At 36.3% G+C, this 121,371-nt stretch overlaps 1 protein-coding gene and 1 long non-coding RNA gene across 5 annotated transcripts; both read left to right on the top strand.

The window, feature by feature from the left end:
* The first annotated feature begins 20,921 nt into the window (after positions 1 to 20,921).
* Positions 20,922 to 21,607, top strand: LOC145794717 (uncharacterized). Its single transcript, XR_014334642.1, has 3 exons — positions 20,922 to 21,007; positions 21,087 to 21,176; positions 21,272 to 21,607. It is a non-coding gene; the product is annotated as an uncharacterized LOC145794717 (long non-coding RNA).
* Positions 21,608 to 24,961: 3,354 nt separating this feature from the next.
* Positions 24,962 to 46,935, top strand: LOC114258845 (putative E3 ubiquitin-protein ligase RING1a). Of its 4 annotated transcripts, XR_014335807.1 has the most exons (11): positions 24,967 to 25,338; positions 25,438 to 25,483; positions 29,990 to 30,048; positions 37,029 to 37,110; positions 37,575 to 37,695; positions 37,795 to 37,836; positions 39,555 to 40,037; positions 40,246 to 40,353; positions 41,018 to 41,212; positions 46,133 to 46,247; positions 46,343 to 46,935. XR_014335807.1 is itself a non-coding variant. In XM_082878900.1 (10 exons), the coding sequence occupies exons 1-10, from the start codon at positions 25,140 to 25,142 to the stop codon at positions 46,163 to 46,165; spliced, it is 1,368 nt and encodes a 455-aa protein (XP_082735026.1). In that variant the 5' UTR covers positions 24,967 to 25,139; the 3' UTR covers positions 46,166 to 46,935. The 4 variants fall into 4 exon arrangements, 2 of the variants coding, with proteins under 2 accessions (XP_082735027.1, XP_082735026.1); XR_014335808.1 differs by lacking the exon at positions 29,990 to 30,048 and having other exon boundaries at positions 24,962 to 25,338; XM_082878900.1 differs by having other exon boundaries at positions 46,133 to 46,935.
* Positions 46,936 to 121,371: the final 74,436 nt, after the last annotated feature.

Genomic DNA, 121,371 nt, shown 5'->3' with positions numbered 1-121,371 from the left:
TGAACAGTATCCCTATTGTTAGAGAATTTCCAGATGTGTTTCCAAATGAATTACCAGGGGAATTGGTGGACAGGGAGATAGAGTTTACGATTGAGATTATGCCAGACATCCGGCCTATTTCTAAAACTCCCTACAGAATGGCTACCGCTGAAATGAAAGAACTAAAAGAACAGTTGCAAGACCTGCTTGACAAAGGGTTTATCCAACCTAGCACTTCACCATGGGGTGCACCAGTGTTGTTTGTGAAAAAGAAAGATGGAACCTTGCATTTGTGTATCGACTATCGAGAATTTAACAAGGTAACAATAAAGAATAAATATCCCCTACCTCATATTGATGACCTGTTTGACCAGTTGCAGGGATCACAAGTGTTTTCCAAAATTGATTTGAGATCCGGGTATTATCAGTTGAAAGTGAAAGCGGAAGATGTTGAGAAAACCGCATTTCAAACAAGGTATGGCCATTGTGAATTTCTTGTTATGCCATTTGGGGTAACTAATGCCCATGCGGCTTTTATGGACCTAATGAACCGAATTTTTAAAACCTACCTTGATGAATTTGTTGTGGTTTTTATTGATGACATTTTGATATACTCAAGGAATAAACTTGAACATGAACGACATCTGAGGACTTTGTTACAGATACTTAGAGAAAAGAAGTTGTTTGCTAAACTAAAGAAATGCGAATTTTGGTTGGATGAAGTAATCTTTTTAGGGCATGTAATCAACAACGAGGGAATTTCAGTGGACCCACAGAAAATAGAGGCAATTGTGAATTGGCCTACACTGACAAATGTAACGGAGGTCCGCAATTTCATAGGCTTAGCCGGGTATTACAGGAGGTTTGTGAAAGACTTTTCGAGGATAGCTGTACCTCTTACCCAACTAACACGCAAAGGGCAACCATTTCAATGGAATGACGAAAGAGAATCTCCCTTTCATGAACTGAAAACGAGACTGACCACTGCACCAGTATTGACATTACCCACAGGTACGAAAAGCTTTGTAATTTTCAATGATGCATATTATAAAGGTTTGTGTTGTGTACTAATGCAGAACGGAAGGGTAATTGCCTACACCCCTCGGCAGTTGAAGCCACATGAGAAGAACTACCCAACACATGATTTAGAATTGGCCGCAGTTGTGTTTGCTTTGAAAATCTGGCAGCATTACTTGTATGGGGCAAAATGTGAAGTCTACACGGATCACAAAAGTCTGAAGTACTTCTTTACACAGAATGAGCTAAATATGCTACAAAGAAGATGGCTTGAATTGATAAAAGATTATGATCTTGAAATCCAGTATCACCCTGGGAAAGCTAATACAGTTACTGATGCCTTGAGTAGAAAATTAATGGGGAATTTGGCTTGTTTGCTTACTAAACAAAAGGAAATCTTGCAAGATTTTGAGAAGTTCGAGATAGAAGTGGTATCGTGTGAACAAGGCGGATTGATAGCCGCCATTTCAGTTGAACCAACAATAATCTTTGAAATTAAACAGAGGCAAAAAGATGATGAATTCCTCAAGAAAGTGATCGATGAATTTGAGACAAGTCCGAAGGTAGAGTTTAGCCTTGAAAATGAAGTGCTGAAATTTCGAAACCGAATGTGTGTCCCAAATATTCTGGAATTAAAGAAAAGAGTTGTAGATGAAGCTCACAAGTCAGTATTTGCTATGCATCCGGGCAATAACAAAATGTACCGGGATTTGAAACAAAGCTATTGGTGGCCTAAAATGAAGAAAGAAATTGCAAAGTATGTGTCCAAATGTCTTCAATGTTAGCAAGTAAAAGCTAAACATCAGAAACCAGGCGGTCTACTTCAGCCTCTCCCTATTCCTGAATGGAAGTGAGAGCATGTGACTATAGATTTTGTTGTTGGTCTGCCCCGAACACCTCGAGGTATGGATTCTATTTGGGTTGTAGTTGATAGACTGACTAAATCTGCACATTTTTTACCTGTCAGAACTACATTTGATGCTTATAGATTAGCTACTATATATGTTGATGAGATGGTCCATTTACATGGAGTCCCGGTATTCATTGTCTCGGATAGAGATCCGAAATTTGTGTCTAGATTTTGGAAAAGTTTGCAAAAAGCTATGGGAACAGAATTAAGGTTTAGTACTGCATTCCACCCGCAGACTGACGGGCAATCAGAATAGACAATTCAGACCTTGGAAGATATGCTTCGGATGTGTGCTTTAGATTTCCAAGAGAGTTGGGAAAATTACTTGCCACTAGTAGAGTTTGCATATAATAACAGCTTCCACTCCAGCATTGGTATGGCACCATATGAGGCTTTGTATGGTAGAAGGTGTAGATCACCGATTTGTTGGACAGAAGTAGGGGATAGGACCTTGCTTGGGCCTGAAATTATGCAAGACACTTCTGAAAAGATCAAAATTATTCAGCAAAGGCTTAAGATGGCCCAGAGTTGGCAAAAGAATTATGCAGATGTTCGAAGAAGACCTCTTGAGTATGAGGTTTGTGACCATGTGTTTATCTGTGTGACTCCGATGAAGGGCCAAGTAAGATTCGGTAAGAAAGGTAAATTATCGCCTCGTTACGTTGGGCCGTTCCAAATTCTAGAAAGGCTTGGCCCTGTTGCTTACCGAGTCGCTTTGCCACCGGTATTCGAACAAATGCATAATGTGTTCCACGTATCAACGTTGAGGGGTTATCTTCGAGATCCGTTTCATGTGATTGATTATCACCGGGTAGCTCTTGATGGAAATATGGAGTATGCCGAATGACCGGAACGAATCATTGACCGGCAAGTGAAACAATTGAGAAGCAAGTCCATCCCAATGGTGAAAGTGAAATGGAAAGAACACTGTGGGACGGATGCCACATGGGAAAAAGAGGATGAAATGCGACTACGCTATCCACATTTGTTTCCCGACGAAGGTAAAATAAGTTTGGAGGACCAAACTTCCTAAAGGGGGGAAGACTGTGATAATCTTGCTCCGTATTATGCTAATTAATCTTAATTACGAATGTGATTATGTGTTTGATATGATTTTGAGTGCCATTTATATGAATATATGTGGTTTTGAATTTCTATCTGTTCACCGTAGGAAAATCTGTTTGATTATCTGCTTTAGAATTTAAATTGAAGGCCTTGTCGGCCACAGAAACTGAAAATTGACTACGCCATTGTGATTAGCGTAATTTTTAGACCCTACGGTGAAATTTAATTAAAATTGATTCGGATAAAATTAAATAGATTAAATTGATGATATTGTGCTCAATTAATTAGTGTTAATGGAATTTGATTAAGAGGGACTATAAAAGGGCCATTATACACTCATATCCCTTTAGTTTTGAGCTCAAAATCAGATTTTACATTCTAGAGAGGGAGAGGGTCGGCTCTAGAGAGAGAAAGAGGGAGAATTGTGCAATTTTGACTTAAGGCTTAAGAATTGGAAATTGAACTCAAAGAACTTGAGTGTTTGAAGCTCCTAGGTAAGTAATCAACTCTTAATTTATGAGTTGAGTATGTAATTTTGTGAATTCAAGTGGTATGGTAGCTCATGGCAAAGATTGAGTTGAATATGAAGTTAGAATACACATGCATGCATGAAATTACTATGAATCACCATGAAATTGCATAAACTAGCATGAATAATGTTGAAAACGGAGAATTGGGCACCAATCTTCACATGCATGCATAATTTTCATGGGTTTCATAATAATAAGTGTCATTTGTAAGATTTGAAATAGAAATAAAGTACAAAATTGACATGCATGTTTGATTATTGAAGATATGGAGCTTATATGAGGTTTGAATGCATGAGTCTTGATTACACAAAGGGAATGTTGAATAATTTGAGAATGTGACCATGATTTTGAGCAATTGGCCTCATATTGCTTGTATACTCATGATATATAATGTGTTTCCCTATTTTTGGTACCTTAATTCGAGCTTTAAAGCCCTTGAATATCGAATTTGAGCCTCAAGAACAGTTCTGGGAAACCTAGAATTTGGCATGTCTGCTCGAGCGGGGAAAACGCTGCTCGAGCGTGAAATACAAGCTCCCAGAATTTTTGCAGACATTGATATCTGCTCGAGCGGGACATTCACGCTCGAGCGAGGAGCCATGTAGTGTGACTTTCAGCTCGAGCATCCGAATTCACGCTCGAGTGTAAAAACGAGGCAGCCAGTATTTTTACAGACCCACGGGGTCCGCTCGAGCGGCGGAACCCACGCTCGAGCGGGGACCCCTGTTTCACAAATTTTGTAAAGGTGTTCAGTGTCTCATTTTCCGTTCTCTTTTATTTCTAAGAACTCTTAGGCATGCATTGAACATCATAAATGAGTTAAAAGGATAAGAAAGAAGCCTAAGAGGGATGTATGAATTAAGAACGGATTGAATTGTTTGTGACCCATTGTGTTCATTAAATGTGCAGGGTCGAGTTCCAGGCCGTTAAACATGAATGAATAAATGGGCTGAAGGCCATTAGACATGAATGAATAAATAGGTTGAAGGCCGTTTGACACGAATGAATGGGCCAAAGGCCGTTTGACACGAATAAATGGGCCAAAGGCCATTTGACACGAATGATTGAGCCAAAGGCCGTCAGACAGGAACGATTGGGCCAAAGGCCGTCGGATATGAATGAATTGGGCCCGAGGCCGTTTGATGTGTTTGGAACAGCAGTCACTTAACCTATATATATACATACTAGATAGAAATATGAATTGAGCCTAAGGCCGTCTGATGTATGTTGTTCTAAATACCGTTCGTGTACCTTCTTTATTTGGTATTATTCACTGGGCTTTCGTTCACGCTCATTCATGTGTCTGTAGGTAAGCCAAGGGAGGTCCAAACCCAGCCTCAGTGAAGTTTGTGTGAAACAATCAAGGTTTTGAAGAGTCAGCCCATACGTCTTACGCACGAGACTTGTTTTCGCCCTTTTGCTATTTTGTTATATTTTGTCATGTTGGCGAGAACTTTGAATTACGGTTGTATATAGTTTTGATTGGCTGACCATGACTTGAATTATCTTGTTGTGTAAAGCTTATATGTTAACTTTCCTTGATGTGAGTTATTAATGTATGTTTGTGAAATGTTATGACGTGCCACGTAAGTACAACTCTTTGGACAAAAGTTTGAAATTGCTTCCGTTGGCCTCCTTAACTCTGTTAAAATATATCTGATTTGGTTTAAGGCCGTAGGTAATCTCGGTATTACTGACCAGTTATGTCCTTAACCCATGGGGGAGGGTTCGGGTCATGACACGAGAGCTTCCATTTAATCTGAGCGAAGTGTGTTTTCGTTGTCATGGGTTTTTTGGCTTTCTCTTCTTCGCTTCAACAGATAGGTATTTTTTTGCTCATTTTCAATACCGTGTTATAGATATACATGTGATAGTTTTTATTATATTTGAAAGCATGTTTGATACGAAATTTTACAAAAGCACGATAGGGATTTTAGGTTTGAGTTTTGGGAGTTGGAATTGTATAATTTTGGTTGATGTGGGTAATTGGAAAGTGGTTGGTTTTGGTTAGAATGGTGGTGATGGGAAGCCTGAATTTATTATTAAGGTTTGATAAAACAAAAGAGGTAAATTTGGGTAAGGATTATGTGATGTGTTGTGAAATTGAAGAGATTCTGTGTACGTGTTACACTTATGTGGTAGTTATATGATCTAGCATGTTGTGATAATGTTTAGAGGTTCGTTTCTCTCTAGTTAAGCTGGTAAAATGTGGCATCTTGACAAAGGTTCCTCTTCCTTTTGATTTGTATCCTGTAAAGTGTGAGATTGAGGTCAATTTCTCTCTGGGACGCTGTGACAACCCTCACCTCTGATTAAGGCTAAACTGTAATTGAGAATGATAAGTAACTGATTAGAATGAAATCCTGAATTGATTGTAGGAGTGTATTGTTTTAAATGCATTTCTATCTGTTTGATTTCTGAATGAATCTGTTCACGTTTTAATTTCGAACTACGAATTGAAGGCCTTATTGGCGGCCAAATCTGAAATTGATTAGTGTTTTATGCTAATTAGAATTTATGACATTTTATGGTAGGTTTAATTGAAATGTGATTTGGAATGATTAAATTAGATTCAATAAGGTTAAATTACATTAGTTGGTTTTATTTTCAATATTGCCCTTGAGTGGGCTCATTTGTTGCTCATCATACATACACCTTGATGCATCATTTCCTCCTTCGTCTTTTGAGACCAAAACCGAGAGAGACAGGGAGAGTAGGAGGAGAAAATTGATTCAACAAATTTAGCTTGGAGACTTAGAAGACTTGGAGGGAAATTGCAAAATTGAGCTTGTATACCTTGAATTCAAGACTTAAGGTAGAGATTTCATTCTCTCATTTGTGAATTTAAGTTGTATCTTGCATGGATCATGGAAATTTGGAGTTTAAAGTCAAGAATTAGTTTAAAGTGTTGAGTTTAAAGTGAATTCATGCATACATGTCCTTATTTTTGGAATTTAAGGTTGTTTTTCATGGAATTCCTACGTGCATGTCCATATCATAACATTTTGAAGTTGTTTTTCATGAAATTCTTGCATGCATGGCCATATCATGGTTGTATTCTAGGAACTCACTATGTTTTTCTATCAAATTGCCAATTTAATCTTGGTTTGAAGTTCTGGGATTCAAGGGAGATCATGCATGTTGTATGTAAGCTTTGTTCTTGAAGTTATGGTTGATTTTGTGTTTAATTGGCTTACCTTTGGGCTTGATTTTACAAATGATCTTCAATAACATGTTGTACTATGAGTTTCCAAGAGTTTTCCAGAAAATTAGCCCAAGGGGATCGAATTTAAAGCTTTAAAAGTTGAGTTTTGAGCTTAAGGATCAATCTGGAAATTCCAGATTTTGGATCCACGATTGAGCGAGGGACTTCACGCTCGAGCGTACACTCTGAGTACATGCACTTCCGCTCGAGCGTGGAAAGTCACGATCGAGCGTGGAAAGTCACGATCGAGCGTGAAATGCGTATGCCCAGAAGTTCATGTGTTTTGCAGTCCGCTCAAGTGAGAGAATTCACGCTCGAGCGAGGACCTGAGTCTCACGCTCGAGCGTAGGTCGAGCGCCCATCGAGCGTGAAAATTTCACATCCAGTACTTTTCTTGAATTTGTAGTCCGCTTGAGCGGGGAAAGTCACGCTCGAGTGGAGCTCTTTTGTCTACATGTCTGCTCGAGCGTAGAAAGACACGCTCGAGCGTGGACCCCTGTTTCAGCAAATTTTGAAAAGTGTTTTAAAGTACATCTTTGCTTCCTCATTCCATTCTAGGCATTCCTAGGCCTAGTTTAAGGCATCTTAATGAGGATAATGTTATAGAACCACACCAAGTCGAGTTAAGGGGCTAAGTTATTGATTTCCTAGTGTGTAACTTAGCGTGTGCTCGTTCTATTACTGTGTAGGGTTGGCATCCGAGGACGCTCATTAGCTTGTCTGTAGCCCGGAACTCTGTGAGTAACAATGTTGTAAAGATACGTTCAATTATATCTATTTTTGAACGAATGACTGTACTGTTTTCTGAAATGACAATGCTTACTGAATGAATGTTTGTCCTACTTTTATGAACTGTACTCGTGGTATCCATAGCAACTTACTGTTACTGTTACTGCTACTGTTACAGAGATCTCTGTCGGTTCCCATGTTGGAACCACTACTGTATACTGTTATGATGGCCATCAACTGACTGTTCGGTCTGTTAAGACCTACTGTACTGTTTTGCTATTGGATGTACCACATATGACTACTATGGTTTCTAAATAACTGATATGACTGTTTAATTATTGAAAGGACATTCATTCTTAACTTCTTTACATAGCTGTTATTCACTAGGCTTTAGCTCATTGTTTATATATATATGTAGGTGTCCAGGCACCGGACCAATGCTAGGAGCGTCAGGCTAAGCTCCCGTTTTGTCTAAGCCAACCATTGTGCCTCACTTTGAGGTTCCGAGTACGTCAAAGCCAAGGCTAGTTTGGGGTGTTTTAGATTTCCCTCTTTGCCTCTGTTCTATAATAAATGTTGAGACGTGCACTGTACTGTTATGTTAGGGATTTGGTCCCTAACCTGAATGTCTGTATATGATGTATGTATATACTGTTTTGGTTTTGAATGTGAATATGTTCAGGAAAGTCTTTTTGCATACAGAATGTCATAGCTCATTGGACATCTTTATTTACTGTTTTGGCTTCCGCCAGCCCCTGTACTCTGTATTATTGTCTCTACTGTTAAGCAGGCCTTCGGTAATCACGGATTACTGACCGATTGCGATGCTTAAACCCATAGGGGCGGGTTTGGGTCGTGACAGAGGCCAATAAAGCGTATGTAATGACACTTATTCTCGTCTTAGTCACGTTCATGTACATCAGCATGATTTTGTCTTGATAAGCTTACATTTGTAGATTTTGAATTGTTTTGTCTAAGTAAAGATCCCTGTCTTGTTTGGTGCTTGTGTGATTTACCTGTGTATTACTGGTATGCTTTGTTTCTTGCTTGGTGCGTTAAGCCTAGGTCACACCCTTGAACCTCTTACACCTAGGACCATCTTGGAATCCACTTTGGTTGACATCCACCTTCACCCTGGCACATTGGCCGAGATGTCATCATCTAGGCTGAGGTGTGCATCACCTAGGCCGAAATATGTATCATTTGGGCCGAGGTGTTATCATCTAGACGTCCTAGATCTTTGATCCTTGCACCTAGTGATCTTGTTCCTGGACTGGTATGACCTAGACCGAGGTGTGGCACATCTAGGCCGAGGTGTGGCACAGCTAGGTCAAGTGTTATCCTTCCTAGCCGAGATCATTGAGACCTTACTTGCTGATGCCTATGTCTTGATCCAAGATCCTTGCCTTGTCAGAGTGACCTTGTCACCTTACTTGTCATACAAACTTTGTCATATCCTTGTCTTTTCACTCAGGCACATTTTTGAGGAAATCCAATCTGATAGTGCCACGTGTCCCAACAGAGGGTTAAGTCGGCCGACAGTAGAGAAAACATATCATTTGCTATATCTTTGCCCTATAAGAGAGAGAAGCTCTAGGAAAGAGGAAGAAGTTCTTAGAGTGAGAGAGCTAGATTCTAAGCTTGATCTTCACACCTTGAACCGTTAGATCCGTGTTTTGAGGTTAGATTCTTGATCTACTCTTGTTGTTCTTTATGTTAATCTGATCACATTGCATGATCTAGCATGATTCATGAGCCATGCATCGATTTAAAGTTTTTTTTAGAAAGAGAAAGTGATGTTCACGTGTTCCTGAAGAAAAACCCACGTTTTGATCCGAAAGTTTGTATCAAGATCCATGTTTTTGTGTTTGTTTTCATGGAATATTCAAGTATGGGTACCCAGGTCCATGCTTTTGAACTCATATCATGAAATCTCAAATTTTGAATAAAGAAGTTATGATTTTAGCATTCATGTTCATATTCTTCATGTTCTTCAAAAGGAAACCCAAATTTTCCAGACTTCATTTCCATGAATGTGGTCACCGGGACCACACTTCGGCCAAGAGGTGTGGGACCTCGGCCAAGACCTGGTTGGTACCTAGCATGTTTTCCCGAGATGAAAAACTGTGTTTTAACTCCCAACACATGTTTTGCTTTGTCATGACCTAGTTTTGGAGGAAATGCTGGGATCATTTACCCTCATGTAGAGCTTGTTTTAAGGATGCATTGCACAACCATCTTCGAGCATTACTTCTTGTCTTCTTGAAATGCATTCAGTGGACTTTGTCATGTATTTGTAGGTCTTGGATTCTTGCCTCAAGCCCTACACCCGAAGAGCTATGTATGTGTGGTATTTTTAATAAAGCTATGCTATAATGTTTGATAAAAGCTTTGCTTTATTTCGTTTTGGAAAAGTATTTGTTTAAGTATGAATGATTATCCCTGGTTTTGTATCAAGTATTATCTTGTTTTGATGACATTCTTGGAAAGTCCTTAGTGCTAGGGGACTATAATGCAACTAGTACCCTTGTTTGAGATATCTCCCTTGCCACCGATGGTCTTGTACGGGTGGGTTTATCTAATCGATTCTGGGTCGATTATTCCATTGTTTTGTCAGGAATGTCATCCCTTGTATTATATTGATGGTAGTAAGCATCCCTTGAAGCTTTGAAAGACTTGATAGATGAACTTGGTTCATCCCTTGATTTTGTACAAGCTATGATATGTATTATTTTGATAAAGATCTCGGATAACATTCATTAAAACCTTTATTTCTAATATCATTCACTGAGTATCCAAGCTCACCCTTTCCTTATATATATGTAGGTGACGAGCAAGAAGGCGGTGACGCCTAGATGTATTTTGCAAGTTGTGTTCAGTTTCATATTTTGCTAGCACCTTGAAGATTATGCTTTTTAGCTTTGTATTTCATGTCTTTTGTATACGTCGACTTGAGAAGCCTTTTGATCAAGATGTAACATGCACTTTATTTTATTTGTATTCAAGTTGTAAAACCACGTTAAAATGTACGTCATTTCATTTGATCTATGTACAGCTCTTATGGACTATTTAAATTTAAATTTATTGCTTCCGCACATGTAGGCCCCATATGTATACTCTAATTGTATGAATCCTGTAAGCTGGCTTTTGGTAATCTCGGATTATTGGCCATCACGGCACCATTCTACTAGGGGCAGAATGGGGTCGTGACAGCGTAGCACCTTGAGATAGGCTCTTCTCCCTTCCAGTTTGCGTCCGATAAAGTGTGACCTTAGGGTCGTTCCTCTCCGAATAAGGCCGGTAAAGCATTATGTGGTTATATCATTTGCCATCCGTGTTGTAGACCGGTGGAAGTGGAAGTATGAATTACGTTCAATTATGTATATTTAGAAATATATGTTTCTCGGTATCTTGTTATGGGTGTTCCTTACACGTGGGCCTATGGTCAAGAAAGATAATAAATGTGTTGTTGTATAAGTGTGCTTTATGGGTTGAGATATGGGATTAGGTATGACTTGTATATGTAAACGTGTTTTCAAAACAAATGTGGAGATAGAATTCTTTTAAATTAACGTGAAAGAATGTTCTTGGAACTAAACTGGATAATTGAAAAGAAAATAAGTAACTTTACACGTTGTGGTGTTTAAATGGATTTTTTTGGGATAAAATGTATTTATATAAGTATATTTTAAATATTAAACTGTCACATTATGTATATTTTACATCATGGTGCATTCATGATCATATGTATTTGTATGTTGTTATTGTTTAGGATCATGTTGAGATCTCTACTGGGTTTTGTGCTCATCCCATGTATTAACAAACTTTTCAAGTACATGGATGGAAGGGCTATTCGAACTTGAAGTCTTTTATTATGTTGGCCACAAGGCCTTTTTATTTGTTGGCTGAATGCCATGTTTTGTATAAGGGTAAATCCCTTTGTTTATTTTGATTCAATGTAAGCCTAAAGGCATTGTATAGGATTCTAATTATGAATTATCATCATCATCATTCTTATCGTGAGAGAATGTTATTGTTTATTCTTTAATTATGTCATTGCATGTATGAATTTACTTAAATTTGGAAAAGATAAAGGATTTGATAATGGATTTCGGGTAATAAAAGTTGGGGTGTTATGAGGAACAAAATGGGACATGTGCCACTTCATAAGGAAGTTTTGGCACCCCACTAACCAAAATGGTTGCAAATTTGCAAGTAGTGGTTGTAGATTTTCAGGAGGCTCCAACATCTATAAATACAAGAAATGAATATGGAACAAAACTCACCCAATCAATCAACCATTCAACAAAACTTAGCATATAACCCAATGCTATTCATCATTAGTTTAGCCTTAGTTCGATTTAGGAGTAGACTTGAAAGACATCTTTACCATAGATTTTAGCCTTAGATCATGACATCCGTATCAAATTAGTTATTTTTGGCTTTCATAGGCATTATTTTGAGACTTAGTTTGTGTTTACGTCCATTTCGCAACTCAATTTCATGTTTTTACACTTGTTCTTATATTTTTGTAACTTTTAATTTTTTGAATTTATAAAAGTATGTGTTTTGGTATTCATTTCCCTTTATTTACCTCTCTTTTTCACATTAAAACTCCATGGAGATTTTCAATCCTCTTAATTGAGGCAAAACAAGAAGCAGGAGATCTTTTATTCTTTTGAGTCTCAAACAACCTCTTATTTTAGAAATTAGTTTTTTTTTTTTCCAAGTACATTTCCACAACTTAGTTACTGTTACTTTGGCATGCCCAAATCACCTAACACCTTATGATTTTAGTCAAAACTTATGTTTTAGTTAAATGATATAATTTTTGGATTTTTTGCACAAACAAATAAATATATATTTTAATATTTGGAGGCCGAATTAATTTTTATAGTGTGGGAGATAAAATGAAGTTTCAAATGAAATTTAGTGCCATGTCAACAAATTCTATTTGATTGTAAACGGAAATAGACGACAGAGGTAAATTGATCAAGTTTAAAAAAATTTAAAAGTCAAATTAAAATAATGTGAAATCTGAATGCTAAATTAAAAAACACGTAATTATTGAATGGCAAAATAATATTTCCCACAAAAGCCCTCCCCTAAACCAACATGTCCTGTTGTAATTGTAACGTTTATTTGGTTACGTTTGTTTGGCTCCATAGGATGGAGAAAATTAAAAGTACGGTAAGATTGAATGAGGAGATTATTAGTGTGGTGTTATTATGTTAAAAATGTAGGATAAAAAGTGTTTGTTTATACACCACTTAATTAATACTATAAATAGTATTAATATATAAAATTAATATTTTTTAATTTTAGTATTTTTTTAATATTATAATTATCTTTTTCTAAAAAATATAATTTTTATTTAAAAATCATTTAAAAATTCACTAATCCCCTTACTTAGTTTTTAATCTCAGTCCTCCCATGACTTTGTTATTCTTACTACATGAAATTACTAGTCCAAGATAATAATTAATACCCTCACTCATATCTCAACTAAATGCGGATTCTATCTATACTATATATTAAGTAATATGGGATTTTTAGCTCCAAGTTTTGTGGAAGCTCCAATCTCCCAATCTAAATTTTTTAATTTTTTGATTTAAAAAAAAAAATCTTAGCATTTATTAACTTTTCTCAACTCCCAAGTCTTACTCTCATAATAACACTTTAATGCATTAAGAACAAGTATAAAAAAAATTCTTTGAAATCCAACACATATGAATTCTTTGAAAAGTCTCAGCACGTATGATTATTATCCCTCATAATAACACTTTAATTCATTAAGAAAAAGCATAAAAAAAAATTGTTGAAAAGTCCAACACATATGATTATTATCAAAATATTAAACTTTAATATAATATAATAAAAAAAAGACATTTAATTCCTTGAAAAATTCAACACATATGATTATTATCAAAATATTAAACTTTAATATAATATAAAAAAGGAAAAAGAGAAGACATTTAAAAAAAATATATTTAAAAATCACAATTCACATATATAGATAATTGTAAGGACAATTCATACATAGCACGAGTGATATACTAGTAGAGTATTAATCCAATTTCCTTTCCTAAGAGCCAAACAAACATTCACGGGAATTGGGGATCATGCTAAGACAATTGTCGTAGCAGGATTCTATGGTGCTTTGGTGGGGGATTTTTTTGAGTCTTTTTTAATGGATTGAATCGTTTATTTTGTGGAGTTGATCATTACAAGAAAAGGGGGTAAAAAACACGGAAGCATTAGCGACGGCGCTTGTCCCGTCGCAAAAAATGATTTTTTGCGACGGCAGCGTAAACCGTCGCAAATGAAGGATTTAGCGACGGCGTTTTCCCCGTCGGTAATAAAAAATGCGCGGATAGGGAGTAAATGCATCAGTATTAGCGACGGATGTTTTTACCGTCGCCAAAAGAAATGTTTTGAGACGGCGTACGTTTGCTGTCGCAAATAGTGTACTTATTGCAACGGCAATTGTCCGTCGCAAAAAAGTCTAATTTAAACGGCGCCGTTTTATGAATAAAATACTTGCCATTTGCGACGGTGTAAAACCTACCGTCGCAAAAAGTAAAACTTTTTTTGCCCCTGCTCTTCCCTATTCATCTTCCCGCTCGATCAAAACATATAATCCAAATCCCTAAATGTTTGAAACCAATTTCTTTCCCCCAAACCCCTACGAAGCCGAACGGCAAACGGCGAACGGTGAACGGCGAACGGTGGTGCGATGGTGCGATGCTGCTGCGGCGAGGACAACAGGTATGCTCTCTCTCTCTCTGTATATATATATACAGATCTGTATCATCTATATATATATTGATAAATCTGTATCATCTATATATATATATTGATAATATATACATTATTAAATCTGTATATATATATATATATATAAATCTGTATCAATATATATATATATTGATAAATCTGTATCATCTATATATATATATTGATATATATATATATATATATATATAAATATGTAAATTATATATAAATATATATATACATTATAATTCTAATTACATTGATATTATAAAATCTGTATATTTAAATAAATAATAATAACATTTATGGAAATCTGTTTTCATTATTATATATAAATATATATATACATTATAAAACTAAAATCTGTTTTCATTGTTTTCCAATCATTTTATTTTTTTGAAAATAAATAATAACACTTAATTTGTATATTTAAATAAATAATAATAACATTTATGGAAACACTCATTATTTCCAATCATTTTATTTTTTTGAAAAATAATAAACTTTTAAAAATTCACAACCTATTTTTATATATTTAAAAAAAAAAAAAAAATTGTTAACGGATCTCTTATTTGTGGCCACTTGCTAAAATGTTGGAAATGAAAATATACATGACTTATAAAAGTGAATGATGTATAATCATTTTTAGCCTGATTAATCAATTGTTTTAGTAGGGGTGTTTACATACTAGTTTAATTTGTTTATGAGATGATCCAAGTACTAAACCTATCCTTAGAGAAATTTTGGAATCATAAATTCTGAAATTTTAGAAATCGAACCAAAACCAAACTGCAAAATTTGTTCAAATCCAGTTTAGTTCCACGATTGAAGAGTTTCAAAAAACTTCATTGGTATACTTCAAATTTCATAATATAACCCAACAAATTTCTCATATTATATACACTACTTAATCACTAAAGTAATGCAATTCTCAATAATATAAGAAGTGTCCAATAAAAAATAATATGAAAAATTAGGAAAAAAAAAAAAAAAAAACTCAAAGTTTAAGTCTTATAATAAAATAAATCATGAGTTTAATTTTGCTGATACTGTTATTGATGTACCTATCATTTATTCTGTTTTTCTTCCAGGCAACTGTACGAAAAGTAGTCTTTTTGATCATTTGATAAACTTTTGGGAATTTAGGCCGGGACTTGATCCAGGAACTTGAAGCCTTTATTTATTGGTGGATTTTAAGTTCCAGTCACCACTTTATCGACAGGTAATGGTTCTGTGCTTAATTTGGTTATACTGTACATCTATCTAGTCTGTGAACTTCATAACCATAGCTAATGCAGTTCTGCTATCATTTCATTATATGTAGTTTTTGCATTTTCTTTCAAGGAGAGCATATCTTACAATGTTCCCAACATGTAGCGTGCAAGGCATTTAAGTGTTTACGTTACCTGGTTGATCTTTGCTGGTGTGTTTGTGGATGTAATTTGTAGTATGGAAAGTAATTGGGCCTCCATATATATAGATAGAAAAGAAACTAGGACTGGGCTTTCTTATTCTACTTTGTTACATAAGATTATGTATGTGATGTTCAAAATTATAATATACAGAATAATGATCCATTTTTATTAAATAATTTTTGAGACAATATACTTGATTAGTGTGTTTTTGTATAACTCATCTATCAAGTTCATAAATAATGCCGCATAATATTATGGAATACTAATAATTTGGAGAATTCTACCATACACATCCATTTATCATATGCATCATTAGTTATGTCATTTTTTTTTCTTTAGTTATGATGAATTATCTTCGTTAATTATGATATTGTTTTAGTTAAGACTTATAAGATCTTTGGTTGTGCCTCATGTGGTGTTTGGTTATGATTTATTTATTTTTTAAGTTATGACTCAGAAAGTATGATATTATATCATTTTTTTCTTCAATTAATTGATCTCACGTGTTGTTGTATAAGTATTTCATTTTTTATGTTCTCCTATTAAATCGGTAAATAACTAACTAGGATAAGACTACCTACCTATTTGAGAGAAATTGGATGGATAGGTATCATGGTACATGAATACGTAGGTATTATATTTAGAGTTACTTTGATGAGATATTTTTGTGGATGTGTACAGATGATGGATAAGAGTTGGATCGATTTTCCAAATAGGATGTCGAGCGAATACATTAATGGGATTGATGAATTCCTTGTGTTTGCCTACACCAATAGGGTTGAAGGTTCGATGATCAGTTGTCCGTGTAGGAAGTGTGAGAATCGATACTATTTTGTACGAGAGGGTGTACGGGAGCATCTGATTTTGAATGGTTTTTTTAAAAAATACAAACATTGGATTAATCATGGGGAATCTTATGTATCTCTGCATGGTAATCGAGAGAATGAAACATTAGCTAATTCAGACATTGGGGATGATATGATTGGAATGATACAAGGGGCTATGGGAAATCCACATGCCGATACAAGTGTTGAGGGTGATGAACCACAAGGGCCTGATCCCCATGCATTTGAACCCCAGCTCGGTCCAAATGCAGAGACTGCAAAGTATTTCAAACTTCTTCAAGATGCACAAAGTGAATTGTATCCGGGTTGTCAGAAGTTCACATCTTTGTCATTCATTGTTCGACTTTTACATTTGAAGGTGCTTAATCAGTGGACAGATAAGTCTGTTGACATGCTGCTTGAGTTATTGAATGAGGCGTTCCCGTTGGGTGTGAAACTCCCGGACTCATATTATAAAGCTCAAAAGGTCACAACAGATTTGGGCTTCACATATGAGACGTGGGATGCATGTCCCAACAGTTGCATGTTGTTTCGAAACGAGGACGCCAATCTTGATAAATGTGTCATATGCAACAGTTGTAGATGGAAATCAAATGGTGATGGTGGTTCAAATGGTCCTAACAAAGGTGGAAAACGAATAGCTGCAAAACAGATGAGGTATTTTCCTTTAAAGCCAAGGTTGCAGAGGTTGTTTATATCATCCAAGACGGCCAAGTTAATGAGGTGGCATGCAAAGGAACGAACTGATGATGGTGTCTTCAGGCATCCTGCTGACTCCCTTGCATGGAAAGATTTTGACCGTCGGAATATTGACTTTAGTAATGATTGCCGAAGTGTAAGGCTTGGTTTAGCATCTGATGGTTTTAACCCATTCAGAATGATGAACATAGTTCATAGCACTTGGCTTGTTGTGCTCGTTCCATACAACTTGCCGCCATGGATGTGCATGAAGCAACCATTTCTAATTTTAGCCGTGCTTATTGACGGCCCAAAAGGACCTGGTGACAAGATTGATGTGTACATGCAACCGTTGATTGAGGAGTTCAAAGAACTATGGAATGAGGGTGTGTCAGTTGAAAGAACTATGGAATGAGGGTGTGTCAACATTTGATGCATCAACAAATCAAATGTTTCAAATGCATGTAGCTTTACTGTGGACAATTAGTGATTTTCCTGCATACGCAAACTTGTCAGGATGGAGCACTAAAGGCGAATATGCATGTCCTTGTTGCAATAAGGAAACTACATCGTGTTGGTTGAAGCATAGTAGGAAACAATCATACTTGGGTCATCGCAGATTTTTACCTACTGGCCATAAATTCCGAAAGGATAAAGTATCATTTGATGGTACTCGGGAAGTCCGACTCAAACCCAAATTGTTGTCTGGAACTGAGATGTTGCTACAATTAGAATCTGAGGGTATTTTAACCCAATACAAGAGGGATGACCTTAAGGAGAGGCATAGGAGACAGGTAGAGAAGGAGAAAGCTGGACATCGCACCCACAGTTGGAAGAAAAAGAGTATCTTTTATGAATTGCCATATTGGGAGCACAATCTAATAAGACACAACCTTGATGTGATGCATATAGAGAAGAATATTTGTGACAATGTGTTGTGGACAATATTAGGGGTTGTAGGAAAATCGAAGGATGGCGTTAATGCTCGGCGTGATTTACAAGATATGAATATTAGAAAACCCCTACATTTGCAGTTAAGAGGGTCGAATAAAGCCTATTTACCAGCAGCACAATTCACGATGACCAAGGATGAGAAAGATTTGTTCTTGAAAGTGTTGAAGGAAGTAAGAGTTCCCGACGGGTATTCATCCAATATATCACGTCGTGTGCGCTCACATGATAGAAGTATTGGGGGTCTTAAGAGCCACGATAGTCATATTCTGATGCAACAACTTATTCCATTGGCTATTCGAAGATCGTTACCGAAGAATGTAATTGAACCCTTGATTGAATTGAGCAATTTCTTTAGACAATTGTGTTCAAAAGTGAATCGTGCGACGGATTTGCAATATATTCAAGATCGTATCGCTATAACACTTTGTCATCTAGAGAAAATATTTCCTCCGAGTTTTTTTGATATAATGGAGCACTTGCCTATACATCTAGCTGATGAAGCCTTATTGGGTGGAGCGATTCAGTTTCGATGGATGTATCCAATTGAGAGGTATCTTCTTACTTTGAAGCAATACGTGCGTAATAGAGCTCATCCTGAAGGATCAATTGCTAAAGGATATCTTATGGAAGAATGCATGAATTTTTGTGCACAATATCTCAATGATGTGGAAACCAAATCTAATCGACCCGTGAGGAATTATAGTGGTGCTGATAATTTGGGTCATGCTATTGGTGAAAACACAAGCTTTTATCTTGATAATACTTCTTGGGTACAAGCTCATCGGTACATCTTATTCAATACAAGCGCGGTTCAACCATTCATAAAGTAGGTTAAGTCACTCACTCAATATTTTATTATGTTTTATTGAATTTTCTTCAAAATTTTTTGTATTGCTAAAATTTCAATCTACACAGCGAACACTTTGAAGTACTTAAGCTCAAAATGCCTCGTGTTGACGATCATCAGCTTCGGCGTGAACATTTTGAAACTTTTCACATTTGGTTCAAGGAATATGTATGTATTTAACTCTATAGATTCTAGTTACTTAAGTCGAACTACATTTTAAATTTTACATTTTCGTGTAAAATAGGTCCAAACTTTGCGAAGGACTATTGATGTCATATTTTCTGAAGAGATTATTCTATTGGCAAATGGTCCTCATAACTTGGCAAGGAGGTTCAACGGGTATATACTGAATGGGTTTCGGTATCGAGTAAAGGCCATGGATGATCGTCGAGCCACACAAAATTGTGGTGTAGCTTTGAAGGCAGATACCATAAGTTATGCTAGTCGAAAAGACAAGAATCCTCGTGTGGGGTTTGTGTACTATTATGGACAATTGACAGATATTGTTGAGATTCAATATTCCAATGAGAAGAAACATGTGTTGTTTAAGTGTGATTGGATTGACAACATTCACGGAAAGAAAGAAGATGTCTTCAATTTCACGTTGGTGAACTTCAATCATTTTTTGTACCGAGATGATCGAATTACCAATGAACCTTTCATCTTGGCGTCCCAAGCAGAGCAAGTTTGGTATGTTGTAGACCCATTACAACCAGACTGGCAAGTCGTGGTGAAGATGTCTTAAAGAGGTTTATTTGATATGAGTTCGACTGATCCACAAATCGAGCCATACATGAGCCAACAATTGGAAGAAAATATAATGCTTCGTGATGAAGAAGTTGGTTGGGTGAGGGAAGCCGCAGAAGGGGAAACAGTTGATGTTCAAATAGGCTGATAGTGGTGGAAACATTAGTAATTCAATTAAGGCCAAGGTTGTAGTTAATCATCAATTTCTTAATTTACTTTGTCTTTGTAATTGTATTAGTTCAATTAATGTCATATTATAGTTGACGACAAACCATTGTCTATGTTTCTAATGTCAATTAATGTTATATTGCTTGCAAATTATTATGGGAAGGAAGAGGAAGCCTGATCATCCCCGGCGCATGATGTCTGATGTGCTACATAACAGGACATCAGTAGCACCACCATCAGAGGAGGCATCACATTGGCCACTATCGGAGGGGCCTTTAGTGGCACCACAGCAGCTACCATGTACTCAGCCTCCACGCCTACCATCGGTGCGTCCACCATCAGTGCCACTACAGCAGCTATCATCATCAGCTTATGAGCCATCCGCAGGTATATAAATTTGCTTTGATTTGTATGAAAATTATTTAAACATACATTTATTTATGCTCATTATATATAACTTGTTTATTCTCATTGTATTTTGCAGACCCTTCGACTTCTTCACAGCCCACCTCAGGTTTATTTGATATGATTTGTATTTACATTATTTAAATTTGCATTTGTTTATTACCATTGCATATTGTTTATTATTATTGTATCTCACAGGTCATGTTAGTTCTTCATCAACCTTGACTAGGCGTGGTAGAGGATGTGCCAAGGGCATTAAAGAGTGGGGTACTGGTAAAAAGCTAGACATACAATTTGATGGAAATTACTGCCCAATAGGGGATAACGTGGCTAAGTTAACTACTCAACTTGGCATTATTGTGCGGAATGGTAACATTGTTCCTCTTACTTTTCTTGACTGGAACAATGTGCCTGATGATATTATTGATGCTATCTGGAAGGATGTGAAAGTAAAAGTATATTTTTGTCCACAAATTCGAATTCCAAAATTGTGTTATTATTATTTAAACTTTGAAATTGTGTTTTATAAGACAATTTGAATATATGTCCAGAGGAGTACAAGCCAATCTGCATGAAAAATTGCAATAGCATATGGAAGGATCACAAGAACAAGCTTAAGGCTAAGTATTTCAAACCTAGAAGTTCTGATTCTAATCTGAAGGATGATGTTCCTATGCACATTGTGCCAAGCCAGTGGGAAGAACTTGTGGAGTATTGGCGTACTTCCGATGCTGAGGTATACAAATAAGTTATATTTATGATATGTAAACATACAAATCATATTTACATACTCACATTTGTCGAACCTGTTATAGAAAATCGCAAGTAGGAACGCTAAAAATCGGCGAGCTCACGGCATAGCTCATACCACAGGGCGTACTACTTTCTCTCAGATACGGCATGAGGTTTACATTTTATTGTTTTATTTTTGTATATAAATAAACATTGTATATTTACAAATTATTTACATTCTAATTTTCATATTTCTAAAAAAATGCAGATGACCAGTAAGGGGGAGTCTACTGATAAGATGAATGTTTGGCTTATGACATGTAGAGTAGATGACCCAGAGGTTATTTAGACCTTGGTAGTTTCCAAACACCTTTGATTGTATTTAAAGTTTATTTTTTGTGTGTCAACCATCTTAATTTGGCATATACTTGTATGTCTTATTCAATACAGGATGAGTTTAATCGTCAACTCTCTATGCTACCTGAGGATGGTCGGACTTTGGAGGCTAGGAATGCCATTTTCCATGAGTTGATAGGTCATGACGGACATGGATATTGTCGCACATACGAGAGAATTGTGCCTTGGAGAGCGGTGTATAAAGATGGTGCTGGGCCATCACAATCAACACCCTAGCCATCGACTATTGATCAGATCACGTAGAAGGTTCGTACAGAGCTAAGGGATGAGTTGAGGGAGGAGCTGCGAGCAGAGTTCTCTACACATTTACAGCAGATGAGAGCTGAGATGATGGCCTTAGTGTCACAGGGGGCAAGTGTGGATCCCAACAGACAGGTTCGATATAAATTAAATTGTTTGATAGTTCAATTTTCACACAAGATTATGTATAAAATTCGAATATGATTACCACATTATGTATTGACTATCATAGGTTCCTGATGCATCGAGTGGCCACCGGGCATTTAGGGAATCTGCAGAAGACGAGAATCCATATACACCACCACCAGAAGATTAGGTATAAAATGTATCTTTGCATTCTAAGCTAAAATGTATCTTTGCATAATTTTGAGTTAACGCCCCAAAATCACCAAACGGCGTCGGTTTAGCATGAAACTTGGCACACACGACCGCCTAGGCACGAGAGACTTGTGGGAGAAGACGGGGCTCGAATCGGGTTCCCGGTTTAGAAGTTAGAGTCGAATTTCACTTTAGGCAAACTAGTTCCTTAAGAAACTTGAATTCGAGGAGTTAACGCCCCAAAATCACCAAACGGCGTCGGTTTAGCACGAAACTTGGCACACACGACCGCCTAGGCACGAGAGACTTGTGGGAGAAGACGGGGCTCAAATCGGGTTCCCGGTTTGGGAGTTAGAGCTGGATTTCACTTTAGGCAAACTAGTTCCTTAAGAAACTTGAATTCGAGGAGTTAACGCCCCAAAATCACCAAACGGCGTTGGTTTAGCACGAAACTTGGCACACACGACCGCCTAGGCACGAGAGACTTGTGGGAGAAGACGGGGCTCGAATCGGGTTCCCGGTTTGAGAGTTTGAGCCGGATTTCACTTTAGGCAAACTAGTTCCTTAAGAAACTTGAATTCGAGGAGTTAACGCCCCAAAATCACCAAACGGCGTCGGTTTAGCACGAAACTTGGCACACACGACCGCCTAGGCACGAGAGACTTGTGGGAGAAGACGGGGCTCGAATCGGGTTCCCAGTTTGGGAGTTAGAGTTGGATTTCACTTTAGGCAAACTAGTTCCTTAAGAAACTTGAATTCGAGGAGTTAACGCCCCAAAATCACCAAACGGCGTCGGTTTAGCAAGAAACTTGGCACACACGACCGCCTAGGCACGAGAGACTTGTGGGAGAAGACGGGGCTCGAATCGGGTTCCCGGTTTGGGAGTTAGAGTTGGATTTCACTTTAGGCAAACTAGTTCCTTAAGAAACTTGAATTCGAGGAGTTAACGCCCCAAAATCACCAAACGGCGTTAGTTTAGCACGAAACTTGGCACACACGACCGCCTAGGCACGAGAGACTTGTGGGAGAAGACGGGGCTCGAATCGGGTTCTCGGTTTGGGAGTTAGAGTCGGATTTCACTTTAGGCAAACTAGTTCCTTAAGAAACTTGAATTCGAGGAGTTAACGCCCCAAAATCACCAAACGGCGTCGGTTTAGCACGAAACTTGGCACACACGACCGCCTAGGCACGAGAGACTTGTGGGAGAAGACGGGGCTCGAATTGGGTTCCCGGTTTGGGATTAGAGCCGGATTTCACTTTAGGCAAACTAGTTCCTTAAGAAACTTAAATTCGAGGAGTTAACGCCCCAAAATCACCAAACGGCGTCGGTTTAGCACGAAACTTGGCACACACGACCGCCTAGGCACGAGAGACTTGTGGGAGAAGACGGGGCTCGAATCGGGTTCCCGGTTTGGGAGTTAGAGCCGGATTTCACTTTAGGCAAACTAGTTCCTTAAGAAACTTGAATTTGAGGAGTTAACGCCCCAAAATCACCAAACGGCGTCGGTTTAGCACGAAACTTGGCACACACGACCGCCTAGGCACGAGAGACTTGTGGGAGAAGACGGGGCTCGAATCGGGTTCCCGGTTTAGGAGTTAGAGTTGGATTTCACTTTAGGCAAACTAGTTCCTTAAGAAACTTGAATTCGAGGAGTTAACGCCCCAAAATCACCATACGGCATCGATTTAGTACGAAACTTGGCACACACGACCGCCTAGGCACGAGAGACTTGTGGGAGAAGACGGGGCTCGAATCGGGTTCCCAGTTTGGGAGTTTGAGCCGGATTTCACTAAACTATCTTTCTAATTATATGGTAGTTAATTTTTTTATATTTTTCTGTAATTAAAATATTACCACCATTATATTGTTATTAATTATTTTTATTTTATTTTTTTCAGATATTTCCTGAGTAGCAGTTTGCTTCGCGTGGAATGTGGGCGGGTAAAGATTATGACCAACTTCTGTTTTTGTAACTCACGAATGAATCAAGACGAAAACTTTTGGTTTTGATTTTAATTTATGTTATTTAAATTTGTGACCAACATTATGTATGTATTATGTGACCAACATTAGGAATTTTTATCGTTTGCCAACTTTTGTTTATGTATGGATTTATATTATTATGTCATTTTTTGATTTTTTTTAAGCTATTTTTCATTTGCCAACATTAGTTATTTTATTTATGTATTTATATTATTATATCATTTGCCAACATTACAGGTTATTTTTATATTTTAAATAATTGTAAAACAGGGATTTTTTTTTTTTGTAATTTTTTTTTGAGACGGCAGAACACCCCGTCGCAAAAAAAAAAAAAAAAAGAAGCTGTGCCAGGCTTTTTTGCGACGGCAGCCATACCGTCGCAAAAGGTGTGGAATTTATTTGAGAAACAAGGCTTTAGCGATGGTGAAATTGCCGTCGCCAATAGTCATAAACGCCACATTTTTTGCGGCTGCATTTTTTGCGACGGAATTTTGCCGTCGGCAAAATCTCATTAGCGACGGAAAGCTTGTGCCGTCACAAAAAAGCCCAAATCTTCATCCACTATCGGCGACAGATATTTGCCGTCGCAAAAAAGAAATATTCCCGTCGCAAAAACAATGGCGATGGCAAGTGCCATCGCTAAAGGTCTTTTGCAACCCCCTTGTTGCGACCCCCACTTGCCGTCGCAAAAAAAAAATTTACCGTCGCAAATAGCTTTTGAGACGGCGTTTGGATTATTTGCGACGGTGTTTTGCCGTCGCAAAAAATAATTTTTTTTGTAGTGGATTGAGTATATCATTCTTATAAAAAATTAAATTAATTAAAAATCTATAATCCTATTATCCAATTCTAATTGTTTAATTTTTTTTTTAAATCTTATTTATGTTTTAAAAAATTGATTGTGCTTGTGTCATAAAACTATAAATATCTATTTTTTTTTAAATAATCTATTCACCCTATATATAATCAATTTATTTATTTATTTTTTTACCATATGAGTCCACATTGCGACACCACAGGACCCTGCTGTGACAGCAGGATCCCCAGGTCCAACATACACGTCCTCTTCTTCCTCTTCTCCTTTCTTTTCTTCTCTGCTCCGCCTCCCCCTCTCTCTCTCTCTCTCGTCTTTCTCTCGCTCTACACAGACAGAGCCCAGAAGTCGAACAAATCATCAATGCCTTCACAGAAGCGTAATTCGTCTTCAGATAATAATCTTGCTCACCACGACGACTCCTCTCAGCAACAGCCCTCCCGCCGCAAGCAATCGCGACGCCAACGAGGAGCTGAAGATGATGATGAAGATGAGCGAGACTACGGACAAGATGAAGAAGAACAACAAGTGAAAGAAGAGGACGAAGACTCTGAAGATGAGGGTAACGTATCGTATCTTGTTTGTTTATCTCTTCACGCTCGATATATATGAATTTGTTTTTGATTGACGATCGTTTATGGTTTCAATTGATACTTCTCAGATTCTGATGGAAGTTGTTCTTCTGACGACACTGCAAACCAATCCGAGTATTCTCTCTCTCTCTCTCTCTCTATATATATATATATATATGTTTGGATGTGCTTCATTTTGATTTTTGCTTTGCTTTCTTGTTTGATTAGTGGTCAGGTTGAATGTCTTTCTATATGTTCAATGTCTCTGATATCTTAATTGCTACTGCTAGATTTTGCTTTTCTTATGATCATTTCTGAGCACTGATGTATATGTATGGAGTATAGCAATAAATTGAATTGACTACTGCTGGTTTTCCTCAGGGATCGATGAATGTGTTTGGATAATTTTGGTTTATTGGGTGAATGAAGTTGATTTCGGCCTTGCTTTGCCCTTTCCATTGTGCTTGATTAATGCATGAGAGGTTGTATGGCTATAATTTTAAGGGAAGTTACTATTCAGCGGAAGTGGGGCAAATATTTACTATAGGGTGAGAATCTTCTTGGGGTGCAACTTTTACGCAGAAAGAGGGCAACCCCATGTGTTTGGTCATGTGCACAGATTTATAATTTCCCCTAATTTTAAAATATAATTGTTGGGGCCAGTTTGTAAGATTCTGTTAAATGTAAATTTATGATTTCCCATCTTCACAATTTTGATTTCCCATCTTCATGTGGTATTTGAATAAGTTTTAAATAGTTGTAACGAACTCTTTTGCAATGTTGCCATGCAATATCCTTTGGCATCTTTCACGGAATACCAGAAAATCCTTACGTGCTAACTTTCCATTTGACGACAAAAGAACAATCAAACTTGTGAAAGTCACATCTTTCCTTCTGGTGAGTTAATGAATAAAATGTCCTTTCCTGTTGCACTGGGCTTGGCCTTTTGCCTGCTTGGTGATACAAGATTTTTCATGTAGATAAGAGAATCTTGTAGATGATCCCTAATGGTTGGGACAAGGCCACATTTTGTTGAGTTCAATGATTTCTGATGACGTGTTTGTTAAATTGTTTGCAATCCCTATTTGTTATTTTTCCTTTAATGACATTTTTAGAATATGTACATTATGCTCACCCGTAAACTCTTTTTGTTTGCCTATAGCGTATCTGGTCAAACAAATTCCACACATGCCTATTCTGACACATTAAACTTCCTGTTTGCACATACAACATTAATTTGTATCATTTACATTCATTGGATAGATTATTAATGGCAAGAATCTGACCATGAGCTACACACCAAGCAAAAAATGCCACATTTGGGATAGCCTTGGATTCCCAAATCGCTCACCATGGAAATGAAGAAATGTGTCACCAAAACACAACCACATAAAAGGATTTCACTTGAAAGCAACTTGATCTAGAAAGATTCTATCTTAGCAAGTCCTGGCCATCCCCAATAATGGATACCTTGTACAACCTGTCCATGAGCCTCATCACCTTAGCCAATTCCCAATAGAGCACCTCTCTACATAACACAGGGACAGAACCATGGCTTGGACTAGGTTGGCCATGGCCCCTCCCACATTCTGGCGAACCCATGTATATATGACTTGCCAGAGAGTTCGGTTTTCACAGTTATAATAGTTAAGGCTCTTGATAGTAAACACATTAATATTAGTTTTAGAAAAAAGTTCTTATTTTTATTTTTTTGTTAACAAAAGTTTTAATTTGTGGCTAGGAAACTTTCAGCACATCTAAACTTCCCTCACTCTCCGCTATCCAACATATATAATAACCTCCTACCCTCTACTTTTCTCACTCTTGGGAAAAAAATACCTTCTCTTTCTCTCTCCTGTGAACAAATGATGGAACAAACAATACCTAAAATTATTCCACGCCTCTGATCCTTTTCCAAAATTGCATTGCCACTTTATTCTCAATTCGCAATTATTATTCTCTATGGCTTGAACTAATTACGAGCAATTCCAACACATCTAAACTTTCCCCATTGTCTCTTTATGTTTCTTTCCACTATCTAGCACATATAATAACCTCCCAGCACCCTGTCCTTTTCTCACTTTGTTGGGAAAAAAAATTATTCTCTCTCTCTCTCTCTCTCGTGTGCAAACAAATGAAGGAACAAAAAATATCTAAAATTGTTCTATGCCTCTAATCCTTTCCCAAAATTGCACTGCCCCTTTATTCTCAATTCACAATTATTATTCTTTATGGCATGAACTAATTCCAAGTATTGCTTCTCTTTAATTTATGGTCATTAATTTTTATGGGTTATATTTTTTGAGATGGAGGTAATGGGTTTTGATTAAATTGAGATACGTTTTAAATTGGGACTTCTATTTTGTTGTTTCTACTTTTATTATTGTGATTTATTTTGCATTTGTTCTAGATAAAATTGTTTATTCTTTTATTATTATGGTTTATTTTGCATTTGTTCTAGATACAAATGTCAAGTATCACTTTGATAGATGACTAAGTAGATATGTACTTAAAAACTATTCACTTTATTTGATCCGTAGGAATATTTGCTTATAATGATTATTTTTTATTTTATACATTTTAATGGATTGCAAATTAAGGTTTGAAATTATATGTGTAATTCATTTTATTTGTTAAAAAAATTTGACATTATGTTTGGCATAAAATGGGATGGTTAAACATTTGTCGTAAAAGTGAGAGAGTTACTATGTATATTTTGTAAAGGAAATTATTTTTAAACTTGAAAATCTCTCGAAATGGATCACAAAGAAGTACTATTTTCTTGATTTGAAATCCTATATTTTGAAAGTGATGCTTGAATGGATTTAATGAGAGAAAAAAAATTGTAAAATGAGAAAAATGTAAAGGGAGGATAACTGTTGGTTTTAAAGAGTTAAATGTGTAATAATAAATGCATAGCTAGCCTGATGACCCATGCATATGCGATATTTTGAAACTCCTTGTTGACTATGTAGAGACCTTAGGTAGTTCGCTCTTGTCCGTTTTGATGATTTGTAAGATGCTCTATAACCTTGGTCTGTAAACGTAACTCTAAATATGGTAGCTAAATTTGCAGCTCTTTATGTTTGTATGCCATGCATGAGTTGAGATGGTTAAACATTTGATGCAGAGGTGAGAGAGTTTCTATGTGATATTTTATAAAGGAAAATAGGAGCAATCTTATTTTTAAACTTGTAAATCTCTCAAAATGGATCACAAAGGATTTTTCAGCATTTTTTTTTTTAATTATTTCTCTCAAATTGAATTATTCACTTCGTTTTCTATAGAAAAATCATCTGGTCTCCGGAACCATCAATCAAAATGGCACTTTTCTTTCAAGAATTACTATTCAATCAAAATCATATATTTATTATCTCATTTAGGTTAATTAGATTATGCCTAACTAATCTTAAAAATCTGGGGGCGTGACATCAACTCCCCCAATCACGCCCATACTTAAAGGATACCACTCTTTTCCATCCTCTCTCTCTCTCTCTCTCTCCCTCTCTCTCTCTCTCTCACACACACACACACACACACACACACACACAGTGCACACACTTTTTCTAGCTCCACAACCACTTCTCCAATGAAGTTTCGTTAGAAACATTTAACTTCCAAACACTCAATCCATCTCCGCGAACAAAGTGTGTCCCATTCTTCCAACTGATACTTGAATTCTTCTGTTATTCCCTACAACAAATCCCTCAGAGTCTTTCCAACTTTTTAACAACAAATGAAAGAATGACAAACAGACACATAAAATTTGTAGGCAAGCTAGGTTAAGTACTCCTTAACTAGAGTAAGTCTACCCCTTTTTAAGAGGTATTAACATTTGCATCTTGCCAATCTCCTCTAAAATCTATTTACAACAAGATCCTACACTGCCCAGGTTTTAAGGAATCCAACAGCAGGCCCAAATACGATGATGGGAAAGATCAAGTTTGTGCCATTCTGCTTAAACTTTGTAAGATGAAATCCTATAGAATCTTCTTCTTCTTCTCTTTGGAAACCAAGCCAATTGCAACCCGTTCCCATCAAGAAAGCTTATAACATTCCTTATGCCTTGCAAAAACCTAAATCTATAATCTAGCTTGATCTAAACCACCACATGATCAATTGTAAACTTGTAGGTGGGATCATCCTAGTATCCTAAAGCTGGATGACATCAGTGATGGCTGTTGAGGTATGTTCATGCTAAGAACTCTTATCTTTTGTTATATGGTGACGATGGCTATAAAACAAGAGTAACTGGTAGTTTCATAACAAGTACTGCAATTATTGACTTAAGTCTACATTGTCTTAGTAAAAAATCTGAAACGTAGTCAAATTACTACCAAATTAATGCGGTGTCTAACATGTACGAACTCAGTATCTTGTTTTCTCTTTTCTTCCAAGGTCTAGTGTGTCCAATTAAGCAATTTTGACGCAGAGGTGCAACTGCACTTCACCTTTTGTTTCTCTTTTTTCCCAAGAGCTTGAATGATGGCTGATCTTGTTGATCAATGTCAATTTTATTGTCAATTGGGTATTATTTATTAACTGTCTTTTTACAAATGGGCTTGAATGATGGCTGATCATGTTGACCAATGTGATTTTCTTGTTGATTGGGTATTATTTATTAACTTCGTCTTTTTACAGATGGGTTCTTGTGGAACTACCAGCACTTCGTACATACGTACAATGTCCAATATGTCTAGGTAAAGTTATTATGCTTTTCTACTGTTTCAATCCTTTTTCTAGTATGCTGTTTGCAAATCTTTTTCTGCATCTTAATTTAAACATCAGTATTTATGTCCAAAATGTCTAGGCACTTGTTTTGAAACTTTTGCTAGGATGTGAGAACTGAAAATGTTTTTGCACATTGTAATGTAAAACTTTTGGTTCCATAAATATGATTTGTAAACTTATACACTAAGAAGCACAGACACTTCTGAGGAGGAAGCGTGTCGTGTCCGACACTCTTTAGACACTCTAAAAGGTGTGCTTGACATTTCTTCAACCTGTCTTAATTTAAAAATAAAATTTATAATATCAGACACTTTACTGACACTTCGTGGACACTTAGGTGACACTTCGTGGACCCTCTGAACACGTCCTATGTGATGAATTCCTTCATAATAACCACATTTTGCAATCTTCAAAACATAACTTATGCACTTTAATTATGTTTTAAAACATTTATAAGGTGAACACATCATGCACACTTTAATCATGTTTTAAAACATTTATAAGGGGAATACATCATGTGCATTAAAATGTTCTATAATCGTTCTGCATTATTTATAATGTAATTGTTACGTGAATGATATCTTGATGTTTAAGATATGAATTATATAGCCTTTTAATATAATTAGTGTTATGTTACATATTTTAATAGGTTGTAAAAATATAAAATTTTAAGATGTCCCACGCATGCCATGTCTTGCACTTTTTAAAAAATCGATGTATCATCGTGTCCATATCGTGTCCATGTATGTGCTACTTAGGTTATACACTGTATAGTTGGTAAGCAAAATGGGGAAACGAATAATAAAGTAGTTAACCACATGATTAACGTGTTCCAATGGATAAAGTTCATGGTATCAAATACCCAAGGATAATTAGCAAGTTCATGGTTGCACCCTCAAATTTTTTAAAAACTCTATATTATACTAGTAATTAGTAAGGTAATTTCAAATTAGTGTACTTCAGTTCACACTCTCAAAATTATAAAGGTTCGCACTTCCTAATTATTTGCATATTAATCCATTTTGTTTGTTATTTGTGTTATTTGTTATATTTTTGTATTATTTAGAGTTGTTTATGTTCTTCCATTTGTTCTTGTTTGTTACTATTCTTGGTTTTCTGTTCGTATGCTATTTATGCTTTTTTTTTCTTCTTCTATAAATCAAACTTTAATTTGCTCCTGCACCTTATTTTTCATTCATTCTTGTTTGTTTGTTCTCTAAAAATGGAATATTCTTTGGAAATGAAAATATTTTTACATTCAACATTGCATTCTTAAAAATGAGTTCATAAAATTTAATTTCACTTATTGAAAAGAATTATTATTTTATTGATTGAAACATAAATTTTCAACTATTAATATTTTTTAAACTAAACTGTGTAATAGGATAGAAGATGATTTTGTAACAAGTTATTTGATCGCATTTATTGAAAAATATATTACTTGTGATGATGGGCCCAATCAAGAACATGAGAGAGAATTTAGAGAGAAATATCTCAAACAATCAATGTTCAATATCTAAAAGTTGGTTACAAGTGATTATGCCTCTTCTAGATATAGGCTACAATTTCCCTCCACTGTCACATGCTATGCACATGATATCCTACGTCATACTCTCTCACTCAAAAGAACTTGTCCTCAAGTGAAGACAAGCAAAGCACAATTAATGCACTAGAAGTGAAACCAAAACTAGAAAGTACAATATAAACAAATTTCACAAAGGAAACTAATCTACAATGATAGAAGCGGTGTTGAGACAAGAATCATCCGGCAAATAAGGCACAAGGTGTTGCATATTAAAGGCATTGGAGATTCCCAAATGAGGCGGCAATTTGACTTGATAAGCATTGTCGTTGAATTTGCTCAAAACTTCACAAGGACCCACCTTCCTATCACTTAACTTGGTGTAAGCACCATGAGGATACCTTTCTTTGCTCAACACACACACACATGATCCCCCACCTCAAACTTTCCGTTTATGCAAATCAATGGCCAATTTGTATTTGGCATTGAACTTTTCAATTTGGGCCGTAACTTGAGCATGCACATTCTTCATGAGTGTAGCCCTATCTTTCGCTTTAACGTTTCCCTTCCTTGAGATAGCCGAAGGAACCAAGTTCATAACACTTGAAGGTTTCATTCCATAAATTACTTCAAAGGGAGAAGTATTTATGGTATGGTTGATCAATGAATCGTAAGCGAACTCGGCCAAAGGAATAATACCATACCAACTCTTGAGATGATCTCCCGCAAGACACCTCAACAAGTTGCCAAGACTTCGATTCACCACCTTCGTTTGGCAATCGGTTTGAGGATGAAATGTAGTACTAAAGTTCAAGTCGGTGCCAATTTTCCTCCACAAAATTCTCCAAAAGTGAGCAAGGAACTTAGTATCTCTATCAGACACAATAGAGGTAGGCACCCCATGCAACTTATAGACTTCCTTGAAGAAGAGGTTAGGAGTATTTGTAGCATCCATGGTCTTCTTGCAAGGTATAAAATGTCCCATCTTGGACAAATGATCCACCACTTCCTCCTTTGTGTAGGAGGTAAACCCAACATAAAGTCCATACTAATGCATTGCCAAGGACCATTCGGCACCGGTAAAGGCATATATTATCCTGCATTAGTTGCAGTCCTTTTGCGTCTCTGACAAATTTGACATCGTTTCACAGGTTGCCCACATCCTTTGTCATGCCTAGCCAATAATAACATCTTGAAGTAAACCTAAGGGTTTTGTCTTTGCCAAAATGTCCCAATATGTGATGTTTAATCAACAAATTTGTCCTCAAGGAACAACTAGGCACACACAACTTAAGGCCATGGAAGAGGAAGTCATCCCTAATCACGTAACTTGGATAAGTAGCCCTATCCCCTCTTTGCAAAGCGTCAAAAATCTTGGAGAAGTAGGGATCACTTGCATAGAATGAGTTAAACTCATCAAAACCCACAACTTCATTCTTCATCTCAATCAAAAGAGTCGTTCACCTACTCAAGCCGTCAGCCACTTTATTAAGAACCCCTGATTTATGTTGCAAAGAGAATGTAAATTGTTGCAAGTAAGCCACCCATTTGGCATCTCTTGTTGAGGTGGGATTAGCTATTGATGTACTTGAGGGCCTCATGGTTGGTGTTGAGCACGAACTTCTTATAAGCAAGCTAGTAGCTCCAGTGCTTGATGGCTTGGATGATGGCATAAAATTCGAAGTCATAAGTAGAATACTTGAGCCTAGCCCCTTACAACTTTTCACTGAAGAAGGCCATTTGCCGCCCTTCTTGGCTAAGGACGCCATCAATGCCCAATCCTGAAGCCTCACAATCAAGTTCAAAGGTTTTGCCAAAGTCTGGTAGTGCCAAAATTAGAGCTTCAGTAAGCATCTCCTTCAAAAGTTGGAAGCTAGCGGCAACCTCCCTGTTCCATTCAAAAGTCTTGAGCTTGAGAATGTTAGTTAAAGGAGCAGTGGGGCTACTAAAGTATTGATAAACTGCCTATAGAAAGTAGCCAACCCATGAAAACTCCACACTGCATGGATACTAGGAGTAGGCCAATCCACAATCGCCTTGGACTTTCTCCATGTCCATAAGCACCCCACGAGAAGACACAACATAACTCGAGAAGATGACTTGATCAATGGCAAAGGTACACTTCTTGGTGTTGCCATAGAACTTTTCTCGCCTCAAAAGTTAAAAGACTTGCCGAAGGTGGCACAAATGTTCTTCCAAGCTTCGACTATAGATCAAGATGTCATCAAAGTAAACCACTACACAAACACCTAAAAGTGGTTGCAACATTTGTTGATTGATAGTAATTTTGTTGATTGCGCGGCTATCCACACACATGTGCCATGATCCATTCTTCTTAGGTGTCAAAAGGGCCGGAACACCACCAGGACTAAGGCTCTGCCGGATGTACCATTTAGCCAAAAGCTCTTCTATTTCTTGTTGCAACTCCTCTTTCTCTTTTGGTGACATGCGATAGGCCAGTTTGTTTGGAAGTGTTGACCCGAGTACCAAATCAATTCGATGTTGGATGTCACGCATAAGAGGCAAATCGGGAGGTAGCTCTTGGAGAAAGACATCGACATACTCTTCCAAAAGAGTAGTCACGTCAACCTTTTCCTTAGTAGCATTCGTATGCACAACTGGAATCAAAGCTAATATAATCCCAAAATCCCGAGTTTCTTCCAAAAATTCCTTGGAAGCAAGCAAGGTGGTAGAACTAGAAGATGGCTTAGAAGCAACCTTCTCCTTCATTGGAAGCAATGTAAAATGGCTATCATCCTTGATAACGGTGTAAGTGTTCCGTTGGCCATCATGCAAAGATTGCCGGTCATATTGCCAAGGATGCCCAAGTAGAATGTGACAAGCATCCATGGGCACTACATCACACTAAACCTCATCGAAATATTTCTTCTGGATAGAAAAAGAAATCAAACACCGTTTGGTTACCTTGATCTCATTGCCTTTCTTGAACCAAGATAGAGAATAAAGATAGGGATGGTCCTCTACCGGAATGTTGAGTTTAGCCACCACCTCTTGAGAAACCATGTTCTCACAACTTCCACTATCAATGATCATGTTGCAAACATGTCCACCAATGTTGCAAGTGGTATAGAAAATACTGGTGCGCAACCAATCTTCTTGGCTCCTAGCTTTAGTGATAGAAGCGTCTTCTTTAACATAAGAGCAAAACCCTCTTCTTCATCACTGTCTCCACCAATTTCAATATTGTCCGAAGTATCATAAATTGGAGCACTCTCATAGTCACCATGTTCCTCAACTTCTTCAACAAGAAGTGTCTTGTTTCGATTAGTACCCATATTCTTGCGGTAATCGGAAGATCCCTAGACAACAAATTGAAGATATATTACAAGGCTTTTTTATTTGTCTTACATACCATTTTTTTTTTGTTTTACATTTTTCCTTATAGATAGTGACAATGGTTAAACAACAATTTGTAGCCCAAGTATTTATTGTTGGGAAAATATCATATGACCTCACGTGCACTCCATTGATTTTAGTTTCTTCATATGAGTTGATTTGTTATAATATTAATTGCTTGATTCTGTAATTGCCTAATTGTTTTTAATTGTTTAATTGCTTGGTTTAAATTTGTGTCATTTGAATTTATTGATGTGATCCATGTTATTAAGTACAATGTACTGTACTGGGTGGTAATAATCTTATGTAAAAATACATGTCATTGATTAGTATACAATGAATTTCTCATAATCATAAAAAAAAAATCTATGGAATATCTATAACATGCGCTCCAGTGCACCTCATGCCTAGTCCCCAAGGGACCATCACACCTCAGTGCATCCTTAGATAACAGTGAGTTAAATGTTGTGACTTCTTATGTTCATGCTGTTAATTGTTGTTATATTATATCTTTAAATTCCACATATTGTTCTTTATTGTGAAATCACAATTTGACTTATCTTCTTTATAAGTATATATTGACGTACTAAGAAGCACAGACATGTGACAAGACACGGATATGACACAGACAAGTGGACATGTAAATTTTCAAAAAATACAGGACACGACACATTGGAGATACGTTCAAAACATATATTTTTATTATATGTATATTTTAAAATATTTAATATGTATTTTATGTCAAATATTTAATTTTATCAAATTTATCAGCCTTAGGTATGCTATTTTAGTAAAAAATAATAAATTATTATTATTATTATTGTTATTATTTTTTTTTTTTGAAAAAAATAGTACTCAACGTGTCCCTAGCTATGTTACCAAAAAAAACTAATAGTCTAGCGAATTATGTATTGGTACGCACATTCCGAAATATGATACACTTTCGTTCCAAAATTGTAAATTTAGTAATCCGAAATGATCCCAAAAGTTTTTTTCCCAATATATTTCCTTCAATGTTACCTTAGGAGACAAAAAATCAAATATATGAACTAAAATCTAAGGTGAGTTAAGTTTTGACAAGACAAACACATCTAAAATGGATCATAATTTTAATAAAAATGATTTGTTACGTGAAGAAAAAAAAAAAATGGATATCTAATAGTTAAAAGAAAATTACTCTAGAAGTGCTTTAAATTCTTAAGTGTAATATATGTAAATCTACTCCTATCATACCACATTTTAGAGCATGTGGCCTACCTCGTTTCCGTTTCCGTTTCTGTTTCCATTCCATGTGCCGAAACAATTTACGTTCTGGGTAACATAGGTCCCTAGCGTGTCCTCAGCATGGCCCAATGTGTCCGCAACTTGTCCAAAGTGTCCCAGCGTGTCCAACTCTTTCTAGCGTGTCTGACATGTGTTGGACACCTATATGCGACCTCCGAACAGGTGTCCGTGCTTCATAGTTAACGTATAATGTAGACAAATAAAGCAATGCAGCTTCTTCTGGGGGGATTTCCAGAATATAATGAATTTCAGTGGTAGAGGTGACTATTTGTGTGTGCTTCCGTGAAAAGACAAAAGCTACTTTTAACCTTGTGGTTGCGCAAGATGAGCCAACAAGAGTGTGAATCTGTGTTGCATGGATATGACACATAGACATGTACTACAAGCATGGGGCTGCAGTAAATTATAAAAATAGGATGAAAACTGGATTAGGATGTGACAAATTTGCACACACGTCTGTCAACTTATCAAATCCTCTTGATCCTTTCATTCCCCTCCTGCAACGTGAAGAAGATTCACGTGTTTCTAAACTTACGTCTTCCCTTTCCCATGGCATAATGAACATATGCCTGTCCTTGGGATTTAAATCTTTTTATTCTTCTCTGAGAAGGTTAGAGATATTTTTTATATTTTTGTTCGGTCTATATTGTATTTCTCTAGTTGGTGCATTTCTTGTGGACTCTGGCAGCTCACTTCCTTATTAGTGGCCTTTGTGCCTTTTTTCCCTCTCAACATCCATGATACATATAAACTAGATGTAAGTAACTTTGCTTTTGCCTTTTGCAGGGATCATTAAGAAAACAAGAACTGTGATGGAATGCTTGCACCGCTTTTGCAGGGAGTGCATTGACAAGTCAATGCGTATGGGGTATGTAACAAAACTATTACAATATTATCATCATCTAAGAAGCACATACACTTCTAAGAGGATAACGTGTTTTACAAGTTTGAATAAAATAACTTGGAATCCAATGATAAAACAAAATAATGTAAATTTATGCTTGTTCTCCTTCTTTAGACTCTACAAATTATTATTTTTGAGTTATATATTCATGTACATGGTATATAACAATTATTTTTTCTTCTATGACATAATAAATATATAAAATTATATATTTTGCACGTGTCCCATGCGTTGTGTCCTTCATTTTTTTGAAAATTCTCATTTTGGTGTGTCCATGTTGTGTTCATATCGTGTCATGTGTGTATGTCCGTGCTTCTTAGATCATCATTTGATTCGGGACATAATTGTACATCTTGGCTTATAGTTAATTTAAATCCTACGACAATTAGATTTCATCTCTTAGCTTGATAATTGACCTTCTGTTACAGGAACAATGAGTGTCCTGCTTGCCGCACACACTGTGCCAGTCGACGTTCTTTGAGAGATGATCCACGATTTGATGCTCTGATTGACATTTTATATGATGATATTGAGAAATATGAAGAGGAGGTAGAAATATATTCAAGATGCGGTCTGGGTACTTTGCTATTCACATTTCATTTTGTGTAATGAGAGTTGTTAAGTCATTTTCTGAATATCTGATTTCAGGAACTGGCTTTTCATGAAGAGGAAAAGACTCGCAATAAGCAGGTAAGACGTGAGGATAAGTGCTTTATGTTAGCAAATGTGCATCTGCCGTGCTTGTTTGTTTTTTTTGCACCATTTGGATTTTGAGTACAGAGCAGCAGTCACTTATAAACTTGTGATGGTTCCTAATCGTAGACACCGTAACCATCATGATGGGTTTGAATGTCTTCTTCCATATGCCACCTATCTTTGACCTTGTTTGTTTATCCAAATTTTAGATTGTAAAAGCGTCTGTGACTATCATCAAAGACATATGAGTTGCAAACTCCATGTAAAATTCCAACTAGTGTTGTAAAATAGGTGCTGCATCCGCAGCACACCATATTTTAGATTGTAAATTGTCACTGTTTGAATTTTTCTCTAATCAGCTTGGCTGCTAAATTAAGTGCCTTGATGGAGAGGCCATCGTAGCTTGTGGAACTTGGTAGGCAATTATTTTTTTGTTTATTTTCAAGCATCAACATCTATGAAGCATGAACACCTCTCCGGAGGTCACATACTAGTGTTGGACACACTGGAGAGACTTGGACATGCTAGGACTAGGGCTGTGTAAAATAGTGCTCAATCCGATAAAACCGCACCGATCTGCACTGATCCATCCGCTTACCGCGGATTAAACTTTGAAATACATATATATATATATATATATATTTAAATATATAATCAAATATCAAAGTAAAAATGAGTTTGAGAGAGTTTTAAGATGTAAAATATATTGCAAATTAGTAGTTATATATATGAAAAATATTATGTAAAATTAGTTTGTGTTACATATATGAAAAATATTATGCAAATGCTTGATGATTATTTAAGAATTTGGTTATTCGCCATTCATGGGTTGGTTTATAATTTTACTCTCAAATCGCCAAACCGCACCGCGCACACCCCTAGCTGGGACATGCCACGGACATGTTGCAGACACACTAGGGACACACTAACGACATGCTGGGACCCTTTTTTAATAAAAAAAAATATTTTTCTTACTTTTTATTTATTTATTGAAATAGCATATTCAAGGTTGATGAATTTGATGAACTTTAATATTTGATTTAAATAAAAATATAATATTAAAAAATATGATGGATAATAATAAATATATAAAGTTCTATGTTTTGCATGTGTATCCAACATGTCGCATCCTGCATTTTTAAAAAAAAATTGTGTGTCCATGTCATGTCACGTGTTGGTGCTTCTTTGATCAACATCATTGGTGCTTGAATTGTGAACTTGATTTATATTAATGGTTACATTGTCCTAGGCCTCGAGGGCCATCAGGTCATAGACTCTAGAGCATTGGATCATTTGTCCATCACATCTGGGATTGGCAACTCAAGTTTCTCTCTCTCTCTCTCTCTCTCTCTATATATATATATATATATATTTCAATTGCAACCCATATATACTTGACCATTATTTCATATGAAGGAATCTTGTGAAAAAAAAAATAATAATAATAAAATACAGTGATCCTTTAATCTAATTTGCCATCTCTATGATGAATGTTATATGTTTATTTTGTTTGGGAATTTTATTGACACGTTCTATAGAGAATAGGCTAAGTTTTCCTTTTCGTAAATGGCTTGAGCGACAAATCGACTGCTTTTTTGTGTTTGTGTGTGTGTTTTTGTGTTTGAATTCCTCGCGTTGGGTTTGGGTGCATTAGCATACTGTATATTTTCATTCTTGTTCCTGGTTTGTTACTTCAATATATTTTTGTACAGATTCAGGCATCAATTGCCCAGATTTTTCGTCGACAATCTGAAGCACTGATAACTAAGCGCAAAACAGGTAAAGATATAGAATCTACATCAGGTTCTAGATTACCACGCAAATATTCTAGAAGAAGAAGAAACACCAGGGGAACTGAGCGTGAAGGATCTGATGACAATGAAGATGAAAATAATCATGATGCGAACAAAGATTCATCTTCGACTGATGAGCAGTCAACAGAAATTAAGCAGAGGAGGTACAAGAGAAAGGCAGGAGCACAGTCCTCCCAGCCTTCTCCATCAGCTGCAAATTCAGATGGTGGAGGCAATGAAAATGACTTAGAAGCAAGCAGAGAAAGCAAAGGTACTTCTGGGCTTGTGCGGAGCACAGAAATGCTTGCTTGGGGTGGAGGTGGTGCTCGGAGCAAGAGTGTCCGGAACACCCGCATAATGAAGCTGACTAAATACCTCGAAAATGCGAAGGAGAACGATGAGGTATAGCTAGATTGTTGAATCCTTGCTTAGTCAGAGTTTAGGTTACCTGAGAGTGAACAGTATGTCATCCAGAAAGTTTTCTTGAATACTTCAGTTTTGATGCCATAACATCTTCATTTAGTTCTCATGTTTCAATAACTGTGTAGATTACATTTGTGATTTCTGTTTGTGGCTTTACATTGTTTGCAAATTTTCTTTTTATTTGCAGTTAGATGTTCATCTCACGCTTATTTCTTTGGACAAACAAAGCACGGGAAGTTCGAAGCAGCTGTACCTCTGTTGCCGACCATGCTTTTCTGTCGAAAGCCTCAAAGAAGTGAGTACTGTCTCTATCATCTTTCTCCATGACTTGGTAAATATGGAATATTGTTCCAGGATACCACTATACAATTATGAGCATGAAAATAAAAAATAAAAAAAAATCCTAAAATAAAGGATGACGACTTATTTTCTGCAATGGTTTTCTCAAGCTGGCTGGTGATGCACTCATCCCACCGTCATTTTAAACTATGCATTAATGCAATCATAATATCAAGCCATCATTTGCAAAGTAAGATTACAGAGCTGGTTGAACCTTGACCCTAATCTTAATAAACTGATGAAGCATGGACATCTCTCTGAAGGTCATGTACAGGAACACATGCTGGGCATGTTCCGGATCGGTGTCGGACATGCTGGGACACTTGGGATAGATTGGGGATGTAGACACATATAAATTTTTTTACTAAAATAGCATATCTAGAGGCTGATGAATTAAGTATTTAACATAAAATAAATATAAAATATTTACATATATGACACATAATAAATATATAAATTATTTTAAACGTGTCCTCAAATGTGCCGTTTCATGCATTTTTTGAAAATTTACATGCTCGTATCGTATCATGTCTTTGTGTCTGTACTTAGAATAAAACTTTCTGCACTTGTAATGCATGTCTAACTTTCTATTGCATGTGTGATGCTTATGTTATGCACAGTATGTTTCTCGTGAGACACAATCACAGGCTGAAGATATTGAAATACTGATGAAGAAGGACCTGAGTACCAATGGTCTGCGTTCCACCCTTGACCCTTCAACCTCAACAGAAAACAAAGATGTTCTGCAAAATTTGGAAGGCTGTGAAACTTTGGCAGGGCTGGGAGCCAATTGTGCTCAAGATAAGAACCATTTGGTGCGTATACATTCACATATATGGGTGTGTATATATATATATGGTTGTGTGCATATTGTTTAGAAAAATGCTAGGGGCTCCAAATGTTTTACCAAATGTTTCACATGGGTGTGGGACCTACATTGGTAAAACATTTGGGGTCCTTGCATTACTCTATTGTTTATCATCTACCAAGCATACGTATTTTGATAAACATGCCGTACCTATACCCGTACTGGGTATTTACCGGGTACCAGCATAGTTGTCAAATTAGGATTCAAATCGTGAATCGAATAGAATTGTGAATCGTAAAGATTCGGTCACTTTTTCTAAATTACTTGGAAAAGTATATCAACAAATTTGGATGTTAAATGTATCTTATAAATATAAAATATTTATATTTAAATCAATGAAAATATTATTTTGAATGATAATCACGTGATCTAATAGGTAATAAGTTAACATAGGTTCCCATATAAGGTTATGATATTACCTTTTCCCTTTTGTAGATATTGCTTATCAACCATTTTTAACAAATAAAGTAAATAAAGATAAATTTTTAATTAACAACGATATAGATATTTCATAAGCATATATATATATATATATATATGTTTACAAATAACCATGATCTAATAATAAGAAAAAATTAATTGGACTCCTTTATTTTGAAACCTAAAGCACTTTAAAAGGTAAAAGGTTAAAAACATGTTGGGTCTGATTAAATTTGATTGAATCTTATTAAAAACTTTATAATTCTCAAAATAACAACAAATTATGTATATATATTGGTTATTTTTATACTAAGCACTATTAGAAGTTATATTATGGCCCCGTTTGGTGTAGCTGTTAAAACAGCTTATAGATTATAGCTTAACAGATTATAGATTATGACTTTAATCAGAAGTTGTTAATCTGTTTAGTGTAACTGTAGGATTATAGATTTAAGTTGCTGAGTAGTGTTTGTTAAATAAGCTGTGAAATAACTTTTTCAATTAATTTTTATTTTTTGTTTGTCTACATTTCTCATAAAAAATAATAATAATAATTTACAGTCCATTTGAGTCTTTTTCTATTTTTAAAAAAATAAAAAATAAAAAAATTTAAGAGTATAACCATAAATTAACATGTCCACAGCAGAAGCTGATAATCAGAAGTAAGGGGTGAGCAGCTTCTCAGAATCAGCTTTTTTGAGTTAAAATAAGCTGCTAGAATCAGAAGCTGTTTGAAATAAGTTTAACCAAACAGTCCAAAATAACTTTTTCAAAGCTAAAAGCCATAAGTTGGCTCTGAAAAGCTGAAACAAACACCCCCTATGTCATTTTTACTGAAAAAATGCAGAAAAAAATAATCGAAATATGTTTTTTTTTTTTTTGAGTGAATAAGTCATAAATTAAAAATAGAAAATATACACAAATACAAGGGGCATGCCCCAGGCCCTAACCCCAACAAAACAAACAAGAACAACCAGCCTAAAACAGCCTAAAGAGGCAGGCCAACAGAGAACAAGATGAGACAAGAACATCTCACAATCAAAACCAAGAAAAAAGAACTTGAAAAATCCAAAGCTATTAACTGGAGGATAAGAAAAACCAAACAATTAAATAACTAAGAATTAAATCACAGGTAGGTAGACAAACTCCTACACAACATATTTGATACCTTAAATATGTTCAGGTTCCCCATACAAACTATATGTGGATCATGAACACATTCCATAAGCACAAAAACTGATACAAAAGGGAGACAAAAAGGGACTATCCCTTACACAGCCTGTAAGGGTAGGCCAACAAAAGAATTTCAAAATCTCCACCCAAACAACAGAACCATAGTATATCGGATTCAACGGATATATACAATTTAAATAAAAACTTTCTTCATGTTTGAGGCGCCTAAAGCAGCCATCCCCCTCCTTGCTGCCATCGTCCAGAATTTAGCAGACCCTGCCGAAGATAGACAGTTACTTAAGTTCCAGAAGTGCCAGCTATACAACAGCAGAAAATACACATCAGTGACTGTATATTTGCACAAACACACAATATATATTCTCACAACACTCGGCCCACTATATCGGATCTCACAGCACTCAAAACATATCCTTTCCATACAACCTGCAAAGAAACAGAACAATAGGAAAAAATAATTGTTAGCACTCAATGTGGCCATGGATGATGGTTAGGAAGTGTATATAGCTCATAAACACTCAACCCTCAGATAAGGTAATTTCACCCTCTCAATGCAGACATAGAACAGCCCAATTTCCTGCGAAAAATAGCCAAAAAAATTAGATAACCCCTCAGATTTATGCTCGCCTTCACTCAACCCACATGTACTGAACTCCCATCACTCAAAGGCTGTCTGGTCTTCAGAATGGTGTGGGGAAGCCTCCAAGAATTCAGGAACCAGCTATCACTTGAATGCCTTGTAATATTAGTCATAGACATCATACGAAATCTAATCATATCCACAATGCATTTAATAATAACCTTCTCAGGAATCATCTCTTTTCTGAAAATTCTATTATTTCTAGCAATCCACAGTTGATATACAGTGCAAGTGAAGGCCAGTTTGACAATAATAGCTCTAATAGATTTACCTTTAGCAGATAGAGCCACAAGCTGAGTAACACCAGGCCATTGAAGAACAGGCCAAGAGACATTCAACTTAGATTGAATACAAGTCCAGATTCTAGAAGAGAAAAAGGCAATCAAAAAACAGATGATGAGTCCTTGCGAAATACACATTTGGCAGATTGAGAAAGGCCAAACAATCTCGGTCTATCCCCAGTATTCAATCTACCAAGGATTGCCATCCAAGTTACAAAACTAGCCTTGGGGATATTATGGGGGCCCTAGAGAATGGCAGCCCAGGATATTCTATCCCCAGACTTTCTCAAATAATTCCAAGTGGAAGTGATAGAAAATTACCCATCAGAGGAGGGAAGCCATCTGACAGAATCTGGGCCATTATTGGGATGGAGAGTAGAAGGAGTGCTCTTAATCAATTCCTTCAAAGCCCAAGAGGAAGCAGCAGGCCATTTCCAACTAGTATTATCAACAATATCTTTGACCTTAGACTCCATGCCAAGGGCAGAGTCATCAATAATACAGTCCCCAAACTTAGCCCACAGAGACCTAAGGGGATGCAATTATCAAACCACAAGAAAATCATTTCCCCATTCCCAACACAGTGCTTAATTAGAGGGTAAATGATAGGTCTAAGGGAAAGAATCTTCCTCCAAACCCAAGAAGGAGCACTAGGCATTTTAACCCTCCAAAAGCTCTTGCCTTTAAGCAAGACTTGACCCATTGACACCGCATTGATTGTTCACCCTCAGAAAAGAGAAACCAAACGTGCTTGGCAATGGCAACTTTATTCCAGATTTCTAAAGATTTAAACCCCAAACCCCCCTCATTTTTAGGGTAACAGGTATTCTCCCAAGAAACTTTAGCCCCATGGGTTCTAAGCTCACAGCCAGACCAAAAGAAAGACCTAAGAAGGGATTCAATGGCTTTAATAATCTTCTTGGGAAGAATGAATAAAGATGACCAGTATACCTGCATGGAAAACAAGACAGACTGTATTAATTGAGCTCTGCCAGCATAGGAGAGACATTTGTTGGTCCAACTCTTAATTCTCGTAGTGATTCTCTCAACAAGCTGATTACAGTCACTAGCTTTCAACTTAGTAGAAATCAAAGGGACCACCAAATATCTAACAGGAAGGAATCCCTCCTTGAAGTTAACAATTTGAGTAATCTCATCCCTAAGCTTTTTCTCACAACCAGAAAAGAAAATGTGGCTTTAACTTGGGCTAGGAGACAGCCCAGATAGAGACTGGAATTCATCAAGGCCCTCCTTAATAGCCCCAACAGTGAAGGTATCACCTCTACAAAAGATCATCAGGTCATCTGCAAAACAAAGATTGACAATCTTTGTCTTCTCACATCTCCAGTGGAATTTAAAGTTTGGGTGAGCAGATTTGGCAGCCAAAATTCTAGCCAGAATCTCCATAACAAGCACAAAAAGCTAGGTAGACATGGGTCACCTTGCCTAGTTTCAAGAATTGCATGAATTGTAAAAAATGAATCAAATCGTGAATCAATTGTGAATCAGGCGATTCACTAGAGATTCGCTTTTAAAATATATTCACCAATAGGTTTGTATTGATTTTGTAGAAATTGCAAATGGAATTGTGAATCGAATCGCGAATCGTAAGATTTTGATAGTAGAGGGTACCGGTATTTCATATGATACTTCTGTATATGTACTGAGTATACGAAATACGTACATAATTTTTCCTTCTTAATTTTTGTTGTATCCTAGATGTACCTAGTGCATACTCAAGTCGTATCATACCTCAATTAAAACAATATTTTCTTCTAATACATAGGTAAAATTAATGCTTAGTATGATTTTAAAATTAACCTATCATTTATAATTTATTTAAAATAATGACATTTAATTTCAATTTATATTTTGACATTAAATGTGAATTGTAGATTGAATTTTAACAACTAAATCATTTAACTAATTTTTGCATTACTTCAAATCAAAAATAAATATTTTTTACAAACGTAACTAGCCATACCCGTAATTGTATCAACATACTCCCTGTACACGTGCTTCATAGTTTATCATCAAGAGAGAGAAAACTCTTCTTCCCGTTTGAAGATTTCAAGAAAGAGATATGTATGAGGGGTTGGAAAAATCTTGTACCGTGACTAGGCTAGAGCTTCCCATTGTAATTAAATTAATTAATTAAAAATGTTATTTGCTATACATTTTTATCATACTTATACTCCATATTTGAGGAACTCCATTCCGAAAGGTGTATTTTGCCTTAATTGCTTTCAAGAAGAATATGAATCACTTCAATATTTATTTGTGATTAAAACTTTTTTTTTATTTTTTATTTTTCTTTTTTTCTGAGCTGTTTCAGATTCTGGCATATAGGCTGAAGGAGAGAGATTAGGAAGTTCATCATAAAAGTTCTTCATAAACATACTGCAGGACACAAGCTGAGGAATGGGCCATATCACTCTCTGAGAAAGAAGGTCGATTTAAATAAATGCTGCTGTTGAAGGGATGCCTGACGTTGCTATTGATCCTGATGAAAATCTTGTGTCCAATGTTTTAAAGTTACATGCAGGGCAGCAGTACATTACTGAGGGTTTTAATTCCATGGATCTTTTCAGTAAATTATATGCTATGTTTTGGAAGGAACATTTGGTGGTTAGTAGAAGAGGAGATTAAGAGAGAGTTGTTAGATTGGATAGGGTGGTAGTGTCTAGTGTGGTTATTGGTAGTTGCAGGATTTATATATATATGTATGTGGGTAGGTGGATTTGGAATACTCGTTTGTCAAGCAGATCTTGTAGCAGTCCCTCAATAGTCACCTGAAACAAAGGAACAGCTCCGGTCAGGATGTCAGAATTAGCACTTTGACAGATAAGTTAGACATGAGGAAAACTTTCTGGTTGATGTTCCTCTAGGTTTGAGTTTATATTTTTTCATACCTCCTTCTGAGCTATGCCTCCTCCCTTTATAATGTCATTATCCTTGATCTCCATTCCATGCAACTCGGCTCTCCTCAAGGCCTTCTTTGGCTTTATTGGGCCCACATTGTTTGGGCTGGTCCATCCTCCACTTGAGAAGTTAAATTTATTCAGCTCCCACAATGTAATATGCATATTTTACTTTTTGATTGTTATTTCCTATGTGAGTATGTGTATTAACACCCCAGCTCCTCTCTTCCTATTCTGCATTTTTACTAAAGCAATTCATAAGCTCTTCTCTTTGGGAAATTTTATTTTCACACACTTAATTAATTTAGGACACATTTTTTCTCAATACATACACTTATTAATTTATTTATTGATTAATTTTCTCAATCCACACAAAAAATTATAATTATATCCTTCACTCAAATATTATTATATACACCCCATTTACCTCTCTTTTCCATGTACTTTTGATTTACCTAAACTTGCAAAGACAAACTAGCATAGTTTTAATATACTCTACAGACTACAATTGTAGAAATATCTATCTGAGCTATCATTTACCCCAAGAGTCCCTTAATCAGAAGTTCACTATCCGTACACACCAGAACATTGCCCAATCCCCAAGATTCCAGCCATTGTAGGGAATCTTTTTGGGGCTTAATTTTTTAGGAATATATATATTTGGGTTTAATTCCAACCATTGCAGCGCTAGAAAATCAGTGAATTGTAGAAATATATCTATATATATATAGGAAAATGATGTTCAACCCGAATTCACCCTTTCCCGAATCTTTCGACTACTCAAAACGACGTCGTTTAGGATAGTTTTTTTATTTTATTTTATTTTTCCTCCTTATGTAGTCTGAAACAGAAGAGGGAGAGAAAGAGAAAGAGGGAGAGAAGAGAGAAGAAGAGAGGGGAAGAGAAAGAGAAGGAGAGAGAGAAGAGAAGGGAAGAGGGAATGGAGAGGGTCGATTGCCAATGATGGAGCACCGATCTGATGGAGGGTGCGACGGTGGATGGTGATGGAGAGTGGTGCGATGACCCAATTTGATGGGGCACCCGCCTGATGGAGCACCGATCTTAATTTTTTGTTTTTTTTGTTTTTGGCTGTGTTGATGATGGTGATGTTGATGAAGATGAGCCTAGATATTTTTTATTTTTTTTATTTTTTTTGGCTTTGTGTTGATGATGGTGATGTTGGTTGAATGGTTGTTGTTGATGATGTTGATGAAGATCTGGAGATGATGATGATAATGTTGAATGGTTCTCTCTCTCTCTCTCTCTGCTACGCTCCTCTTCCTCTTCCTTCTTCTTCTTCTTCTTTTTCTTCTCCTTCTGCGTTACTGGGAAAAAAAAAAAAAAAAAAATCAAAACGACGAAACGATGTCGTTTTGAATTCGGGGGATTCGGGGAAGGCGGGATTTGAGCTATGTAGCACAACTGATATATATATTAGGCTTCAATTTTTTTAACTCAAAAAGTGTATATTAAGATTTTTTTATTCTTAAAAGATGTGTACAGATTATGGATGCTGTTGGATGTCTATTATGGTCATTTTTATTCAGGATATTAAATTAATATTTCATCAAGTGTATGTTGACCTAATTAGGTGTGTGAAAATAGAATTTTCTTTTCTCTTTCTTTGTCCTTTCTTTTTTTTTTTAAAAAAAAAAAAAAAATCTTTTGGATTTTATTTTATCTCTTGTTCGAAAAACTTGTAGGTGCACATTACTCCACACCAATCAATATAAAACAGCAACTTAAAAATAATGGAAAAACCAATCACTTTCAAAATAACTATCACATGAAAAATACTGTATTTGCATCCAAATACTTCTTTCTTCTTCTCGCTCTTTCTCCTTTGACAAGTAGAATCATCTTACCAAATAGGAGTGGAAAAATCTTGTATGCATTTTTCTTGCAAATTTTGTATGCTTTTTATTTGTTGTATGGTTCGGTCCTCTACAATAGATGGATTTTTGAAATGAAAGAAATTTAAAGTGGTCAGTAAAAATAAATAAAATCCAAGTTCAAAAGAAAAACTCATCTACAGTAAATGAATATTTTTGGAAAAATATTGAGTTAGCATCCCTTGATTTTACCTACAATTACATTATAGGTTATATGTCAACTTTTGATTTGTCATAAACCCAATTATATAAAGCCTAATTCATCGTCATGTAATTCTGGATCTCTAATATTCTTCCCTCCAAAGACAAAATTTTGGTTCCAAATTGCATTAGTTTGTAACCAAGAACAAAATTGTGTTCACTGATAGGAATTTTGTTCTCTTTCAATATTAATGAAACTATATTTTATTAGACTTCAATTTCTTGGTTTACTTCCATCATTTGTTTCTTTGAATCACTCGTTGAAACTTATTGGTGTTGGTGGCAAATTTTGTATAGTCACATGAAGTTCCAATAAGTGGATTTTCATGGATTGGCATGTTGAGAAAAGAAAAATAGAAAAAATGATTTGGCTTTATGAAAATTAATGTGTTGGGGGTGAGAATGGAACTTTATCCGTAAAAGAAGAAATTGGTTCACTTGATTGGCAAAAATTTCAAACAACGGCCCATTACAATTTTATTTGATGTTAGAAAAACAAAATCGTTTTGATGAAGTGATGGGTTAACTTGATGATCAAATTAACGAATTTGATATAGACCTTCACTAACATTTGTCAATGGAGATTAAAAGTCCTTATAAAAGCTAAATTTTGTGAGTTTTTAATTGTTTTTTCCAAGCCATTAAAGGCTGTGAACGGTGAAAAAAATATTCCATCAATTGTCATGATCAAAAATGCCAAAAGGCTATGAGAATAAAAATTTCATGGCAGGGTGTGGCTCGACTTTTCGCGCTCCCTTTCGGAAGACGAATAAGCCCTACAGTATCGGACTCCTGCGGTTCTGAATCTGATCTCACAAGTGTAATGTGAAATAGATAAATACCAAAGAGTCCTAATCTGGCAAATCTTTTAGTAAATCGATTTTGAATCAAATTGTCAAAAATGGACTGCTTTGCCAGATACAGAGTCGCCATCTAAATATTTTTTGAGAAATTTAAGAAACCCATGTGTAGATCGCCCGGAACTCCGCTCCGCACGCGAGGGCGCGAATTGTGGTTCTAGCTACTACAGTTCGGACTTCTGTCACGGTTCTGAATCTAATCTCACAAAGTGCAATGTAAGACTGATAAATCATCAAAGAGTCCAAATCCGACAATTGGTTTTGAAAAATCAATTTTGAATCGAAAAGCGCCAAACATAGACTATTTTGCCAGATTACAGAGTCACCACCTAAATATTTAGTTTTTGGGAAATTTAAGAAACCCTGACTCGTGCCTCAGGCCACGTGTCTGTTATCACTAAAGTTGCCTTGGCTCGAGAACTTGGGTACGAGAGGGGAAGGTCCTGAAATGAGCACCCCCGCTCGCCCAGTCAAAGATCGGCCACTACTAACATGATATGTTGTTTTTGAAAATACATGTGTTCTTATTCCGGTTTATTAGCTAATCTTACTACGTGATGCGCATAGCATACAAGTATAGATTAGATCGCCTAAATTGGAACAAAACATCTCATGTTTGCTTGTTTGAAAATGGTTTGAAGGTGCTACTCGCAAGTAGGCTAAGACGCAGATTTGCCACTCAAGTGGGCTTAGGAAAACAACATGATTTGCCACTCTCAAGTGGGCTTAAAATGCACATTTTGATGAATTTTTCCAATTCAAGCAATAAAACCTTCACCCACAGACATTCATGCAGTTAAACACATATGCACATAGCCTCATGGCAAGCATGCTGTCATGGCAACACTCACACTCATGCAAGGATGCTAAAGCATAAACACTCACAGTGTACTCCGAGCCAATACAGAAGCTAGTTAGTAATCATGCATGAATCCTAACTATGTTAAGATGCCTAATGCAACGCATGCAAAATGCAACTAAAATAGGCTCGGCTATTCTAAGATGTCATGCGAATGCAACTTGATAACATGTATTCAAATTAGTATTGAGATACAATGCAGTTTGTATGATGCGCCGAGCCCGGTGCATGCAAAACAAACGAATGGATGCACGCATGCAAGCATAAGGATGCTAATTGAAACATGTCCTAAAACTAACCATCAAAAGCTGATAAGTAAAAGGGAGAAAGAAATGGGGGTTGGAAGACATGCATTACACACACGCACACTTATTACAAAATTTGTGCCCTCTCGACGGAGGGTCCGAATAATAAGCTAACTAGCTATGCTAAGCTAATTAAACTAATTATTACAAAACAAAACTAATAACTAGCTACAACTAATTATTACAACACAAATGAATAGCTAATTGCATTAACTACTTAAGTACAAAACCGAATAGCTAACTAGCTAAGCAAAGCAATTAAAAGGAGCCTCGGGCGAAAAGGGCATGCATGCTCGGTCGCCTCGTTCGGAAATCCATTACGATGTCCCAACTTGCCTTTGTTTGCAATTGTTCTCAGGACACTGCACAAAGCTCCAGATAGCTTCTACTCCATCATGGAAACCTCCAGGAAGGCTGCCGACCACTTATTGGTGTTGTAGACCACCTGTAGACCACTTACATTTGCTGCAGACCAGAAAAAGTGGTCGGCCAATTACTTTTTCTGGTCTACCGACCAGAAAATTCTGCACAACTCCATTTTGCTGCAACAGAGAACAAGAAGGGGCATAATAATGTATTTTTAAGGTATGTGTGCACAACCACCCTCCCTATCATTTCTTAAGCTCAAGGGAGTGCGGTTCTCGACTCTCGGGCCACCAACCGAGCATCGCAATGCATGATGGCCAAGAAGCCAAGTTTGCATGAATCAATGTCAATGAATGCACAAATAACACATAAGGGCCTTAACCTCTATCATGCATGATCAAGAGGGCGACCGAGAAATGAGGCACGTTTCATCACTTCAAGTATGAAACGTCCCTCGTTTCTCGTGTTTGGATTAACACTCAATCCAAACACATGCAATGCAACATGATCAACTTATCAAAGCTAATGGCATGCAAACTCAATGCAATGCATGCAAACATAATGCAATGCAACAAGCATGCAAACACAATGCAAACAACAACATTCAAACAACATGCTCAATGGACTTAAACCAAATATGGACAGACTTCAATCATGCCCAAAACAGTGGTCAAAATGCTCCGAAATGATGGCATGAAATGCAAGATAATGCATGCTCATGCATTGGTCCATCAACTAAGCATAAGAGCACAACTCTCAAACATAATTAAGAAGTGACAAACATGGAAGTGTGACAACACTATATGCTCTGAAATAACATGTGAAATGATGCCAAATCATGTACATGTCACAAATGAAGCATGCTAGGAGGCTCAAAACTCAAGGCTAGCAAGGCCAATTGTACTACAGCTATGCAATATATGAACCATATGGCCAAGACAACCCAAAACAGTCCTAGGGCATGTCAAAATGATGCTAAAACATGTATGGAGTATAGCCAAAACAAGCTAGCATGAAGGCATGAAGCATGGTGTATGCAAGGCCAATGAGGAGGATTACATTACACCTGCCAAGACCAAGCATGAGATGACTTCACCAACAAAAATCAGAGTTGTATCATGTAAAACAAAACCAAAAACACGCTGATATGGCAACCCAAAAGCTTAGGCAAGATGGCATACACAATGGCTCATTTTTAAAGCATAAAGAACCAACCCTCCAAAGCATTGAATGAGTGAAAGATGTAAGGGCATAGCCACACTACATGCATTGAAACCATATACCAAATAATGCCAAATCATGCAAATAGCCCAAGCAATGCATGCTAGTGACTTGGAAACTCAAAGCTAGTGAGCAAGAATGCACTATGGCTATACAAAGCAAGGCATGCATGACCAAAACAATGTAAAACATAGCTTAAGCATGGTAAAACATGAACAAAAGCATGCTGGAGTTGAGCCAAAAACATGCTAGAATGATGGTTAAAAGCATGATGCATGTTAAGCTAGTGAGTGAGATTGCACTACAAGTACAAGGAGCATGCAAGAGGCTATCAAACCAACCCAAAAAAGAGCTAAGGCATGCTAAAACAACACCAAAAATATGCTGAGATAGAGCCAAAATGGGCTAGCAAGACATGCTAAAACATGAAGCATACAAGGCTAGCTTGTGAGGATTACATTACAAGTGTAAATAGCATGCAAAGGGTGACTCTACCAAGCCAAAATAGAGGTATGCCATACTAAAATAAGGCAAAAAACATGCTAAGATAGAGCCCAAACAAACTTAACAAACATACTAACTTGGTGAGCCATCAACACAAGCACACAAGAGGAGAGGAGGGGGGACAACCCCCTCCTATTTGAGGCCTCAAAATCAAGTTTCCACCACTGAAATTTCCCTGGAATTCAGTGGTAGAAAGGCCAAATAAAGGTGATTACAAAGGCCTAAAGTGATGGCCCAAAACAAGGCCAAATAAGGCACAAAAGGGGGTAGAACACCCCCAACACCCAAGGAGCCTCAAAGAAACATTTCAAATACTTAAAAATGAAGCTTTTCGTAGTTGAGAGTCAAGCCAAAATAAGCATGCAAAGGTGGCCTAGTAAGCAACTACAACAAGGCTTTAAAAGGATTAGAGACTCACCCTTGAAGAATCAAAGCAAGACAACAACTTCTGAGGCAAAAACCAAGCCTTGAGCTTCAAACAAACCTCCAAGAACCTCAGCTCAAGAATGAACGTGTTTCACTAGGTGTTTGTGTGCAAAACTGTGAAGAAATGGCACTTTCAAGCACAAACATGGAGCAAAGGAAGAAATATAGAGATAGAATATATGTATAGCTCTCAGCCAAATTTTCTGAACCTAAGGCCAGAGAGAGGAGGCTCCCTTTTATAGAAAACCATGCAACAAGCTTGTTAAACAAGCTTTAGGCTCCAAGCAATCCCTCCATACACGTGTATGGAGGATGCCTTCTGTGCCCAACAGCTGGCAAGAAAATATCTGTAGGAAACTGCAGGAAAGATGCCGACCAATTGAAGTGGTCGGCTAGCTACTTGCATTGGTCGGCCGACCAGTGAAAATGGTCTGCAAGGAGACCAAGTGGTCGGCAAGGGGGGAGAGGTGGTCTGCACCAAGAAAGCAAGGTGGTGGCATGGCTGCCGACCACTTTTGGTGGTCCAAAGACCACCAAGACCAGTTGGCTGATCAGAAAACTGGCTGGCAGGCAGGAAAAGTGATTTTCAGGGAGAGAAATTGGTCTACAACCCCTATTCCACCCTCCAAGCAAGGAAAACAAGGTTTGTGCCAAAAACAAACCAAAAAGGATGAAGGACTGAAGTCCGCGGGACAAGGCGCGCAGCCGGAAGCCTCGAAAACTAATCTACGGGCACCAAAAGTGGTCTACGGCCACAAAAAGTGGTCTACAAGACCTCTGTGTCCCTCTAGACCAAGGCAACAAGGCATGGTCCAAAAACCAAGCAAAGAGGAGAATGTTAAGCAGTCCCGAGACAAGGCGCACGGTTGAAGACTCCGAAAATCAGAAACTAGTCTACAAGAGGGAAAAGTGGTCTACGATCACAAAAAGTGGTCTACAGACCCCTCTCCCCCTCCAGGCAAGGTCAACAAGGCTTGGTCCACAAATCGAGCCAAAACACAAAGAGTTCAAAGGCCCGGAGGCAAGGCACTCAGCCGAAAACTCTGGAAACTCGAAACGAGCACGAACAAGTACAATCATCGAGCGCTCAAACGATAACGTCTGAGTCTTAAGGTCGGTCAAAAATGGGGTGTCTACACCATGGCTCGTGCCAAAGGCCACGTGTCCGTCATCACCAAGATTGTCTCGGCTTGGGAACTTAGGTGCGAGAGGGGAATGTCATGAATTGAGCACCCCTGCTCACCTGATCAAAGATCGGCCTCTGCTAATCATGATATGAATTTTATGTACATTATATACTCTTGTTCCGGTTTATTAGGCTAGCATTACTATGTGATGAACACACACACAAGTATAGACTAATTTGCAAAAATTAGAACACTTGATTTCATGTTTATTTTGAGAATTGTTTTGAATATATATCACTTGAAAAAGTGATCGCATATAAACATTACTCAAATTATTCCAATTCAAGCAATTAGCCTCCATTATAGGCATTCAAGCAGTTTATCAGTTAAGTACTTAGAGCATCCACAATGGAATAGCTAAAGTTGTTTGTTAAAATGTGTGTTATATGACAAAAAGTGATAAAAGTGGGGCCCAAAAATATGTGTTAAGGTGTGTTAAGAGTTTGTTAATTTTAGAGAGTGAGTGATGGTGCAATGGAGTGTTAAGGTGTGTGTTAAGATGTGTGTTAAGTGTATATATATATATATATAAATAATAAGTAAAATAGTATAAATAATATGTGTTAAAGGTGTGTGTATTATATATATATAAATAATATGTGTTAAGATGCAACGAATGAAGATAGGAAAGTTAGGCAGGACATCCGGTGGGTCAACCGGTCGGTTGACCGGTCAAAGGCAATTTTTTTTTTTTTGAAGGGTCAGGACGTCCGGGGGGATGACCGGCCGGACATCCGGTTGGATGACCCCAAGGCACTTTCCTACGTCCCCCTCTCTCTCTTCCCACTCTCTCTCGCTAGCTAAAATTCTAGCCACAGTTAACAAAGAAGTTAACAACTGACACTAACAAAACCCACTAACACACTACTTAACACTTTCATTGTGAGATCCAAACGTTATTGCCGCTAGCTAAAATTTGGCCACTGACACTAACACAATCACTAACACGTCCATTGTGGATGCTCTTAGTCTCATGGTAAGCATGCTAGATATGACAACACTAACATACAATGCATAATGCTAAAGCGAGTAAAGGCTCACCTAGTACTCCAAGCCAAAAAGATAAAAGATTCAGAAAAATACATGATTCTAGCTATGCAATATGACTAATGCAACACATGCGATATGCAATTACTAGGCTCGGCCACTAATATTGCCTATGAATCAATTTGATAACATACGGTTTAAGCACGTATTCAAAGAAGTATCTAAGCGACAATGCAAGTTAGAATAATGAACCGAGCCCAATGCATGCAAGACAAATGGATACAAACATGAAATATGCTAAAAGAAACATGATGTTCTATTCTAACCATCATAAGCTAGCAAATAAAAGGGAGAAAGATGTGGAGTTGGAAGACATGCACATTATTACAACATTGCGCCCTCGCATAGGAGGATCCGAATGAATAAACTAACTAACTAACTAATTAAAGCTAAGCTAATTAAGTAACTATTACAAACCCAAATGAAGCTAACTATTCTAGCTAGTTATTACAAAAAATTAATCAACTATTCTAGCTAACTAATTATTACAAGACAAAATTAAATAACTAGTTTAACTAACTAATTAATTACAACACTTTACAAAATTAACTAGCTATAACTATTAAGTACAACATGAAGTAACTAAATTAACTACTCTAATTACTCTTCCTCGGGAAATGAGGAATGCTCATGCATGCGCAAACTTTCCACTCGAAAAAGCCACTATTTTTGCTGCCAAATTCTTTTGCTGCACAGTTGAATACTTGCACTATTTTCCACCTCAAGACTAATTCTATTCTGCTTCAAAAGTACACTGCTGGATTTTGCATAGGTGCCCGGCAGGGGGCCTGCCGTCCACTGATGATGGCCTGCCGGCCACAAAAGGTGGCTTGTCGGCCACCAATAGTGGCATGCCAGCCACTGTTGACTGGATTTCCCTGCCGCAACAAAGAGCAAATAGAGTAGCGGCAGTGTGTTCGCAAGGGATTGTTTGCACAATTTACCCTTCCTTATCATTTGAACAGCTCAAAAGAGTAGGAAGTTTGATTTACAAACCACCAATGGATGGATGCAATTTCATTGCATGATGGCTTGTGAATCAAGTGTGCAAGTTCAATGAATGCAATAAAACAAGACTCTTAAAACCACCTCCTTATCATGAAAAATCAAGAGAAGTAGTTGACAATGAATCTTGAATTATTTTCATCACTGATGAGTATGAAACGACTCAAGACTCAACAGTTCAATTAACGTTTGATTGAACTCAAACCAAATTGTTATCTTGCACCTTTTTATTCACCAACTTTATTACTCCATTTTAGGTACCTCTCCATTCTTTAATCAACTAAGTCCAAAAGTGAGTTTAAGTCCTCTAATGGAAAGAGGGCTCAAACCAAGTGTTTCTTCGGACATAAAAGAGGCATCATACCATTAGTAATGAACCCCTAAAGGGATTAAATCATTAAGCATGATACCTTAATCTCATACTTAAACAAACGAATAGTTTGAAACCACTTTCAAAGCAAAGAAAAAGTCAAGAAAGGAGGGAGGTTGCAGAGGTGATTAAAAGTGAGAACAAGTGAGAAAAGCACTAAATAAATGCAATCAACTCAAATAAGGTGGTGTCTAAGGCCTAAAACACCAAACTTATGAGGATAATTGCACTACAAGCATGCAATATAAGGCTCAAATGAAATAGAAGGCTGTAGACACCCCATTTTTGACTGCCCTTAAGACTTTGGCGCCACTAATTGCTTACTTGGTAATGAGAGTTGTACAGTGCAAAGGCTCGATTTCTTCGGCAAAGAGAACGTCAAATCCAAACCTCACACCCCTTTTTTTGGACTAAAACTATTTTGACTAAAGATTTTAGACCTTAAAACCCTTTCTTTCAAAATATTTTTGAAACAAAGTTCCTACGATGTTTCGAGGCTCGCATTTTGTCAAATGTTGCGCTTTTCGGTAAATCGAGCAAGGACAAAGTGAAAATGAATGAAAGAGAGGTGAAATCTTTGAAAAATCTTTAAAACAATTTCTTTAGAGGTTTAGAGTCGAAGAAAAGAGGAGAAGAGAGAAGAAAACCAAGTTGGAAGAGGAGTTGGGCATGAATCGTTAAGAGAGAGCCGGGCAGCCTTCGCTAAATTTGGCCTATCCGTTTGAGGCCACCACCGTTAGAAAGAAGACTTTTAGGGCTTCATTTTTCATTCAAGAATCTCCTAAAGTTGAGGCCAGATGAGAGAGATATAGCTGGTTGAAGTTGGACATCAATCAGATTGAACTGGAAATGAGCAGTCTTCACTAAAAGGATCATATCTCTTATCACACTTGGAATTTTGATGTGAGGCTGCCACCATTGGAAATCTTACTTTCGGGGCTTCAATTTTCATATAAGAATGACCTGCAAAGGAGTCCAGACGAAGGAGATATGCCCGTTTGAAGTCGGGCCCAAAAGTAGATTTTTAGTGGCCGGCCGGCCACCACAAGTAGCCTGTCGGCCACCACAAGTAGCCTACCGGCCAGTTGAAGTGGCCGGCCGGCCAAAAATGTCCAAGAAGCCCAAAATTGGCAGATATTTCCTCTTCTGCTGTTATACACTGCTCCAGCTATTTCCAAACTCAGATATTTCGACTAAGGCTTCATTTTTGCTATATATTGAAGCTATATCTCTCATTTGAGAGGGGGGGGGGAACAAGTTTGGGAGCCTCTCTCTCTAAAATCTCCCTCTCTCTTTATAATTTTGTGAGCAAAATTTCAACCTCTCTCTCTAGTTTGCTCTCTCTCTTGCCCTTTTGTGCATACAAGAGATACACTTGGAGATACACCTCTCCTTGGCCTAGGCATCCTTGAGCAAACTTGATCACCATTGGGCTGAGATCCCTTGGAGCCTATTTTGAGCTCTCAAAGCTGGTTTAAGCTCAGAATTTTGGCCATTTTGCTGCTGTGCTTCAAGGGTAAGCACTTCCTCATTTCAAGCTTGTTTTTGTGCACTTGCTTTATCCCCCTTTTCCCATTGTTTTGTACTATTTTGGGGCTAGTTTTGAACCATAAAAAAATTTGATTTTGAGGTTCTAAAATGGTGGTTTAAGCCTTGTTTGGCTATGGGGTGTTTCCTCCATTTTGCTCCTTGGCTTGTAAGGCCTTTTGAGCTATCTTTCAAGATTTTCAAACAACTTCTTTTTGGCTTTAAAACCACTGAATTCTAGAGGAATTTCAGTTGTAGAAAACTTGTTTTGAGGTCCCAAATAGGAGGGGGTAGCCTTCCCTCCTTGTCTCTCCATGCTATGCCTAGTTAGCCTTGCAAAGTAGCATGTTTTTGTGACTTGTCTTAGCTCGGTTTAAGCATGTTTTTGCCACTGATTTTCCATGTTATAACTCTGTTTTTGGCTAGTTTGGTCACCTCTTGCATGCATCTTGCACTTGTAGTGTAAACTTGCTCATTAGCCTAATGTACTTGATGGTTTAGCCTATTAGTCTAGCATATGTATGCTCCACTCCAGCATGTTTTTGGCTCTGATTTAGCATGCTTTAGGATTGTTCTAAGTGGTCTTGGTCATATGGTTCATGTATTGCATAGCTATAGTGCAAGTGCCTTAACTAGCTTTGAGTTTTAGGGCCCCTAGCATGCTTTGCTTGGGTTGTTTGCATGCCATAGCCTCATTTAGCATGTAATTTCAGAGCATATACCTCTGTCACACTTTCACACATATCACTCGTTAAGTACTTTTAAGAGTTGAGCGTTATGTCTTGCTTGCGAGCCAATGAATGAGCATGTATTTCTTGCTTTTTGTGCCTAAGTTTCAGCATGATTTGGCCACTTTTTTGGAGTATCTTTGGTCTGTCCATAGCTGGTTTGACCATTTGAGCTTTGTATTGCATGCCTCTAGTGAAGTGCTCTTCACTAGTCTTGATGTTTATGGCTTTTCAACATGTCTTGCATGCTTTGCCTGCATGCTTTAGTGTCTTTAGCATGCCATTTCAGTGCTGAAATTTGTGTCATTGCACTCCATGCTTCACTCTTTCATTTGCCTTGAAAGTGGTCTTAAGCCCCTTGTTGGCTTGAGCATGGAATGGAGGCTCTCATGCCTAATGGTTTTAGCCTTCTCTTGAGGGTTTCTACCAACCAAAAGCATGAGGCTTCTTTCATGCTTAAGGTGCTTATGGCTTAGGTCATCTTTCCCATTAGTGGACTCTTGCATTGGACTTAACCAATTAAGGAATGGATTGGTAATGTAAAATGTGTAAACAAAATGAACCAACTAAAACTTGTGCAAGATAAGCATGTGTATTGCATTGCATGTGTTTGGATCGGACGTTAATCCAAACACAAGAAATGTGGCACGTTTCATACTCATAGTGATGAAACGTGTTATGTTTCTCGGTCGTCGATACCCTTGATCATGCATGATAGGGTGGAGGCTCTTCAAGTCTTGTTTGAGCATTCACTAACATTGTGCAAGCTTGGCTCTTTGGTCATCATGCATTGAGATGTGTGATTGGTGGCTTGAGAGTCGAGCACTTCGCTCCTTTGAGCTTGAGAAATGATAAGGAGAGTAGTTGCACACATATTTCCTTGCAAATGCATTGTTGTGCCTTTGTTGTTCTCTGTTGCAGCAAAATTAGAATTTTGGAAGGAGAGGTGGCCAGCCTGCCACTTGCACTAGCTGACTGACCACTTGCACTGGCCGGCTGGCCAATTGAGGTAGCCTACCGACCAGTTGAGGTGGCCGGTCGGCCACCTGCAGCAAAATTGTCCAAAATCTTCTTGTTTTGGGACAGGTGCAACCTGGAAATCTGTATGATGTCCTGAGATCACCGCGAGTGCAAACAGAGGTAACTCATGGCAAGGCAGTGCATTTCCGAGCGAAAGCGAACCGAGCATGCATCTCTCCCTCGCCCCCGAGGCCATTTTACCGCTTTGCTTAGCTAGTTAATTTGCCTATTTTGTAATTAATTAGTTAATGTGCTTAGCTAATTTAATTCGTCTTTGTAATATTCTAATTAGCTTGGTATAGCTAGTTTCAATTCGGTTTGTAATTAATTAGCTTAGCATAGTTAATTAGTTGTTTTTTTAATAAGTAGTTTAGCTTAGCTCTTATTTATTCGGACCCTCCTGTGAGAGGGCGTATTGTTGTAATAACGGTGCGTGTGTGTGTGTGTGTGCATGTCTTCCAACCCTATTTCTTTCTCCCTTTTACTTATCAGCTTTTGATGGTTAGTTTAGGGCACGTTTTGATTAGCATACATTATGCTTGCATGTTTGTATCATTCATTTGTATTGCATGCACCAGGCTCGGCGCATTATTCAAACTGCATTGTATTTCAATACCTAATTAAATACATGTATCAAAGTGTTGCATTCATATGCCATCTTAGATAGTCGAGCCTACTTAGTTGCATTATCGCATGTGTTGCATTAGGCATCTTAAACATAGTTAGGAATCATGCATTTTTCTAACTAGTTTTCTGTGGAGTACACTGTAAGTCTTTACGCTTTAGCATACTAAATGAGTGTGAGTGTTGCCATGTTAGCATGCTTGCCATGAGGCTATTTGCTTAATTGCTAAACTGCATGAATGCCTGTGGATGAAGGCTTGATTGCTTGAATTGGAACAATTCGATAAATGTGAGTTTTAAGCCCACTTTGCGAAGTTGCAAATCATGTTGTTTTAAACCCACTTAAGGGTGGCAAATCCGCGTTTTAGCCTACTTGCGAGTAGCACTTTCAAACCATTTTCAAAAACAAATACGAGTTGAGTTGTTCCAACTTAAGTGATTGAGTCTATATTTGTATGTTGTGCGCATCACGTAGTAAGTTAGATTAATAACCGGATAAGAAAACATGAGGTTTATAAAAACAATATGTCATGTTAGTAAAGGCCGATCCTTTGATCGGGTGAGCGGGGATACTCATTTCAGGACCTTCCCCTCTCGTACCCAAGTTCCTGAGCCGAGACAACTTTGGTGATGACAGACACGTGGCCTTAGGGACGAGTCAGGGTTTCCTAAATTTCCCAAAACAAAATATTTAGGTGGCGACTTTGAAATCAGGCAAAGTAGTCCATGTTTGGCGCTTTTTCATTCAAAATCGATTTTCCAAAACGATTTGCCGAATTTAGACTCTTTGATAATTTATCAGTTTTACATTGCACTTTGTGAGATTAGATTGAGAACCGTGACAGGAGTCCGAACTGTAGTAGCTAGAACCCAATTTGTGCCCTCTCCGAAAGGGGGGCCTGCAGAGAGAGCTCGAGGCGGTCTACAAAGGCTCAAAAATAGTGCTAAAACAGTTCTAATGCAGTCCTAAAACAAGCTGGAATAAAGCTAACAAAAGATAGAATATAAGCTAAAACATAGAGCATGCTAGGCTAGTAAGCAAGACACAAGGAGGGGAGGCTAACCCCTCCAATTTTTGAACTTCAAAACATGCTATTAGCCACTGAAATAACTCAGAAAAACAGTGTTTAAAAGCTCAAAAAAAGATAATGTAAAGATGGGAAACACAAGGGTAAATGCTAGAACAACAAGATGGAAAGAAGGGTGAACCACCCCTTAACCTTTTAAGGCCTTAAACCACAAGTTTTAGCCCAAAAATACAGAGTTTATACAGCCCAAAAACAGTGGAAAAAGATGGGAAACAAGTGGTGTGGAGATGGTACAAAAGCCAGAGAAGGTATATCTCTTGAAGAGGAATGCTTCTTTGAGTTATAAACCACTAATTTCACACTCTCAAGTGTCTTAAGAGCTCAAAATCAAGCTTAAATCAGCTCAGTAAGAAGCTCTCTAGGTTTGGTTTAGAGTGTTTAGGCAAAGGCTATGCAAGTTGTAAGAAAGATAGAGAATTGTAGAGAGAGAGAATTTGCTTTTCAAAAATTATTTTCTCACTCCTAAATTTTTCCAACCCTAAAACAATGAGGGAAGGTCATCTATATATAGAAACATATGAGCCTCAGTTGAAAATATCTATATAGAGACAGGTGGAGCAATGTGGAAACAACTGGCACAAATATCTGCAAAAAATCTGATTTTTGACACTTGTGGCCGGCAAGCCACTAATGGAGGACGGCAAGACACAAAAGGGGAAAAATTTTCACTACTGGTCGGCAGGCCACTAGCAAGGGCCAGTAGGCCACTAAAGTAGTCGGCCACAAAAATCTATTTTTAGGCTCGATTTCAAACGGGCATATCTCCTTCATCCGAACTCGATTTTAGGTCATTATTGAGTCTAAATTGAAGCCTCAAAAGTCTAATTTCCAATGGTGGAAGCCTCACATCTAAATTCTAAGTGTGAAAAGAGATATGCCTATTTTAGTGAAAGTTGCTCAGTTTTCTCCTAACGGATTGATGCCTGACTTCTCCCCCAATTAGGTTTCTTCCCCCCCTCTTATTTTCTTCAATTCCAAACCTTTAAATAAGATGTTTTAAAGATTTTTTTCAAAGAGTTTACCTCTTTTCCATTTATTTTCACTTTGTCCTTATTCGGTTTACTGAAAAGTACAATTTTTAACGAAATGCGAGCCTCAAAATATTGTAGAAACTTTTGGAAAAAATATTTTGAAAAAGAGGGTTTTGAGGTCTAAAATAGTTTTGGTCAAAAAAGGGGTGTAAGGTTGGGATTTAGAAGCTCTTCTTGCTGAAGAAATTGAACGCTTGCACAACATAACTTTCATCATCGAGTGATCAATCAGTGGCGCCCAAGTCTTAAGGGTAGTCAAAATTAGGAGGGTTTCTAAAAAACGTTTCCACTGTCTCGTATCCCTCCATTGTTGGTAACTCCCACCACAGTGAGCAACCCCGTTGGCAATCCTTCCTGTAATGCCATAACTTTTATTGCTGGAGTAACATTACCATATCCTTTAATGAGTCCATTTCAATAATGATAAATATGCTAAAGGAATGAAGAAATCAATGATTCTACGACATTCCCTCTTGTATATATGCAATGAATTACAATACAGGCTCGTAAGCTTATATCACCAAATACGAACAAATGAAATAACAAAGGAATTAACCCTTTTACATCATATTGGCATTCCGCCTACAAATATAAGACCCCATGGCCAACAAATAAAGACTTTAAGTCTTGTACGAGTCTTCACTCCATACTTGAAAATGGTTAACAATGTGAGTTGAGCACAAAGGTCCAGTAGAGATCCTAGTGATACTAAACAATAGCAACATATAGATAGTTATAATACTCCACGCATATACATATATAGGTAATGTGACATTTCATATTTCAAATTTTTTTCCAAGAAATCTTTAACAAGACAAGAAAACAATCACTTCTTATCATTCTATTCTTTCATTTTAGTTCCAAGAAAACTCACAATAACTTTTGTTTTTCAAACACAAGTTTATACACTTAAAAAAGTTTCTCGTACTTGCCAATTATTTTCATTATGAATCTCAATCATTAATTACGTTATCACAGTCTCTTAATTTAATTAAACAATTAACCCATTACGCATATCAAGACATTACAGTCACAATGGCAACTACCATGTTTTATGTTCTTAAGCACAAGAGCAGATGGAACACCCATAACAATATATATATATATATATACATGTAACAATAGACACATCAACACACATTACCATAGTTTACCAATCATAAGCACAAAAATCAATGATGCACCCTTTTTTATCACAACACAAGTATGACAGTAAACTACGCAAAACTATCACATAACATAACTCGGCTTCGTCATGCCATAACCACCACAACACACTTTACCGGGCGCAAACTGGAGGGGAGAGGAACCCATTTCAAAGTGCCAAACTTTACTGGACGCAAACCTAGAGAGGAGAGGAACCCATATCAATGTGCTTTCTTCATCCATCTCAACAATTGGCACATTATGTCACACCCCAAAATTTGGACAATTAAATATTAACTTAGGACTAAACCCCAATAAATATTCCATCATCCAAATCCTAGGGGTGAAACAAAAATCTTAACATTCTAGTCTCAATAAGGTAATTAACAAAACACCAATCATACCATGCACCATAATTTCATAAACTATCTAATACCTCCAATGTTAAAGTAACAATAAATACTTCAAAACAACTTAAATAATGCAAGGTTACAACCCATGCCAAATTTTCAAAATACTAAGGTCATAAAAAAAAATATATATATATATATATATATAAATTAGTATCAACCCTAAGCTCAAGAAAAATAAAAGAACTCCAAACGACATGTCCTGCGATCACAGGTATTTCTTGTTACCACCAAAGCCTCTACTAATCCTGCAAAGGAAGCTCGGCTGCACTTAAACAGAACGCACCCGAGTTGCCTAGAGACAAAACGGGTTAGTATACAGGTATATTGGTATGAGTACAATATTTAACACCCATGTGTCCACCAGACACAGACAAAAATACATTTAATTCTTATCATGGGACAAAACAAGTAGTTCCAACCGCACCAAGACGAATGGGTAGTTTATCGAGATACGGTGGCATTTAGTTTCTTGTTCGTACACAACGAAATATAAATTGATTATTAAATAGACAAAATAGAAATAAAAAATATGGTGGGTCAGCCCTGCATAAAAAGTTAGTAAGACCCACCATCCTGCAAAACAAATAAAGTTAGTATAATTTAATCATAAGTAACTTGTTGAAAAAAAAAAAAAAATTACACCGTTTCATACTTAAATAATTCGAATTGATCAAAACTCAAAGAACGAAAGTTGTACAGAATCAAATTTCCTAAAAGGCAGCGCGAACGAATTTAACAGAAACTGAACAGGTTAAGAGAAAAAACTTGATATAAAAATCTAGACGGATTTCAACCGGAAAAAATATGAAACTGAAAATGAACATAAACTATCCTAAGATGATTTTTTTCGGAAAAGTTCAGAACACGAAAAGTGTGCAGAATAATGTTTTACTTCAGTTTTCGCGAAACCAATAAAAATGAGCTCGTTTCATGGGTTAACACAGCCTATAAAATCTGCATTACCAAAATGAATCAAACCGACAATAACCAAGGTCATCCGATTATAAGTTCTAATCGATCTTTTTAATAAAAAGCTACAACACAAAAGTTGTTCAAAATCACGTATACATGCCTCTCCTCAAATTTCATAATTTATCAAGATCGTTTACTATTTTTTTTATCATGTATATAACAGTACCATACACACTACACTAATAAATTCATAATTAAATTCTTTGTTCCTTAACTCCACCACTTCAGCTCTCCCCTTTCGGCCTACACATATATCCCATGTGCCTCCCGTATACCTAACACCGCTCCGAAGCCAAACTTGCACGGGGATATCGTCCCGAGTTTGACTCACACTCCCCGGATGGTTAGCATATATGTACGCGCGCAAATCAAAGCACTCGTCTACTCATGAGAACAAGACAATAATATATATATACACAACATCTCACACATGAGAATAAACATAACAATGCCGAGCCTAAGGCATTCAAATAAATCTCATAATCCTTACTTTTTTTTTTATACACTCTTTCTCACCATCACTCAAATAAAACAACAATCCATGGAGTCATGGTGGAGTATAAGGAATTTATCTATAGGTTCTTAATTAATTTTAATTTCATATGACCATGAGTGTAATTACAACAATAAAATAAATCCATATAAAAATCCTAAACATAGCATACACAACTAATCAAAATAATTAAAATTAATCTATCATCTACATGCAAATACAAAATCAATCCAACATTAAATAAAAATAAATAAATAAAAATAACGAATCAATCCATCCTCTAATCAATATCTATGGATTCTAAGTTTATTTTAATTTTATAAAATCACAGGTGTGATTGCAATCATAAAATCATTCCATATAAAAACTCTAAACCTTGCATATACAACTCATCAAAATAATTAAAATCAATCAATCATCTAAAAACCCTAAACCTTACATAAACAACTAATCAAAATAATTAAAATCAATCAATCATCTATAAACCCTAAACCTTACATTCACATCTAAACAAAATAATTAAAATTAATCAATCATCTAAAAACCCTAAACTTTACCTACACAACTAATCAAAGTAATTAAAATCAATCAATTATCTAAGAACCCTAAACTTTACATACACCACTAGTCAAAATAATTAAAATCAATCTATCATCTTTATGTGAATGCAAAATCAAACTAATATCAAATAAATAAATAAAAACAAAAAATTAAATATAAATCAAGGGAAGCGGGTTTTGTACTCACAATTATTTTTGAAGATCAAAGAATCACTCAAAGAATTAATAAAGTCACCCAAAATAAAACCCTAAACCTTGCATACCCAACTAATGCAAATAATTAAAATCGATCAATCATCCAAAAACTCTAAACCTTACATACACGTCTAATCAAAATAATTAAAAATTAGTCAATCATCTAAAAATTCTAAACCTTACATACCCAACTAATTAAAATAATTACAATCAATTAATTATCTAAAAATCTTAAACCTTACATATACATCTAATCAACATAATTAAAATTAATCAATCATCTAAAAATCCTAAACCTTACATATGCATCTAATCAACATAATTAAAATTAATCAATCATCTAAAAATCCTAAACCTTACATACTCAACTAATTAAAATTATTACAATCAATTAATCATCTAAAAACCTTAAACCTTACATATACATCTAATCAACATAATTAAAATTAATCAATCATCTAAAAAATATCCCAAACCTTACATACCCAACTAATTAAAATTATTACAATCAATTAATCATCTAAAAATCCTAAACCTTACATATACGTCTAATCAACATAATTAAAATTAATCAATCATCTAAAAAATCCCAAACCTTACATGCCCAGCTAATTAAAATTATTACAATCAATTAATCATCTAAAAATCCTAAACCTTACATATACGCCTAATCAACATAATTAAAATTAATCAATCATCTAAAAAATCCCAAACCTTACATACCCAACTAATTAAAATTATTACAATCAATTAATCATCTAAAAATTCTAAACCTTACATATACGTCTAATTAACATAATTAAAATTAATCAATCATCTAAAAAATCCCAAACCTTACATACCCAACTAATTAAAATTATTACAATCAATTAATCATCTAAAAATCCTAAACCTTACATATACGCCTAATCAACATAATTAAAATTAATCAATCATCTAAAAAATCCCAAACCTTACATACTCAACTAATTAAAATTATTACAATCAGTTAATCATCTAAAAATTCTAAACCTTACATATACGTCTAATTAACATAATTAAAATTAATCAATCATCTAAAAATCCTAAACCTTACATATACATCTAATCAACTTAATTAAAATTAATCAATCATCTAAAAAATCATAAACCTTACATACTCAATTAATCAAAACAATTAAAATCAATCTGTCATCTTCATATCAATACGAAAATCAAATCAATATTAAATAAATACAAATAAATAAATATAACGAATCAAATATAAACAAAGAAAAATGAGTTTTGTACTCACAATTATTTTTATTTTTATTTCACTCCACTGATGCTCTCCCCTGCCGTCTCTCTCTCTCTCTCTCCCCCTCTCACGCGGCTGCTCTCCTATGCAGCCGCCTCTGTTTTTCTTTTTCTTTTTTTGTTTTGTTTTGTTTTGATTCTAACCTAATGGAAACTAATGCTATTATATTATATACAACAAATACCATATAAATAATATGTTATATATATATATATACATATATATTTTATTTTATTAACTAACTACAAAATATATAAATATACTTTATAACATCAATACATGTCACACCCTTTTTTTCATATATATAAATATAAATATTTTAATTAATTATATATAATTAACTATCACATTAAATGAATTGAACAACACATTAAATTAACTAAATATCATATTAAACTAATTAAATATCACATTAAATTAACAAAATAACACATTTAATTTTCATGTAACCACACCATTAATAAAACCAATAATAAAATAAAATCATAATAATAATAAATAAATAAATAAAGACTTACAAAAAAATTAGGGTCGTTACACATTATTCCAAAATTCACAATTTATTCAACAACATCAATACCATCCTTCACTGATGGTCAATGACACAACCTCTAAAGCAATAAGGACCAATTCTCATACTTGACTTCACAATTACCATTCATCAACAACTATGACATGAGTCAATTCTATGAATTAAATTCTGACGTATTGGTTTAGATGTTATCAATAGTCATACGTTGCATAACTTCTATCATTTAATAGTTGATTCCAATTCAAAATATTCAAGTTTTGGTTCAACAAGTAGTAATTTTATCACGAATACAACTACTTACTTGTTTAAAAAAAAAATCGCCAATTGTTCTTATTACTCATTTTCATTTCTCATTTCACAAAGTATATAAACCCTTTACTGATTTCAAAAGTTTATTTCCCTTTACTCCAATTTCCCAATATCCACAACAAATTACTAATATAATCTCTTCAATTATCAACACCTAACTAGTAAAATAATAATCAAATACCACAATTACAACACTAAGTCCCATTTCTCAAAAGCAATCAATAAAATGGAACTTACTCCTTTCATCACAATCCTCATAAACAAGATTAACAAATTTATAAGTTTTTCCCCGAATCGATAATTTCACAAAAGAGTATCTGGAACCTTACTTGGTTTCCAAAACCAACCCTGTTACCTAATACACACAACATTCTAAACACCCTTTTGATTTCTCCGAAATCTCGAGTTCACAACAATTGTTACCACTTAACCATGATGAGATCATCAACAATTATTAACACAATTTATGTTCATAAGGACCCTTTTTATTTTCTTTTGTGCCTATTTTCACATTTTTAGTATACCATACTCCACATGATCCATATAATATCATATCATCAATTTTTACCTTTTTCTCATAACTATTAAACAAACAATTAGGGCTTTTTACTCAAAACCACTTAAACATATTTCTCAAGCATACAATCTCATAAATCCACAACAAAACACAAGATTTGACTCTAGCAAGTGAAACCCTAACCCTCATTACATGTTTTAAAAAAAAAAGAAAAAAAAAATGGCCCAACAACTCAAGTTTTTAATGCCATAAAAACTACCACATGTCTATTTATAACGAGGTATTAAAAATGAGCAAAGAAATTCCTATAAAGAGAGAAAAGAAGAAAAGCCCAAAAATCAACTTCGCCGGAATTCGATCTCCATCAGTCAAAATGAAGCCCTCGATACACTCGTCAATTTGGTATAAGGAACTAGTATCAAACTCCCGATGGATCCATGGGATCAAAAGAAAGTGTAAGGGTTTAAGGGTTTGTGTAGAGAGAGATGAAAGAAAGAGAGAGAAACGATTTGTCACAACCCAAACCCGTCCTTATAGGTTTAGGCCATAGCCGGCTAGTAATCCTAGATTATCCTGCCTCAAAGACAGAATTAACAAAAATATTTATTTAATATTGGGGCTTGAAGCAGAAGCATAGTATACAATTTGTCAATTGCGCTGTGCATACATGCTATGAACAAAAGCATACATACCATATATCTCACATCATACCATAATATTTACAGCATTCATCTTATAGATACATAACTTGTAACGCCTTGCAAATTTACATAAGAATATGTCACAACAAGCATAGCAATATACAAAATAACCATCTTTTTCATTTGAACTAAGGTTCAAGAATTACAATTACAAATTCTATATTTCCAAAATACCTTGAACACATCTCCAAGTGATCTAGCCGACAATACAAACGAGAAAAGCCCCCAAGGGCATACAACATTCCAAAATGCTTGCTTGGTACAACAAGGTAAGTTTTTAAAGGCATAATACAAAATTCTAAGCCTTAACAACCAAAAGTTCTTGATCTATAAAGTCCAAAATAAACCACTGCCAAATCCAAGTCATTTCTGAAGTAGTATGTTGTCATCTCTTGTAAAATAAATAAGGGTGAGCTATATGCCCAGTAGGAATACATTTAACCAAGTATTTAATCATTTGAATAATCCCATGGCACCGTTGAAACTAGACAAGGTGTGTGACGCCCCGAATCTACACTATTGGTTGCAGTCAATGGAGAGTCACTAATGAGTCCTATAGTCAATAACCAAGTAAGATCCCAGTTCGCCGGAAGAGTCAAATTAGCCTCCCTTTTAAGTCCGGCTTTCTTAGGCAGCGCACTACCCTTTTGACAGATCTTAAAAGGTATAGACACAAGGTCTCATAAGCAACGATAAGGTTCAAACATATACGAAGAATATAAATACATAACAACACGGATATCCTTAATTCAAAAGCTTGTTCCGTTACATTACATCCCAAGAAAATTTAAATCTTCACACGAGTCTTACAAAACAACAAAAGGAAATTTCTAACTTTACTAAGATAGCCAAAAGTCTTCGAAGGTTTTAGGCTCTTTGTCTCCAGCTATAAGTTCCTCTTCGTCACCTGGCATGATACGCCGTCAGCTTTGAATGCCCAGTAAACACACACACACCCCGTTCTTTTTTTTCCAGTCCAATACACAAACTCAAATATAACAAGTAGTAAAGCATGATACTCAAAATAGATAAACAAAGGGTTACAAGTTAGATGTTAGTAAACTAGAAATCCCCTAAAGAGATTTCGTCCTCCCAACCATAAGAATCGGACGCGGATTATTCGGTATGCCCCCTCTTTTGTTGCTTTGTTGCAGAACTAACCTCGGATGCCTACCAACGGTTATATACCACGTAGCGCCAACCGTAGGGCCTCAAAAGAGACGGTAATAATGGGCCTTGCCCAAATCCTTCCTCACACCAAACCACCTAGGGTCCGAATACAACCGCTCCGTTCAAGGGTTCCGAAAATCACTTGCGCAAGACTTTAACTTCCAAGTAGGGAACGCATCCTAACAATCCACACATCACACATTATCATCATTACTCAAGTGATCGAAAACCCAATATCATCCCAATTAAGTTTTTCGTTAAGTTAAATGTTTTAAAACAAGGTTAGACCAACTTAACAAGATAATAATATCCACAAAAGCATGCATCATTAAGATGAAGAAGATAAAGAACATAACCATAACACATATAATATCATGCCAATATATGATCATAAGCTAATAAGCATCATCATGAATACTAGAGCATAAAACATCCATGCACAACAGAATTTCCCGATTCAATATCACATAAGGATTAGAATGAAAAGGGCTATTCTAGAATTTTTAACGGACTCGGCCTCCCTATGGTTTGTGGAGAATTTAATCTAGTTTCTAGAACATATTTCGAAAATGGGATAGCTTTTCAAGATTTTAAGTTATTTAGAAAACACTCCAGTGTTGTTCAGATTTGTCGACCGTTACGAAAATTTGATTTTCTTGCAAACCGCTCACTTTTTTTCAATGAAACAAATTTTAGTTGAAAGCTAACTACTTAAGGAATATTTTGACATAAAATAGAGGTCCAGAATAATTTTCTATATTTTTCTAGAAATTTTGAAAGTTGGCTGTGAAACCAGATTTTAAGGCACAATACCCAAAACAAGAAGATTTGTGAGAAAATGGATCCACTAAGGAAAATTTTTGTCTCTTTTATGATGAAAACATGCTAACTAACATATATCAATGACACATCTGAAAACAATATTTAGAACCCTTAAGAACATGTATTTGAAAAAGGAAAATGAAAGAGAAGGTTGTGTTGTGGCTTACTTGCTAAGCTTTGAACAAAATGGCTCTCTTCTCCCTTCCTCTTCCTCTCAAGACTTCTCTCTTGTTCTCCTTCCCCTCCTCTAGCTGAAAAAGTGTGTGTGGGTGTGATGCTTGTGTTTGCCAAGCTAGGGAGTGGTGATATTTATAGGCAAATTTGGTGTAAAATGACATAAAAGCCCACTAGTTGGAATTGAATGGACAAGCTAGGATTTGCTTGGAGTTCAATGAATTAGGAGTGCTTAGGGAGCTTAACCTTGGGAAGTTCAATGAATATATTTATATAGATCTCAATTAATTGATGGTACTTATAGTATAAGGTACATGTACTAATTTTGGGGAAATTTTGAATTTAAATAAAGAAGTGACGGCTTGAAGTTAAATTCATGTATTGGAACCTTACTTACGTAAATTAGGCTAAGGAACCTAATCTAACTAGGATATTCTGGTTTTGATAAAAAAAATGCTAACCGACAAGATTCGAAATAATTCAAGTAACTAAGGGCTTTAAGAAAATAATTTAAACACCAGGGTTTTTAAAGAGAAAGCATTTTTTAGGGGCTTCACAAGGTGAGTAATAAACATATCTTTATAAACATGGTTAATTATGTAAACTAATGCACAATTGACTAATCTCATTTCTATCTCACACCAAGCATCATCATATCAAGAAAGAAAACATACCATGAGTCCCCCATAAGAGTCCAAATCAAAATTTAAATCACTTTTATTAAAAAAAACCTTCCCACATTTATCGACTATTAAATGAGAGGATGTGGGCACCCAAAATCATCCGTTTTTTCACTTTTACCGGCTATAATATGGTAGGATCAGTGGACACCCAAAAACATTTTTCCCACATTCGTCCAACGATAAGCTCAAGATAAGACAATTGGGCACCTTAACTCCACGTGCGGGTACTAACACACACCATCGCATCAAAACTGACTCTTATCCTGGGACTCATGCTCAAAATGCCAAACTTTCATTCATTCAACAAGTATTCAACACAATACGAGATGAAACACAACATTACACTCAAGGAGAATTAATTTCCAAGCCACAATATCATTGTCATCTCATTGTCCACATCTTTTATCCTTTATTGTTCACAAGACTTCAAAACTTTAAGAAAATTCCAATTAAAGCACTACTCTCTCTATTTGGTTGGAAATTATGGTTTTTAATCAAATTTGGGGCTTTCCCTCTATTTTTATATATAAATTCTCAACATCAATCTCTCTCTTTTATGTTGATTTATTTGACATTTTAATAACAAGTGAGTAGAATGTCCTTTATTATTAAATCCAAAGTTTAATCCAACTCAATCATTCAATCAAGCTTTAAAATCACAACAATACCATATAAACTCCTTCAAATGAAAGAAATACTAGGTTGAATGTAACCCTATCTCAAGTTATGAGCACAAAAATCAAGCTTCTAGATGAACTCTTTACCAATCAAAATTCCAATCGGTAAAGATGATGATCTTCAAGTGTTCTTCACCCTTTGCAAGAGATTTAGGTCGGATCTTAAGAGAATGAAGGGTATTTTGGAGTGAAAATTTAGGATTTTTTCAAGCTTGAGACAAGAAGGAGGAAGAGAGAAAAGAAAAGTGGAGAGAATGATCTAGAATGGTACGCAGATCGCTCGAGCGACAATTCCACTGTTCGAGCGAAAAATGAAGAGTCCCAGAAGTTTTGCAGAGCGTAGATGGTTTTTCATGCTATAGGAGGGGTTTAGTCTCCTCGGGTACGATAAATCTACAGTTTAGACTCCCGTGGTTCTGAATCTGGTTTCATAAATGCAATGCGAAACAGAAAAAACAAATGAGAGTTCAAATCCGAAAAATCTTAGAAAATCCATTAATTATCAGAGATGCCAAAAATGGACTGCATTGCCAGATTTCAGAGTCGCCACCTAAATATTTTAGAAAATTTAAGAAACCCGTGACTCATGCCAAAGGCCACTAGTCTGTCGTAACCAAAGTTGTCTCGATTCGGGAACTTAGGTATGAGACGAGAATGTCATGAATTGAGCACCCTTTTCACGCAATCAAAGATCGCCTTCTACTAATCATGATGTGAATTTTAACAACATTATATGCTCTTGTTTTGATTTTATTATGCTAACTTCTATTTCGCTTGCTTTGGAAATGACTTGATTTTATGTGATGATTTTAAAAGAGTTTGGAGTGCACATAACTCAAAAGGAAAAAAAATGAGCTCGTACATACATTTGATCAAAATCATCCCCAATGCAAGTAAAATAACTTTCATCCACAGGCATTCAAGCAGTTCATTTCGAGTAAGCACGTAGTCTTATGGTGAGATGCTAAGCATGGCAACAATCACACACATGAATATGCTAAATCCAAAAATGCTCACCTAATACTCCGAGGTAAGCCAAAGAAAAAGAAAGCAATTTGAAAAATGCATGACCCTAATAATACACATGACTAATGCAACACATACAAGAATGTAACTATTAGGTTCGGCTTATTAACATGTTATATGGATTAACTCAAAGCACGCGGTAATGCATGTATTCAAGTAAGTAGAAAATGACAATGAGATTAAAAAATAATGAACCGAACCTTAATACAAGCAAAAATTGATGCAAAGCATGGCAATGATATGAAACGAAAGCATGATACTACATACAACCACGATAAGTATGTAAATAAAAGGGAGAAATAAATGGAGGTTGGAAGATATACATCACATATTACAAATTTGCTTTCGCGCAAGAGGGTCCAAATGGCCTAATTATTACAAACACAAATGAATAAACTAGTTAATTATTACAAGTCCAAATGAAAGCAACTAATTAATTACAAACACTAATCTAAAGGAATTAAATGAAAGGCGAGGAATCGCATACGCACATCCAAGAACATCTTTCCAAAAACTCTCTGTTTGCTGCCATAATCTACCCTGTTTGCAGCCAGAAAATAGTTCTGTTTTGACCTCAAGATCTGCTCTGTTTGGCCAACAACAGATCTCTGTGTGTACACTTTGAAACCCGACCTGACCACATTGAGGCCCGATTGGATCCAATTAAATACGGTCATGCCTCAGTTTGGTCCACAAAACCTGTTTTGTTTTGCTGCACAAAGTGGTCGGCCGACCTGCTGAACTAGTCAGCCGTACAAGATTGTGGCTAGCCGGCCACTACTGCTGGAGAGAGACCTATTGTAAGAGAACTAGAATAGAGCAAAATAGAGTGTTTCTAAAAGCTGTTCATCTTTTCTGCTTTTTCCTATCATGAGGATTTTCAAGGAGGGAGTAGGTTTGCTTCCCAAATCATTAACTATAGCAAGGTTGTTGCATGATGATCATAAGAGAAATAGGAGAAGACTTAGCTAAACACCAAAACAAAGGTTACCTCCTTTCTATCATGAATATATTCAAGGAAGAGGTTGACATGCTTCATAAACCATCAAGCATCCCAAGCTAGTATGTGATGATTATGGAGCAACTAAAATGAAAAATAGCAAAAACTCTTAAAAAAGTGTTGTTAACTCATCCCAAGCTAGTATGTGTTGTTAACTCATCCATTTTCATGTTTCGAAAATGATCGATAAGAGAGTTTTTCAACACTTTGAACACGGAAGCTACTACATAGTTTCAAGGTGGATAACAATAACATGAAAGTAACAAATTTATACTAGATAAGTAAACTTATGGCGGGGTGGCTAAACTTAAGCTCTAATCCTCCTATGACCACAAGGTTCCAAGTTGCATAAGAAAAGCTAAAACCGATCAACTCAATGGATTGACCGCTATATCCTCATCACGTCAAATCCGAGAGGACTTACAACAACACAAATATGATATTCAAAGCATATGAAGTAAGAGCACATGTAGTGGGAAGGACTGGGACCCTTTTATAAGCCCATATTCAATTTATAACACACAAAAACAATCTAAAATAGTACTAAAAGGTGCTGAAATTTAACCAAATGAAGTGAAAAGAAAGTAAAAAAAGTGAAAGAAAAAAAAGGGTACACAACTAGTGAGCTAGCCAATGGAAGGGTGGCTAGCTCACTCATTTGTAACAAAGTTTTAATCACATTTTAAGCTTAAAATATCTTTGAAATCAGTATGTAAAGACAAAGAAAATGAAGAGAAAAGATGGTGAAAAAGGTCAAAGTTTACCTCTTGAAAGAGAAGAAGAGCTTCTTGGTTAACAAACCTCACTCTAAATACTCTCAAGTTTTTAAAATTATGTTCAAAAACCTCAGCAAAAGCTTCAAGTTTAAGGTTGTATGATGTATTTATTGTGTATCTATTTTGCAAGAGAGGAAAGAAGTGTGTTGGGCAAGCTATAGGCTCTTGGAGATTTTTTCTAACGCCAAACCATGAGGGGGGGTGTTGTATTTATAGAAAAATAGCTTTTCATGTAAAAAATATCTGTAAAAAAGACAGCTAGTCCAAAGCATGTGCATGGGAGCAGGCATCTACTGTAAAATATCTACCTTTGCTAAACATAATGAATTGTACGGTCGGCCAAACAATGTAGCCTGTCGGTCAAATTTTGGTCTTGTTGCCACTGAGGGCCGGTCGGCCCCAAATACCCACGGCCTGGCCCAAAATACACACGGCTAGGTCCTATTTTGAAACATGGATTTTTTAAGAGTCTAAAACATTTTGGTCAAAAAAGGGGTGCAAGGTTTGGGTTTGAAACTTAAAACTGAATTCTTTTGCTGAAGATTCGAAAGATTACACAGTATAACATTTCATCATTATGAAGTGCCCAAGTCTTAAGTGCGGTCAAAATGGAATGTCTACTCAGAGCTATAGTGAAACTACTAAGAGATCACATTCTACGCTCGAGCGTAGCTTCCTATGCTCCAGCGGTCTCGCTTGTAAACTTGTAAGATATTGAGATCAGTAATTCTTCACTCAAGCGCAACCTTCTTCACTAAAGCAGTCACCTGGAATGAAATGTCACATAACCCAAGATCAAAGACTTATAACGTAACAAACTGTACAAAACCAAAGCTTCTCAAGCTTGGCCAAAATAAAAACTAAGGCCTCGACACAGAGGCATATCTTGGGTGGCTTTACAAAAAGGGTTGACTCCAAAACAGCTTCTAAGGCTGGACTTCCCAATGCTCACCTACATACATATATATATATATATATATAAACGGAGTGAGCTAAAAACCCAATGAGTAATCTCAATGTAAAGGGGTTAAATGAATGAGTCTCATAACTTATCAAAACAATATAATTAAAACTTGTTTCAAACAAATAATAACAAATACAGTTATCAAACCTTTCATAACTTAACACATTGCGAAGTGCCTGAAGGCCTTATTTAACTTGCCGAAATACCATATGAAACATTCATATAGAATGACTTCATTTAGAACACCCTTATTGATGCCTTATACAGAACATCACACATGATGACTTATGCGAAACATCACTTTGATGACTTACACAGAATGCAGAATATCACAATGATGCCTTATATAGAATGCAGAACATCAAATTGATGCCTTATACAGAATGCAGAACATCACTTAGATGACTCATACTTATTGAGCTCATTCGGAACGTCTTTTATGTGTAGATACCATACAGAACAATTACTATCGAAATTATACAAAACAATCATTAAAGATTGACATTGTACAGAACATTTACAACGGTTCAATAACTTATACAAAACGTCACTTATGGATCATAGACAAAATAGTAGTTAAAATGATCAAAGCACATTTTCATAATCGTCGTTCAAAAGGAAACTCATTTATTCTTTAACAAATCTCATTTTCAGAAATTTTATCACATTGTACACAATTCGGAGTTTCAAAGCATAACTTAGGTTCTCAAAGTACTTACTCGAAAATCTTGTTATATCTTTTAACTTGTACAAAGTGTAGGTTTTATAATTCATCATATAGCAAAACTAATTTCAAAGTAGTTCATACAAAAACACCATTACAAAGACATTACTCACCTTGACTAGTTCGATGTTCTTCCTTTACGTTCGAACCTACACATTACACGTAATCATACATATTGTAACTCATATTCAGAGCAAATAATTTTTCTTATCTTATCTAATACAATTTCTTACGTTGGTTTATTACTTATTAATCCTCAATGATTCATATCATATGACTAAGAATGCTTATAAAGAGATGTGGATGGAAATATGGGCTTAAAACATCTTTTCAAAATATGCTGAAACATGGGCCTTCACTCGAGCCAACTATTGGTCGCTCGAGCGGTTATAGAAGTCTACAAAAGTACTGGATGGGCTTGATGTGCGCTTGAGCCAACTATTTGTCACTTGAGTGGATGTAAAACATATAATAAGTTCACTCGAGCCAACCTTTGGTCGCTTGAGCAGTCTGCAAAGACTGCAAAAGTACTGGGAGCTCGTCAAGTTTGCTTGAGCCATCTTGAGCGGTCTGTAAAATTTCTAGGTTTTCCATAACAGAATTTGAGCTTCCAAACAACAATTCAAAAGCAAAACTCATACATGGCTTGTTCTTTAAGCTTGAAAACTCTTCAATAAACATAAATACATGATCCCTCAAAAACCATTTGTTCAAAATCTCTTTATTTCACCCAAAATTGAACTAAAAAACTCATGCATGTAAAGTTTTCCAAGCTCTTTTCTCAAAACTCATGAATTTAACAAATCTGAGCTCAAAAGCTTCATGCATGTACAAAACTCTTTTCCAAACACATGAATTTAAGAGTTAAAACATGATGAATCAAAGATGCTGTACAAATTAACTCTTAAACTCAATAAGGATGATCAAAACCAAACTTAAATTGCTAAAACTTCACATATTCATGTATGCATGTAAAACTACAACACTTCCATGACATCCTGTAACAAATTGCATGCAAATGATCATGTTAATTCCATGAACTCAACTCTAAAACACATTATCTTCAAGAATTGAGAGTTAAATTCTTACCTAGAGTCTTGAATCTTCAAGTTTAGATATGATTTACCTTAAGCTACATCAATTCTTCATCAATTCGACACAATTACAACTCTCTCTCTCTAAAGTAAAGTCTCTCTCTCTCTCTCTAGAAGGAACTCTTCAACAAAAATGATCTCAAGATTGAAGGAGTTGAGCTCAAAATGAGCTTAAGGCTTATATATATATATATATATATCTAGGATGACTTAATACATTAATTAAAACATTAGGCTAATCAAACATAACTTGATTAATCAAACTGAATCAATTTTTAATAAAATTTACCAAATGGTTTTAAAAATTCCAATTAGTCCATTTATGTAGCCAATTTTGATTTTTGAAATCACTTAAGCTATCAATTTCGAATTCTGAATAGAAACCATAACATATAGTTTTCAAATAAGACATATATACACAAATTAATCACATGTCACATATCACAATTAATAATTAATACATAATTAAATAAATATAATTATGATATGCATGTTGGGGTTGTCACATGATTGTAAAAAGAGATAACGAGAAAGAGTTTGAGAGAAAGGGGACAAGAAATGAGTTGAAAGGCTAAAAAATTAAGGCATTCATGCTCTTAGCCGCACATGTGGGAACCCTGGATGCACGTGTGAAATTCTCCCACCGTACATGCAATTAAAGTAAACTCCAAAACTCTCAGCTCTTTTTCTCCGCACGTGTAGCCCCTATTTCACACGTGTGGCTCTAGCCCTTGCACGTGCAGAACCACCTGTTCTAGTACAAGACATCCCTAGGTGATTCCACACTATCGTTTTTCGTCTTTATGCCTAAAACTCAAAAATTTTAACTCGATCTTACATTAAAAAGAACTTAAACAAGTTCAAATTCCCAAACATCGATGCAACACAAACCTTTAAGGTTCCAAAAAAGAAAATTGTAAATCCAAGATGCACGTTCAAGTTGGGTCTGAGACTCGAGACATCACACTTCTATTGCAACCCAAACCCACCGTTCTATCCACTGCCCAATAGCGACCCAACTTTCTTCATTGCAACCCACACCTGTTATTTCTTTCCCTACGCGATTGCAACCCAACTGCAACAACCCCAGCCTATAATTAGCCTATAATACTTAATTAAGAATGCCTAATTGGTAATTATGAGGAAATTCTGAGTTAATTGTGTGTTATGTGTTAATTGTGTTTATATTTGTTCATGGTAGGAATATATGTCTGTGTTTCCGTTTCGATATGTGAATTGAAGGCCTTATCAGCATCCGATGATGAATTTGCCTAGATTAATGTGTTATTTAGAATTTTTAGAATTTTATGGTAGGTTTAATTGAAATTTGATTCGGAATCAAATAATTAGAATAAAATAATCCCAATTGGTTATCTTTAACTCAAGTTAATTAAGCTCCACTAATTGAGCCTATATAAGGTCAAATGATTCTAGAAACCTTAGATACACTTTCATTTCCTCATTTTTTTGACTCAAACATGAGAGAGAGTGAGATTAAGTGTTAGAGTTTGAAACCAAGGGAGAGAAAGAAGGATTGGAAGGGACTTCGGAAATTTGGTCTCCTAACTCAAGGAATTAGGCATCTAGAACACAATTGAACACATAAGGTAAGACTTCAAGCCTTTAAGTTCGTAATTGAGCTGGTTAATGCATGAATTCAGGTGAGTTAGGTGGTTTAATACAAGAATGAAGCTAGGATTAAAGAATTAAGCTCAATACATGCTTGCATGCATAATTAATGAATTATGAGTTTAATTTTCACTCAATTTTTACATGCAAGTGTATATATTTGCTATCTCTTAAGAGCTCACTATGCTTTTGCCTCAAAACACTTCATTTATACATGTTTTGGAAGCTTTGAATTTAAATCATTGCATGTATGTTATATACATATACATTTCAAGTTTGGTTTTACACAATTAACTTGATTTTGGGCTTTGATTTTGTGAAATGACTTCCAATTCATGATGTTATATCAGTTTAGATATGTTTTCTCAAGTTTTGGCCCTAAAAGAAGTGTTTTGCAGTTTTGAAATTGAGTTTCGACCGTGAAGAACAGATCTGGAAATTCCAGATTCTGTATCTTCGCTCAAACGCCCAAAGCTGCGCTCGAGCGACCACCCTTTGTTTTGCACCTCAGCTCGAGCGACCAAAAAGTTGGCTCGAGCATAAAATTTGAGCTCCCAATACTTTTGCATACATGGGCCTAGGCTCGAGCGACGGAACCTGAGCTTGAGCGGCCACCCTTTGTTTTCCATCTTGGCTCGAGCGACCAAGCTCTCTGCTCGAGCATAAAATGAGAGCTCCCAGAAGTTTTGCAAACCAAAAGGTCTGCTTGAGCTACCAAAGTTACGCTCGAGCAAACTGCCCTGTTTTTAGAATTTTGGCTAAGTGTTTTAAAGTGTATTTTTGCATCCTCATTGCATCTTAGGCATTCCTAAGCCTTAATTAAGATATAGTAATGGGGATAAGGATTAGAAACACCCCAAGATAGAAAAGAAATGAGTTAAGTGTTTTCCGAGCGTGTGTTTTAATGTGTATCCACTACGTGTTTGTGTAGGTCACGTGTTAGCACCCGCCTGATTGATCTATTCTGTCCAAGTGACCTATTCTGTTATTGAAGCTACCTGTGAGTAACAATTCTGTAAAGCTATATTTGATTATAAGTATTTTTTGACTAAAATGATATGATCTGTTTTCTGAAATGCTATTTTATGAAGCATAAATGAATGTCCATCTTTCTAAAATGTATTTGTGGCATTCTATGTTCATGTGGCCCTCGCCCGAGGGTAGTAATACTGTGGTCAATATGCATGTGGCCCTTGCCTAGGGGTAACAATATCGTGGTCTATGTTCATGTGACCCTTGCCCAGGGGTAATAATATCGAGGCCTATGTTCATGTGGCCCTTGCCTGGGGGTAAAAATACCATGGCTATATGTGTACAAAAATATTGACCTTTATGGTTGTCACTACCAACTAAGCATGTGGGTCTTTATGACCAATCTGACTTGTTATCTGATGGATGTAGCACATATAGCCGTTTATGAAATCTGTATGATCATGTGAATTTGAATATGTTCTGGACATCAGTTATAAACCCTTTACTTTGTTGTTATTCACTGGGCCCAGCTCACTATATTATTTATGTATGTAGGTGATCAGGCGGGAGACCAGGCTTAAGCTGTTGCCTGGATTTCTATTTTGTCAAGCTAACCATAGTGTCTCCCGAAGAAGTTCCCAAATGTTTCAAGTGTTCAAGTTAAGTGCATGTGGTGTCTGTTTTATCTTTTCATTTTTCTTTTGGAACAAGACTTTTGTTTAGAATGTGTAAAGAGCTAAGACCCATTTTGCTTTATCCGCTCTTGGGTTATGTATGACTAATGTATTTATGATGTCACATATATGTAAATATAAGTTTTAAATTTTACTGCCCCATATATGTGTCTGCACAGCTCTATGGACATCATAGGTTTGTATAATTGCTTCTGCTAGCCCCTTATTATGTTAATCTATTCAAAGGCCTTCGGTAATACCAGGATTATTAGCCGGTTACGATGCTAAACCTATAGGGGCGAGTTTGAGTCATGACACCAACCCTGTTCACCCCCCTCCATTACGTGACTCAACCTCTTTAACTATACGATCTAGTGATCCTCCATATCTGTGTATGCGTGTGTGTTTCTATGCGTGAGAGAGAAAGAGAAAGAGAGAGGGGAAATAAACGTAGGGTTTCATATTTGAAAAAAAAAAAAAAAACAGAAGATGAGAAGACAAGTGGTGATGAGAAATGGGTGCAAGGGTGGGGAAGAGGCTAGCGGGTAGTGCCAATAGGTCGAGGTGATGATGGTAGAGGCATGAATGTAAGGAAGAAATCAGGGTTTTTAGTTTTTTAGGGTTTGGTACCTTTTGGTAATTTGATTTAAGATAAAATTGAAATAAAAAAATTTGATTGTAAGAAGATTTTTTATTGTGTAAATAGAAAATCCCTTAACGGTTAGAATCCAATTTGAAAGGAAACTTCAACTTGCACACCATTAATGATCTAGTACACGTAATTTCTAAGCTCACAATACACTTAATTTGATTTTTTTTTGATATATATTTATTTTTATCAAATCACACCTATCAAATTTTAACTAATACCAAAATACACTCATCTTATTCAATTTTCAAACACTGACCTTAGTTCATGCCATCTACCATTTTCGTCATTGCTATAGATATCTCATCTCTCTCACCCTTCTTTCACCCTCTGTAATGAACTCCTTTCCCTCCTAGATAGCCCTCTCATCACCTCTCTACATCATTTCGACTCCCGTAGATGTCTCCACGCCACTCAATCCCTCTTCTTGTCTTCCTTCTTCCTATTTTTTTTGCTTCTTTTTTTCAAACCCTAGATTTATATTTCTCTCTCTCTCTCTCTCTCGTTGTGGGGTAAGGTTGTGATGGTGGTAGTTGTAAGGGGTAAGTGGTGGGACAGTATAATTGAGGAATTGTGGAAAGGCTATGATGGTGATTGGAAAGCAAGGTCGCTATGATGGGGGTTGAGGGTCACACTTGTGGGGATGACTGTAGGCAAAAGTAGAGAGTGGGTTGTAAATAAGGGATGGGCTTCACGGTAGTTTCGGTGGTTGGTTGTGATAGTGGTGGCTGATGGTGTATAGAGAAGGTGCGTACAGAGAGAGTATCTTTTAGAATTTTGTCCGAAAAGAAAATTTGTTTGAGCCACATAAATATAACGAAAAAAATGAGAAGATGTGTGTGTTGAGGTGAATGGTAGTGTGAAAATAGAGCTACTCAATTTGAAATTTGTTCATTCTCTTTGAATAACTTATTTTTGTCTTAATATTTGTCCAATTTCTTACTGAATATGAATTAGAAAAACTTGACATGAATTGAAAAACTAAAAGACTAAATTGAAATGAATTAGAAGGATAAAATTAACACAAGAAATAAATTATAATGAACACGAATATAATTTGCTTGCTAGTATATACTTTGATGAATGAACAAAGAACAATTAAATAGTTTTGATCAAAAGCAACATATTAGCTGATATTGTGATAATGAAGAATATATCATAGTATTTTTTAGTAGTACCTCAAATTCTAAAAATTCATTACACTTTAGTTCAGTTGTACCTTGTATTAGATCTCAATTCCAAAAAAATCCTCAAATCCATGATGAGGCACATAAGCATGGCTGATGATTTCCATTAGGTTTGACTTCTCTCAAGTTTAAATATGAACTAAATAGAAGTTGAGGGGTTTGTGGGGCCCATTACGAGTCTTATTTTGATGATCCAAAGCATGTATTTTGTAAGACCTTCAATGTATATTATCTATAAAAAAATTTAAATCGATTCGATAATCGTAACTATTTCATTTTATCACATTTGTCTCCGAAAAAATTGATAAGTATGTTTTCAAAAATAGACTATCTAATTTTTTTTTAGAGACAATCATGACAAATTAAAAGGTTACGATCATCAGAATAACCTCATTTTTTTAATTATTTTTTTTATAAATGATATACATAAAAGGTTTTACAAAATGAACGATTCAGATCATTAACGAGACCTCTAGTGGGCTCCATGGGCCCATCAAGTTCTCTTAATTTCATATTTGAACTTGAGAAAAAACCCAACCATTTCCAATGCTCTAGTGCCAAATGGGGTGACTGTTGTGCCCATAGTTGTTCCATTCATGGGACTCACTTCGGGTCCTATCTCGATGATCCGAATTGTTTATTTTATAGAGTCCGTCAAGTAGTACATCCTTGTAAAATGGAGTTAATCGGATATCGATAACATTTTGTATCTAAAAAATAAACGGTAGGTGTATTTTGAGTGTTAATTTGAATATAAATATGATCTAATCAAAAGGTTACCAATGTTTGGTTAACTAGATTTTTTACAAAATATACTACTCAACAAACTGTAAATAGTGAACAATTCGGATTATCGAGTATGATCCATCCCACAAAGGGAATAACCATAACTATTGTGCAAACATCTCCCTTTCTAGTGAAACCTGTTTTTATTATTAGACATAAAATGAATGAGACTTACACTAAAAATGGTGTTTGATAACTTAATTCAACACTTAAAACTGAATTTTATTAAGTGATAATCAATGAGGTCCATTTGATAACCATAATTGATTATCACTTAAAAAATTGTCTCTCAAAATAAAGGCTAAAAATTCAAAACATTTTAAGTGATATAAAACTTACTTAATTCTGACAAAATTTATAAATATTAAACATAAGTATCGACATACACTATTATAAACTCACTATTACCGTCGCCGCTACCACCATTACTACCATTACAACCACCATGCCACCGCCACATCTACCATGCCACCACCCCCACTACCACTACCTTCATCAATCATTGTTGTCCTAAATGCAACCATCATTTCATTAAAGCATCCGTCACTACCACCACCGCCACTACTGCCACTGCTACCGCTGTCGCTGCCACCACCACCACCACCACCACCACCACCACCACCACCACCATGCCACTGTCATTATCACCACCTTCATAACTATTGTTATTGTGCCATAAGTACTACCATCATTTCACTACCGCCACCACACCACCACCATAGTCATCATTGCCATTGCTATCACCATCACAATAACCACTGTAACCCTTTACCTCTATAACCATTGCTATTGTTGTCATAACCACAACCATCAATCCACTACTGCTACCACTATTTTTGTTATTTTCTTATTTTTACAATATTACTGTTTCACCATCACCACAATCACTATCCCTTAATCTCTACCACTATTGTCATTGATGCCATAACCACCGCTACCTCTTCCACCACTACCAACTCATCATTTTTATATAAAAATTGTAAGATATACACAATTTGAAAATAAAAAATTTCAAGTTTGATCTTGTACATATCAAACAATATATACACAATTTGAAAATAAAAAATTTCAAATTTGATCTTATACATATTAAACAATATATTTTAGTTCAACATTTAATTTTTTACCAAACAAGTTTTCAACTTAAAAAATTGCATTCAGTTTTCAGTTTTCGATTTTGTCAAACACCACCTAAAAACTACATGGAAAATTTATTATTGGCTTGTTATAAAAAAATTGTTAATTACACTAATAAGCCCCTCAGTTATTAGGAAACATTAATTTACTCACTTATTTATAAAATCGTATATTTTGATTTTTTTAATTTTAAAAATGTATCATTTACACCTCTTTGACTATCTTCAAAAGAGAACATTTGTATGTTTTATTTATTTATTTATTTATTATAATTGATGGGTCAATATGCACAAATTTATAGATGAGTGATATAAATTAATATTTGTTAATAGTTAAAGGGTCATTGTGTAATTAATTCTAAAAAAAATTAATAAAACCTACTCACATATGACATTTTTCATATATAAAAAGTTCAAATTCAGGAATATTGGGGATTGTCATTGCATCACCATATTGGGTATTCTAGTAAAGACAATATTGTATGCCTTATTTTGAATTGGTTCCTAGGTAAGTTATATACCTTATTGCATTTCTAATAGGAGAAACATTTATAACATTTTAAATATTTTGCATAGTCTTATTATAAAATAAAATTCTAACGGGGATAGGTAATACGGTAGCCATTTTGTTGTGATTTGTTGAATTTGGAAAGTCTTGAAAATTAGATAAACCTATTCTATGAGTAAAAGGTGTTATTAGAGTATACACTAAACTTACCAAATATACTTATTTATGTAATTCTGTTAATCAAAACACCTAAAAAAGTTGGAGTTGCTCTTACAAACCAAAGAAATCCGTGAAAAAATAAGCAATTGATAGGGTGCTTCTATTTCCACATCCCATTTCCTCTTTGTTAATGATATTTTATTTTATTAGAATTTGGTCCTCAAATAAAATTATCAAAACATCCTTATCTTCTCCACCAAAATCTTAACTTCCTCAACCTAACCCTAGCCACCACCACTATGAACCACCATTGTTATAACTCTGTCGTTATGAAATCCCCATTGCTATGAGCTTCCCATCATTGCTGTAACGCCCCAAAATAAATACAGTAAACCATCCACGACAATAAGTAAATAACAATATAAATCAGAGTATAATATCCTTCCATTACATAAAACTCAGTTGTACAAAAGGGTAACACATGCGAATGTACATTTATAAGTCTTAACGCTGAATTTATAGCATGTGTCAACAACAAAATATGAAATAGAAGTTAAACAGATAATTGAAATGCCTTGAAGGCTACAACTTTCCAAGACTGTACTTGGTTACATCAAAATGGATTTAAATCCAATACAAAAAAGCCCTAGACTTGTACAAAATAATTACGACAAATAAACAAAATGAAGCTCTTGCTCCAATCCTCCCAAGCTATTGCTTTGGCGGAGGCATCTCACCAACACCTGAATATGGTTTTCCCATATAGGGTGAGCCAAAGCCTAGTAGAAATAATTCAACACAATATATGAATCTTAACAAAGCTATAAGGGTGAAATGCACATGCAATACCCATGTCAAAACGTTTTACATTTCTTTCCCCAAAACCATGCCGTGCTTAGTTTACATCACAATTCTCAATTCATGTCCTTTACAATAGAAAACGAGGGGGAAATCTTAAACCGGTACAACCTTTCAAGGATATTTTGTCTACGGGAAACCGTCAAATGACACCCATGTAAATGTAGCCTATACAATCGCTACTATTGCCATTTTACAGATATTTCATCCGCGAGAACCAGGATCCATGTATATGCGCGTTTTTTGAGACTTTCACCCTGGACACACAAGCTAACTTGATTTGGTGATACACACCTCTTTCCCACGTCCACCAATTTTTCTCAAAATCATATACATTTGCAATGTATTAAAGGAGCAACAATGTTCAATGCACATAAATGAGAAATTAGTTTTAATTTACCTAATTCTCATGCAATTTCTACAACAATCATAGCTATCTTTTACTGATAGCCCAAAAAAGATATTTCTAAACAGATATAAAATCTTCAACACAGATAAACATTCCACATTTTAAGATGTGAGTGATAGTACATATCCAACTCCACCATCCATATCAATAACCATCCAATTTCACATTTCCAACATCAATTCCATTTATTTATACAAAATAAACATTTGAGACATTTAGAGCAAAACTCCTGTTTCTTTCAAAATTCATTCTAAGTATCAAAATCAATAATTTTATCACAACTCAACCTCATTTCCACTCATACAACCATTTTCAATACATCCATTTGAAAACTCTTCTTTTGATTTTAAACCAGAACCCTAAGTTTGTTCAAAATCCTCCAAAACCACAAGATTGTTTTATAAAAACAAATAGTTAAGTTAAAAATTATAAAAGAGTGTAGAAAATCCCTACTTCAAAGTTAGAAGATGATATAAACACGGATGAAACTTGAATGAAGCCAAAACTTAACTCTATTCGGATAAGAATGAAGCTCTAGGTGAGCTTTACCTTTTTAACAAAGGAAGCAAGGGGTAGAGATCAATGGATGATAATGTATTTGTAGAGAGAAAGTGAGTTTTAGAGAGAGAGAGAGAGAGAGAGAGAGAGAGAGTCTAGATCTAAGGTTTTGAAATGTTTAGAGAGAGAGAGAGAGATGAAAAAGTGTGACTTTTATGAACTGATGTACACACAGTCCGTTTGAGCGCAAGATATGTCGCTCGAGCGACCAGACACAATAAGTTGTTCCGCTCGAGTGCAAGAAGTTTCTCTCGAGCGTAGAATTCACACTTTCAGTAGTTTTACAGACAGAAGACCAATGCTCGATCGCAACAAGGGCCACTCAAGCAAAGACTGCTTGAGCGCAAGAAACTTCGCTCGAGCGAAGAATACCAATTCTCAGTAGTTTTGCAGACCTGCAAAATTACTGAGAGTTCATAAAGACTGCTTGAGCGCAAGAAGTGACACTCGAGCGTAGAAGCAAAATTCTAGGCAACAAGGTTTTTGAAAAACAAGGTACCAACCAGTTCTAAATGCAACCAACACAAACCAAAAGCCAAACTGAAGGAGAGAAAAGAGGAAAAAGACAAGAACAACAATACAAAACAATGAAACCCAAATCCAGAACACCAAATGGTTCGGGTCCAAACCAGGATTGTTATAATTGCAAACTTAGTTTGCAACCTTTCTTTGGCACCCTCACAACCACCACCCTTCATTCTTTCAAAATCATAGTCGCAATCTCTCTCTATCTCTATGAAACCCTAGCCACCGTGATTTCTCTCTTTAAACACCTAGTCGTCGTCGATCTCTCTTTATTTCAAAACCCTAGTCATGCGATCTTTGCGTGTGTGAATCTTTCTACATCATGGTCACCGAAGTGTGGGGAGGATTGTTGTGTTGCAGATGAGGGAGTTGCGAGTAACAATGGTCACAGAGAGGGTATCAGAGAGGATTGGGTAGAGGCAAAGGTACGAAGGAGATGGTAGGAGAATGTTAAAGAGGGCCATCGGAGATGGTGGTAGAAGTGGAGGTGAGATGGGAGGCTCGCAACGGTGGCCATAGTTCGCAGTGGTTTGTGGAGGTAGTGGCAAGTGGTGGCTAGGGTTAGTTTAGGTTTGAAGTTTTAAAGAAGTTAGGGATATTTTTGACAAGGAATAATGTGTACTGAGAAAAATTTAATATTTGAAAACCATTAAGTGTGTGCATTGAGAAAAAATGTACACTGAGAGAGTTTAGTGTGTGAAAATAGAATTACCTTAATTGATGGGATTGCAAAATATCTTGTAGCAGTTAAAAGAAAATTTAAATGATAAACCAAGCATGATGGTTATTGTTTGGCAACAATTATACTAACAATAAATGGCTTGGGTGTACTAGGATTAGATTGTGATCCAAACAAGAATGGTGTGCTCAGTTCTAACTTCTATATCAAACAAAAGCTTGAAGCAAAAGGGAAAACGTGACAAGAGTTCTTTCTTTGTGTCAATAAGAAGACTTCATCATTTGCTACGTATGTGTGTATAGAACTCAAAGCTAAACTAAACATACATAATACTCCATTGATGAACAAATTTTTTTTTATACATCTAGATAGTGTTTAAACTAAACCAAGAAATCTAAGTTATTGGAACTAAGGAATGTAAAAGACGATAGCCTTTGATGGGAATAAATTACTGAAATGTGTAATTGAATTGCTGGTGCTGGGATCTTTGCCTTGCCTTCATTCCTATTACTTATAACTACATAGACAGTTAATTAATTCATCATTGCATGGTCTATCATATCCGTGTAAGAGTTTGCCATGTGCCCCATGTTTCTTCACTATTGACTGACCACCTTCCATGCATTTGCTAAAGATTCCTTTTTCCTTTTGTAACTGATCCTCTAATTGCTTTTCCAACGAGCAAGGATCCTCTAGAGTTTTTTTTTTCTAAAATTTTCTAGAGTGGTGCATTGTGTGGTTGAGATTTAATGACAAGTCACATCAATTTTTCAACATTAAATCTCAACCACACAATACACCACTTTAGGAAATTTTAAAAAAAAAACACTCTACAGGATCCTTGGTGTTTTCCAACTGCCACTAACCAATCATAGCTTATACTAATTCTTTTTTATCACCATATACAAAACGAGCATGTCTCATGAGCCATAAATGTACATTGTTTTTCTAACACATGCATGTTTATTACACCTCAGAATTTTATGAAACATGAAATTAAGGATGTAAGAATAACAAGATTTATGTCTAATTCTTTTTCGACAATGGTATCTTATCATAAACCAAGAACCAATCTTTATTAACAAAAACACAAATTATATTAATGACTTTTTAATACTTTATCCTAAAATTTAGGTTGCTTTAAAGTAGAAATTAGGGATACAAGGTAGGCAAAGGCTTAAATTATAGCCAAGTTCTAAATATAACTTGTAAATATGTTATAAATGTTACAATGCATATAGTGAATGCAGAGAAGGAGCTGCATAGGGACTAGCTAGGGGGACATGTGCCCTCTCTCATTTTTTGAAAATTACACTTTTACCTCTAATTAGAAAAAGTTTTTCATTTTTAACTCCCTTATAATTTTCAATTATGTTTCTAAATCTTTATATCTTGTCTTTCTTTTCTCTTTCTTTTTAATATATTTTTTACAATTTGCCACTATAAATGTTTAATTTTATGAAAATAATCTCTTATAATTATTTCTCTCTCTCTCTCTCATTCTCTCTTGTTTTTCTCCACTTATATTTTTTTTTCTTTTTTTTTTCTTTTTGTAGTATGCATATTTTACATTTTAAATTGTGATTATCATCATATTTAGTAACTAAAATAGCAAATAAAAAAAATCGGTTAATTGAAACATATTTTTGATAGCATATTGATCTTTGGTCTTTTTATCACCAAATGAAAATTGAATTGGATTAGATTTTGTAATTGATATCATTATGCTCTCTGTATATTATGGTTATTGTTAATTTAGCAATTTCAGGAAATAAGATCTAGAGAGACAGAGAGAGATAGAGAAGCGAACAACTTGTAAATAGATTTTGATGAACAGGACAGTGAGGTAGACTTACTGAGCACTTTTGTAATATTTGTCATTTTTTTTTTTTTTTATTGTATAGGTCTCCTTGGTTTTGTAACAAGGCAGCCTTTTGCAAATGACCTCTATTTTAAATAAATAAATAAATAGTTGCTTCGATGTTTATTTTAATACAAATTATTTTGGTACTTTAATATAATTAAATTTTTCCGCTTGCGTTGTTATTTTGTTTTGTTCTAAAGATGGCCTTTGGTAACATCGATTACTCGCTAGTTATAATATCTAACCCTTACATATCGGGTCAAGATCGTGACAACACTGGAGATATGGTAGAGGGGATACTAGAGATAAATCGTAAAATGAAGAGAGAGAGAGAGATGACTAATGAGAAGTTGAGTAGTTCTACTAACATAGAAGATGAATAAATCACAGAAGCTGATGTGGCTTCCTTCAACATGTAAGTGAACAAAAACAACAACAAAAAGTAAAAACACAATAACTTGACTTCTATGAAAAGTTATATGTTCCATATTATGTGTTAATAGAATTAGTCTAAGAAGTTAGAGAAACAAATAGGGTTTCTAGGGTTAAAAAGGCATGTGGGTCATCCATATATATCAAAGTTTGTCCTTATCTTTTCAAAATTTAAAATTCTAACAACCTTAACTATCAAGCTAATTTTTGGTGTACACAAACTCTTACACAAACATGTAGAAGGAAATTTTTCTATTTCCCCCACTTAAAAACATATTTTGAAAAAATAACCAAACATAATGAATAGTTCTTATATATTTTAAATTACTATTTAAATTTTTTATTACACACATTTAATATAGCCTCATTTTAATGTATCTTTCATATCTTTTCAATGACACTAATTTTTAAACATCAAATTATTGAATATATATATTTTTAAATATTTTAATTTTAAATTATTTTTTTATTAATTATGTTTATTTTTAGTATCATTAATTTTATAAAAATCAAAAGGATATATATTTTATTATTAGTATCATTAAATTTTTTACATTAATTTTATTAAAAGCATATATTTTTATTTTAAATATTTATTTTTTTATTAGTTGTGTATGAGAGAGAGAGAGAGAGAGAGAGAGAGAGAGAAAAAAGGACGGAAGGAAGGAAGGAAGGAAGGAAGGGTGTGCATGACCAGTGTATGTGCCATGATAAGGGAGAAAGAGAGATGTGTGTATCCCATGATGAGAGAGAGAGAGATGACAAAGAGTGTGATGTGAGAAAATAAGAGAGAGTGACACGAGGGAGGAAGGGAGTGAGTTAAGAAAAAGACAAAAGAAAGTAGATTGGTCCATTAAAAAAATCGTGCTTTGGTAATTATTTTTATACTATCCATTGCTATTGTAATTGCAAAAATCTTCCCACTATTTAGTAATTATTTTTCCCAAAAGCCATTGTTTCATAATTCTCACTAAATTATATACTTTGTTATCTTACATATTATATATGCCTATATCTATTAGGGGTGGGTAAGCGTCCATTCGTTCCGTCAAAATCGAATGATCCGAACCAATCCCTTACATAATGGACGGTTTTAATGATTCGAGCGGATAGATGGAGGTGCATTTTTGTCAGTTTGCCTAAGTTTGGAAGAATAGCTGATCAGAGGCTGCCCAAACCAATCTGATCCGCCAACACTCCTAAGAAAATGAAATTATACTTTTATAGTTTGTGTGTTTAAAAAAGAACCTTATTTAGTAATTATATTTGCTATTTATGAAATATGAAAGTTGGACATTTATTTTTATTATAAAAAATGAACAACAGAAAATTTGGAGTACAAAATATTAAAGAATTACTAGAAAGTAGTTCAAAAAAAAGTCTAAAACAATAAAACATAAATTGCCAAACTAATCAGCATTCACCGATCAACCCACATAGCCCACTCAATCCTCATCCGCTAACTAAGCGGACAAATGCAAATTGATTTTTTTTTTTTTTTCAAACTGCCTATGTTCGGACGGATGGCGAATGAGAGGCCACCCAACCCAACTCTCCTAATATTTATTGTCATGCCCCAGATTTACAAGGTCCGACTCACATGAATAAACCACCCAACGATAAACAATAAAATAACAGCTCTCATGCAAATAAATATAATATAGTCACACAATATATGTGTTTATCCGATTTTAAACATTCTTAAATACAATATCTAAGTCGAATGGATGTTCTGTAACTAAAACATGCACAGATGTTATAAAATCAAATTAAACGCCCTGATACTTACATCATATACAAGGGTGTAACCCTTACAAGAATGGCGCACGACCAGTAAATAACATAAATGTCCCTTGGCCTACAAATAACAGAACCACCCTACACAGTTCCGAACACAACTTCACATTACAGTCCACGTCCACACATGTACACCTGAAAAATATTTCAGCCACGTAGGGTGAGCATAAAGCCCAGTAGAGAATATTTCAAAAACTAAACATGCTCCACCAGCATAAATGATCATGATGCAATACATATATACAATATGCTCAAACGCATTTTCAAATCCATTTGATTTCTCAACAAAATTCTTTTTTTCCAATTACTAAAATCTTACGTTTAATCAAAACATTTTCCGAGTGCTAATCATTTGTTTGAAATAAAATCCCTTTTCAAAAACCAATCCTGGTGCCTCATTACCAACCATCAAATACATTGCTAATCAAATGCGAATACATCGCTAGACAACAACAAATACATTTTTAAAAGCATTTTCCAAGCATCCTCTTCCAAACCAACATAATAGTAAATAAATGGGTGAATCTTCAAAACAAATACAATCTTTCATGGAAATTTCGTTCGCGGGAAACCGCAAACCGGGACCCATGTAAACGTAGGCTATATAAGCGCTACTATTGTCATTTTATGAAAATTTTATCCGCGGGATCGACACCCATATATATACGCGGTTTTCGGGACTTTCACCCTAGATACACAAGCCAACTTATTTGATGTGACAATAACTTTCTCCCCGATTCATTATTTTATTTGCCCTTTTTAATAGTACAATACATGCAACTCAAAATATTATTTTTCAAAAACAATACAAATGTTCCAAAACATAATGTAGTAATCTCCAAAACCTCTTTTCAAAACGTACAGTTTCAATTTCCAAAATCCATTACATGCTCCATGATATGAATGATTTCAAATTGCATAATCCACATGCAATTTCTAACATATGACAATGTTATCTTCCACCGATAGCCAAAACAATTATCTCTAATGTAATAATCAAAAGATATCAATATAGACATATTTTTCAAAAGAGTAACAAGAACCATATCCAAAATCCCACAACCATTTTCTTCCCATCTCTTACAAAATCAATATCATTTTTTATTGTTTTCCAACATAAGTCAAAACCCATGGTTTTAGAACAAAACCTCATTTTTCTTTCAAAATCACTCTTGAGTAAAGAAAGGTCACCATGTCAACATATCTCAACACCAATACAAAATTATCATTTGTTTAAAGAACTCATTTGAGAATCTTTTTTTTATATTTCAAATCCAAACCCCAAGTTTAACCCAAAACACCCAAATCCGTAGATCTTTTGAAATAACAAATAGGTAAGGCAATGATCATACCCAATGACTGCGGCTATGAATAATAAAATAGATCAAAAATATGCTACCCAACTCATATTGAGTTTAAGAAATAGACCCTACCTCTTAAAGCGAAGAGAAGAACTTGAAGAAAACCAAAGTCGATGAAACCGCGATACTTTTGGATTAAAAAAAAAAAATCCTTGACGAGATCTACAATCTTTATTAAAAGACCAAGGTAAAAAGATGCCTCTACGTGAGTAGATCTAGAGATCTAAGTGAAAAAGTTGAGTTTCTAAGAGTGAGGGAGGGCTCCACTGTGTAAAGAGGAAAGAGAGAGAGAGAGAGAGAGAGAGGAAATGGTGAATGAGAAAAGTGTGTTTGGGGTCTATTTATAGTGGTAGAGTAATAGCCCTAAAGTCAAAGAAAAGAATAAGTCAAACCTCTAAAAGTAGAACTCCAAAACCGAACCAAAAATCTGGAAATTAACTCACAGGGGTCGACTCTTCAGACAGTGTTGTCAACCCTCAGAAAGAAAAGCTAAGACACTAATGTGTGCAGTAGACAATGGTCGACCCTTAGAACCAGTGGTGTCGACCCTTTATTTCAGTAGCAACACCCAGAACACAGCAGCAGACAAGGGTCGACCCTTGGAACCTGTGGTGTTGACCCTTTAAACCAGCAGAGACACTAAGAGCAAGGCAGAAAGGTGGTGTTGACCCCCAGGAAGGCTAGTGTCAACCCTAGAACAATTTTTCCAAGTTTCCAAAGAACATTTCAACAAAAACAGGTGCGAATGAACAATCCCAACAAGTTTAAATCGAATTGTACTCCTCCAAAACCACAATATAACAACTCCAAAGACTACCAAAGTGAAAATAAAGGAACTAAATACACTCTCCAATAGTTCAAAGGACATAAGTGCTACAACCTCCCCACTTTAGGAAATTTCATCCCTGAAATTTGAGAAACGCCAAAACCAAAAAGGTCACCCAATCTATAAAAGAAACACAACGCTAACCCAAGGGTAGATCTATCTGGGGATACGTCTTGGTCTAACACCTCGAGGTCCCGAAGACACTCGAACACCAAGAATGGTAAGAAAACCTCACTAATGACTCTTCAATCCATATAACTCGCTATGGTCTACGAGACAAGAAACAATAAGTACCACCACAACAACAACAACAACAATAACTCCTCGAACTCAAAGACGTGATCTACGCCTCAACCATCGACAATACCCAAATCGCTACCGAGTGCTCAATGCTCGGACACGGAGAATAAGAAAGCTACTTGCTCACAAAGCTCCCAATCAACTCTCTCGTAGCACGAGAACATAAAAGAAAACATGATTTATCCTAATAACGTTATGGCATATCAATGCCTAACAATTCTAAGTCCTTACAAAAATAAACATACAACATGTAACTAGTAACTCAGGCTAGGTCAAAACACAACTTCTCAATACAAGGTTTAAGATACTCCATTCAGATAGAAAAATTTCTTATTTTCCCCATATGTTTCAAAACACTTTGCTTTCCCAAAAGGTGTTCAAACTCGCACCATCACAACCCAAATACATTTTCAACCGTCCACAACAAAACTCAGGGATTTTTTATTTGTTTTTTTTTTTTTTTTTGAATTCAGCTTTTCATTAAACCAAAAACTTACATTTCCAACCAAAACCAATTTAGTTCAAAAAGACCATCCAAGGCCACAATGCCAAAATTTTTTTTTTGTTTTTCTCAAAATGATCTCTTAGCATTTCTTCGGTGATCCGCAACACAGTCGCCCACTAAAATCCATCACACTTGTGGTGACGCCACAAAATCAACACCAATTTCCAGGATAAAGTCCTTGGAAAATTTCCAAAATGCCAGCAACACAATAACATAAAAGAAAGAAATTTTACACCCACCGATCACATAATGACGCAAAAGCACATCATAAGACCAAAGTTTCCAATCGTAACCCCAAACTGGTTACCATACACTCAGAACAACTTCCTAACTGTCCATACAAGACTTATATGCCACACCATGGCACAGTTTAATTACACAACCCTCAATTCCAACCTATTTCTGAGGTAACTATATATCAACCAACCCCAAATATTAACCAATCAACGATCCAACACTGCTATCCCGCACCACTCTCTAAACACCGACATACTACTTAACTTCACATAACCCAACATCAATACTAACACCTTGCCCAACTTCACTAACTTCAAAATGGAGTTCCATACACAACCTCACATGTTCATTGAATTTTTATGGATTTCTCAAAGTTAACCTATAGTACTCTGGTTCTCAACTCACCCATCATACATATGCCTATGTGGCATGCACATCCTAACTTCACATTTGAGTCTGAAATGGACTTTCCAAGTTAAAATACCACACCCCTTAAGTCAACGCATACACCAATGTTTCACACCACGCAAGAAAAACCTATTACTTACTACACAACATCTCACCCTTAACCCAAAATGGGTTATCTCAACACTAATGCCCTCATTCTGCCAATGTACTCACAATCTCGACCAAGTTCGCAACAATGAGTTTCACATATTTATTTGCTCGCACCAAGCTAACTCACAAAAGCCTACCATGATATAACGCCACTAACACTACGTAACAACCAAAATCGAACAATAAGCAAACACAACACCTCAATCCATCAGTGACCAATAAGTGAACTCTTTAATCCACATTCTATCCCATCACTCATTATACGAGTACAACCAAAACACTAAGTTCCCTAGTCAATCTACCAGTTGCTAATACTTACTGAACAATTACCCTGAACCAAACCCTGACACATATACACAACACTTACAAGGCCTTCAAAGTCATACTATCCTAACTCCACAAAAGAACAAAAGAAGTTCTTAACTTTCTCCTCCGGAGTCACAACTCTACATCCCCCACTACTCTCTCAACCAACCTAGAATACCACTCGAGCCAAAAAAAGCCCCACATCTGAAAATAATCACCTCCTCACCGTCATTCCAAACCTTGACCAACAAACATAACACTACTTCTGCCACTACAAGACATAACCCTCGTGCTTTCTAAGAAACTTCCAACGCAAAATATATATATATATATATATTATTAAAAAAGTTAAAACTTATACCTCTAACATAAACCGACATCAACCAAACCAAGCATACTGACTGGTATAACTTCACCCTCGCAATATTCTAACTAATCATAACAACCCTCAAAATACCCATCACATTAAGAAAAACTCAAAAGTACAACATATCTAACTCATCAAAATAAAAAACTCACCCTGTATACACACATAAACAGAAGTCATAATATTTCAATGGTCCACATTGTACCAATTACAAAACAAAATGATCACATAATAATTGTAACCGTTTACCCTCCAATTCCCAAAACAAGATACTCAAAACTAATTACCCAAAACAGCTATTCCTCCGTCAACACCACCATCACATTCTTATCCTATTTGCTGAGACAAGCTATCCTCAACCTCTGGAACAATCCTTGAACTACAATGCCAAGGACAAGAGCTATAGATGTGACCCAGCTGGCCACACTTGAAACAAACACGTATTTCACCACTCAGATAGAAGTTTGACTATTCAATGACCCTCGAAGTCTGGCATACTCTGTTTTGGTATCGGTATCGCCTCTGCCCGGATGAATAAGGCTAAACTCGACTAGATTACGGATTATTCAAGGAAGTCCCCTGTTGCATACAAAAATGCCTGGTATGTCCCGGTTGATTGCATTCATAGCAAATAGGTGGTCCCTGAACACGTGAATGGTTCGAAGTCTGAACTGGTAAGGATTCCAATGACTGCTCCCCCCGTGAGCACTCGATCGCCCCAAGTCTCGGTTGGCTAGATGACCCCATTAGTACAATTACTGGTTGAGGCAACAACCTTGCCTTTCTCCTTTGGTTTCTACTAGGTCTACTACGGCCCCCAGCTGTAGGAGTTGCCAAAGTGGCCCCCTCCCCATTTGGTCCCATGACTAGGACTACGGCCTCCACATGAGCCGCTGCTTCCATAAGTGTACGATAATTCCTATGCAAAGGCCCAACAATCCTTTCCTGAACATCATTACATAACTTACTCTCAAACTCCGCACAATGGAGCTCACCGATTTCCACCAACTCCGGAGCGAACCTAGATAGATTGGTAAACCACGCCTCAAATTGTGCCAAAGGTGTAGTACTTTGGCGTAACTCCAGAAATTGCTTCCTCAACTTTTCTCGTGTGGAAGGAGGAAAGTCGTCACATCCTCACCTAGACATCCTAATCAAAACAAACATAACAAATTCAGCACATATCAAATGGCGTTCCCAACAAAATCTCATACACTCTAGCATTAGACACACAACATATCACCTACATAGCACACGCAGAGGTGCCCACTCAATGTTTACTACCACCGCTCAACATGTCTCTATTAAAGAAAAAACACGTAACCTAAGATACATAACGCGAGCACCCTTCACTGAAATACTAACACAGTCACATAACGATTATTCGAACAACCACATTAAGACTCTACTTAATCACACATCACCTACCACATAACACATAGCACCTAATCATGCTAAGTCTAGAAAGATAGCTATCCGTTCCAACGCTCGCTTAGATTTTCCATTAGAAATAATGTTTATCAAGCGTGTTTCCAATAAGACCTCCAAGTTAGTCAACTAGACATCGAATAATATCTATGAGTCTTAACACCATACCCACATAGAATGTAACACATAAACATGTTATCACTTAGCACACAACATACACATGTCCTCACCGAGCATGATAAACCCACTATGGCTAACCACTTCCTACGAGCCCAAGGTTTTCAAACCTGGTTAGCTCTGATACTAAGGCTAAGTTTGACATCTTCAGAAAAAGTCAAAAAGTCAAAAAGTCACTATTTTATTTAAGTCACATCATCCTATTTAAGTCACATCACCTATCTACCACATCATTTCAAACTCAACCCATATTTCATAAAAAGTCAAAAAGTATACTTATTTAAAACATCCCAAACAACCCCTAAGTTGTCACGCCCCGGATTTATATAGTCCGGCTCACATGAATAAACCACCCAATGATAAACAATAAATAATAACTCTTATGCAAATGAATATAATATTCCATCACTCTATATATATATGATGAAACTTGAGTCAAGTGTAATTGTTCGGCAAATATGAGTTATGATGAGAGAATGTTTACCTAATAATGTTGGAGTTCTTTTACTGGAAAAACAAATCGGTGAAAACATTAAGCAATGGATGGGATTAGAAAATATCTTGGAGTGGTAAAAGAAAATCTAAATGTTAAATTAATCATGTTGGTTATTGTTTGGAAAAAAAAAAAACTAACAACAAATAGCTTTCAAAATATGGAAAAAGCAAGTGTGTCATCATTGATTGCGATATAAATGAGAATGGTGCGCTCGGCGTTAACTTCTATATCACCCAAAAGCTCACGGCAAAAGGAAAACACCACGAAGTTTCTTTCTTTGTTTTAATATAAGAAGTATTTCACGACCATTTTCTGCATGTGTACGAGTATAGTGCTCGAAATTAAACTAAACGAACATAATAAACTACACCATTGATGAATACAGAAAGTTTATAGATCTGGATAGTAATTAACTAAGCAAATAAATCTAAGGTATTCTAAGTTATTGAAACTAGAGAATGTAAAAGATAATGGCGTTGGACTAAAATAAAATGCTGAAATTGTAATTGGGTTGTTGGTGCTAGGACCTTTGTTATACCCTTCTTTCTAATACTTATAGCTTGCTAGACAATTCATTAATTCATCCATGCATGGCCTGACAGGTTGCTATAATAGCTTGCCACGTGTTCCGTGTTCCTTCTCTTTTAACTGTTCACTTGCCATGCTTTTGCTAAAGACTCATTTTTCTCTTTATAAATGATCATGCAATTGCCTTTCCAATCGCTACTAAGGCCTCGTTTGGGAACATATTAATTTAGTAACATTTTAATTATTTGGTTAAAATATGAGTTAAAAAAAATTAGTATGTTTGGGATGATTTTTTGACTTTTTACGAAAAGATGTGCAAAAAATAGAGAGAAAAGAGAATCTTTAATTTTTTAGTATGAATTGTTGATTTTTTGACTTTTTTTAGCAACTTTTTGACTTTTTGACTAAACCGGCCTGTTGCCAAACGAGGCCTAACTTACCATTTAGTATTTTAGCATTTTATCCTCCTATATTTTAGGAACCGAAAAAGATAATCTTGCCACTTGGGTGTATAATTCTTTCCTCCTTCGAACTTTGAGGATTAGACACGCAGCAAGTTCTTTGTGTTTTAGTGTATTTCTTCAAACTTACTACTGCATGACAACTACACATTGAGAGAGAGTAGGACAGGATCAAAAACCACCTTTTGGAAATTTGAAATTGATAACCGCTGTCTTTGACCAAGTATTTTCATGTTTGTTGTTAATGGATCAGGCTTTGGATTCCATAGGTTGGCCCTTACTTATTTCCTTTTAGCTAGAACTTAGAACTTGATAACTAACATGACAATCTTTTATTGGTTGTGCTTAAGGGGTATAGCGGTCCTAATTTTCTTAAATCATTTATTTATTATTATTATTATGATTATTATTATTTTATTTTATTTTTGACTTTATTAATTGTGTAGAATTTAATGTGATATTTAATGAATTTAATGTGGTGATTAATTAATTTAATGTGTTATTTAATTATATATAATTAATTCAAATATTTATATATTTATATTTGTTATATAAAAAAAAAGAGGTGTTACATATAGATATATATATATATATATTTTTATCTTATATTTATATTTATATATATTATAATTATATTGTATTTGTATAATGTAATATTATATAAAAAAAAAAGAAAAACAAACAAAAAGTGTCATATTAATAGTCAATTAGGCTAAGTGATTAGAGCCTTGGTAAGAAGGAAAGAAAAAACGAGAGCCGCAGCAGAAAGCCTTGGGAAGAGAAGAAAAAAGGGAGAGACGGCTGGAGAGGGAAAGGAGAAAAAAAAAATATTAGGGTTTTATTTTGATAACTTTATTAGTTTTTCAAATAATTTTTTGATCTTCAAAAATAATAGTGAGTATAAACCCCACTTCTCTTGATTTATCTTTAATTCGTTATTTTTATTTATTTATTTATTTATTTATTTGATGTTAATTTGATTATGTTTTTACATAAAGATGATAGATTGATTTTAATTATTTTGATTAGTTGTGTATGTAAGGTTTAGGATTTTTAGATATTTAATTGATTTTAATTATTTTGATTAGTTGTGTATGTAAGGTTTAGGGTTTTTAGATGAGTGATTAATTTTAATTATTTTGATTAGTTGTGTATGCCAGATTTAGAGTTTTTATATGGATTTATTTTATGGTTGTATTATATGAAATTAAAATTAATTAGGAACCCATAAATAAATTACTTATACTCCACCATGACTCCATGGATTGTTATTTTATTTGAGTGATGGTGAGAAAGAGTGTATAAAAAAAGTGAGGATTATGAGATTTATTTGAATCCCTTAGGCTTGGCATTGTATGTTTATTCTCATGAGTGAGATGTTGTGTATATATATATTGTTGCCTCGTTCTCATGAGTAGACGAGTGCTTTGATTTATGCGCGTACATATATGCTAACCATCCGGGGAGTGTAGGTCAAACTCGGGACGATATCCCCGTACAAGTTTGGCTTCGGAGCGGTGTTAGGTACACAGGAGGCACATGGGATATATGTGTAGGCCGGAAGTGGATGGCCGAAGTAGTGGAGTTAAGGTACAAAGAATTTAATTATGAGTTTATTGTTATAGTATGTATTGTATTGATTTGTACAGGTTTAAAAATAGTAAAGGATCTCGATAAATTATGAAATTTGAGCAAAGACATGTATATGTGATTCTAGATAACTTTTGTGTTTTAACTTTTTATTAAAAAGATCGATTAGAACTTGTAATCGGATGATCTTAGTCATTATCGGTTTGATTCATTTTAGTAATGAATATTTTAGAGGCTGTTTTAACTCACGATACGAGCTCATTTTTATTGGTTTCACGTAAACTGAAGTAAAACATTATTCTGCACACTTTTCATGTTTTGAATTTTTCCGAAAAAAACCATCTTAGAGTAGTTTTTGTTCGTTTTCAGCTTCAGATTTTTCGATTGAATTCCGTCTAGGTTTTTCTATCAAGTTTTTCTCTCAACCTGTTCAATTTTTGTTAAATTTGTTCACTCTGTCTTTTAGAAAATTTGATTCTATACAACTTTCATTCTTTGAGTTTTGGTTAATTTGAATTATTTAAGCATGAAACAGTGCATTTTTATACTTCTTCAGCAAATTACTTATGATTAAATTATAATAACTTTATTTTTTTTTTTTTGCAGGATGGTGGGTCTTACTAACTTTTTTTTATGCAGGGCTGACCCACCATATTTTTATTTTTATTTTGTTTATTTTATAATAAATTTATATTTCGTTGTATACGGATAAGAAACTAAATGCCACCGTATCTCGAGAAACTATCCATTCGTCTCGGTGTGGTTGGAACTATTTGTCTTGTCCCGTAACAAGAATTAAATGTATTTTTTGTTTGTGTCTGGTGGACACATAGGAGTTAGATTTTGTACTCATACTAGTATACCTGTACACTGACCCGTTTTGTCTCCTGGTAACTCGGGTGCGTTCTGTTTGAGCGTAGCCGAGCTTCCTTTGCAGGATTAGTTGGGGCTACGGTGGTGACGTGGAATTACTATAATGTTGGACTTATCGTTTAGACTTCTTTTGTTTTTTTGAGCTTAGGGTTGATATTAGTTTATGTATTTATTTATTTTTTTAATGGCTTTAGTATTGGAATAATTTGGCATGGTTTGTAACCGTACTTTATTTAAGTTGTTTTGACTGGTTGTTGCTACCTGAATGTTGAGGTATTGGTTAGTTATAAAATTATGATGGATGGTTTGGCTGGCGTTTAGTCTTTTTGTTTCATCCCTAGGATTTGGATAATGGAATATTCTTGGAGTTAGTCCTACTTTAATATTTAATTGTCCGAATTTTGGGGTGTGACAGGGGCATGAACAATTATACCTTTTACTCATATTTTTATTACTATATACAAAGCAAGAATGATAAATGGGTCCCTACAAGAATTTGCACATTTGGCGACCACTTTTGGCGACGAAACAAAATTTAGTTGCCAAAAAGATGACTTTGGGCGACTAAAATATGTATTTGTCGGTGTTGGTACAGTTTTTAGCTGCTAAAATTTTTTAGTCTAGAAATATTATTTATTGGCGGCTAAATTACCTTTTTGTCGGCAAAAGTGACACTTTTAGTGACCAAAAAATTTATTAGTCCGTTAGTCTCAATTTTAGGCTACTAATTTTTTTTTTAGTCATTGTGTATGAATTTTTGCTTACAAAATAAATGTTAGTAGCCAAAACCAGATATATTTTTGTGTTAATCTTTAGCGACTAAAAAATTTAGTGGGCAAATACAATTTTTTTCCGACCAAATGGAGATTTAGTCGCCAAATATACATTTGGCGGCGAATAAAATAGTCGTTGTTTATTTTCCTATGGCTACCAAATAGGATAGTCGCCCATAATAACTCTTTTGCCGACAAAAATTTCTTTTAGTCGCTAAATCTTTAAATTTTTTAGGGTGCGGGCGCGAACTCTTTTAGTGCTGCCGCCCCTTTCTCTATTACAGACAACAACATTCAAACTTTCGAATCAGACACCAAACCGAAGAGACAAACACCTCACTGCAATCCACCGTACGGAAGACATTGCCACGACCATCGCCACCACCGCAAAGCACCACCGTCACAGCCGCAGATCACATGTTCCCTCTCTCTCTCTCTCTCTCTCCCTCGCTCGCTCTCTTGATCTTGGTGTGCTTGTCTGTCTATCTCTCTCTCCCTAGCTTGCTCTCTCGCTGTTGGTGTGTCTGTCAGTCTATCTCTCTCTCGCTCATAGTCTCTGTGTCTCTGTCTCTGTCTTCACCTGTTTCCCCCTTTTCTGATTGTGGCTTTAGGGCTTTATATGCTTGATTTATACTTGATTCAGTTTGTTATATGCTTGATTCAGTTGATTTATTCTCTCAATCTCGCTCTCAGTACCCATTTCAATACATTATCGTCTTGGTTTATATGCTTGATTCAGGTGCATTTACTGCTCATTTCTGAAATGGGTTTGTCCATGTTAGTATAATATTATTTATATTATTATGTTTAGCTTTAGCTTTAATAATTAGTGTAGCTTTAGCTTTCATAATTAGCTTGCTTTATGCTTTCGGTGGCTCTCTCTCCAATGTATCACAGGCTATAAGAAGAGAGCTAGGCTCCCTTTGTAAATCAATCAATAATAATACACATTTCATTTATTCACTTGTTCTTTTTCTCTATCAATTTTATCTTTCATGGTATCAGAGCCCAGTGTTACATTTCTGGCAATTTTCAATTTTGGTGTTTAGTCCCGTATACAGTGGCACTACATCAAACTGCTCGAAATTTCCTCACGATTCCAACGGCACCAAGCCCATTCTCAAACAACCTTCTACGCGCCTACACGCGCCACTTTTGTCCTCTGCGCGTCATTACTTCCGCCACCACTCTCACACGCGCCCGCACGTGCCATCTGCTGTTGCTCACTTCCGCCACGCGCCCACACATCCGCGGCTGATGTCAGCCCTGCCTCTCCCGTATGCCGCGCCTGCTACTGTACGCCTATTGTGCGCCGCTTCACTAGTGTGCACCCGCGTGCGCCAAAACAGCTATCGTGCGCCGCGCCTGCGCCTGTCCGCTACCGTGCGCCGCATCCTTCCTGCTAACGTGCACCTCCCTACACTCTGCTAACGTGCGCCGCTGACATCATTGCTGACATCATCTCTGTCCAGCATACCTTTCCTTGCTATTTTCGACCTTCCGGACTCACTGGTGCACTCTATTTTACCTAATTTTGCTTCTACAGGTCTATTCCTCTTACTTTAACCCTACTAAATTAGTATTATGGATCGTCATGATGCCTCCCATCCCATTTCCATTATTTTGAATGGTTCAAACTATGTTCTGTGGGCCCAAGCCATGTCCTCCTTCCTCAAAGGCAAGAAGCTCTGGCGAATTGTCACCAGGGATATGACTAAACCGGTAAAAGACAGTGCCACTAATGAAACTCCTGCTCATACTACTACATATGAAGACCGACTTGAGGAATGGGACAGTAAGAATTACCAAATCATTACCTGGTTTCGTAATACCTCTATTACCTCTATCAGTCTTCAGTTTGGTCGCTTTCAGCTTGGCTTTGTCACTACTCCTGCAAAAGACATTTGGGATTTCTTGAAAGAACGATACCAGACTACTGGTCTTACCCATCAATATCAACTTCAGAACCAACTTCACCGCATGCGCCAAGAATCCACTTAGTCCATTAATGACTTCCTTTCTCAAATGTACTCTGTTTGGGATCAGCTTGCTCTTTCAGAACCAACTTGGCATAACCCCGAAGATGCTGTTTTATTTACTATCTATCGCAACCAGCAAAGGTTGGTGCACTTTCTCATGGCTCTTACTTTCTCTTTTGAGCCCGTACGTGCCTCTCTGCTTCATCGCCATCCATTGCCCACTCTTGAACAAGCAATTTCTGAGTTGCTATCAGAGGAGACTCGTCTCGGTACACTTCAAACTCATCATGTGGACTCTGTTCTTGCCACTCCTCCGTACCGGCCATCATTTACCCAGCGGACCACTGCGTGCCTCTATTGTCAGAATCGGGGCCTTCCTTCCACCCATCTCCGGGTCAATTGCCCCGTCAGATCCTGCCGCTACTGCAACAAACTTGGTCCTGGTCATCTGTAACAGGATTGTTTTCGCAATCCATCCTGATCATCCTCCAATAGCCACTTCTCTCGCGGTGGCTCTTCCCGGGAAAGCTTTTATCGTTCCCGGAATCAGTCTCATCACACTGCTCCTGCTGCTTCCGGGAATCAGTCTCATCACACTGCTGCTGCTGCTTCCGGGCATCAGTCTCATCACACTGATGCTTCTGCCTCTGCGGGGTTCTCTGAGTCACCTGCTCCGTCTACCCTCGCTTTTCTCCAACAGATGTAGAGGCCATGCTCAAATAACTTTTCTCCCCTTCTGGTACACCTCCTCCTACTGCTTTGTCTGTCACCCCAGGTAACTCTTCTTGGTATTTTGACTCTGCCTGTTGTAATCATATGACCTCCCAGTTCTACTATCTTTTCTTCCTTCTCCTCCTCTTCTCATCTTTCCTCAATTTATACTGCTGATGGTTCCCTCATGTCTGTCCGTCATGTTGGTACTGTTTCCACCTCTTCTTTATCCATACCTCAAGTTTATCATATCCCTGCTCTCACCTTAAACCTTATTTCCATTGGTCAATTATGTGAACTTGGTCTAACTGTCACATTTTCTGTTACTGATTGTTTGGTACAGGACCCTTAGACGGGGCAGACTATTGGGATCGGCTGTAAGCATGGACGTCTCTATGAACCCATTCACCTTTATGTTCCTGCCTCTCCTCAGATCGCTGCTCCTACATCTACTTCCTCATTATCTCCCTTTCATCTTTGGCATTGTCGCTTAGGGCATATTTCTGTTAATAGCTTAAAGTCTTTGGTTTCTAGTGGACAGTTGGGTCATGTAATTCCCGATCATTTCGATTGTATACCCTGTCAACTTGCCAAACAACCTGCTTTATCATTTAATAAAAGTACTTCTGTTTCCCTTGCACCTTTTGATCTTATACATTCGGATATTTGGGGACCCTCCCCTACTACTACTATGGGGGGATCCCGCTATTTTGTTGTTTTTATTGATGATTTTTCCCGATTTACTTGGCTTTTTCTCATGAAAAATAAGTCTGAACTTTAACACATTTATTATAGATTTGCCAAAATGGTCCACACCCAATTCTCCAAAGCCATCAAAATTTTTCACTTTGACAATGCTATGGAATATTGGGATTCAGATTTCCTTTCCTTTCTTCAGCATCATGGTACACTGCCTCATCGTTCTTGTGCTGGCACGTCCTAGCAAAATGGCCGCGCTGAACGGAAACATAGGCATATTCTTGACACTACTCGCGCTCTCCTTCTCTCTTCTTCCTGCCCTGAAAACTTTTGGGGGGAAGCTGCCCTCACTGCTGTTTACACTATCAACTGTGCTCCTACCCCTGTCATTCATAATCAAACTCCCTTTGAACGTCTGCATGGCACTCCCCCTCCTTACGCCAATCTCTGGGTTTTGGCTCTGCCTGCTTTGTTCTCCTTCAATCCCATGAACACACCAAGCTTGAACCTCGTTCTCGTCTTTGTTGCTTTCTTGGGTATGGAATTGAACATAAAGGCTTTCGTTGTTGGGATCCTCTCTCTAAACGCCTTCGTATCTTCCGCCATGTCGTTTTCTGGGAGCACCAAATGTTTTCCTCGCTATCCTCCTTTCACTTACCCGCACTTTCCACTCCTGTACTGTTTACTAATCCTTCCATAGATCTTTTCTCTGCTGATTTTGATACAGGTTTCTCTTTCATCGAGACGCCCTTGCTCACTCCTGATCCCGTCCAGCTTGCTCTCCCTGAAGGTCTACCTCTTATTGCCACACCTCCTTCTCCACCGGTTCTTCCTCCCACCGATCCTCCTACGGGTCGACCACGCCGGGTAACTCAACCTCCTATCCATCTTCGTGATTATATTGTTGGATCTGCTGCCTTCTCTACTTATGAACCTACCTCCTATCGTAAGGCTTGTACTAATCCTCTTTGGCAGCAAGCTATGACTGATGAACTCCAGGCCTTGGACAAAGCTCATACTTGGGATCTTGTTGACCTTCCTCTTGGCAAGACTGCAATTGGCTGCAAATGGGTTTACAAAATCAAAACACATTCTGATGGCTCTATTGAACGCTACAAAGCTCGTCTTGTTGCCAAGGGTTTTAACCAGGAATATGGTATTGATTATGAGGAGACATTCTCTCCTGTTGCTCGGCTTACCTCTGCTCGCAGTTTACTTGCTGTTGCTGCTGCTCGCCACTGGGGGCTCTTTCAGCTAGATGTAAAAAATGCTTTCCTCAATGGTCATCTTCTTGAGGAGGTCTACATGCAACCTCCACCTGGGTCCACTTTTCCACCTCATCAGGTTTGCAAACTACAGCGTGCTCTCTATGGCCTCAAGCAAGCGCCTCGTGCTTGGTTTGCTACGTTCAGTTCTACCATTCATGACTTCGGGTTCACCTCTAGCCCCTATGACTTTGCTCTTTTTATACGGACTACTTCTCATGGTACCACTCTTCTTCTTCTGCATGTGGATGATATGATTATCACTGGTAATGATGAAGCTGGTATTCTCCACCTCAAACAGTTTCTCCACCGACAGTTTGAGATGAAGGACCTTGGTACTCTTAACTACTTCTTAGGCCTTGAAGTCTCTCATGATTCTACTGGTTCCTATTTGTCCCAGGCCAAATATGCATCCGATCTTCTGTCTCGTGCTGGTCTTACTGATTGCAAAACTACCTCTACTCCAGTTGATCCTCAGATTCGTCTCACTCCTTTTGATGGGACTCTTCTCTCTGATGCTACTCTTTATCGCCAGCCGCCAGCTCGTCGGCAGTCTTGTCTATCTCACAGTAACTCGTCCTGACATTGCCTATGCTGTTCACATTGTCAGTCAGTATATGTCGGCTCCCCGCACTCCCCACTATACTGCTCTACTCCGCATCCTTCGCTACCTCAAAGGCACTCTGTTCCATGGCCTTCACTTCTCTGCTTCCTCCTCTCTTGAACTGCGTGCCTTTTCTGATGCTGATTGGGCTGGGGATCCTACGGATCGACGCTCTACCACGGGTTTCTGCTTCTTCTTAGGAGATTCTCTTCTTGCTTGGCGTAGCAAAAAACAATTCCTCACTGCCCACTCTAGCACCGAAGCTGAATACCGAGCTCTTGCTGATAGTACTTAGGAACTTCTCTGGCTTCGTTGGCTTCTTGCTGATATGGGTGTTTCTTCTTCTGGTCCTACCCCTCTCTATTGTGACAATCAGAGTGCCATTCAGATTGCTCACAATGATGTTTTTCATGATCGCACCAAACATATTGAGATTGATTGTCATTTCATTCGCCAGCATGTTACCTGTGGTACTGTTCATCTTCTCCCTATTGCTTCCGTCGATCAACCCGCTGATATCTTCACTAAGGCTCATCCTCCTGGCCGCTTCAATGATCTTGTTTCCAAACTCAACTTGGTTGATGCTTTCCCTCCTTGAGTTTGCGGGGGGATGCTAGTATAATATTATGTATATTATTATGTTTAGCTTTAGCTTTAATAATTAGTGTAGCTTTAGCTTTCATAATTAGCTTGCTTTATGCTTTCGGTGGCTCTCTCTCTAATGTATCACAGGCTATAAGAAGAGAGCTAGGCTCCCTTTGTAAATCAATCAATAATAATACACATTTCATTTATTCACTTGTTCTCTCTCTCTATCAATTTTATCTTTCAGTCCATATGATAACTGTCCTCCAAACCAGAGTTAAGAATGTAATCTTAGCAGTGATTTTTTCATTGCAGAGGAATTAACTTAGGGCCTAAACCAGAGTTCTGAAATGGGTTTGTGCATTTACTGCTTATTTCTGAAATGGGTTTATTATTATTATTATTATTATTATTATTATTATTATTATTATACACTTTCAAAGAAACACCTGATATGGCCAAAAAGAAACACCAGATTCCAAAACATTTTCAAACTTAAAACATTACCCTATTCTAAGACAAGAGAAAAAAATCAAGGATCAGCATTATTGCCCTACATTACCCCTGTTTACCCTATCTAACATTTCTTTTTGTTTTTTTGTTAGTGTACACAAGCATATGCAAGGAAGAAAGGAAAAAAAAATAAAAAAATAAAACAAATAACCCTGCCAAACTCCTAATGGGATGGCAGGAAGTGGCATCAAAGATAGAAATATGATCTTCACCATATTCATATCTACTAATATGTAATTATTGTGCAGTACGTGCTTGAATATGGTTCTCATACATACAATGAGAAAATGTACAAGAAAGGTGTATGTTTTCTTTAATTATCTTTTTTTTTTTTGGGAGTGCACAGAGAGGAGAGGATTTGCTAAGAAAGGACTGGAAAAGTAATTAAGTTATTAAATTTTAAAAATAAAATAAAAATTCATGCATCGTAGAAATTTCAGGAGTTAGCTTCTCACAAATTACTCATATCATATCTATGTTCCTATTTGTAATGATGAACTTTTATCACAATGATGCATGATATAATGTCTGAGAGTCAAAAGCTAGTATTGGAAAGTTATGTATATTTAACAACATGCAAAGAACTAGAAGTTATGATATTCCACTAGCGATATTGTCTCAGAAGTCACATATGCTTTATGATTATTTCAAGCAGCGGTTTGCTCAGGTTTGCCAATTGTTTTTAATTTTTTTTTTGGTTTTAGATGAGCCTGAATATTCTAATGGTGTGGCTAGTTATTTGTTACTATAACAATATTTGATTGAATTGTGACAGTAGTAAAATAATGTCTCGGGGTTATGGTTAGAAATTATTCTTGATCTGACAACAATAGGTGATTTAATTGTTGGTTAATTTGTCAAAGGTGTAATTTACAAGTTGGATAGTGGTAGCAGTGGGGCTGTTGTGGCACAACCGTTAATACTAAGCCCCACTTCCGATGGAAGTTGCCCCCACCTGATCCCTTCTTGGCCAATAGTATGGTCTCATATCATACTAATGGAAGTTTTCTCACCTGACTCACAAAATAGTCCTAATGGTGGCAGGGAAGGTTAGCTGAAGTAACTCTAATGATTGGCACCCTACTAGGAAAAAATTGATTCAGCACTTGGAGAATTTCCTAATGTCTAAGCTTATTAATTAAGATATCTGCATAGTCCATAATCGTTAAAGGGACAAGGTGCATTGAGGTTTGGGTTTTGAGCTTTGCTTGGGTCCAAGTGTGGAACTATTAACAAGGTACGAGCCTAGGTTTCAAAGTTGCATGCTTTTAGTCAAGGTGCAGAAAGACCTGCCTTATTAGCTACATTTATGTTTATGCAATTTATATATTTACGCTTGAATTTTATTTGATAGTTATGCTTGTATTTGACCTGAATTTGGTGTTGATAGGCTTAAAAATGCGGTGTATTATCCAAATTATGCATTGTTATCTGGAGTGATGCTTCAGAAAACTTCATGTAAAACTTACCCTATATGCTATTACAGTATATACTTTTTTCTTCTCTCTTTTTTTTTTTTCCTTTTCCTTTTTTCACCTGAAAAACAATTATACAGATATATGATTGTATTATTTTCTTGGTTATTCCCAAACATGTCTCTAGTAGCACAATGTTTATCTTTATCTAGCATTATGACCTCAGAGATCAGAAGGTAGGGATTCTCTGCCGTCATGTTCTAGCTTCTAATCCATATTAATTGCACTGGTTGGATTGGCAACTAATCCATATTCAATTAATTGCACTGGTTGTATAGTAGGTTTATTTCATGCCAAGCAGCTTTATACCTTGTTTTGTTCTTTTATGCCTGGACAAATTTTTACATTTTTCTATTATTATTAATTTATTGATTTTATATTTTTTCAAGAACCAACCCGGCCTGCCATTCCAATACTTCTTGCTGTAGGTGCTGTGCACCAACACTTGATTCAAAGTGGCTTGCGAATGTCTACTTCCATTGTAGCAGAAACTGCTTAGTGCTTCAGTACTCATCAGTTTGCTTGTTTGATAGGATATGGTGCAAGGTTATTTTGCTTCTCTTTGACTATGGTGCTTCCAGCATTTTCCCTTAATGCTAATATAGTGTTAGTTTTTTCGCTGTGTATGTTGGAGAAATTATATATTCTTATGTGCATTATCTTCAAACTTAGATTCGGTCTATTCAACAGATAAAAATAAGGTGGTTTTGATGCTGGTATCTTGATTCATGTTCATTTCCTTAGTCCTTATTTATGACTTATCTCAGATCTTTATTTCTGTTCAGTGTTCTCATATGCTCCATAAGTCGAATTGTTCCTTAACTCAAAGATACTGCACTCTCTTGACCAGACATATGTCCATCTCATTTCTAGGTTGAGTAGTCAACCAATTGATGTTGATGAGTCTTATCTGGTAATGGTCTAAATTAATGGGTTGCATGTGGATTGATAACAATTCTGCAGCGAGTGCCTCACCCAAGCCAAAGTCTAATCTGCTTAATGAAAGAGGGTTTAGGGTTTAAGGAAAATGATTTAAAGAATAAGATTCAGATTTCAAGTCTTCCTTCCTAGGGATTGTCTCAGAGATCTGTTGTGTGTGGAATTCAAGCCTTTTTTGCTAGAAATTTCAGAAATAAGCTATGAAATCAAAATTTTCAATTTTTCCCACCTTGGTTCAATTTTTGTTTTGCTAGTGCTTGTAGTCGAAGGATTCTCTGCCAGGCTCATCACGTGACAATGACAAAAACCTAATCCGGCTAATAACAATTGTGAATCCTTTTATATTGTTCTTCCAAACTTTTTCAGAAATTTGAATGGAAAGGATCCTTTATATCTTCTGTTGTTTCCATTCTTTTACAGTGCGCACATTAAAATCATTGCATGTCTTTATCATCCTGACAATGCATTTAATTTTTCTTTATAATTTTCTTTTCAATGCCGTGTGTTCGTACTTGGCGTTGGAGAAGTGCAGGCCATGGCGTTTAAGCAATAAAACTGTAAACCTGTTGGAGAAGTGCAGGCCATGGCGTTTAAGCAATAAAACTGTAAACCTAATGCGCAATGGCAAGATGCCAACTATTACAATTGAGCAAGCACAAAAGAACTTCTGCAAAGTCTCTGCATTGTATCTAGAAGGAATGTTTTTGTGTTGTACATAAGTATTGGAGCATCCATTAATTATGTCAATTTAAGTATCTGTGCAGAGTTTGATTGATTTTGTACACCTTAGGTGGGGAATTAATCAAGCATTGTTTAAACTTTGGTTCTTGATATTTAGGTGTCACTTACTTGATTATTCCCTTATTGCTTCTATTTCATCACTTTGACGTGAGTACTTGGAGATGATAAACTATTGGAGCTAGATGTCCTTCTTAATCGCTTGCATGTGGGGTAGCTTACTCGTTATCATCTGTAGTTTGACAGCTATTGCAATCCATAGATAGTGTCAACCATAGTAATGTGGATTAATAAATTCATCAAAGACATTTTTGTGGAAGCAGTAAACTTGTGACAAAGATCTTGTTATCATCTCGTGACTTCAGCCACTAATATACATGAGAGAAGTTGAATGCAATGTGGTACAATGTAATGGAATTCTAGAATGCAATGTGGTACCATATGGCTGTCACGAACAGCTTCCCCATGACAATTAGGACCTGTGACAACAGAAGGCATGTAATTCGGACCTGTAGATTGGGAGTTAGAGTCAAAAATGCCTTAAACTTGGTCGAAAAAGGGCTTTTTGGGGGGTGAAAATTCAAAACAGCTCCTCGAACCAAAGTATGGCTGTCATGGACAGCATCCCCATGACAAATAAGACGTGTGAGAATTTAATTCGGACCCGTAGGTTGGGAGTTAGAGTCGAAAATGCCTTACACTTAGTCGAAAAATGGCGTTCTGGGAACGAAAATTCAAAACAGTCCCCTCACCACCTTATGGCTATCACGGACAGCTTCCCCATGACAATTAGGACCGGTGACAATAGACGGAATGTAATTCGGACCCATAGGCTGGGAGTTAGAGCCGAATACGCCCTAAACTTACTCAAAAAAAGGCGTTTCGGTGGCAAAAATTCAAAACAGCCCCCAAACCACCGTGTGGCTCACACGGATAGCTTCGCCATGACAAATAGGATTTGTGAGAACCGACGGAACATAATTCGGACCTGTAGGTTGGGAGTTAGAGCCAAATACGCCCTAAACTTACTCGAAAAAGGGCGTTTCGGGGGCAAAAATTCAAAACAGCTCCCAAACCGCCGTGTGACTCTCATGGATAGCTTCCCCATGAAAAATAGGACTTGTAACAACTGACAGAATGTAATTCGGACTCGTAGGTTGGGAGTTAGAGCTGAATACGCCTTAAATTTAGTCGAAAAATGGCATTTCGAAGGCAAAAATTCAAAACAGCTCCCGAACCATCGTGTGGCTCACATAGACTGCTTTTCCATGACAAATAGGACTTGTGACAACTGATGGAATGTAATCAGGACCTGTAGGTTGGGAGTTAGAGCCGAATACGCATTAAACTTACTCGAAAAATGGCGTTTCGGAAGCAAAAATTCAAAACAGCCCTCAAACCACCATGTGGCTCTCATGGAATACTTCCCTATGAAAATTACAACCTGTGACAACTGACGGAATGTAATCCGGACCCGTAGATTAGGAGTTAGAGCTGAATACGCCCTAAACTTACTTGAAAAAGGGAGTTCCGAAGGCGAAAATTTAAAATAGCCCCTGAATCACCATGTGGCTCTCACGGGCAGCTTCCTCATAACAAATAGGACTTGTGACAGTTGACGAATGTAATTCGGACCTGTAGGTAGGGAGTTAGAGCCAAATACACCCTAAACTTACTCGAAAAAAGGTGTTTCGGGAGTAAAAATTCAAAATAGCCCCCAAACCACCGTGTTACTCTCACGGGCAGCTTTCCTGTGACAAATAGGACTTGTGACAACTAATGAAATGTAATCCGGACTTGTAGGTTGGGAGTTAGAGCCGAATACACATTACAGGCAGCTTCCTAAACTTACTTGAAAAAGGGCGTTCCGGGGGCAAAAATTCAGAACAGCCCCTGAACCACCAAGTGGCTCTCACGGGCAGCTTCCTCATGACAAATAGGACTTGTGACAGTTGACGGAATGTAATTCAGACCTGTAGGTAGGGAGTTAGAGCCGAATACGCCCTAAACTTACTCGAAAAAAGGGCATTTCGAGGGCAAAAATTCAAAACAGCCCCCAAACCACTGTGTTACTCTCACGGACAGCTTCCCCGTGAAAAACAGGACTTGTGACAATTGACGGAATGTAATCCGAACCTGTAGGTTGGGAGTTAGAGCCGAATACGCACTAAACTTACTCGAAAAAGGGCGTTTCGGGGGCAAAAATTCAAAACAGCCCCCGAACGGCCGTGTGGCTCACACGGATAGCTTATCCATGACAAATAGGATTTGTGGGAACTGATGGAACGTAATTTGGACCCGTAGGTTGGGAGTTAGAGCCGAATACGCCCTAAACTTACTCGAAAAATGGCGTTCCGGGGGCGAAAATTCAAAACAGCCATCGAACCACTGTGTGGCTCTCATGGGAAGCTTCCTCATGACAAATAGGACTTGTGACAACAGATGGAATGTAATTCAGACCCGTAGGTAGGGAGTTAGAGCTGAATACGCCCTAAACTTAGTCGAAAAAGGGCGTTTTGGGGGCGAAAATTCAAAACAGCCCCCGAATGATCGTGTGGCTCACACGGATAGCTTCGCCATGACAAATAGGACTTGTGGGAACTGATGGGACGTAATTCAGACCCATAGGTTGGGAGTTAGAGCCGAATACGCTCTAAACTTAGTCGAAAAAGGGTGTTTTGGGGGAGAAAATTGTAAACAGCCCTCGAGCCACCATGTGACTCACACGGACAGTTCCCCCATGAAAAATAGGACTTGTGACAGCTGACGGAATGTAATCTGGACCCGTAAGTTGGGAGTTAGATCCGAATACGCTCTAAACTTAGTCAAAAAAGGCGTTTCGGGGGCGAAAATTCAAAACTGCCCGCGAACGACCGTGTAGCTCACACGGATAGCTTTACCATGACAAATAGGACTTGTGAGAACTGATGGAACGTAATTCGGACCCGTAAGTTGGGAGTCAGAGCCGAATACGCCCTAAACTTACTAGAAAAAGAGCTTTCCGAGGGCAAAAACTCATAACAGCCCCCCGAATACGTCTTACACTTAGTCGAAAAACTCACAACACTTAGTTTAAAAAGTGACAACTATATGAAAATAACATCTACATATTCTAATAATTTCTTTTATATATTTATAGGACGAATAAATTACATATTACATTGTTTGTGCATTTGGTTGGAATAAATATTGCATGATACATATATATATATATATATACTTTCTTTTATTTCCAAGAAGACATTTCTCGATTGTTCTACCTTAAATGAATGTTAGAACATGTTCCATATGACTGACTGAATTGATATTTTGTAACCAATTCTAATATTTCGTTTTTTGTTTTTCTTTGTAGATGGCTTTGTTGCGTGGACTTGTGGATAATCCATATTGGTGTATGGAGAAGAATTTTCACTTTGTGTAGAACTAATACAATATTTTTGTTGTCCTCAGCTTTTGTGTAGTTCATTATTACTGATACAAAAAACTTTTGGTAATCAACAGACAATGATTGTCGTGGTACATAGATCACCTTCTGTCGTGGTACATATATGCCATTTGTCGACGTACATATAGGACGTTTTGTTATGGTCTATAGAAAATTTTTGTTGTGGTACATATACCACCTTTTGTTGTGGTACAGATTACGATGGTAATTTGTACCATGCCAGATGGTAATTTCACTTGGTAGTAAATGTATTTTTTGTATACGGAGGGCTTTGATTTTTGTATGATATATTTTGTATGGAATTGTTATTTTAGTTTGGACAATAGTTGATTTGTATGAACTTTGATATTTAAAGTTATTTATTTTTGGTATATGGATGCAAATTGTGGAATGATTGATAGTATGTATCATTTTGTTTATATACGTATTACAGGTTGCATTGAATATAGATAGGTTGCGGAGAAATTATAATTTTGCGATAAAACATAATATCATGTTTTCAACGACTAAACAATTAGTAGCTAAAAAGAAATTGGGAAAAGACATTTGGCAACTAAAAGTTTCGTAGCAAAAAATAAAAAAAATAAAAAAATAGACATTTGGCGACTAAAAGTTTAGTAGCTAAAAGAAAATCAAACATTTGGTGACTAAAATATTTCATAGCTAAAAACAAAAAATTAAAGGATAAAAACACTTTTGCTGACTAAACTTTTAGTAGCAAAAAATGTAGAATTTTAGGCGACCAAATATTTAATAGCCAAAAGAGGAACTCTTTGCCGACTAAAAATTTAGTAACCAAAGATGTGGGACTTAAATTTTTAGTAGCCAAAAGAACTCTTTGCCAACTAAAATTTTAGTAGCTAAAAATGTGAGACTTTAGGCGACTAAAAGTTTGGTCGCTGAAAATGGTCTAATTTAATTGAATGTCCAACCTTTTGGCGACTAAAATTTTAGTCGGGAATTGTATATATTTGGCGACCAAAATAATTTTAGTCGCTAATTACCTTTACCGACAATTGTTTGGCTACTACTTTTCCGACCAAATAATTTAGTCGCTAAAACCATTCGGCGACTAAAAATTAACTTTTGGCGACTAAAAATTTAGTCGCCAAAAGTGAAAATTCTTGTAGTGGGTATCTACCGCATGGGTTTTCGGTCTTTCATCTTAGACTCTCTTGCTAACTTAATGTCATTTCTTTCTACATTACCTTGATTCACCGTAGCCATTCAATTTAAAACAATGATTTTTAAGTCTCAATCCAACTCATGCAATTTCTCACTTTTATCCAAAATGTATTTGTGATAACTCGACCCCGTATTGCGCTTAATTATGCATGTGATTATATGATTTATGTGATTTTGGAATTATATCTGTTACTTGTAGGAAAATCAGTTGTAATTATAAGTTTGAACCGAAAATTGAAAGCCTTAGAGGCGCCAGAAACCAAAATCGACTTCATATCTGTGTTTAGCATGCTTTTTAGAGTCTACTGTGAAATTTTGTAAAATTATGATTCGTAATGAATTAATTGGGTTTAATTAGCCTAAAACCTAGATTGGGCTAATTTAAGTTCAATTAGCCAAAGTTATGGATGTATGTATATAGATGGTAAGACTTAAGTAAGTCTGGAGATCATTTTATATCAACAAACATTTGCTAGAGAGAGAGAGAAGAAGAACAGAACTCCTGGAGTTGAAGAAGAGAAGCAAGATGATTGAAAGATTCAAGGGCAAGATTCAAGATTTGAGCTAAGGTATGAAAATCCCTCTAGAATCCTTGTAATAACACATCTTTTGTTTGAAATCAAGAAGGAATTTGAAGATTGAGCACCTATATGAGTTAGGGTTTTGAGTTGAGAGTTTTTTGGACTAAACTTAAGAAATTGAACCTTGATTTCTTAGGATTTACTTGATTAGAGTTCAATCTTGTGAATACTTCATGAAATGAGCCCTAGGGTTTTCATACAATAAAGATTTGTGTAAGGATCATCCATGTATAATATGTATTTTGAATGTATTTTGAACCTTTTCATGAGATTCTTGAATTTATGAAAAGATGAGATCTTGATTTTGAACTTTAAGCAAGATTGATGTGTTTGAGTTGAAATTACACTTGAATAATGTTGGTTTATCATGTTTTTAGTTCGTTTTGCATGAATTTGGGCTTGAAACTGAGTATGAAAGATTACACTTTGTGCCATTTTCGACTAGACAGAATTACCCAGAACTGCATATGCGGCTAGGAGTCTCGCACATACGGAACACATGGTGAAACAGAGGCTCCGATTTTGCTTTAACTGGACATGCGGTGAGGGGCTTCCGCATGTGCGAAATGTAGGGGAAATTTTGTTTTCTTTTGATGATCTTTCCGACCTTCTGAATGCATTCTTGACCTAATTTAAATGCTATGGGAAAATGAGTTGATGAATAAAAACACATTGAAAAAGGATGTGAATCATTAAAAGAAAAGTGTATGAAATGAAACGAATTATTTATCAAATATGTTTGTGTGAAATGTTTTGTGCCGGAGGAGACGTCGCAAGACCAAACACGCTGTGAGTAATAGTATTATAAAGATATGTTCTCAATTACTTATTTTGATCCATGAATGGTGATTTATTCCAAAATTGTGTTTGATCGAAATGTATGAGTTTCATGAATGTTATATGATGTGTGCAATATGGACCTAAAGTCGTCTCATTTATGCTATGATGTGCTTAGGCTCGAGGCCGTTCTGTTAATGATATGATAATATATGATTGGACCTAAGGTCTTTTTGAACAGTTGTTAATGTGTGGGCTTGAGGCCATTCCGTAATATGTGTTCATACGTTTGAGCCCAAGGCCGTTTTGATATATATGGGACCTAAGGCTGTTTCGTTACATGTTAGGCCTGAGGCCATTCTGTAATATGTTGGACATAAGACCGTTCTGTAAATGTGATTATGAATAATGCTATGAAGGATGTAATTGTGGAAAAGCATTGTGTTCTCATAATATGCTTTTTTTAATTCAAGATTATTCATTAGATTCTCTTTACTTTACTATTATTCATTGAGCATCGCCCACTCCCTATGTTGTACGTATGTAGGTGATCAACATGGAGTCAACCTTAGAGTCAGCCTCAGGAAATTACTATTATTCATTGAGCATCGCTCACTCCCTATGTTGTACGTATGTAGGTGATCAACATGGAGTCAACCTAGTCAGCCTCAGGAAATTGCATATGAGGACTTGTCATGTCGAAACTCCAAGATGGAGTTGTTGTCTTTTGACTATGTCTATGTTAAGACTTTTGTCCGGTGTTTGTTATGTTGGTTTTGTGGATGTGTAACTTATTGTCTTGACTCCTATGTATATTAGTATTTTATCTTGATCATTTAAGCACCGCTCATTGGACGTTATTTCTTAATTTGCTTCCGCTTAAGGCCTTATTATTAAAAACATTTGTTTTCTGTATGAGGTCGTTGGTAATTGTGTGATTGCTGGTCGGTTATAAGCCATACTTTTAGGGGCAGGTTTGGGTCATGATAGTATTCAACAACACTTTCGTTCACCAACAGGTTTTCATTTTATGGATTCAACAATTCAATATACAACATATGAGT

The sequence above is a fragment of the Camellia sinensis genome, chromosome 7 (genome assembly GCF_055761805.1).
Source record: "Camellia sinensis isolate YWXY chromosome 7, ASM5576180v1, whole genome shotgun sequence".
NCBI lineage: Eukaryota > Viridiplantae > Streptophyta > Magnoliopsida > Ericales > Theaceae > Camellia > Camellia sinensis.
This window is presented reverse-complemented; position numbering and strand designations above follow the sequence as displayed.

Bases quoted from the DNA above. Each gene is read 5' to 3' on its own strand.
- LOC114258845 (XM_082878900.1), top strand. From the start codon at position 25,140: ATGCCTTCACAGAAGCGTAATTCGTCTTCAGATAATAATCTTGCTCAC. The intron at 25,484-29,989 runs GTATTCTCTCTC...GTCTTTTTACAG, and splicing joins GACACTGCAAACCAATCCGA to ATGGGTTCTTGTGGAACTAC. The intron at 40,354-41,017 runs GTGAGTACTGTC...TGTTATGCACAG, and splicing joins CTGTCGAAAGCCTCAAAGAA to TATGTTTCTCGTGAGACACA.